Source organism: Rhinatrema bivittatum, chromosome 7 (genome assembly GCF_901001135.1).
Source record: "Rhinatrema bivittatum chromosome 7, aRhiBiv1.1, whole genome shotgun sequence".
Lineage (NCBI taxonomy): Eukaryota > Metazoa > Chordata > Amphibia > Gymnophiona > Rhinatrematidae > Rhinatrema > Rhinatrema bivittatum.
The window spans coordinates 301,934,055-302,055,950 of NC_042621.1; the positions used below are offsets into that span (position 1 = coordinate 301,934,055).

General features: G+C 47.8%; 1 protein-coding gene across 1 annotated transcript; it reads left to right on the plus strand.

The window, feature by feature from the left end:
* The first annotated feature begins 29,384 nt into the window (after positions 1 to 29,384).
* Positions 29,385 to 119,997, plus strand: SLC18A2 (solute carrier family 18 member A2). Its single transcript, XM_029610488.1, has 15 exons — positions 29,385 to 29,532; positions 33,275 to 33,629; positions 66,593 to 66,651; positions 68,957 to 69,040; positions 72,871 to 72,963; positions 77,956 to 78,045; positions 78,154 to 78,197; positions 78,278 to 78,338; positions 85,618 to 85,713; positions 96,355 to 96,433; positions 96,742 to 96,793; positions 105,980 to 106,043; positions 106,972 to 107,091; positions 118,709 to 118,842; positions 119,551 to 119,997. Exons 1-15 carry the CDS (start codon positions 29,412 to 29,414, stop codon positions 119,662 to 119,664), a joined length of 1,566 nt encoding a protein of 521 aa, XP_029466348.1. The 5' UTR covers positions 29,385 to 29,411; the 3' UTR covers positions 119,665 to 119,997.
* Positions 119,998 to 121,896: the final 1,899 nt, after the last annotated feature.

A 121,896-nucleotide genomic window follows, 5' to 3' on the forward strand; every position in this document is an offset into this window, starting at 1 on the left:
CCACATCCTCTGGCAATGAATTCCAGAGCATAATTGTGCATTGAGTGAAAAATAATTTTCTCCTATGTTTTAAATATGCTACTTGTTAACTTTATGGTGTGTCAACTAGTTTTTGTATTTATTTGAAAGAGTAAATAACTGATTTACATTTACTAATTCTATTCCACTGATTATTTTGTAGACCTCTATCAGCCGTCTCTTCTCCAAGCTGAACAGCCCTAACCTCTTCAGCCTTTCCTCATAGGGGAGCAGTTCCATCCCCTTTATCATTTTGGTCACCCTTCTCTGTACCTTCTCCATCGCAATTATATCTTTTTTGAGATGCGGTGACCAGAATTGTACACAGTATTCAAGGTGCGGTCTCACCATGGAGCGATACAGAGGCATTATGACATTCCCCATTTTATTCTACATTCCTTTTCTAATAATTCCTAACATTCTTTTGTTTTTGTTTTTTTTTTTAGTGCCACAACACACTGAGCTGAGGACTTCAAAGTATTGTCCACGTTGATGCCCAGATCATTTTCCCGGAGTGTAACTCCTAATATGGAAGCTAACATTGTGTAACTACACTGTGGGTTACTTTTCCCCATGTGAAGTGTTTCACAATATTTTGTAGTTATAGGCAATCCCTTATACAAATCAAGCTCGTAACATGTTACCTTTTTGCTAGGGATGGGAGACTTCAGGAAGTTACAGGCTACCATAGAAAGGAAGGAGCACAGGCATCTGGGAGAGCTCTTCTATTGGTCACAGGCAGTGGGCGGGAGCACAGGCATCTGGGAGAGCTCTTCTATTGGTCGCAGGAAGTGGGAGGGAGCACAGGCATCTTGGAGAGATCTTCTATTGGTCACAGGAAGTGGGAGGGAGCACAGGCATCTGGGAGAGCTCTTCTATTGGTCACAGGAAGTGGGAGGGAGCACAGGCATCTGGGAGAGCTCTTCTATTGGTCACAGGCAGTGGGAGGGAGCACAGGCATCTGGGAGAGCTCTTCTATTGGTCGCAGGCAGTGGGAGGGAGCACAGGCATCTTGGAGAGATCTATTGTTCACAGGAAGTAGGAGGGAGCAAAGGCATCTGGGAGAGCTCTTCTATTGGTCGCAGGAAGTGGGAGGGAGCACAGGCATCTGGGAGAGCTCTTCTATTGGTCGCAGGCAGTGGGAGGGAGCACAGGCATCTTGGAGAGATCTTCTATTGGTCACAGGAAGTGGGAGGGAGCAAAGGCATCTGGGAGAGCTCTTCTATTGGTCGCAGGAAGTGGGAGGGAGCACAGGCATCTTGGAGAGCTCTTCTATTGGTCACAGGAAGTGGGAGGGAGCACAGGCATCTGGGAGAGATCTTCTATTGGTCGCAGGCAGTGGGAGGGAGCACAGGCATCTGGGAGAGCTCTTCTATTGGTCGCAGGCAGTGGGAGGGAGCACAGGCATCTTGGAGAGATCTTCTATTTGTCACAGGAAGTGGGAGGGAGCACAGGCATCTGGGAGAGCTCTTCTATTGGTCGCAGGCAGTTGGAGGGAGCACAGGCATCTGGGAGAGCTCTTCTATTGGTCGCAGGCAGTGGGAAGGAGCACAGGCATCTGAGAGAGCTCTTCTTTTGTTCATAAGCACTTGGACACAAGACTGGCAAATTCTTAGTCTGCTCGTGAAAGCTGGAGGAGATGGGTTGGAGAACCGGATTGGATCCCACAAGGATGGAAAGCTCAGAGCAGCCCTTCCCCACACAGCAGGCCATGTAAAAGAAGAAGAAGTGATGAAGCAAAGGGAAATCATTTAGGGGTCGCTCTGAACAGTCCCCCTTTTGTTCACTGGGATAGTTTGTTTATTTATTAGAAGTTTTTCTACTCCACATCTTCCACAGTGCTCACTGGGATAACATCTGTGACCTGTAGACTTGGCTGGTGAGTTCAATGCTCTGAGCAAGCAGAAGGCAGACAGGAGTAGGAGAGTGAAAGTCTGTAAGGCAGGGTAGTGGAGAGCTGTGAGGCGACAGGGTCTCCCAAGACATCACTGCCTGAGGTCCTAGCACCACAATGCAATTACTGAATCCATGGGAAATGCAATGCATATTTTATCTCTCTATTTCCACCCAAGGCAGCCCACGACAGATCCAGCTGACAGATGAGGACCCTTCCCTGTGCAGAATGGCCGAGCCTGTCCTGAAATGCCATTTGTACAGAAGGGCTCTAATAGCAATTAAAGCATCTGGCTGACCCCCCTGGAAGCAGCCTGCTCAGGGCCTACGTGCCCAGCTCGGTGTATCGGGGAGAATCCTGCCAGGCTCTCTCGGAGCACAGTGCAGACACAGGACACCTGTCTCAGCTAATCAGAAAATCACATTTATATCTACACTGTGGCCTTTGATTTCCAGTCAGCTGGCTCCTGAGCTGAAGAGTTTAGCAGGGGAAAACAGATCTGGCTTTAAGAAAGAATTACAATCAGACCTAGGTAAAAAACAAATTGCCAGTGGTGCAGCTGTACACAATAACATATGGATAAAAGTTGTAATCTGACCAAATAATAATTTAAAAAAAATTAAACCGGGAATTAAAGCAACATGGAAGGTTTCAAGGTTTTTTAGATGCAATAGTTTGCTAAGTGAATCAAGGTGCTGCTGTGCTGTTTGTCATTGTAAACCTGTAGCTGCACCTTCCTAACACACCTGATGTGCAAGGTTTGGGCCAAGAAGTGAAAATGAGGTCGAGGGTTCTCCGGTGTTGCCCCTGCACATTGGCCCTCATTGCCAGCACCCCTCAGAGACAAAGGCACTTCCGATGCGTTTCATAAGCCTCTGAAAACTTTTCTTCACTCGGAGAGCTCGATGTTAAATCCAAGATGGGATCTGAAGCAGCTTTTCTTGAGGAGCTGGTGTGCTTTATATTAACAAGATGCAGATTTGAATTTGGCCTTTATTCATGTTTGCTATTGTTTCTTGTGTATATTTAAAACCTGATTCATTTCCCTGTAATCCACTCTGAAGTATTTTCGAGCTTTGTATGGTGGAACATTACAAGCACGGGCTGGCCAGATATTCGAACAATGGCCTCAGGAGTTGAAATTGTTCCAAAGTTTAGGGCAGAGTTTTGGATTAAGCGTGGGACTTGTAAGAATCAAACAGCAAGGTCTGCCAGTGGTGGGGGTCAGCATGGGAGGGATTGGCAGGGCAGTGGGGTTGGTTTAAGTTTGGGAATTTGTGTGCAGTTCTGCCCAGGACCTCGGTGACGCTGCTGGGTGCCACCACGTGGAAGGTCCCCGGTCCGATCTCTGAATCGTGTTTTCTGCTCCCCAGCAAGGCTGAGGCTGGCCGTGCTGCGGAGGCAGCGCTCACAGTCCCAGGTTGGGTATAAGGTGCTCACGGTCGTGGCTCAGAGGGGAGAGACCTGGTGGCCCAGATTCAGAGCCCACAATTGGAGAGTTCTGGAAGATGCCCAGGACCCCGTCACTGTAATGCCCGTACTGGGCCGGGGGATCTAAAATAGAGGAAAGATCCCCGGGGGGGCTGTGAATGAAGGATCCCAGCCCTGCTTCTGACTCAGCTGGAAGTACAAAAGAGCTGCAAGAAATTGGTGGTAAAAAAACAAAACAAAACTCTAACAAGCAAGCTCTCTTGGACAAGGCGAGAAGCACCCAGGAGAGGATAGAGCTTCAGCACTAGAGTGAGGGACAGCTCCCTTCTGCAAGACTCCGTGCTGCAGCGGCCTCTGACCATGAGGCAAAGCAAATCTAACACCCGAACCTCTTATTATATTGATTCAGTGCAGATCAGAGGATTTAAAGAAAAGGTGGTGGCAATACGGAGCGGTCTTGGAGCGCAGTACTCGGCGGATTTGGTATTAAGGAAGCCAACGTCTCTCCACACCATCATGTGTAAACAGAGCACCCCGAATTTTCTGCAGCCTGACTAATACAATGAGTCAGCCTGAGAGCAGATTTGACAGGCTTCGTCTTGCTCTGTTTCTGACAGAGCTGCTAATTCCTTTTCCCGTCCTCCTTCCAATATCCCAGAGGCAGGTAGTCTAGGAGCCTCTTTTATAGATCAATTACAATAGAGAATCACTGACTCCATCTCTCCTCTACCTCTCGCTCCTCCTTCACTCACTCACTAGCTCTCTTCCTTCTTTACCTCTCCCCACTCCCTTCTTTTCTCTCACACTCTTCCTTCTCTCCCTCTCTCTCTTTCCCCTCTCTCCCCTCTGATTCCTTCTTCTCCTATCCCTTCTCTCTCCTCTCACTCCCCTTTCTCCTTCTCTCCTTCTCTCCCCTTCCCTTTCCTCTCCTATCACCCCTCCCCTTCCCTTGTCACCCTCTCTCACCTCTCCCTTCTCTTCTTTTGCCCTGTAACTTCTCCTTACTTTTCCTTCACTTTTTTTTCCTCATCTCCTATCCTCACCTTCTCCCCTCCCTCTCTCTTCCCCTTTCTTTCACTCCCTCACCCTTTCCTTCCTTCTCCTCTCACGCCACCCTTTCCCTTCTCTCTCTTTTCCCCATTCCTCTCACATCCTCTACATTCCCTTCCCTCTCACTCAACCCCTCCCCACACTCGCCTCCCCTCCCTCCTCACTGTCTTCCTCCTCAGCTGGCAGGGCCTGAGATCACCGCCAGCCTTCTTCCTTCTCTGCTGCCTCACCTGTGCAAGAAAAAAGTAAAACTCGCTCTGCGGGCCACGTCCTGACTTGCTCTGTGTCCTGAGGCGTGAGGACCCTTGCTTTATGGCATGCGCCGGGGACCTAGCCACGTCTCCTCCAGATTTGGCCTACGGGTGATATGTCCGACTGTCCCCTCTCTGTCCTCACCTGTAGCAGGACAAGCTGAGTGTGAGAGCGAGCAGCTCACAAACCGCGGGAGAGGCGCACTCGTCCCGCTGAGGGAATGGCAGGAACAATGGATGTGACTAGTAACGACGCGATCAATGTCGTTTGTGACCCTGCTGCTCTGAGGCTGTTGGACAAGGTCTCGGATTAGTGGACGAGGCAAATGAGCCAAATTCCAATTTTCAGCATTGTCTGATTAACCTGGCTGGATGACTTCGGGACAGCCCAAGAGCAGTTCCTAAAATTGTTAACATCGTAGCTGCTTGCCCTATTAAAAAGGGCTCTGCAGATGCTGCAACTTTGCTTGTCCTGACTTCAGCCTTGTTCCGGTCCAGCCTTGCCCTGCTCCAGCTCTTCGGCCTCGCCTTGTTCTGCTTCGGTCTCCGCCTCGTTCCTGTCCAGCCCTCAACGTTTGCCACGACCTCGTGGACTCTGTCGTGGCCCGGCCTGTGCCAAGATTCAGTCCCACCCGCCATCGGCGCAAACCTCAGGGCCCAGCCCACGAGGCGGTGCCAATTGTGCCACAGCAGGAGGGGCTCACGCTCGTGTAATTCTCAACAAAAAATGAGCTGAATGAACTTATCTGGCTAAGTGCATTTATCCCTGCCAGAGCCGGTGCAAGATCATTTGTCACTCTCTTCCCTCCCCAGCTCACACATTCACAGCAACTCCTCCAGCACAGCGCTCCCCTGCTATAGCAGCAACTCCAGCACAGCCCTCCCCTCCTATGGCAGCAACTCCAGCACAGCCCTCCCCTGCTATAGCAGCAACTCCAGCACAGCCCTCCCCTCCTATAGCAGCAAACTCCAGCACAGCCCTCCCCTCCTATGGCAGCAACTCCAGCACAGCCCTCCCCTGCTATAGCAGCAAACTCCAGCACAGCCCTCCCCTCCTATAGCAGCAACTCCAGCACAGCCCTCCCCTCCTATGGCAGCAACTCCAGCACAGCCCTCCCCTGCTATAGCAGCAACTCCAGCACAGCCCTCCCCTCCTATAGCAGCAACTCCAGCACAGCCCTCCCCTCCTATGGCAGCAACTCCAGCACAGCCCTCCCCTGCTATAGCAGCAACTCCAGCACAGCCCTCCCCTGCTATAGCAGCAACTCCAGCACAGCGCTCCCCTCCTGTGGGGGAATAGGTGAGCTGGGGAGGGAAGAGAGTGACAAATGATCTTGCACTGGCTCTGACAGGGATAAACCTACTTAGCCAGATAAGTTCATTCAGCTCATTTTTTGTTGAGAATTACATTGGCTCCAGCACAATCCTCTCTTCTTTGACACAATTGGCTCCGGGCCTCAAGCTGGGGGCTCCAGGCAACCGTCTAGTTTGCTTAATGGAAGCGCCAGCCCTGGTGCCCAGCAGCTGAATATGGACCTTTAAAAATATATCGGACTATATTAAGTGTTAAACCCGCGTTCCCCCATTAGGAGGGTTAGATGGCAGACTCCAGGGAGCGGGGGTGGATTAATGATCGGAGTCCTGATGGTTCAGCCTGAGAACCTGGATCTGCTCTGTCACGCTCCCTCTCTCTGTGAGACGCTGAGGAGGTCGCTCTATCTCCAGGTTTGCGAGAACCTTCCCTCTCATGCTAACCCTCTCTGCAACCTTGCTCGAGTTACTCTTATCTCCCTGCATGCAAGTCACAGCTCTGATTTACTTTACTAAACTAACAAACCACAGGATCTCAATTCCCAGCATCCTAGAAGGGCCTCTCCCCATTCCAGCCACTCTTTCAGTATTAATAATACAAAAACCAGAAGCAAGATTCCTTTTTGCTAAGCAAAAAGGGTGAGTAATACATCTTTTTACTCTTCCAGAGAATCATATCTTGCCAGCACGTGGAACGATTGCCTCCAGGGCTTGTTTGTTGTCATTTGCCTGGAACTGTGAAAGCCAAACCGGGGGTGGAAACCCAGAAGCAAAGCAGAGCAGATTGAAAAGCAAGTGAAAGGCTGCTCTGGCTCGCTCGGTGCATCGAGCACTGGCTTAGGAGTTCTGCTCCCCGGCTCTGTCTGGGCTGTGCAGGCAGTGATGGCTTTAGATTTCTGCCACTCTGGTGCTGTGGCCCTCAGGGAGAGGAGAGTCTAAGGTTCAGACCCCAGGGGTAGAGTTTGAAGAACATTAGCAATTATTTTTTATTTTTATTGGGTGAGAGAAGGGATCTCGGGGTGTAAAGTTCAGAGAGGAGATCTCCGAGATGGGAAGAGAATAAGAAGAGGGGGAAAGAATCGGGGATGGGGAGAGGAAGGAAGAAGGAACAGGGGTCGAGGAAACGGTGAGATGACTGGAGATTGGCAAGAGAGAGGAAAGGGAGAAGATCAGGAATATGGGAAGAGGAGGGAGAGGGAGGTTCTGGAATTGAGGAAGGAAGTATGGAATAGAAGGGTTTGGGGGATGGGGTCTAGGCTCTGATGGACAGAATCTTTGATCATGGGATGGAGGATATGAATTACAGTCTATGTGTGAGTGTGTGTGTATGTGAGAGTATGTGTGTGTGAGAGTATGTGTAAGTGTGTGTGTGTGTGTGTGAGTATGTGTGAGTGGGATGGAGGATATGAATTACAGTGTGTATGTGAGAGTGTATGTGTATGTGAGAGTATGTGTGTGTGTGTGAGAGTATGTGTAAGTGTGAGGGTGAGTGTGTGTGTGTGAGAGAGAGAGAGTCCATACCATGCTGTGGTTCAATTTCCCCTTGCATCCCCTCTTTAAACCCTATTACCCAGTCTAGCATACGCACACCGCACCTGTCACCGATCCCTTTCCCCCATTCTCCTCTCTCTCACAGAGACACATGCCCCTCTGCTGATCCCATCTCATCCCCCGGCCTCTCACCTCACCCCTCAGCTGCCTCTAACCTCCCCAGAACTGGTCTCCATTTGCTCTGTCTGCTCCAGGCTCACTCCCTCCCCCCTCCTGTTCCCTGCTAGCTGCCTTGGAGGGGAGGACCAGATCCGGAAGCAGAGGGCTGTGAGTGACACTCAGCACAGCTGCAAGGAGAGAGCCAGCCTCCCGCCCTCAGATTTTTGCCACTTTAAGCACAGGCTGGGTGCAGCTCCTGAGAAAGGCAGGCCTGTGCGGAGGCAACGTCGACAGCCCCAAGGCAGGGAGAGGGGGAGTCATAGTGCACCAGGGTCACACCTAGTGTCTGGATTTAGAGCCCACGACTGCAGGGTCCTGATGTGAGCCCTGGCACCTGGACCCCGGCTGAGTACTTTTGTTGCAATGACTGGGAGGAGATATCAAAAACGGTAAAAAAATAAATCCCTGCGCAGTTGTGAATAAAGGAATCCCGGCGCCGGATCCAGCTGGAAATAGAAAGGAGCGGGAGGAGCCGCCCCCTCTCCACCCAGGTTCCGCCGCTTCTATTTCACACTGAAATACTCTGAATACTGGAGGAAAGGGCCAAGCAGTGTGGCCGGGCCCTGTCCTTACAGGCGCACCCAGTGGTTGGACGTCTTAGGTCTGTGGCCTCTGCAGAGGCTGAGGAAGAGAGGAGGCAGCTTGTCCCATGAGCTGCCCGGTACTGCCCGAAGGGCTCCTTCCTGCCGGTAACGTGCTGTGCGCTCGTCTTCCGAGCAGGTTTTACTAATCCCGCAGCTAAAACCAGGATCTGAACTCAAACGCCTCTTCACTGCGTGCTTCACGCGCTCGCCGCCCGGATCGGCCGGCGCCCCGCAGACCCGGAGATCTCGGATGCGCCTCACTGGCGGTGCCGGTAAACGCCGTCAATACAAACCCAATCTGCAGAGGAAGGACTGGATTCCTCCAGCCTCCGGGGAGTCGGGGGAGGGGGGAAAATGGTTTGTCAGAGGCCTTTTAGTTACCGACAAGTTTCTAAACAAAATAATTTGATTTGTAGCCCGGCAGCCGGCATGGCCTTACCATTGATCACTGAGCTGAGAGGAGGCCGCTGCCCCCGGGTGTCTCTGTTAGAGGCGGATCATTAGCTACCAGGACAGGAGCTCAGGCAGAGCAGCTAAATAAGCTGCTATTTCACCTGCTTATTATCTGCCTTTTACTACCTCTGACAGCTTAGCTTCCTCCCTTTTTTTTAAGCTGCATTTTCTCTCCTTGGATCTGCAGCTTTGGACTAGCCCAGAGGACCGTTGCATCACCCTGTGTCCCCTGGGAAGAGCTGACCGTGGAAGGGCTCCCCCGGGAGAGATTACGTTTGGCCGGAAGGTCAGGGGGGGGGGGGTCAATGCACTGCACTTTATGTGACCGCCCCTCCACCTCGTCCCTCCTCACCCTCTAGCCTGCTAAAGTCTGAAACCCGCTGTATACATGATGTCTTTTCTCCGAGCCGGCAATACCGATAACACACCAGAGAGAAAACCCAAAAAAGACAGAGATGGGGAGCAGGTCACAAAGGCCCTGTTACGCTCTCCTTCTCCAAAGGGGAGGAGCTAGCAATCTGTTACGCTCACCTCCTCCAGAGGGGAGGAGTTAGTAATCACTCCGCCAGGAGGGCGGAGTTGGCAAGCTGTTCTGTGCTCCTGAAAGGGGAAGGAGTAGCGGTATGACATGACCTGCTCCTCCAGAGGGGAGGAGTTAGCTATCTGTAATTTTATTAGCGAGCTGCTGTTAGATGCTCCTGTAAGGAAAGGAAGTACCAAGCTATATCAATCTACTAAGGAGTAGCAATCTGTTATGGATCAACTCTCCAAGGAAGAGGAGCTGCCAATAGGTATATACTACTACGGAGTATATATATATATATACTCCGTAGCAGGGGGCATGATATATATATATATAGAGAGAGAGAGAGAGAGAGATATAGATATATATATATATAGAGAGAGAGAGAGAGAGAGAGAGAGAGCTTATATATATATATATATATATATATATATATATATATATATATATATAATATATAGTATATAGTATAGTATATAGTAGTATATAGTATAGTATATAGTAGTATATATATATAATGATATATATATACTACGGAGTATATATATATATATACTCCGTAGCAGGGGGCATGATATATATATATATAGAGAGAGAGAGAGAGAGAGAGAGAGATAGATATATATATAGAGAGAGAGAGAGAGAGAGAGAGAGATATATATATATATATATATATATATATATATCTCTCTCTCTCTATATATATATATATATATCTATCTCTCTCTCTCTCTCTCTCTCTCTCTATATATATATATATCATGCCCCCTGCTACGGAGTATATATATATATATACTCCGTAGTATATATATATCATTATATATATATACTACTATATACTATACTATATACTACTATATACTATACTATATACTATATATTATATATATATATATATATATATATATATATATATATATAAGCTGCTGGTAAGTCTCAGAGAAAGAGGAGTAACTGTTTATATAATATTTCCGTGAGCGGAGTCAGTGGTCTGTAGTGGTTGGCTCCCACAAGGTGACAATAGTGAATGACCACTTGGAGGAAATGGTGAATCCCTGGGCCGATGGCAGATGACAGCGCCCTCAGGAGGATATCCTGAGAGGAACCACCGGCTAGGCTAGAATATGAGATAAACACAATAGTTCTTTATTACGCTGGAAGCTGGACCACCAGGGGTGGCAGTAGTGAGTCGCTGTGTCCGGCAAGGCTGAAGTCCTTCTGATACTGGAATGTAATCTCTGGGTCGCTGAGCTGTAGGGAGAGACTAGAAGTAGTGGGTAGACAGGGTATACTGGATACAAGATGGTACACTCTCAATAGTAGATGTCTGCAATGGTCTCTATGCCACAGAGAGTCTTCAGTGTATTCAGGAACAGGAGCCGTAGGCGAGCACTGGTTCCTCTACACAGTCTGTAATAAGAACTCACAATAGCTGTATATGAAATGGCTTCTAGAGTAGAAGAGAGGGAGGAAGGCCATGCAGGGTGATACAGAGCCCAGGGAGGAAAGCTCTGCTGGTACTAGGCCGTGGGTCCTGTGGGGCTGCCTGGGAAAGCCAAGGAAGGCTGATGGTGCACCGGCATCTCTTCGGAGCTGTGGGGGAGGGGGAGGCATGGACATTATCCGATAAGTGCAGAAATCCTTATAATTATAGCACACACGGCAAATACCTCTCCCTGGATCAGGGTCTCCAGAGGGGGCTGGCGTGCTCAAACCATTAATCTGGTATTGTTGCAAAAAGGGGGGGGGGGGGGGGACAGGGAGAAGAAAGAGGCAGGAGAGAGTGTGAGGGAGAGCGCACAAACTCACCCCATTCATCCATCCGTCCCCACTCCCTGCCCCCTGCCTCCCTAGGGAAAGGGAGAAAGGATGATATCTGCCACCCCTCTACTCTCCTGGGACCGCTGCCCCCTCCCTTCCCCAGCATTGACATCTCCAAACCTGGTCCCAAACCCTCCCTCCCTCCCTGCCCCCCTCTCCATCCGCCCGACCCCCAGCTTGGCAAACTGTGAGAACCTACCCCCATCCCCCTCCCCCATCCCCATCCCCGGCCTTCTCTGTGACTTGAAATGTCCTGTGTGGCTTCTCCTCTTGAAAGGTTTGGGACCCTCTGGCCTAGAGCAATGAACAGCCATTCTGCTCCCTAATTCATCCCCTTCTCTCCCTCCCTCACCCCCACCTCCTGTCTGCAGGGGAAAGGAAGGGAAGAGTGAAGTTAGAATAGCAGCAAAGGAAAGAAGGAATTCTTTGTCTGGATGTTTCTGCTTCTAATTTGGGTTCACTTATTCTGTATTTGGCGCGGGTTTAACACCCCTCACCTGTGCTGTAAAGCTCCTCCGGCATCATACAACATCCTAGGGAACACGGCTGAACTTCATGCAGCCCCTGAGCCCTGTTCTAGGTCCTGTGGGCAGGACTTCCTGTGACACGGATGATGACATCACAAACGGTGGGCCTGCACGCGGTTCAGTTCCAGACCCTAGCAGCGGAGCTTCGCTGGAAAGATTAGAGCCTGAAACTGATGTTCTGGCAAGGCTTAGCCACCAGATCAAAGACAAGCTGGCTAGGCGGGAGATCCCCTCGTCCTTGGATGTGCTGATTACCCTCTGTACCCAGGGCTACATCCGTTTCCAGGAAAGATCTCAGGAGCAGAGCTAGTCTTGCACAGCACCATGCTTGGCTCCCAGATTCCAGCACATAAGAACATACCATACTGGGTCAGACCAAGGGTCCATCAAGCCCAGCATCCTGTTTCCAACACTGGTCAACCCAGGCCATAAGAACCTGGTAAGTTCCCAAACACTAAGTCTATTCCATGTTACCGTTGCTAATGGCAGTGGTTGTTTTCTAAGTCAACTTAATTAATAGCAGGTAATGGACTTCTCCTCCAAGAACTTATCCAATCCTTTTTTAAACACAGCTATACTAACTGCACTAACCACATCCTCTGGCAACAAATTCCAGAGTTTAATTGTGCGTTGAGAAAAAGAAATCTCTCCGATTAGTTTTAAATGTGCCACATGCTAACTTCATGGAGTGACCCCTAGTCTTTCTACTATCCAAAAGAGTAAATAACCGATTCACATCTACCCGTTCTAGACCTCTCATGATTTTAAACATCTCTATCATATCCCCCCTCAGTCGTCTCTTCTCCAAGCTGAAAAGTCCTAACCTCTTTAGTCTTTCCTCATAGGGGAGCTGTTCCATTCCCCTTATCATTTTGGTCGCCCTTCTCTGTACCTTCTCCATCGCAATTATATCTTTTTTGAGAGTTTTCCAGGAAGAACCCATGCAAATGGCCCGTTCCTGCCTGATAGAGGACGAGAGATGATGACAACTTCAGAACCTGTGCCTCTATTTTGCTGCTTCCAGGCATTACCTCAGCGCTTGCTCCTTGAAGCCAGGAAAATTCCAGTACCTAGGGCTGACTGGAGAGACAGCTCTAGATCTCTCAACCTACACTCCCCTTCCACAGATTATATCCTGCTGGTTTATCTCCAGACTGATACTCAGAAGATTTTGACCAAAGCCTTCCTTGATTCCGGGAAGGCAGGAATGGACTCACTGCCCCGTCCAATCCTTATCTCCTCAATTTATGGAGAGTTGCTGCCTGGGATATCACGGCTGTGACCTGGGCCCTGACCCTCAGGGTGGCCTCCTATACAGTAAACAGAACTTGTTTTATGTCCTCAGGTGCTCTCTCAACTCCCTAGTACTAGGTTTACCCTGGCTTCAGCAACATGGGCCTACTGTGGTCCGGTCTACAAGGGACATACAATAGGGCAATGTATACTGCCTACAGCATTGCCTTGATCCAGTTGTCTCTTTGACCATTATAGCTGTCTCGGATCTTGCCATCCCTGCTGGTCTTCCATGGGCCTATGTGGCTTACTTGGATGTACTTATCAAAAAAATAGGCGGAGACCCTTCCCCCTCACCAGATCTATGATTGCCCCATAGACGTTTAACCGGGGAAAATACCACCTCGTGGGAGGGTCTACCCACCGTCAGTATTGGAGACTCAGGCCATGTCACAATATATAAAGGAGAGGGGCTTTATTCGCCCCTCCTCATCACTGGCAGGAGCCAGATTCTTCTTTGTTGCCAAGAAAGACGGATCTCTTAGTGCCTGTATAGACTACCATGGCCTGAACACCATTACTATAAAAAATAAGTATCCACTACCCTTTATCTCAGAGCTCTTCAACTGGCCCCAGGGAGTGAACATTTTCACTAAACTGGATCATCGGGGAGCCTATAACTTGATGAGGATGAAACGGGATGAGTGGAAGACCGCTTTTAATATGAGAAATAGACATTACGAGTATTTTGTCATGCCCTTTGGCCTGGTCAGTGCTCCAGCAGTGTTTCAACACGTTATGAACGAAGTCTTCAGGGATCTGCGGCAGATATGCGTCTTGGTATACCGTGATGACATTCTAATTTTCTCTTGGACACTAGCTCAGTGCCTTTCACATGTCAGAATGGTCCTCCAATGACTTCAGGTCAACTGTCTATATGCAAAATTGGAAATGTAACCCATAAGGATTAAAATTAAAAAAAAAATGTAATTCCCTGGATCTCAGGCTGGGAAATTGGTGTAGGGGGAAAAGCAAAGGAGGGAAAAGAAATTAAAAAAAGAAAAGAAAAGTGCTAAAAAGAGGTAAGGGGGAATGGGGAGGGCAGGTTTAGGTTCTGTCTGAATGGAGGTTCTGTATGCATGTGGCTGTCCCAGGGTCACTGAGCGTGGGACGGCTGCTGTCAGCATTCCCAGTGGGACAGATACACAGGGAGTGGGTGGGCAGCCTTGAGAGAGAGAGAGGTTGTGTATAGGAAGATCCTCTCTCTCAAAGGCATTTTTGTGAGTTTTTTATGACAGTCTGAGAGTGTAAGGGGGTGAGTGTATGGATGAGAGTCTTAGTTGACTTAGAGAGCCTCGCGGGAGTTTGGCTCTAGCGTGTGATCGTGATAGGGACTCTTAAAGGAAAAGCATTTTGTTGAAGTTTTGTTAGTTATTGTAACAAACCTCCTATCTGCACTGGTTGAGCTTAAACCTGGCCGCTAGGAAAGCAGGACCTCTGTTAAGTTGCTGTAATTGTCTGAAAGTAAAGGAATCATTTAGGAGGCTGAGGATCCTATATTGATTTAAAAGATATTTCTTAAGCTTTAAGAAATATTGTGAAAGCTGAGGCACAAATAAAAAGAAAAAACATCACTATATTTATTTGCCTAAGTGCCTATAATTAAGCCTTTCCATTTCTACTTTCCAAAGAGGATTAGTATCTGTATACTATGCCGATGCATAAAGAACCCTTTCATCTATTTGGATATTTTTTTTTTAAGACTGTCTGGTTAAGGGTTTAGTTAGAGGGATCATAATTATTCATTTATTTGCTTTAGTTAGATAGTGAAAAAAAACCCATTTAGAATAGTTTCTTTTAATTAGTTTTTTTAGATAGGTAGTAGGTGCCTGAGGAACCTGCAGCGGAGAAAACTGGACTCTCTGAAAAGAAGAAGAAGTGCAACCTGAAAGAAAGGGCCCCACCGGTCTTCAATTGCTGAGCTCACTAAACCAAAGACAATATAAAAAAATTCTTTGTAGAACAAGGAAGAGGAGAATGGACCGGAAAGCATGTTAGAGGTTCTGTATAAAGACTGAGAAATTTATGAAAATAAAAAGGAAGGCTACATAATTGAAAGGATAGAGGAAGCGAATTTTGTTGTATTTATATTTTTCTGACTTATGTTGTTGAATCTGTTGTATTGGAGATATCTTCAGAAAGTTATGTAACAAACTAAAAAATTTTTTATAAAGAAGTTATTAGCTCTAACAAAACTATCAGTTTGAGTCTAAGTGGGTTTTTTTCCTATGTAATAATTCTTTATTCCTGTAAACCTTGTTGCCCACAGCTAACGACCACCCCTTACATTAAACGGCCAGTCTAGCGACTACTCCAGCGGGGACTTGGGGTGTGAGTTGTTTCCCAGGGGGCGGGGTTTACAGAAAACTATTCCTTTGAGCAGTCTGGGTTACCCTTCTTGGGCTCTATTGTTTCTACACAAGGATTGAAGATGGATCCAGCCAAACTCCCAGCCATCCGAGAATGGCCCTGTCCGACAGGATTCAAAGTCCTGCAATGCTTCCTGGGATTCACTAATTGCGACCACCAATTTGTCTGTCACTATTCTTTGCTCACTTACAGCTCTAACCTTCCAGGGGGCTAACCCTAAGGTTTGGCACGAGAATGCCATTTCAGGCTTTGAACAACTCAAGGAGACCTTTGCATCCATTCCCTTCATTCCCGGACTGGGCTTTCTTCCTCGCGGTAGTTCTTTCGCAAGTAGCCCTGGACGGCAAACTCTGTCTTTCTTCCTTCTTTTCCCAGAAATTCTTTCCTGTGGAGAATGCCTACTATTGGGGGCCGAGAGCTTTCGGCCATTAAGCTCGCCCTTGAGGAATGGCGACATCTCCTCTAGGGGGCCAGACATCCTGTTTACCATAACAGTAAACCTTAAAACTCCTCTCTACTGCCGGGAAGCCAAAAGACTCAATGCCTCCCAAGCTCACTGGCCTCTTCTTTAATAGGTTTCATTTTCACCTGACCAGCATTGTATGAATTATCAGGAAGCCTGCTCACCCTGTAAAAATGTTGCTAGCAGGAATCTTGTTATAGGTTTGACAATGCTTGGTTTTGTTTATTAATATTATTACCCTTAACATAAGGCTTGGGGGTAACCTGCACGGAATGGCAGTTACTACCCTTAACAGAAACATGGGGGTAACCTGCACGGAGCGGCAGTTACTACCCTTAACAGAAACATGGGGGTAACCTGCATGGAGCGGCAGTTACTGCCCTTAACAGTACAATGGGAGTAACCTGCACAGAGCGGCAGTTACTGCCCTTAACAGAAACACGGGGTTAACCTGCACGGAGAGGCAGTTACTGCCCTTAACAGTACAATGGGGGTAACCTGCACAGAGCGGCAGTTACTGCCCTTAACAGAAACATGGGGAGTATCCTGCAGGGAGAAGCAGTAATTGCCTTTAACAGAAACATGGGGTAACCAGCACGGAGCGGCAGTTACTGCCCTTAACAGAAACATGGGGGTGACCTGCAGGGAGCGGCAGTTACTTCCCTTAACAGAAACATGGGGGTAACCTGCAGGGAGCGGCAGTTACTACCCTTAACAGAAACATGGGGGTAACTTGCACGGAGCGGCAGCTACTTCCCTTAACAGAAACATGGGGGTAACCTGCACAGAGCGGCAGTTACTACCCTTAACAGAAACATGGGGGTAACCTGATTAGAGCGGCAGTTACTTCCATAAGAAGGTTGCTGGGCAGACTGGATTGAGCAGATACAGTTTTTCTGCCATCAATACTATGTTACTAGATCTTTTTGATATGTGTTTCCTAAATTTTAGTTTAAATAAATATGTATATTAACATTTAAATTATCAAAATCTCAAGGATGGTGCACAGCTGAAGGTTTACCTATGGCAGTGATTCTCAAACCTGTCCTGGGGTCATGGCACTGGCCGGCCCTGAGAATGGCACCATGGGGGGCATTCCATGAAGTTAGCAAGTAGCACATTTAAGACTAATCTGAGAAAATTCTTTTTCATTCAACGCACAATAAAGCTCTGGAATTTGTTGCCAGAGGATGTGGTTAGTGCAGTTAGTGTAGCTGTGTTTAAAAAAAGGTTTGGATAAGTTCTTGGAGGAGAAGTCCATTAATGGCTATTAATCAAGTTTACTTAGGGGAATAGCCACTGCTATTAATTGCTCTGGTCGCCCCATCTCAGGAATGAGACAGCAGAAGTAGAAAAGGTGCAGTGGAGGGCGACAAAAACTGATAAAGGGGATGGAACGACTGCCCTGTGATAAGAGGCTACCCGGGCGAGGGCTCTTCATCCTGGAAAAGAGATGGCTGGGAGGGGACATGACTGGGGAGGAACGGGTAAATAATACTAAAACAAGGGGAGGCTCCATGCAACTAACAACCGGCAGATTCCAAACAAGTCCCAGGAAGCGCTTTTTCCACTCCGCGCACTACCGAGCTGTGGAATCTGATGCCAGAGGGCGCGAGTGACGAACGTGGCGGGGGGTTAAAAAAGGTTTGGACGAGTTCCTGGAGAAAAGTCCATAAAACATTATTAGCCAGGAAGACTTGGGTAAGCCGATGCTTATCCCCGGGAATGCGATACAAGAAGCAGATTTAGTTCATGGGATCTGCCGGGCGCTTGGGATCTAGGCGGGATGCTGGGCTCGATGGACCTTGGCCTGACCCAGCACGGCAATTCTTACCTTGAGATTAACAGCTGTGAAAGGGAAAACGTTGAGGCTGTTTCTCTGTATTCTCAGTTCGTGACTTCGGTGGCATTGCCGCATTTAATTCCCTTTATCTGATTTGTAGGTAGCTGCTTTTGATTTTGTGGTTTTCCTTCCTCTTTTGTCTTCATTTTGCTTACAGGAGTCGTTTGCTTGGAGACAGACTAATTTCCATTTGTGACCTAGGGAGAATCAGCTCTGTACTTCTATGTAATTGGCCGTCTATTCCTGCCTCCCTACCCTAGATAAAGATAAAAGCTGATAACTCCTGGCAATTTGTGTGCGTAGAGCTCATCGCTGCAGCGTGCAGCCAGCCGCCAGCCAGGGGCCCGGAGGAGACTATGACATCCATCGCAAGACAGCTGACGAGGACCGGCTTCCGGATGTCATGAGATGCTCCGAGATCCCTACCTGCTCTTCTGGCATTAACAAAAACAGGGGTCTGACAATACTCCTGAGTAACCACACATAAGATACCTGCAAGTACTCATGAGTTATCTCTCAAAAACATGAAAGTCCAGAGGTGCTGAGTGGCCTTCCAAAAAAAACCAAACCAAAAGCCCATGAAAGTCTGCAGTGCTGACGGATGGTAAGCAAACGTAACTATTGGTTGACCTACAAGTAGGACACCAACGAGCTCTATTTATTCAGGAACGGCTGCCCTATGAGGAAAGACTGAAGAGGTTAGGGAGAAGAGACGACTGAGGGGGGGATATGATAGAGGTCTAACAAAATCTAACAAGTTAATATAAAATCACTTACTCTCTCAGATAATAGGAGGACCAGGGAGCACTCCATGAAGTTAGCAAGTAGCTCATTTAAAACTAATTGAAGAAAATTATTTTTCACTCAGCGCACAATAAAGCGCTGGAATTCATTGCCAGAGGATGTGGTTACAGCAGTTAGTGTTACTGGGTTTAAAAAAGGTTTGGATACGTTCCTAGAGTTAAATACATAAACTGCTATAACAGTAATTAATCAGCAATAGTAACTTGTGATCTATCTGATGTTTGGGAACTTGCCAGGTACTTGTGACTTGGATGGGCCCACTGTTGGAAACAGGATGCTGGGCCTGATGGACCCTTGGTCTGACCCAGCAGGGCAAATTCTTACGTTGTGTACAGGTGGATCCAGGCCTGCTTTAACACCAGTGCATGAAGACCCTGCCTTTCCTGCACAATGTGTCCACTGCCCTCCCTGTCGACAGGTGTTCAGAAAAAGCAGTTAGATGCTTGCAGAACAAGAGCACCTGAAGAAAAGATGGTCCCCCCGAGAATAACTATTTAAGGAAAGAGTGTTGCTTTACTTTTCATTCTTACTGCGTTGGGTGGCAAGCTGCAGCAGATTTTCCCTGGACAGAGCCCCCTCCCTCGGGTTGTACTGTGCCGGCAGGCATGGGGGCTGTGTCTGCTCCCAGCCCTGTCTATACGCTGAGGGAGGCGGGGCTCGGCTGCCTTCTCTGTGCTGTATTCAGGCTTGGGGTGCCTCAGGGTGCCTGCTCTCTCTCCACTAGAGCCAGCACTCAGGGCCGGTGCCGGCTTTTTATTGCCACCCTGTGCAAACAATCACTGTGGCTGCTCCCCCCCCCCCCCCCCTCGTTCATTCATTCTCTGTCCCGGGCTCACCAGAAATACGCCCAGCTCCCTTCAGTGATACAAACTTTAAAAACTGATACCCCCCCCCCCCCCCCCCCGAACCCATGGCTGGTGGGAGGGCATTAGGTGCACCAGGCGAACCTTATAGCCTTGCACAACGCCCCCTGCCCCATTCCACACCACAGGTAAGAGATCTGCATTTATATTTTACATGAAAAATATCCAAGTACAATATTCTGCGGTAACAATATCCCTTACGTTAGAACTTGCCATACTGGGTCAGACCGAGGGTCCATCAAGCCCAGCATCCTGTTTCCAACAGAGGTCAATCCAGGCCACAAGAACCTGGCATCATATTTACATTCACTGCTGTGATCCAACCAGAAATCCCTGCAAAACATACACTTGGATCCCATAGGGTATTAGGCCGATTGTGCTGTGTGTTGGGTGTGGGCTTGACCCTCTGAAAGCCTGAATACACCAATACACTTCCTATTAGGAGAAGGCCTCACCTCAGTCACACACACAGAACATAAACTGATCCTCACCAAATACAGAGCAGAGCAACCATAAAGTACAAATACAAACGTTTAAACAAAAACTGAACTGGAAACCGCAAGAAGCCAGACTTCCTATGCAGTGCAACAATGAAAAAACAGAACCATCACCATTCCTCAAACATCAAACAATAAAATCAAGAAATACAATAAATACATAATCATAATACTGAAAACATACTAATAATATTATTTCAAAAAAAGCTTATGAATAAACGATCAAATAATTAAAAACTCATATACAAGTTTTTTTTAAAATGTCCCAAACACCAATAAAATATTCAAAAACAGCAGACAGCAAATAACACCTGAAAAATAAAACTAAAAAGGATTTTAAAAATTCACGGTCTGCATACCTGGGAACTTTTGATTTCCAGTCACCCTGGGATTGTCGTGGATTAGTGGAGGAGGAATGCACAAACTTTCTCCTCTCTTATATACACACACATACAAGCTCATACAGCTGTCACTGCTGCCACGTGGCTATTGGGGAGGCACCGATCGCTGCTACTGACACTGAAGCCCATTCTGCTGCCTCCTCTGTGCAGGCTCCGCGGTATTAAAAGTTTGCTGGGCTTCCACTTCCTCCATGCTACTCTCGTACATTGTGAGATCGGCATAAAGTGCTATTCTTGCACATTCCCAAAGATTACATGTGCCAATCACTTAAAATTCAAAAAATTATTTTTTTTAACCTTTGCTGTCTGATCTTAGTTTTCTAATCGGTTGGTCAGAGGCTTTTTTTCCACCTTCCCTTTCTTGGTCTTTTGCCAATTCCTTTTACTGGGTCTCTTTTTTTTCTATTTGTTCTCTATACACTTGTCATCTTCTTTTCTTCCCTCAAACACACACTCTCACATTCTCACATGCTGTCTCTTTCTCACACACACATTCAGGCTCTCATTCTCACTCACACATACACACACAGGCACAGGCTCTCACAGGCACATGCTGTCTCACACAGACAGCTTTCACTCTCAAATACTCTCTCTCATACATAAATACACAGTCTCTCTTTCACATGCTGTCTCTCACACACACAAGCTGTGGAAATCCGAAATAACTGTAATTGATGGGGGTGAAGGGCTGATGAGCACAGAGCAGGAGCGAGACCTTGGGGTGATAGTGTCTAATGATCTGAAGTCGGCAAAACAATGTGACAAGGCGATAGCTAAAGCCAGAAGATTGCTGGGCTGCATAGAGAGAGGAATATCGAGTAAGAAAAGGGAAGTGATTATCCCCTTGTACAGGTCCTTGGTGAGGCCTCACCTGGAGTACTGTGTTCAGTTCTGGAGACCGTATCTCCGAAGGCACAGAGACAGGATGGAGGCGGTCCAGAGAAGGGCGACCAAAAAGGTGGAAGGTCTTCATAAAATGACTTATGAGGAGAGATTGAAGAATCTAAATATGTACACCCTGGAGGAGAGGAGGAGCAGGAGTGATATGATACAGAATTTCAGATACTTGAAAGGTTTTAATGATCCAAAGTCAACGACAAACCTTTTCCGTTGGAAAAAAATCAGTAGAACTTGGGGTCACGATTTAAAACTCCAGGGAGGAAGACTCAGAACCAATGTCAGGAAATATTTCTTCACGGAGAGGGTGGTGGATGCCTGGAATGCCCTTCCGGAGGAAGTGGTGAAGACCAAAACTGTGAAGGACTTCAAAGGGGTGTGGGATAAACACTGTGGATCCATAAAGTCTAGAGGATGTGAATGAAGAGTGGGTGGCTCGCGGGAATGATGGTTACTACCTGGAGATAATACCCTTATTCAATAAACATACACACGGTTAATGCGACTCCAACATTGCTCTAAGCTTCAACGGCAAGAGGAAACGTGGAAAAAAGGATTTGCATTCACAAAAAAGCAGGGAGTAGCTTGCTTGTTACGGTGGTTACTACCCCAAACCAAATAAGCCTGATACTTCACTTTCAATACATATCCAGCATAGCTCTCTGCTTCAACGGCAGGGGAGAAAGACTGATACTTCACTTTCAATGCATATCCAGCACAGCTCTCTGCTTCAACGGCAGGGGAGAAAGCCTGATACTTCACTTTCAATGCATATCCAGCACAGCTCTATGCTTCAACGGCAGGGGAGAAAGTCTGATACTTCACTTTCAATGCATATCCAGCACAGCTCTCTGCTTCAACGGCAGGGGAGAAAGTCTGATACGTCACTTTCAATGCATATCCAGCATAGCTCTCTGCTTCAACGGCAGGGGAGAAAGTCTGATACGTCACTTTCAATGCATATCCAGCATAACTCTCTGCTTCAACAGCAGGAGGGAATGAAGAAAAGTGGATCTATATACAGACAACAACCAAGTACTGAATTACATAGTCTGGGTAAACAAATAAGCGTGGGAGTAGCTTGCTTATTGCGGCAGTTAATACCCCTAACTAATTAAGCTAGATAGTTCACTTAGATGCAGTTCCAACACTGCTCTCTACATTAATGGTGGGGGTGGAAGGGAAATAGAACCAAAAGGTTACTAAGAGCCAAGAAAAAAAAAAGGGCAGACTGCATGGGGCGTTTGGCCTTCTTCTGCCGTCATTTCTATGTTTCTATGTATCGCTCCCACATGCTGTCTCACACAAGCAAACAGGCTCTCTTTCACATGCTGCCTCACACAAACACACATGCTCTCACTCTCACATGCTGTCTCACAAAAACATACAGGCTCTGACTCTCATGCTGTCTCACGCCAACACACAGGCTCTCACTTTCACATGCTCTCTCACATACACACACATAGGCTTTCACATGCTGTCTCTCCAATCATACAGTCCGCTCTCCCGCGGACTTTACTGAATCGGCCTGATAGTGAATTATCTTTCTACTCTCTCTTCCCTCTTCCTTCTCAGTAATGAATGAACACTGTCACTTCCAAAAATGATAGCGTTTATCAACAAAACAATAAAGCTTCAGTCCAGTTGTAAAGTCTCATGGGGTGGGGGAGTGACCTAGTGGTTCGAGCGCTGGGCTGGGAAGCAGGGAAGCCGGGGGTCACATCCTGCTGCCTCTTCTCACCGCCCCGCACAAACCATTCACTCTCCGTTGCTTCAGGTACGGACTTGGGGATCTGATTTGGCAAAGGCTTCTCCTCTCATGCTGGGACTCTGGGACAAACAAAATGCTCACTAACAGGTCGATACAGTAAAGTGTGCTCCGTCGGAGCGCACTGTCAGCCTGCTCTGGACGCGTGTTTTCCCTTACCCCTTATTCAGTAAGGGGAGGAAAACACGCGGCCCACCCGCGGCACCAAATAGCGCCCTCAACATGCAAATGCATGTTGATGGCCCTATTAGGTATGTGCGCGGGATCCAGTAAGTAAAATGTGCAGCCAAGCCGTACATTTTACTCTAAGAAATTAGCGCCGACCCAAAGGTCGGCGCTAATTTCTTCCGGCGCCAGGAAAGTGCACAGAAAAGCAGTAAAAACTGCTTTTCTGTGCACCCTCTGACTTAATATCATAGCGATATTAAGTCGGAGGTCCCAAAAGTAAAAAAAAGTAAAAAAAAAAAAAATTTGAATTCGGCCTGCGGCTGTCGGGCCGAAAACCGGACGCTCAATTTTGCCGGCGTCCGGTTTCCGAGCCCGTGGCTGTCAGCGGGCTCGAGAACCGATGCCGGCAAAATTGAGCGTCGGCTGTCAAACCCGCTGACAGCCACCACTCCCGGCCAAAAGGAGGCGCTAGGGACGCGCTAGTGTCCCTAGCGCCTCCTTTCCCTCGTTTGCACCGCGTCGCCTAATTTGCATACTGGATAGCTCGCACCGGCGAAGGGCCGGTGCGTGCGCCGGGAGAGCGGGCGTTTGTCCGCTCTCCCGCGGTTTTACAGTATCGGGCTGTAAATGAGGCCCTTGGACTGTCGGCTCCCCGGGGACAGGGCAGGACCTAGCAGGCCGACGCAATATCAACGCGTAAAAAAAAACGTGCGGCCGAGGCGGGCGCGCATCCACCTGTCCCGGGCGCTCGGCAAACGAGCTGCCATGCTAAAGGGGGAGGCGCAGTGGGTGGTTTGTGCGTCCCTAAGCGCTCTGCATGGGGCGCCCAGGAGACGAGGCTGTGCGCAGAGCCTCCCTCCCCACCCCCGGCAGGGTCCTTTTCCCCCTGACGCTTGGCAGCACAGCCTTCTGAATGGGGATTGGTCCTTTCACTGACATGTGACACTGAATGGACCAATGGGCAGGAAGTGAAGGAGTGACTAAATTAATACCAAGAGCCCGACACTTAATATTAACGTAGTCACTCCTTCACTCCCTGCCGGCAGGGGTTCTGACTGGGCCGGACCTTGGCGAGGCTGCTTTCTGTGGATCCAACTATGAGGAAGCACAGTAAACAGGATTATTTTCTGTTGTTAAGCCCTTGAGCGGGACATAATTCAGCTTTCTGTGGTTCCTCCTATTTAGTGACGCTAGGAGGAATCACAAAAAGCAGGCGTTTTGGGTTTTTTTTTCATCAGCCCTCGTGCAGGCAGGAATTAAATTTGCAGCGTTAAAGCGGGCGCCGTGACCATGAGGCGGGTGGGTAGTAGCCTCATCGACGCGCGTCTACAGGCATTCACTTGTCACGAGCGCTGTCGGCTACGCGCTGGGCCGGAGGCGCGTTCTGGATGCGCTGATCCCCTGATTGCACGAGGGGTTCGGGGCGCGCGTGGAGCCGTGCACTCGGCCAAGCGCAGCGTATCGCGCCGGCCTGCCGCAGCACGATCTGCTCTGCAGTCCTAGGGAAGGCCGAACACAAATAACCCACGCTCAATTTTACGAGCTGACAGCCTTAGGTTAGGAAAACGGACGCCGGTAAAATCTCCTAACCTGACCGGCCGGCACATTTTTTTTAATTATTTTTTTAAACATTTTTGGCTCTTCCGACTTAATATCGCTAGGATGTACAGAAAAGCAGAGCAGGCGTTAATTTCTGAGCGTTTTCAGTGTCCCGGGGGCATAACTAAGAGCCTCATCAACATGCATTTGCATACGATGAGCGCTATTAGTTTCGGGGGGGGGGGGGTTTGACACGCATTTTCGACACCAAACCCCTCACGTGTTAAAGTGTGCTCGGCCAAGCGCACTGTATATCGGCCCGAAAGCTGTGCCCCAATGTCTCTACTGGCCAGTGCCCAAAATCTCAGGCAGCGGAGATCAGCCCTCTGCTTCCTACTCCCGCCCCTCCCTCCCAGGCAGCAGGCAAGGAAGCGGAGGGGGTGGATGTGAGCCTTGCAAAGCAATGAAGAACCCTCCCTAATCCAGCCCCCCTCATACCTGTAGGGTGGTGCTGGTGGGGGGACCTGCATATTTCCATTTCTAATGTGTGATCCGGTGCTCCCTACGTGGTGAGGGTCTGTCTGTACTCTGCGTGTGTGGCGGGGGTGAGGGATTCTGCTCGCGGGTAGGCTCTGTGTAGGGAGCTGGTGGTGGGGTGACCTGCAGAGGCTTTTACCTGCATATTTCCATTTCTAATGTGTGATCCGGTGCTCCCTACGTGGTGAGGGTCTGTCTGTACTCTGCGTGTGTGGCGGGGGTGAGGGATTCTGCTCGCGGGTAGGCTCTGTGTAGGGTGCTGGTGGTGGGGGGGTGACCTGCAGAGGCTTTTACCTGCATATTTCCATTTCTAATGTGTGATCCGGTGTTCCCTACGCGGTGAGGGTCTGTCTGTACTCTGCGTGTGTGGCGGGGGTGAGGGATTCTGCTCACGGGTAGGCTCTGTGTAGGGAGCTGGTGGTGGGGTGACCTGCAGAGGCTTTTACCTGCATATTTCCATTTCTAATGTGTGATCCGGTGCTCCCTACGTGGTGAGGGTCTGTCTGTACTCTGTGTGTGTGGCGGGGGTGAGGGATTCTGCTCGCGGGTAGGCTCTGTGTAGGGAGCTGGTGGTGGGGTGACCTGCAGAGGCTTTTACCTGCATATTTCCATTTCTAATGTGTGATCCGGTGCTCCCTACGTGGTGAGGGTCTGTCTGTACTCTGCGTGTGTGGCGGGGGTGAGGGATTCTGCTCGCTGGTAGGCTCTGTGTAGGGAGCTGCTTTCCCACTAGAAGGTGCATTGGTGCTGCGGGCCCGGGTGGAATAGTTTCACGGTTGTTGCTGTTTGAGTTCTGGGAGTTAATGCTGTTTTGGTTTGGCAGGCTTGCTAGAGAGGCTCTGAGTGACTCCTAGAAGGGTTTGTGCGTCACGTCACAAAGTGCCTGGCAATGGAGTGTTGCGTCCGTCGGTCTCAGACGGCTTCCACCCTTGTGCCTCACCTTTTTCTCAGCTCTCCCCGCTAGCCTTGGGAAGATGGCTGCCGCCACATCTGCAAGCCGCAAGGCTATCCAAAGCTGCAAGCCGCAAGACTATCCGCCATGTTTCTCCTAGGGTGCACGTGCGCGCATGCCACCCTACATCTTTATCCACGACAGGGCGGGAACCTCGGGGACGTCCTCCTCGAGTGACGTCACGCCATCCGGGTATTTAGCCTACGCATGTTTGCTAGCTCGTTGAGTTAGCAAGGATTGGACTTGTCCGGTCTAAGCTACTCTGCCGCCTCCGTGCTGCCGCTGGAAGCTCTCTCTCTGCCCTTCGGGGTAATCTCTAACCTGGGTACCCGCTCCTCAGGGACCCTCTGCTTTCTTTCAGGTGCCTTACTGGGATCAGGTACTCGCTCCTCGAGGGCCCGCTCTCCCTGCCTCGGTGCCTGTTACCATCTACTTCTGCCTGGTGGAATCGCCAACCTTACAGTTGCCATCTAGTGAGTTATCTAATTCTCTGTCTGTCTCATCTACAGCTCTGCCGTGCTGGGAAACCTTCACCTGGATCTCCCTGTATCATCTTGGTGAGCCGGGTCCCCTCTGCCGAGGGTCCCGGGACTGCTACCTCTGGATCACCTCACCACTGCCACCTCTGGTGGAACACATCAGCTGCACAATAAAAGACAAAACAGTGTTTGTGCGTCCTGAGTCTATCCCAGTACTGTGGCTCCTCACGGGGCTCCGCCCCCTGGGCATGGTCATCTGCCACAGTACCCGAGAATCCACCCAAACACCTCGAAACCATAACATGGAGGGACTTTGTGTCGCTGTATCTGAAGTGACAACAGAAGCTGAAGGCATTTGCTAGGGTGAGGAGTAAATGGAAAAAAAATCCCAGTTCAGCCCAGCAGTCACTTCAGAGATTCCCTTCAACCAATGTAGCACGAACAGCTTTTACTTGATAAATTTAGGTATTTCTTGGGATCCAAAAATCACAAAACACAGATTCATCAGACCCTGTGACGTGATTTCTCAAACATATATTTTGTGAAATAAAGTGAATTATTTAAACGTGTGAAGTCCAGTTATGCAATTTTACAGGATTGCTCTGGGAAGGGCTGTGCTGGGGCCTTAATGAGAGCTGGATTTAATTATAAACTCAGGGGGAGCCTATGAGCCTGAAGATTAATTTAGGGTGTGCGAGGCTGAAGGGCTTAGGGCAGAGGTTCCCAAATGTGTTGGGGGGAACCCCAGCCACTCCTGTTTTCAGGATACTGCAGTGAATAAGCCGGAGTAGGAGAGAGCTCGGGGGACTGCCTCAGGAGGGGGAGACAGGGAGAGGGGAGACAGGGAGAGGGGAGACATGGAGAGAGCTCGGGGCTGCCTCAGGGCTGCTGACCCTGCGATGATTTCAAGTTTCTTCAGCTCCTGCTGCTGCCACTGCAGAAAGATCTCAGCACTGCAGCCCCAGGAGCACAGGAGGGAGGGGAGACAGGGAGAGGGGAGACAGGGAGAGGGGAGACAGGGAGACAGGAGGGAGGGGAGACATGGAGAGAGCTCGGGGCTGCCTCAGGGCTGCTGACCCTGCGATGATTTCAAGTTTCTTCAGCTCCTGCTGCTGCCACTGCAGAAAGATCTCAGCACTGCAGCCCCAGGAGCACAGGAGGGAGGGGAGACAGGGAGAGGGGAGACAGGGAGAGGGGAGACAGGGAGACAGGGAGACAGGAGGGAGGGGAGACATGGAGAGAGCTCGGGGCTGCCTCAGGGCTGCTGACCCTGCGATGATTTCAAGTTTCTTCAGCTCCTGCTGCTGCCACTGCAGAAAGATCTCAGCACTGCAGCCCCAGGAGCACAGGAGGGAGGGGAGATAGGGAGAGGGGAGACAGGAGGGAGGGGAGGGGCTGCCCCGTGGTAGGGTTAAAGAGGGGGGCAAAGAAGGGACTGCTCCTGGGCAGAGGTGGGTGGGGGAGAAAGGGGGATGGAAGACAAGTAGTGTCATGGGAGGGGGAGAAAGAGGGGGCCTGAGAGCAGGGCTGGGTTCAGGTGTAGGGCACGTCCCCAGATTCTGAAGGCCCCCACAGACTGAGACTCCCCCTGCTGCTCTCTGAGTTCTGGGTGCAAAATCCCAGGCCTCTGCCTATGGGTGCCACAATCTTAAATCTGCCCTGACTCCCAGCACAGAGTGGTCTGGGGGTTGCAGGGCAAGGAGTGGGGGAGAAGTGAGATTCAGGGCACAGAATAAAGCGGGGGAGTGGGGAAGGAGAGAGGGTTTGCTAGGCATGGGGTGGGAGAAGGGAAGGAGGGGGGATGCAGAGTAAGAGGGGAAAGGGGGGGGAGGGGGGAGGGGTGTGAGCCTTGCTGAAGCTGCCACCCAGTTTTATAAGGAGGGCTGTGCCTTTCCTGCTAAAGGAGAAAGCGCTGTGTCAGAGCAGACACTGCTAAGTGAAGCGGGGAGGGAGGAGTAATAATTCTGTATATCTGCCCCGGGCCCAGAAAAAGATGCACCCCCAGCTCTGCCCATGCAGTTACGGAGCTGATCCCTGTACCAGGCAACGTTCAGAAAGCCAGGAGGGATGGATTCTGCCTCTCCTCCCTCATTTACCAGGACAAAGTCCAGGAGCTCCTTTGTAAAATACTTGTAGTGGAAGAGAGGGGCAGGTGAGAGAGAGGCAGCCCCCAATCCGAGGGGCAGGGGGGCGGGGAGACCCTGAACTGAAAAACAGATGGGACAGTCTCCAAAATCGTCTTCCGAAGACAGCAAAGTCCTCCTGTTTGAAAGGTGCGAGCAGTGGCTGCAGCTGCAGCGGTCATTCCCTGAGAAAGGGACTGCTTTAGGCTGCTTTAGAAGTCTTGCACTCGGTTATTTTTTTTTCCACTCTATTTAGTCTTGTAACAGAGCCGAGGGCTGTGCCGGGCCCCTCTTTTTTTTTTAAACTAATGAATCGGCTGTGTCGTTTATTTAATCCACAGCTCATAGAGAACTGAATTTTGAATGCCCTTGTCACAGAAATAGTTCAAAGCGGATTCCAGATAAAACCATACAAAAATCAATAGCATTCAGTTCAATAATGCACGATCGGTAAATAAAGAGCGCGGCTGGAAGAAACATCTTCACTCCAGCTCTAATGCAAACATAACCCCTGAAAAATGTACTGAATCATTGCTTAGAAACCGTGAGAAGTAAATAGATTACTGCTTCATCTGGAAGAAACACAACCACTGTCCGACTCGAGACGGATAAGCAGAGGCAGCCAGCGAGCCCAACGTTAGTCACAGGACACCCAGTGGCTGTGAGCAAGATCATGAACGGGGAGCAGCGGCGCAAGGGGAGCGACTCCGGATCGCAGCTGGGAGGAGGCCCCGCCCCCCGGGGGAGGGAGGAGCGGCGGGGGCGGGGCCCGTGGGCCGCGCTGGGCTGCTCCCCTTCGCCTGCCTCCCGCAGAGCCGCTCTCCCTCCCCGCGCCGGAGCCATGCCTCTGCCGGAGCTCGGCCTGCTGCGCTGGCTCCGGGAGGGCCGCCAGTCCCGGCGCTTCATCCTGCTCATCGTCTTCATCGCCCTGCTCCTGGACAACATGCTGCTCACCGTGGTAGGTGAGTGCCCGGGCCAGGGAGGGAGAGTAATCCCCCCCCCCCAGCTTCACTCCTTTCTGCGCGGCTCCGATTTGAACCCGGATCCCTTCCTCAGCCCGCGGGGCTCCCCAGCGTGCAATCGGAGCCGCTGCGGCCATTAATGCAACTCCCGGGGGTATGGGGGAAATAGCACTTCGCGGCATGTGCCTCCCCCGAAGAGCTTACCGTGGGAAGGGCCAGCAGGCAGGCAGCCCGTCTCGCTCGCCCACGCTGGCCTGTGGCCAGGGCTGAGCTCTTCCTCGCCTCCGGTCTGGCGGATTTCGTTTCTGCAGCTTTCTCATCCCCGGGGCGGTGGGACGCAGCTGCACTCCCAGTACCCTCCCTCCCTGCCTGCATCGCTTTATCGCTGTGAACCAGCCCATAAGATACATAAAATCTTTATTCTTCTTGGGGGCCAGAGCAGATGTGTGCAGCTGGCTAGCGGCAAACTTGAAGGGCTAGGACGGGTCCCTTCCTCGGGCGCTGTGCTGCGCTGATGGATTGCATGAGATCTCTGGGCTTATTTTTAAAGCTGAGAAATCCCATGCAATTCAACGCCTGATTTATCAAGGGTGGAGTGAGCGGCTGAGTGCGCACTGCCTCTGTGCTCTGCTTGCTCGGGGTCTCCTCCTGCTTTCCAGAGAATGCAAGTTATTTCCCTGCCGAAATGGAAAGCCCCTGTACCGCCCCCCCCCCCCCCCCCGGTGAAAGGCGCTCCTGCTGCCCCTCACCCTGTTCTTCCTGGGAATCTTCAGGGAACGGAGGCCGGGACGCCGAGCTCCTCTTTCCAAAGGATGCTCAAAGTCACCTATTGCAATCAGTCCCTACCCCAAAGAGCTTACCATCTAGACCGGGTACCTGAAGCAACAGGACAGAAAGTGACTTCTCCCACGTCACAAGGATAGTCGGGGAGAGAGAATGGGAGTTGACCCCTGGTTTCCCTTGTTCGCAGCCCACACTCCACCTTAAACTGAAGCGGCTCAGACTCGCTCATTCCTATCCTTCTCTCCATCTCGTAGGAGCAGTGGTTTTTTATCCACTTCAGGGCTCCATATAAGCTGTAGGGAAAAGTCCTGTAGCCTTTAGCAGCAAGCTTTCAAGTTTCATTTTTTCATTTTCCAGTGGGAAATGCATAAACTTTTAAGAAAAATAAGCCAGATTTTGCTCTCTTCTGTTTTTTAAAATTGCACAAACAAAACAAACTTGTGACCTTTTCTGAAACCTTTTTTTTGGAATGCATTCGTTTTAAGGAGCCACCTTGTGACTCGTATTTTGCTGAAGCAAATATTTTCAGGGCACTTGCAGAATTAGCATTTTTGGAAAAGACGGAGCAGGTTGGCAGGCGCAGAAACAAACAGAGGCTTTTCCCCCATGTGAGATGCATGTTTTCCCAGCCTGAGGTGAGATGGGCACAGGCAGAAGGAAACACAGCACTCCCCGATCCCCCATCCCCAGATGCGCCTGTGAGGTGCCCTCTGGTCAAGGCACACAGACAAGACAAATAAGGTTTCAGTCCAAATTAAAGAAATGACTGGGGAGAAGCCGGGCTTAAGTATTAGAAGCAAGGAACAGATTGAATCTATGGGAAGTCAAGAAAAACAGGACGTGGATGGGCGACTGTGGGGCAAGTACGATGAAAATTCAAACGAGCGCCACACTGGCCGCCTTTTAAACAAAGCGACAAGTAAAACCATTCCCCCCCCCCCCCCCCCCCATTACTGCTTCAGGGATCTTGAAATTCTCTGCATACGTTTGTGCGACGGCCAGGTTTAGTTCACTTGAACGTGTGGCAGCCAAGTAAATAAGGTGACACCTTTTTACCAGACTTAAAATTCTCTAAAATACTAATAAAACATTTTGCTTGCACACAAGCAGCTCCTCTAAGCCACAGCCACCAGGGAAAGAGGAAAGGAACTGCCCCGAAACCCTAAGCAAACACTTTTTTTTTTTTTTTTTTTTTTTTTAAAGATGCATAAAACCCAATTCCCGAATCCTTCCAGAAAGGGCATATTTGCTCTCGGAGAAGGTGCCGGAAAGGTCTCGCCTCACCGGGATTGGTTTCAGCAGGGCTGGCACCGTCATCGTGGAACTGTGTGAGTTTTCTTCCTGTTTTGGGAGAGCGGGTCCCAAGTTTCCAGCCTCAGTTAAAACTTCAGGAGGATATTTTTTTCCCCAAGAATTTGGGGTAAACCTTTAGACCCGGTAAATCTTCAGAGCCGTGTATTTTTCGAGGGGGGGAAAGAGGTTCTTCTTAGCTACCCTTATAGCTTCCACCCCTGCTGACGCAGGTAACTGGGGGGTCCCTCACTGCTGACAGCCGTGGGACTGCTCCCCCTCCGTCGTGGGTCGTCGCCTTATTTGGCTGCAGCCATCCCTCCCTGCCCAGGGTCTGAAAGCACCACCGCGGCACCAGGCTGGAGCGGGGAGGGGTGGGGGTCAAACCCGACTCTCTCCTGAGCCTCAGCCTTTCATTCTCTCCCCTTTCATCTGCCTTTGAGAAGGAATACATTATCGATAAATTGTACGAGCAGATCATGAATGCAGGAAGACCAAAGCCACCTCATTCTTCTAAAGTCCTATTCATACCCCCTTCCATCTTTTTTGCTTTACACGAGAATGTTTTAATATACATAAAATGAATGTAATTATCTAAATGCTCTTTCACTGCCTTCTATCGTCTCTGAAAATGTTTACTTCAAGGGTGGCATCTTTCGGTTTCCCGCACGCCTCGCTGTAATACGGGGCTTGGAAGGGTACTGGCCATGTCATGCAAATTGTCGGTAGCCGGCATTGAATCTCTCGGGAGCATCCAGGAGTTGTTCACGTTGGGACTTCCCTGTCTCGTATGCTTAATAGGTGGATTTTTTTTTCACCACCTCGCTGGGTGCCACTCTCTACCGATTGCTGGCCTAGGTATGAGATGGCTCTCCGTGATCTGCAGGCACGTAAGAGCGAGCCAGGTAAGCTGACTGGAGAAGACGTATTGCCGTCAATTCATATTGACCCAAAGGTCAATATGAATTGACCTTTGGGTCTCAGGGGGGTTCTTACGCAGTTTGAGTCCTTCACTTAACGTTCGCCTCAACGGGTTTTCAGAGCAAAAACAGAATCCTCTTAGCACAGGTGCTTCCCATCCTGGCCACTGGTAGCCCATCTGAAGGACACTGGGGCCCGCGGCAAACAGGAAGTCACTTATCCCTAAGTGCCCGATCCAGAGGGACTGCTCCTACTCCAAGATAAAATCTTCGTTTTTTTAAAAATTAGACCTTTACCATAAGATCAGAAACATCGACTGCTCCTACCAGTTAAGTTACTGGAAAAGGGGCTTTGTGGGAAATGAATGCACTGTTTTTCAGCGAGACGGAATGAACCCGAACATTTAGATAATTACATTACACCTAGGGTCACCATATGACACCGGGGGCCAGCTGATCCAGTCCCGATTGTATCCCCAGCACGTGTGTGCAATTGTGCTTCAGGTTTCAGTGAGAACAGAGAGGCTGAGGTGAACTCAGAACTGGTTCAGCCCATTGCTTAGGACCTCATCACTCTGCTATCTTTTAATGTGCTGCATCGTGCAATGTAATGCGTGAGCTGCTCTTCCAGTTCCTAGGGAAAATGATCCAGTTGCGTCCTGCCACACAGTAGAAAGCTTGTGAATTTACGATACTGCCAAGGTATCCACCCCCAGCTCCTTACCTGTCTGCTCTGTTTGCTTTTCCAGTACCCATAATTCCCAGTTACCTGTACGGCATCCAGCACCAGGAAAACACAACTGAGCTCCAGACTTCTGGGCCGGATGCGAGGACAACGACGACCACCAACACCTTCCAAAGCATTTTCTCATTTTTTGACAACAGCATCCTGGTTGCTGGGAATATCACAGAAGGGATACAACCAGGAGATCTCTATCAGACCTCAACAGAGCCAGTGGTGGTTAATATAACTACCGGGCCATCTGATTGCCCCAAGAAAGACACAGAGCTGCTGAACGAGAATGTCCAAGTTGGCTTACTGTTTGCTTCAAAGGCTACAGTCCAGTTAATCACCAACCCCTTTATTGGACCAATGACTAACAGGTAAGTTGAATCTCTTCCATCTTCACTTCACCCTAATGCTTTCCATTTACCACGACGATAATGTAATGCACAGTCATTATGTGCACAAAGTGTAGCAGAGAAGCCCAGAGGTTACAGGATCCATCTGATCCCAAGCACACAGGGTGACACTGGCTTCTCGAGAGACCCAGCAGGGAACAGTGCAAGTGGGATTGGAAATGGATGTCCAGGTTTGGCAGGTCTGGGCTACATCACTAAGTGGCAGTCTGTGAAATATCAGGTATCCCTGGCCCTCATAGTTCCAGACAGCACCGCTCTGGCCCAATCTTGACATTCAGGGTCAGAACTGAGTGTGTGCAGCAGAGACCCTCTGCCTCCAGAAGAAAACACACGTACATTGAAGTAAGATAATGCTCAGCCTTCTTCAGTGGTTGCATGCAAGGACCTTTTACTCTAGAAACCAGGCTAGAAAATATTCAGACATTACAGAAAGGGGAACAAGTTTCTGTACATAGGGATTGTGATGGTGTGACCAGGCACCAAGGCAGGGAAGATTGCTTGACTAATACAGGTTACAGGTCCCTCCCTTTCCCATACAGGGCCAGGTGACACAGCCAGGGAATGTTAACTCCTTGCTGTTTGGTTTAGAGGATGACCTTTTGATATTGGTCCTCCAACACTCCTCACTCGCTGAACAGTCAACCCTCAAGATCCATCCCGTCGGGGACACGACTACAGTGGTCTGTGGTGGAAGCCCTATAACCCTACATACTGTGTCCTCAAGGAGTGCGTCCTTTCTTTCTCGTTCTGCTCTCCTCCATTCCCTGATCTCACATCTGGAGAATCTTTCAACATCTTCCCAGGCTGAAGGTTCCTCAGCATCATCAGACTATCCAAAGTCTTCTCCTTCACCCGACCAGTTGCTCTGCATTCTTATCTGGGTCACGTTAGCAGCAATACCCTGCGGCTTCTCCCTGGCCAGTGGAGCTATCCGATTGCTTCACCTTGGTGCTTGTTGTTTGTGATGCTCATGGCCACTGTTTGCTTAGGATTTGTTGGCGTCATGACCTCTGGCGAGGCTGCCTCAAGGCACGGGTTCTCAACCCAGGCCTCGGGACGAAGCTTGCCCGTCAGGGTTTCAGGGCATCCACAATGAATATAATTGAGATAGATTTGCATACAACGGAGGCCGTGTATTCAAATTTACCTGATGCATATTCATTATGGGTATCCTGGAAACCGGACTCGCTAGGTGTGTCCCAAAGACTGGGTTGAGAAGCAATGCCTCGAGGTATGCACCCCGGATTACTGTCGCCTTTCTCTGGCCTGGAAAACAGGACTCTGTATCCCCAGCCCCAATACCATGCTCTCGGGTGGCTCTGCTTGCCAACTTGGACCGCTTTCCACTTCGGCACTGATGTAGGCCTTACAGCCGAATACCCTCATGTGACTCCTGTGAAGGGTTCCTGCCATGACTCGTTTCATGTGGCGTCACCTTATTTGCTCTTTTTGGTGGCAGGTTCTGCAGATAATTCACAGTGGTCGGTGCCTTTCCCCAGACCTTGCCGGGAAGGCTGGCCCCCGGCAGAGCACGCGCCTTCACATCCCCATCCGTTCTACCTCTCTGATCGGGAGTGTCAGACACTTTGCCCTTCTTGCTTGAGTAACTTTGCTCGCTTGGCTCTCCTGCATTGTTCCAATGGATGCTGAAACTCCTTGCTCATCACTGCCTCCTACTCCTTGACTTTCTGCACTGTTTCACTTTTGTGTCTGAAGAGGTAACTTTTTGGGTGCCAGGAGTAATCATCTTGTGTTTCCAAAGGGCTTGATGTCTTCTTTGCTCCACTTGATTAGCTCCGGTGACTCCCTTGGGCAGCGATGCGTGAGTGGCTCTGCTTTCCGGACAGCACATGCATCTTGGCTTCTCTGTGCATGGGGTTATTTTAAATCCACCATCCTCTCTTTGTTCAGCACCCGCGCCGAGTGTGCACGCAGTTCTAGTGAGGGCGCACAGGCTGGTTGTTTTAGCTTCCTCGTCTGTGTAAGCCGTTATCTGCAATCTCCTGTGCCAGGATAGCTGCCCCCTATTTAATCATGAAGATATTCTTTTGAAAGTGTGCAGAGTTCCCTTTGCTTGTCAAGCATTTCCCTGAAAGCAGACTTCCCTACAGATCTAATAAGAGCGCCGGAGGCAACTGAGCCACCCAGCAATGAAGCCAAACAAACCGACAGGTGGAGGAAAACAAAGATGCGACATTATTGTGTTGGGTACCATAAATGTGCTTAGTAACATCTGATGGCCGGGTGCAGGACCACCACCGAGTGCTGCTCGTGCAGCTGGAGCCACTTGGGCCAAAGACAGGGAAGGAGGCTGCAGCACAGCTGTAACCGCTGCGGAGGAGGGCTGTGCAGGTCCCCAGGGAGGAAGGCACTGGCGGTACCGAGCCACGGGTTCTGTGGGGCTGCCAGGGACAGCCGGGTAAGGACGGTGGCCCCTGGAGCTCCCAGCTCCCCACTGCCATCTCTTCAGAGCCGTGGGGAGAGGGCAGGGACATTTGTCCAAAATGGATGCAGGCTTTGGAGGCGCAGATTGCAGAATCTTCCTTATTATTATAATCCAAATACCGAGTCCGAGAGTCTCTCCATGCATTAGGGTCTCCACAGGGAGAGGGGAGAGAGAGGAAGGGAAAGGGATGAGTGCATGGGAGGTGTGAGGGGGTGCACTGCACACACTCAAATGCCCCACTCTCCCCGCCCCCTACTTCCATAGGTAGGTACACATTGTGGAAGGGGGACGGCGACAGACAAGGTCGCTGGGGGCATAACAAGGTTGCCAACTTTGGAGATATCTAGAATATTACTCTTGGCACTGTCTGCCCCGTCTCCCCCCCTTCTCCAGCATTTCACATCCCTCTCTCATACCCTTCTCAGCCAGCTCCTCTGAAAGGATCCCTCCCCCCTCCCCCGTCTCGCTGGGATTTGAAACGCTCGACGTGTCCCTTCTCTTGAGAACCCCCCCCCTGTTTTAAATCTTCTCCCGTGCAGCTCAGTCTCTCCGCAGTTTGCAGCACAGCATTAATGTGCTCACTTTTTCAGTCTTAGCCTGTACATAAGAGGTTTTAAGACCACAGAAATAGTTTCTTGTTTAAAGGACATCTTTCGGGAATCTCTTCAGTGATTCCCCACTTGTGGTTCTCTCCCTGCCCATGTGCACCAGCTCACTGCCTTCTGCAAGAAGACAAATCACAGCCTTCGCCTGTAAATTGCTCTCATCCCAGTCCTCTCCTTGAAAATCACATCCCATAATTGATCTGTCTGGTAATTGTTTGCATTTAGTTTGAGGTCTATGTTGGAAGCCATGTTTCTGAGTTAGTTAATTTTCTTTTTTTTCTACTCTCGGTTTTTGCGTGGTCAAGCTAGCAGCGTGCCTGCTTCACCTGGGAGCTGCACACAGTATGCAAGGTGTGGCTTTGCTTTACCATGAATCAGTACAGAGCCATTCGGACTTTCCCAGTTTTGTTCTCTATTCCTTTCTGAATAATTCCCTACATTCTGTTTGCTTTCTTGGCTGCTGCTCCACCCTGAGCTGAGGATTTCAATGTGCTTTTCTGGGTGATGGCGCCTAATATGGAATCCAGCATTGTGTATACATAGTTGGATTGTTTTTCCCTATGTGCATCACTTTTTACATTAAATTTCCTCTGCCATTTAAAAGTCCAGTTCTCCGGTCCTGAAGGTCCTCATGCTTTAACTGCTTCGAATAATGTTGTGTCATCTGCGGATTTGACCACCTATTCCTAGCTCATTTATGAATGCATCAATCAACACAGGTCTCACTACAGATCCCTGGGGTGCTCCACTATTCACTTCTCTCCGTTTGAAAAGCTGATCATTTACACCGACTCTCTGTTTCCTCTCTCGCCAGATAGCAGTTCACAATAGGACATTTCCTCCTATGGCATGATTTCTGCAATTTCCTGAAGAGGCTCTCCTGTGGGACTTTATCAAATGCTTTCTGAAAAGCCAGGAATATCTTATCAGCTGGCTCCCCCCCCCTATCCTCATGTTTATTCAAACAGATTGGTAAGGCATCAGCTGGCTCACCCCGTATCCTCATGTTTATTCAAACAGATTGGTAAGGCATCAGCTGGCTCACCCCGTATCCTCATGTTTATTCAAACAGATTGATAAGGTATCAGCTGGCTCACCCCGTATCCTCAGGTATATTCAAACAGATTGATAAGGTATCAGCTGGCTCACCCCGTATCCTCAGGTTTATTCAAACAGATTGATAAGGCATCAGCTGGCTCACCCCCCCCCCCCTCATGTTTATTCAAACAGATTGATAAGGCATTGGCTGGCTCACCCTTATCCTCATGTTTATTCAAACTGATTGATAAGGCATCGGCTGGCTCACCCCGTATCCTCATGTTTATTCAAACTGATTGATAAGGCATCGGCTGGCTCACCCCGTATTCTCATGTTTATTCAAACTGATAAGGCATGACTTTGCTTTGCTAAATCCAGGTTGACCTTCTGGTCTTAAGTCAGAAGCCTCACCTTTCAAAGGTGACTATTCCCTCAGATATTACAGATTACCCTATTCCATGGGCGGGGCAGGTGCTTTTGTCACATTTATTGAAGATACAGCTGAGCGAAATGTTTCTTCTTTCGTCGTCTTGGCGTCAGAGTTGGTTTCTAGGTGCTCTGGTGGGGATGCTTGGAGCCGGCGATCAAGATGACCATGACACCTAAAGTGGATTATCTGTTAGGCAGGCTTTCCTTGTCTCTGGAGCATGGTATTTATAAAATGCTGGAATCAGCATTTTGTTTGGAAAAATAAATTCTCCGAGAATTGCTCTCCATAAATTGAAACTTCCTAAGGACATGGAGGGAGGTAAATTTTCCTTGACTTCCAGATACGTCCTGCTGCATTCTTATTGCGACAAGGAAGCTGAAAGATTCCGGAGGCTGGTGCTGTGGAAGGTTCAAGGTGATTGCCTCTTGAGAGAGCTTTGGTTAACCCGATTCCTCTGTATTTATTGCCTGGGATATCTCTGAGCACTCACTTAAGGGGGTCTTCAGTGTTCAATGCTACGTTCCAAGCTTACCGCCATCTTGAAAAAAAAGTTAGGGATCTCATGGGCATCTTTGAATAAAATGCCTGTTTGGTTAACCCCACTTTTTAAAATAAATAAGACGACGTTGAACTGGGGGGTGTGGCAGGAACATGGGATGTGGCCCTTGGGGTAATTACTTTCTCAGGGGTAAGCGAAATCTTTTGCTGCCGTTCAACAGGAGTTTGATGTTCCTGCCCACCGATATTTTAGATGGTTACAGTTCAGGCATTGCATCCTATTAAATGGGATGGCCTTTCCAGTTTATCGGATAAGTTAAAACTGGAGCAACTTTGTGAACTGATCTGGGCCTCTACAAAACCAGTGGTGGATTTCTATAACATGATGAAGTTACCTCCTTTAAAGGCTGAATGGGCACAGAGAAAGTCTGGGAAAAGGAGGACTGCTTGTTTGCCTTGGATGGAAGGCCATGGGTTGCTCTTTGGGGAGAATCTCCTTTCTACCTCGATTACAGAGTCCATAATTTTTATAGCGGTTTGGACCCAGGTCAAGGTGGGAAAATTTACTGAGGGGGGGTAATGCAACTGTTTATCCTGTAAGAGGTTGAAGGTACCTTTTCCCTTATATTATGTTATTGTGGGAATCTATTTACTTATTGGTTGCTGGTTTGGGATCGAATTTGTTGCAATCTCAATTTGCATAAAGTATTGTCCCTTTGAAATGCTGTGTTTGAAATGCTTGGCTTTGCCATGATAGGATTGTAAGCTTTATGCTTTCTATTGCTTTGTATCTGGTTCTTACATACTGGAAAAACAACACTTTTTTTCTTTATTTTCATATATAGTGGAATGCACTTTTGCTCTTTCACAAATATAAACTGGCAAGTGCAGAACACACACAATGGTGTCTTGTTTCAGAAGGAATTTGACAAAGATCCTTATGAGAGGCTTCTACGAAAACTAAAAAGTCATGGGATAGGTGGCGATGTCCTTTCGTGGATTACAAACTGGTTAAAAGACAGGAAACAGAGTAGGATTAAATGGACAATTTTCTCAGTGGATAAGGGTAAACAGTGGAGTGCCTCAGGGAGCTGTACTTAGACCGGTGCTTTTCAATATATTTATAAATGATCTGGAAAGAAATACGACGAGTGAGGTTATCACATTTGCAGATGATACAAAATTATTCAGAGTGGTTAAATCACGTATAAGGCACTTATATTCGCTAGCCCTGATTACTGCAACTCACTGTTTCTGGGATTACCGTATTCAACTATAAGACCACTCCAAATCTTACAGAGCTCTGCCGCCAGAATACTTACTGGAAAAAATAAGAGAGATCACATCACTCAAACGCTTGCCGAACTACACTGGCTGCCAATTGAACAAAGGGTACAGTATAAAGCACGCTGCACGATTCACAAACTAATTAATGAAGAAAAAGTAGATTGGTTAAACACAGCGATATGATTACAAGTCCCTCAGAGAAATCTTAGATCAGCCAATAAAGCCCTCCTAACCATCCCTTCAGTCAGGACAGCCAGACTGATCCAAGTTAGAGAGCGAGCCCTATCATTAGCTGGACCAATGTTATGGAACACAATACCACTGGAAACTAGATTACAGAGAGATCTAAAACTATGCAAAAAAGATTCAAAAAAGCTTTTTACAGTGAAAACGGAGAATAAGAAGTATGAAGTAGCAGGCAAAAGAACATCAACACACAGCACAGAGTCACCAAGATGCGTTTTCGCATATTTTATTATTTTCTCTCATATTTTAATTTCAATACTTGATAGAGGCAGTATAAAGTATAACTCTTATATGGTTACCCTGATAATCACATGCATGGACAAGTACCATGTCACCTTCCACTTAGTTTGTATTATTGAAACATGTAACCGAAATTATTGGCACTTTGTAAGATAGTATTACCCTAGCTGAACATTAATTATATGTGCCTTTTTGTAAACAGTTGTGATGGTGCACGTCCAAACAACGGTATAGAAAAAGTTTTAAATAAATAAAATAAATTGCAGAAGGACCTTTCGAGACTGGAAAATTGGGCATCGAAATGGCAGATAAAATTTAACTATTCTGAATAATTTGGTATCATCCGCAAATCTGATAACCTACTCGTCGTATTGCTTTCCAGATCATGTGTGTGTATATGTATGTATATATATATATATATATATATTGAAAAGCACTGGTCCAAGTACAAATCCCTGAGGCACTCCACTGTTTACCCTTTTCCACTGAGAAAATTGACCATTTAATCCTACTCTCTGTTTCCTGTCTTTTAACCAGTTTGTAATCCACGAAAGGACATCGCCTCCTATCCCATGACTTTTTAGTTTTCGTAGAAGCCTCTCATGAGGGACTTTGTCAAGCACCTTCTGAAAATCCAAATACACTACATCTACCGGTTCACCTTTATCCACATGTTTATTAACCCCTTCAAAAAATGAAGCAGATTTGTTAGGCAAGACTTTCCTTCGGTAAATTCATGTTGACTGTGTTCCATTAAACCATGTCTTTCTATATGCTCTACGATTTTGATCTTGAGAATAGTTTCCATATTTTTCCCGGCACTGAAGTCAGCTCACTGGTCTATAGTTACCCAGATCACCCCTGGTGCCTTTTTTAAATATTGGGGTTACATTGGCCACCCTCCAGTCTTCAGGTACAATGGATGATTTTAATGATAGGTTACAAATTTTAACTAATAGATCAGAAATTTCATTTTTGAGTACCTTCAGTACCCTAGGATGCATACCATCCGGTCCAGGTGATTTGCCATTCTTTAGTTTGTCAATCTGGCCTACTACATCTTCTAGGTTCACAGTGATTTTGTTCAGTTCGTCTGACTCATCACCCCTGAAAACCATCTCAGGAACTGGTATCTCCCCAACATCCTCATTAGTAAACACGGAAGCAAAGAATTCATTTAGTCTTTCTGCAATGGCCTTATCTTCCCTAAGAGCCCCTTTAACCCCTTGGTCATCTAATGGTCCAACCGACTCCCTCACAGGTTTCTTGTTCGGATATATTTTAAAAAGTTTTTATTATGAGTTTTTGCCTCTATGGCCAACTTCATTTCAAATTCTCTCTTCGCCTGTCTTATCAATGTTTTACACTTACCTTGGCAATGCTTATGTTTTATCATATTTTCTTCAGATGGATCCTTCTTCCAATTTTTGAAGGATTTTTTTTTGGCTAAAATTGCCTCTTTCACCTCACCTTTTAACCATGATGGTAATCGTTTTGCCTTCCTTCCACCTTTCTTAATGCGTGGAATACATAAGGACTGCGCCTCTAGGATTGTATTTTTAAACAATGTCCATGCCTGTTGAACACTTTTAACCTTTGCAGCTGCACCTTTCAGTTTTTTTCTAACAATTTTCCTCATTTTATCAAAGTTTCCCTTTTGAAAGTTTAGTGTTAGAGCTGCAGATTTACTTATTGTCCTTCTTCCAGTTAGTTTAAATTGGATCGTTATGATCACTGTTGCCAAGTGGCCCCACCACCATTACCTCTCTCACCAAATCCTGCGATCCACTAACAATTAAATCTAAAATAGCTCCCTCTCTTGTTGGTTCCTGAATCAATTGCTCCATGAAGCAGTCATTTATTACATCCAGGAACTTTGTCTCTAGCAAGTCCTGATGTTATATTTTCCCAGTCAATATTGGGGTAATTGAAATCTCCCATTATTATTGCACTGCCAAATTGGTTAGCTTCCCTGATTTCTCTTAGCATTTCATCATCTGTCTGACCATTTTGTCCAGGTGGACGGTAGTATACTCCAATCACTATACTCTTACCCAGCACACATGGGATTTCTACCCATATAGATTCTATTTATTTTATTTATTTTTTATATACCGATGTTCCTGTATAATATACATATCACACCGGTTTACAGGGAACTAAAACTGTCGCCTCGGGGGCGGAATACATTGAAACCTAATAACAAAAAATAACGGACTCTATACCTTCCCGGACATAAAGTGCCACACCCCCACCAAGTTGATCCTCTCTATCATTGCGATATAATTTGTACCCTGATATAGCACTGTCCCATTGGTTATCCTCCTTCCACCAAGTCTCTGTGATGCCAATTATGTCAATCTCATCATTTGCTACTATACACTAACTCTCCCATCTTACTTCTTAGACTTCTGGCATTGGCATACAGACATTTCAAAGTGTGTGTTTTGTTTGTATCAACAACCTGCTTTTCAGTTGTTTGGGATAATTCGGAAATCATTAGCTTTGGTGATTTTTTACATATAGGCTCATGGACTGTTTGCTTTTATTGGAACCTCTCTGTTGGGATGCCCTAACTCTCCTGTTTCATGATCGGCTTTCCCCCTTGTTCTAGTTTAAAAGCTGCTCTATCTCCTTTTTGAAAGCTAGTACCAACAGCTTGGTTCCACTCTAGTTAAGGTGGAGCCCATCCTTTCGGAAAAGTCTCCCCTTTCCCCAAAATTTTCCCCAGTTCCTTACAAAGCTGAATACCTCTTCCCTGCACCATCGTCTCATCCACGCATTGAAACTCTGGAGCTCTGCCTGCCTCTGGGGACCTGCACGTGGAACAGGAAGCATTTCAGAGAATGCCACCCTGGAGGTTCTGGATTTCAGCTTCCTACCTAAAATCCTAAATTTGGCTTCCAGAATCTCTCCAACATTTTCCTATGTCATTGGTGCCCACATGTACCACGACAGCCGGCTCCTCCCCAGCACAGTCTATAATCCTATCTAGGTGATGCGTGAGGTCTGCCACTTTCGCACCAGGCAGGCAAGTCACCCGGTGGTCCTCACGTCCACCAGCCGCCCTGCTATCTACATTTCTAATAATCAAATCACCAACTTTGATGGCCGGCCTAACCCTTCCCTCCTGGGCAGTAGTCCTGGGAGACTTGTCCTCAGTGTGAGAGGACAATAAATCACCTGGAGAGCAGGTCCTTGCTACAGGATCACTTCCTGCTATACCAGGTGATGTTCTCCTACTGGGAGACCTTTCTGATCCAAGGCAGATTGGATTTGGGGCTTGGCTACTATGTCCCTGAAGGTCTCATCAATGTACCTCTCTGTCTGCCTCAGCTCCTCCAAGTCTGCTACTCTAGCCTCCAGAGATCGGACTCATTCCCTGAGAGCCAAGAGCTCTTTGCACCGAGTGCACACATACAATCTCTCACCGGCGGGTAAAAAAATCATACGTGTGACACTCGATGCAAAAGACTGGAAAGCCCCCCTCTTGCTGCTGGACTGCTGCCTTCATCTTAGTTTTATTGAGTTCCTAGTTAAGTTTAGGAGACTAAGGGAGTTGGAATGAGAGTACTTTAAATTTACAGGTGAATTTACTAATTAATCAGCTAGTGTCCTACAAGGGGATGATTAAGCTTTCAATAAGGGCTGGTACAATAGTATGATTTAGATAAGACACTGATTTTCAATGAGAAAGTGTCTCATGCCTAAAAATCAAGGGTTGAGTGGGTGGGAAAGACAGACACTATAATTAACTATCTCTGGCTTGCTTGTTACCTCAGAGACACACACAAACTCTAAAGAAATATCCCTTAATTTCACCTTTCACCAAACTTTTATAAGCCCAAACATTTCCGAAAGCTATACTTACCAATCCTCTTTAACCACCGCTAAAATAATCTTCACTCAGTTAATGGAAGAGTTTGAGATTTGCGCACCGTTAGGCGCACGCTTCTGGTCCTCCTCTGACTGCAAAGGGGGCGGGGCCTCTGGAATTCAATCCCTGGATCGCTTGCGGTGACCTCTGGACTCCTCTCCCGGGGGATGCTGGGAGCAGTATGCAGATGAGCCTTCCGGCCCTCCTCTTTTAAGTTCCTCTTCTTAATCATTCCTGTGTTAGCTCTTGTTTGCAGGAGTAACTGTGTATTTCCCGTTCTATTTCTGTTTTAGCCCATTGTTTTTCTTTGTTTGCTGGTCAAACTCTTTAAAGAGATTTTCTTTTAGTTTTGTCAATTCTTTTGGGTTTTTTTCTCCAAGAATGCTGGCAAATTTTCACTCTTTTCTTGCTAAAATTATCGTTCAAGCTTGAGGGTGGAGACTTTTTTGCACTTCAGCACTTTGTGAATGCTTTGATCTGCTGATGCGTTAATGCTTGGAGGCCTATAATAACAGCTGCATAAGTATAATCTATTTCTATACGTCCCGCACAATCTCGTACTTGTTCTTGTAGATTATTTGGTGGGCATGGAGGAATTTTCTTCTTCTTATATTGAATTCTTTGACATCCTCGGGCCAGTCTGCAATTCCAAAACTGCAGGAGAATGCAGGGATTGCGAGCTGATTGGGAGTTTGCATCTTATTCTGTGCTCTTAAAGCATTTTTCAGTACCCATTTCAGCCTCCTGTAGCGTTCTTTGCTGATCTTTTCTCTCAGTATCTTATGCTGGATTGCTGCATCTTCGTCTGCTCTTACGGGTCGCGCTAGCGTTACCCCTTATTCAGTAAGGGGCCAAAAACGCGCGTCCAACCTCCCAAACCTAAAAGCGCCCGAAACATGCAAATGCATGTTGATGGCCCTATTAGGTATTCCCGCGCAATTCAGAAAACAAAATGTGCAGCCAAGCCGCACATTTTGCTTTAAGAAATTAGCGTCTACCCAAAGGTAGGCGCTAATTTCTTCGGGCACCGGGAAAGTGCACGGAAAAGCAGTAAAAACTGCTTTTCTGTGCACCCTCCGACTTAATATCAGCAATATTAAGTCGGAGGTCCTGAAAGTTACCAAAAGTTAAAAAAAAAAAAAAAAAAAAAATTTGAAGTCGGCTCGCAGGTCGAAAACCGGACGCTCAATTTTGCCGGCGTCCGGTTTCCGAACCCGTGGCTGTCAGCGGGCTCAAGAACAGATGCCGGCAAAATTGAGCGTTGGCTGTCAAACCCTCTGACAGCCGCCGCTCCAGTCCAAAAGGAGGCACTAGGGACACGCTAGTGTCCCTAGCGCCTCCTTTTGCCTGTTTTTACCTCCGGGCCTAATTTGAATAGTGAATCGCGCGCACAGGAGAGTGGCCTATGCGCGGACTTTACTGTATCGGCCTGTTAGATATTTATCTACATCTTCCTGCTCAAGTTTTTATGTTATAGTCTTCAACCAAAGAGATATTTTCAGCATTGACTAATTTTACTTTAAGGAAGGTCACCTTAGTACATCTGTCCAGACCAAATGTCATCAGAGAAACTTTTCATTACATGGAGCTTTGCTAAATAACAATCACAGAACTTATAGAGCTTCAGCTCATCTACAAACAGCAGTGCGATGCTATCTGTGCATCATTAATGCCTCTAAGATGAAGGCTAAATCCACAGCCCAAGGAGTTAATGAGCGGATACTCGGTGGATTCTGTGCCAGACAAAGCAACAGTGGTGGCAGGGAATCTCCCTGAAATCTTCCTTGCTGGATCTTGATGTTAGGAATGATAAACTGTCCATATTCATATTTCAGGTAGAATGCAGTCTGCCACGTTTTCATGGTAAACTTAATATACTTATACAATCCAGGGCTCCCCCTGTATATTTCAGGCAGTTTATTATCCAAGAGCATGGCGCATCATCAAAAGCTTCTTTTTTGTTTTATAGACAATACAGACTATATGGAGGTTTCAGCCTTTCTTACAGCTCGCCATGATGGCTTGCATGGAGCGGCAGTTACTACCCTTAACAGAAACATGGGGGTAACCTGCATGGAGCGGCAGTTACTACCCTTAACAGAAACATGGGGGTAACCTGCACGGTGCGGCAATTACTACCCTTAACAGAAACATGGGGGTAACCTGCACGGAGCGGCAGTTACTACCCTTAACAGAAACATGGGGGTAACCTGCACGGTGCGGCAATTACTACCCTTAACAGAAACATGGGGGTAACCTGCACGGAGCGGCAGTTACTGCCCTTAACAGAAACATGGGGGTAACCTGCACGGAGCGGCAGTTACTACCCTTAACAAAAACACATTCACTAACAGCAGAATCAATATCATCTTGAGTTGTTAAGGGTAAAATGGAGAGAAGCAAATAATTCAGGGCTCATGCTTTTTCGGGGTGAGTGGTCCTTAAATTCTGGGAAGACTTGGGTTGAGGAGTATTAATAATTCTAGTAAAGAGTAGAACAAAGTGGTCAGACTAAGGTACAGGATTTAGAGATGGATTAATAGAAGTGCAGGAGATAAAAAAGGGATTATAGGAAAGTAAGTGTAATATATGGCTATGTTTACGGGTCGGTTTATCGATGAGTTGTTCCCAACCTAAACCGGCCATTGCGTCCAGAAAGTAAGAAACAGCGGGAAGAGGAGGTTGTATATCAACGTGGAGATTGAAGTTTCCAGTTATTGAAGTATGGGAGAGGTCTGTTGGTAGAGCGGAACGTGTTTGTAATAGGGGTGAGAGATCAGAGTTTAATTATTTGGGAGGGCAATAGATGACACAAAAGTTAGCACTAGAGAGGAAATCAAAAGACTTTCATAAACACCTAAGGGTGGAATCCCTACTGGGCTGAAGGGAGGATCTGAAAATGGCTAATAGACCTCCTCCTCCTCGGGGGACTCTGGAAAGGCAGTAGAATCGGGCTGGTAATACAGTTTATAATGCAATATCCAGGTTTCAGAGATTAGTACAGCATCAGGTTTATGTGTAGAAATGAAATCACATATACTAGGGACTTTGTGCATTAAAGGAGAGCAGAGTAATGGTTGTAATAAAGGTAGTAATAGGTTTAACTGACGGCATGATCAGCTTCAAGTAACGACTATTACCAGGTGCAAACCTGCAGGCACCAGGTCCACGTTCGCCATATAGACCTTGGCCTGGAATAGAACTAATGTCCATGGAGGAATTAGTAGACAGATTCACAGACATGAAAGAATAAACACAACTATTAATAGAGTCGAAGGGGAGCACGAAGGAGTGATCTCCTTTGGCGTGTGGTGCCTCCGGCGATGCAACGACAGTCTTGTACCGACGCACAAGCGATGATGTCACAGGTGGGCGGGGCGAGGAATTCCCGCACGGTACAGTCACGGTGATTCAGACAGCCCAAGCCCAAGCAAGCAAGCAGACAAGAACTCCCAGGTGTGAAATGGGAGTGCAGGCAGCAGATACAGAAGCCAGATAATACATTGAAATCGTCTGTTCAGTGTGCTGCAGCAGTCAAAAAAGCAAACAATGTTAGGAATTATTAGGAAGGGAATGGTGAATAAAACGGAAAATGTCATAATGCCTCTGTATCGCTCCATGGTGAGACCGCACCTTGAATACTGTGTACAATTCTGGTCACCGCATCTCAAAAAAGATATAGTTGTGATGGAGAAGGTACAGAGAAGGGCAACCAAAATGATAAAGGGGATGGAACAGCTCCCCTATGAGGAAAGACTAAAGAGGTTAGGACTTTTCAGCTTGGAGAAGAGACGACTGAGGGGGGATATGATAGAGGTGTTTAATATCATGAGAGGTCTAGAATGGGTAGATGTGAATCGGTTTTTTACTCTTTTGGATAATAGACTAGAGGGTACTCCATGAAGTTAGCATGTGGCACATTTAAAACTAATCGGAGAAAGTTCTTTTTCACTCAACGCACAATAAAGCTCTGGAATTTGTTGCCAGAGAATGTGGTTCGTGCAGTTAGTATAGCTGTGTTTAAAAAAGAATTGGATAAGTTCTTGGAGGAGAAGTCCATTAATGGCTACTAATCAATTATACTTAGGGAATAGCCACTGCTATTAATTTCATCAGTAGCATGGGATCTTCTTAGTGTTTGGGTAATTGCCAGGTTCTTGTGGCCCGGTTTGGCCTCTGTTGGAAACAGGATGCTGGGCTTGATGGACCCTTGGTCTGACCCAGCATGGCAATTTCTTATGTTTTTTCACAGGGATAATTGCGCAGAACGGCAGTTAATATCGTAAGCAACTTGCTGGGCAGACTGGATGGACCATTTTCATGTTTATCTGCTATCATTACTATGTTTCATTTCAGTATTAACTAATTTTTGGTTCCATATGATGTCTTTATTGCTCTTTTGAATGGTTGCCATGATGCTATGAACATCTATGTGATTGTATATTCTCTCTGCATCGACTGCAGTGAACAGCTTGTAGGTTATAGGTAGGTACATTATTGGTTAGTATATTGTGAGGATGTCACTTGGCTCTTTCTTTGGAAGGAGAAGTGTTCTTCCTGTTAACTATTCTTTGTGTGGTTATGTGCTTATTTCCAAGGACTCTGTGGGACTCTGGTGATTGATTTTTGGGTCCTTAGAATCACCTGGCTGATTTCACTGGTAAACAAATTTCTGGGAACCTTTTGTTTCCTCCACAACCTTGGGTGAAACAAGGAGATTTTAACAAGCTGAACACAAATATGCATTTAGTATGTCTGTATCACGTACCGTTTGCCAGAAAAGTGCGATATACATTAAGCGTTGTTACGTGTCTGTAGTGGCCTAAGCTATAATGGCAATGTTGGCACCAGAAAACAAAGCTAAAACTGTTTTGCCGCAGATTTTCGTCTGTCTGCTTCGCGGATGGATGGTCGCACGCCTTTCAGCCAGGCTCGCAGACGACTGGCGCAAGATACGCAACATATATGAGGAGCCCATGCTCTGTCCTGTTCACCAGTTTTGCACCCGAAGTACAACTCGTTTGCCTTCTTAATGAGTGCAGTCCTACTCCTTTTCTGTGCTGGCAGAGTAAACTCACCACAGATGTATCAAAACGTGTCACGGCTATTACGACATTGGCGCGACATTTCATAAAGTATATGAGATTAAATCCACAAGCTTTAAACTCAACAGTTTTAGCGATAGGATTCGCTCGTTCACACAGACGTTGCATAGGAGACTGCTCGTTGCTGCTGCTTATCTAAGGCTGCGTTGTCATGGAAACAAGTTGGAGTCTCTCAGCCCATCTGGGGCTTCACCCAGAGCAAGTTCTCGCACGATCAGGCAGAGGTTCTTGGTGTATTTTTAAAAACGTTAGTCTCTGTTACATTTATTTATGTATTTATTTAGTGCTTTTTTTATACCGGCATTCATGATTTACAATCATATCATGTCTGTTTACAAGGAACCGGGGGAATAACAACCTTAAACATTAACATAGCATAGGGAAGTAAAAATTACATTGAAACAGGGGTGATAGCACTGGGAGAAGAAGCAAACAGAGTAGAAGGTAATTCAATGAGCAGAACAACAATGATTTACAGTGTGCTGAGTGTTTGGTAATGAAGCTATGGGGGATCAGTGGACTTGGGGAAAGGCTTGTTTGAATAACCAAGTCTTAAGCCTTTTTCTGAATGTCAGCAGGCAAGGTTCTTGTCTGAGTTCAGGGGGATAGTATTCCAAATGGTTGGTCCAGCTGTAGAGAGAGCCCGTTTTCTGGTGACTAGATGATGTGTGGATTTGGTTGGGGGTGCGTGGAGGGATCCTTTGTAGGCATCTCTGATAGGTCTAGACGAAGTGTGTGGTCTGAGTGGGAATTGAAGGTTAAGGGGAGCTTGATTGTGGATGATGGTGAGAAACTTGTGTAGAATTCTGAAACTTATTGGTAGCCAGTGTAGACTTCTGAGGATGGGTGTGATGTGGTCTCTTCTGCGAGTGTTTGTTAGGATTCTGGCCGCAGCGTTTTGCAGCATCTGAAGAGGCTTGATGGAAGAATCTGGGAGACCTAGCAAAATGGAGTTGCAGTAGTCTATCTTAGAGAAAAGAATGGTTTGGAGGACCGTTCTGTAATCTTGAAAGTGTAGAAGTGGTTTAATTCTTTTTAGTACCTGCAGTTTATAGAAGCAGTCCTTGGTAGTGTGATAGATGCAGGTTTTTAAATTCAGATGGCTGTCGATTAATACTCCCAGGTCTCTTGCTTGGTTGACGAAGGCGTTAGTGAATGACCTTTGAGGGGTATCGTTGTTGTCCGGGGAAATAAGGAGGAGTTCGGTCTTAGCTGAATTGAGTATGAGGTTTAGATTAGTGAGGAGGTGGTTGATCTCTCGGAGGCAACTTTCCCAGTACTTGAGTGTATTAGAAATAGATTCTGTTATGGGGGATCAGGATTTGCACGTCATCTGCGTAAAGGAAGTGTTTTAGTTTTAGGTTAGTTAACAGCTGGCACAGTGGAAGGAGGTAGATATTGAAGAGAGTGGGGGACGAAGAGGAACCCCGAGGAACTCCTAGTGAGTTAAGTTGCTTATGGCCACCGCCCATGCACTCTCACCGGCTGCTGTGCATATCCACCTTCTGTGACTGTGGCAGAGAAGTGAGATGTTGTCGGAAGCAGAAGGTGGTGAGGTTGGGATAGGGAAGTACGTGTTTGGATCCCATTTCACTTCATCATTTTGACGAGCACTTCCTCTAGAGAGAGGTAAAACTGCAGAGTTAGAATTAATGGCAGCCAGGGATGGATGATGACATTAGTAGAATCCCAGACGTGGTGGGAACTGTCTCATTACTTGGCAGTAAATGCAGCAAGTTATCCGCTGTGCCGAAAAAGTTACATCTATACAGGAAAGGCGTTGATGTCCACTGATGTACCTGGCCTAAGTGACATCCCAGTCTGATGGAGGATACTGCAGGGGAAATGATGGCAGGAATGGAGGCGATACGGGCTAAAAATTATCAGCGTGAAGAACAAGAGAAATATTTGATGCTACGGAGAAGAATGAACTAATGACTTGAGTAGCCAGAACGGAATAATGAGTGAGAGCAGAGGACCTGAATTATCCAAACGCTGACGAGCTAGAAGCTTATACATAACTTATTGGCTCAAGAAAGCTGGGCTGCAGAATTGTCACTCCATCACAGGCCTCTGTCTCCTCTCCCCCGACACACCTTACCCACCTCTCCCGTGCCATGAAAAAGTGGAGCTGCTCCAGGCAGGGAATGAAGGTTCAGCCGAAAAGAACATAAGGACATGCCATACGGGTCAGACCAAGGGTCCATCAAGCCCAGCATCCTGTTTCCAACAGTGGCCAATCCAGGCCACAAGAACCTGGCAATTACCCAAACACTAAGAAGATCCCATGCTACTGATGCAATTAATAGCAGTGGCTATTCCCTAAGTATAATTGATTAATAGCCATTAATGGACTTCTCCTCCAAGAACTTATCCAAACCTTTTTTAAACCCAGCTACACTAACTGCACTAACCACATCCTCTGGCAACAAATTCCAGAGCTTTATTGTGCATTGAGTGAAAGAACTTTCTCAGATTAGTTTTAAATGTGCCACATGCTAACTTCATGGAGTACCGGCCGCTGCCATCTTTAAAGATGGCGCCGGCCAGCCAGTGCTCCTACCATGTGACAGGAGCCGGCCAATGGCACGGATACCCTGTCACATGGTAAGGGCAAAGTGCCATCGGTGCCATCTTTATGAGTGGCAGCCGACGGCCCGAGAACGGGAGATCGCTCCCGGGACCACCACTAGACCACCAGGTAATTTTAAAATGTTTTGGGGGGCTCGGGAGGGTGGGGGAAGCTAAGGGGTCGTTTTGAAAGGGTCGGGTGGGTTGTTTTTTTTATCGGGCCATCGGTGCCATTTTTGAGTGGCAGCCAAAATGGTGCCGATGGCCCGAGAGCGGGAGATAGGTCCCCGTGCCCCCACTGGACTACCAGGTAATCGTTTAAAGTTTGGGGGGGGGGGTTCGGGAGGGTGGGGGAAGGTAAGGGATTCGTTTTATAGGGTTGGGGTGGGTTTAGGGGTTTTTTTGGTGTGCCGGGTTTCCCCGCCCTCCCCCCGATTTACGATTTATCACGATAAATCGGGGGAATTTCTATTGTATCGTGACCCTTAACGATTTTTGACAATTTAAAATATATCTGATGATTGTTTTAAATCGTCAAAAAACAATTCACATCCCTATTCACCATTCCCTTCCTAATAATTCCCAACATTCTGTTTCTACCCATATAAATTCTACTGAGCATTTAGTCTCTTGTATGATCTTTATCCTGTTGGATTCTATACCCTCCCGGACATAAAGTGCCACACCCTCACCAAGTTGATCCTCCCTATCATTGCGATATAATTTGTACCCTGATATAGCGCTGTCCCATTGGTTATCTTCTTCCATCAGGTCTCTGAGATGCCAATTATGTCAATCTCATCATTTCCTGCTAAACACTCTAACTCTTCCATCTTACTTCTTAGACTTCTGGCATTGGCATACAGACATTTCAAAGTGTGTGGTTTTTTGTTTTTTTTGTTTGTATTAACAACCTGCTTTTCAGTTGATATGGATAATTTGGAATTCTTTAGCTCAGGTGATTCTTTACTTTTAGTCACATGGACTATGTTAACTTTTCTTGAAACCTCTCTGTTGGGATGCCCTAACTCTCCTGTTTCATTAGTATCCTTCAAAGATAACTTCCTCCAAACCATGCACTGCTGAGTGACTATCGGCTTTCACCCTTGTTCTAGTTTAAAAGCTGCTCTATCTCCTTTTTAAAGGTTAGCGCCAGCAGTCTGGTTCCACTCTGGTTAAGGTGGAGCCCATCCCTTCGGAAGAGACTCCCCCTTCCCCAAAAGGTTCCCCAGTTCATTACAAAACCGAATCCTTCTTCCCTGCACCATCGTCTCATCCACGCATTGAGACTCTGGAGCTCTGCCTGCCTCTGGGGACCTCCGCGTGGAACAGAGAGCATTTCAGAGAATGCTACCCTGGAGGTTCTGGATTTTAGCTTCCTACCTAAGAGCCTAAATTTGGCTTCCAGAATCTCTCTCCCACGTTTTCCTATGTCGTTGGTGCCCACATGTACCACGACAGCCGGCTCCTCCCCAGCACTGTCTAAAATCCTATCTAGGTGACGGGTGAGGTCCGCCACCTTCGCACCAGGCAGGCAAGTTACCAGGCAATCCTCATGTCTATCAGCCACCCAGCTGTCTACATTTCTAACAGTTGAATCACCAACTATGATGGCTGACCTAACCCTTCCCTCCTGGAGAGCAGGTCGTTGCTACAGGATCACTTCCTGCTACACCAGGGTGATGTTCTCCAACTTGGAGACCTTTCTGATCCAAGGCAGCACTGGGGCTGCCAGGCTGGATTTGGGACTTGGCTACTATGTCCCTGAAGGTCTCATCTATATACCTCTCTGTCTGCCTCAGCTCCTCCAAGTCTGCTACTCTAGCCTTCAGAGATCGGACTTGTTCTCTGAGCGCCATGAGCTCTTTGCACCAAGTGCACACATACAATCTCTCACCGGCGGGTAAAAAATCATACGTGTGACACTCAATGCAAAAGACTGGAAAGCCCCCCTCTTGCTGCTGGACTGCTGCCTTCATTTTAGTTTTATTGAGTTCCTAGTTAAGTTTAGGAGACTAAGGGAGTTGGGATTAGAGTTCTTTAAATTTACAGGTATATTTACTAATTAATCTGCTAGTGTCCTACAAGGGGATGATTGAACTCTCAATAACGGCTGGTACAATAGTATGAGTTAAGATAAGAGCCTGATTGATTTTTAATGAAAAAGGGTCTCTTGCCTAAAAATCAAGGGTTGAGCTGTGGGTGGGTGGGAACGACAGATACTAGAATTAGCTCCCTCTGGATTGCTTATTATCTCAGACACACACAAACTCTAAAGAATAAATCCCACTACTTCACCTTTCTCCAAATTTTAAGTACTAAAATTTCCAAAAGCTATACTTACCAATCCTCTTCAACCACCATTAAGTTGATCTTCACTCAAAGGATTTGAAAGGTTTGAGATTTGCATGCCATTAGGCGCACGCTTCCGGTTCTCTTCTACTGCAAAGGGTGTGGGGCCTCTGGAAGCCGGGGCTGTGGAAGTCAATCCCTGGATCGCTTGCGGTGACCTCTGGATGCCTCTACCCGGGGGGGTGCTCGGCGCAGTATGCAGATGAGCCTTCTGATCCTCCTCCACTGCAAAGGGTGCGGGGCCTCTGGAAGCTGCAGCTGTGGAAGTCAATCCCTGGATCGCTTGCGGTGACCTCTGGACTCCTCTGCCAGGGGATGCTGGGAGCAGTATGCAGATGAGCCTTCCAGTTCTCTTCTACTGCAAAGGGTGTGGGGCCTCTGGAAGCTAGGACTGTGGTGTTCAAAGCCTGGATCGCTCGCTGTGACCTCAGTTATCACGGATTCTCATTTAACACTATCAGCAATTTTTAAATCATTTTGCATAAGCTTGTTGACCCACTTTTAACCCATGGTGCCCTGGCCAGCATAGGTGCTCCTCAGCATAAGCATCTTGTACCTAAGGAGAAATCGAGTCCTCTCGGGGAGCAGCAGCAGCACATCCTCATACACCCTGCAGTCACCTCTCTCCTCCCTCCTCCTGTCACACTTCCTTTTTGGAAAGGAAACTTGTGCCTAGAGGAGGAAGGGGCTACCCCAGGGTCTTATGCGTCATTCTTCCTGGACCCAGGGGTATGTACCTCGCTCATACTAGAAGATTCCCTGCTTCCTCTTTAAATGCGGGAATAAACAGGCCCCTGAGTATTTCACTCAACTTCTTTCCTCCTACACTCACGCCAAGGAGCTCCAATCCTCCCAATTGGCCCTCCCTTCCTCTGCCAAATTGACTTCTACAAGACTGCGTGCTCTCAGCTGCCATACACCAAAAATTTGGAACAAGGTAGCACACCCTCTTCATCTCATGTCATCTTTCCAGTAAAAAGCAAAGGCATGACTGTTCAACCAAGCCTTCCCCCAGATCCCTCAGTTGCTGTGAAAGAATGACCAAAACCGTTCATCTTAACTGAAATTAAGCCATCTCTGGACGTCCATAGCCAAGACTCTTACTTCACCTGCGCCAAGCGCCAGCTTTACTGCCCCAACTCTTAGCCCTGCTCTATATTCCTGCTCCCCCCCAATCGATCCTTGATCCTGTCATAGATCCCACCAGTACCTAGAACCTGAGCCCGATAACGAGGTGCAACTAATTTTATTTATTTATTTAATAGCTTTTCTTATACCGGTATTCGTGGGTACATCATATCGGTTTACATATAACTGAAGGAAAATACAAAAAAACAGGGACGGGGAGAATGGAGCAGGAGAAAAACAACGAAGATCTACTATGAACCAGAGAAAAGGCTGAAAAAGGACAGAAAATAAAACTAATATAGGAACAGTACCTTGCAGAGTAACAACGTAAAAATGGTACAGGGATTTGCAAATGAACACTATACAGTCTTTCAAAATTTACAATATATGCAATAAATACAGTATAACATGGCAAGGAGACTTGAAGTACAAGGGAGGGATAGGAGAGGGAGGGCTAAAGTTACAGGGGAAAAACAGTGGCGATTAAAAACAGGGGGAGAAGGAGATAACTGAAAGGAATACAAAAAAGGCAGGGATGGGGAGGGAGGAACAGAGGGAAGACAGTGAGGAAATACTTTGAACCAGTGGGAAGGGTTGGAGAAATGGCAGAAGAATAATTGAAGTAGGAGCAGTACCTTGCTTACGACAATATGATAAGGTAAAGGATCTTGCAAATAAACAAAATACAATAAACAATATACAATATAAAATCTTGCAAAAAGTGCAATAAACAAAATACAATAAACAATATACAAGGTAAAGGAACTTGTGAATAAATAAAATACAATAAACAATATACAATATAAAATCTTGTAAAAAGTGTAATAAAGAAAATACAATAAACAATATACAAGGTAAGGGAACTTGTGGATAAGCAAAATACAATAAACAATATACAATCTTGCAAACAATGCAATATAGCATGGCAGTTAGTCTTGTAAAAGTACAAGGGAGAAATTAGTAAAGGGGAGGGAAAAGGGCTGCAGAGGAGCAACAGTGATGATTCAGTGGAATCTCATTCCTGTGGAATTGAGGTCTTTGGATGATGATCAAGCAAACAAGGACAACAGAAAACCTTGGTACACCCCAAAACTAAAATCCATAAAACAGGATCTCAGAAAAAAAGAACAACACTGGCGCAAAAACCCAACATATGCCAACATCACGGCATTCAAAACCACGATGCACCATTACAGAATATCCATCCTCCAAGCAAAAAGAGACTTTTACTCCCAAAAAATCCACCACTTCATTTTCGACCCGAGAGCGCTTTTTTCCTTGGTCTCATCCCTCACTAAACCCCCATCGACATCCATACCAGACGATAAAGCAGCAAGCAAAGCAGAAGAACTGGCAACCTACTTCAAAAACAAGATCCCAAACCTACTAATGCAATCCAATAATAATAATAATATTAATTATACTACACCAGTAATACCTCGAGCTGCTGTCCCATCACAAAAGGCTAGCCTTAGGGAATTTGAACCGACCTCATCCTTAGAGGTCGAAAATATCCTAAAAAAGCTCAAACCTTCTTCACACCCTCAGGATACCATACCCACCAATCTCCTCATCTCTTGTGCTGAAACCATTTCCAAACCCATCGCACAAATCATCAATTGCTCCTTCTCTCAAGGGCTTGTACCCGACCCACTAAAAATGGCAATCATAAAACCACTAATAAAAAAACCTAATCTTTCTCCAGAAAACCCGGCTAATTTTCGTCCAATAGCTAATCTACCGTTCATCGCAAAAATCTTGGAACGAGTTGCAAATAAACAACTAACAGAATACCTAAATGACCACAACATTCTTTCCCCATCGCAGTTCGGCTTCCGCCAATCTCGAAGCACTGAAACTCTACTAATCTCACTAACGGACTCTATTTTACTGAATCTTGAAAACAGACATCCCTGTCTCCTCATCCTCCTAGATCTAACAGCAGCATTTGACACGGTCAATCATAACACATTAATAGATCGTCTGTCAGACATAGGTATTAGAGATGAGGCCCTCAACTGGTTCAAATCATTCCTACAGAACAGACAGTATAAGGTCAAGGTCAACAAGGAAGAATCTCAACCAGTCACCTGCAACTTAGGAGTCCCACAAGGATCGTCACTCTCTCCAACATTATTCAATATTTACCTCCTACCACTCTGCCAGCTCCTCATCAACCTAAATCTCATCCACTACTTATACGCAGACGATGTTCAGATACTGATTCCAATTACGGAATCTCTCCAAAAAACTCTGGACTTCTGGAACTCTTGCCAACAAGCCATCAACAACTTACTCACTAGCCTCAACCTGATCCTTAATCAAAACAAAACAGAATATCTCCTCATCTCCCAAAATGGAACCAACACACTTCCAAGTACCATCATGTCTACCCAATTAACAATGACCCCACAAGTCAGAAATCTAGGAATTATACTGGACAATCAAATGAATTACAGATCACTCATAAATAACATCGTAAAGGACGGATTCTTCAAATTACAAGTCCTAAAAAGACTGAGACCTCTCCTACATTTTAAAGACTTCCGATTAGTTCTACAAGCAATCATTCTCACGAAAATAGACTACTGCAACTCACTTCTACTGGGTCTACCTGCAAACGCCATAAAACCGCTACAGATGCTGCAAAACGCTGCAGCGAGGATCTTAACCAAGTCCAACAAAAGAGACCACATCTCACCCATCTTAAAAAGCCTACACTGGCTTCCCGTCAAATTCAGAATACTTTTCAAAGTGCTCTCAGTAACCCACAAGGCACTACACAACCTGGCACCACTCGAGCTCAAATTCCCTCTCCAACTCCACACCTCTACCAGACCAGTGAGACAAGCCTACAAAAACAACCTTCAAATCCCACCGATGAAGTCAGCATTAAGCAAAAGAGCTTTCTCCACAGCAGGTCCTAAAATCTGGAACACTCTCCCGTCAGATCTCAGATCAGTGCAATGCTCCACTACATTTAAAAAACGACTCAAGACTTGGTTATTCAACCAAGCTTTCCCTTAACATCAACTTGCGGAATATCCCTGCCAATGATCCCCTCCGTGGGAACACGCTAGAGAACTATATAGACCTCTAGAAATCACATATTCTTTGGCAGTCTAATTATCTAACAACATTATAATACCACCTGTTTAGCTAGACTACATTAGGCACCGTACCTTTTAATTATGTTATTAACCCCATATATCTTAACCCAAGTTAATTCGACCTGTTCATTGTAAGACATTTACTTGTCATTGTTATTGTTGAGAATGTAAACCGAATTGATCAATAATTCTGTTATTGGAAAGTCGGTATAGAAAAATGCTAAATAAATAAAATAAATAAATAAATGTTAAAAGATTTAAATTAGAATTTAAAGAGTTTTTACTCCATCGTGCTTATAATATGTAACAGCCTGAAATATGTGTAATTCAGTTATCGGAGAAAAGAATGAGAGCACATGGGTATTAGAAAAATGAAAATAATGTGAGTAGAGTAATTTGCTATGAGTTCTCATTAATGTCAACTGACGAATAATAAAGAACTTGATCTAGGGACATAGATACCAGTATTTGGTAGTACTTTTCTCCAGTTTCTGTGAAACAAAAATTTTTGTCTGAGGTGTATGTTTATTATTGTTTTTATTATGTATGTATTTTTGTTCATCGCCTAGGCCTACTTTGTGTTAGGCGATTAATAAATTTTATGAAATGAAATGAAAAAATGACTAACAAAAAAGGAGGTGAAGAATGGGGCAATAGGAGAGAAATGGAGGATGGGTATGGGGTTATTGTACAGTATATTGTAAGTTTGTTTTAAATGTAATTGCAATCTACCATGGGCTCATGCTTGGCAAATGGCGGAATATCAGATGTCTAGCAATAAATAAATGAATACACTGAAACGAATAGGGGCATGCATGAACAGTTTTTCCTTTTGGTTTTCATTTCTTTTTTTTGTTTTTTCATTTATTTTAAATTAAAAACACAACAATACAATATTTTAAAAATAAATGGAAAATAAAATGAAATAATAATATGTGGGATCCTGGGCCTGCCTGCAACCCCCTTGCACCCCAGCTCCCCCATGCCTTAGCCCCTCTATGGCCATAATAAGGGGGGAGGAACGATCCCTAGTCACTTCTGCTCCACTGGCGTCGGCTGATCTGAGGCTTTCCCATTTTAAATAAGGCCACACTCCAGATTGACGCTGTCCTTAGGCTAACTGGAGCCATTTTGAAGGGTGCATTAGCGGGGCAGGTGTGATTGTTCCTGCCCCCTTTCACCCATGGATAGGTGAAAGGGGGTCAGGAGAAACTGGAGGCAATTACAGCAAGCCTCGAGGGGCTTTTTTACAGTTTAAACATCACAGAATAATTTTGGCAGGGGCTTGAGTGAGTGGGGACTGGGGAACTTGAAAACATCTTGTTTTTTGTCCCCCGACGTCAGGAGCATAGGAGATCGCTCCCGGACCTCTGCTGGACCCCCAGGGACTTTTGGCCAGCTTGGGGGGGCCTCCTGACCCCCACAAGACTTGCCAAAAGTCCAGCGGGGGTCCAGGAGCGACCTCCTGCACTCGAATCGTTTTGCCGTACGGCCGGCGCCATTTTGCGCACAATGGCGCCGGCCGTACGGCAACATGATTTGACTGCAGGAGGTCGTTCCCGGACCCCCACTGGACCCCCAGGGACTTTTGGCCAGCTTGGGGGGGCCTCCTGACCCCCACAAGACTTGCCAAAAGTCCAGCGGGGGTCCGGGAGCGACCTCCTGCACTCGAATCGTTTTGCCGTACGGCCGGCGCCATTTTGCGCAAAATGGCGCCGGCCGTTCGGCAACACGATTTGACTGCAGGAGGTCGTTCCGGACACCCGCTGGACTTTTGGCAAGTCTTGTGGGGGTCAGGAGGCCCCCCCCAAGCTGGCCAAAAGTCTCTGGGGGTCCAGCGGGGGTCCGGGAGCGATCTCCTATGCTCCTGACATTGTTTTGCCGTACAAAATGGCGCCGGCCATGTATGGCCGGCGCCATTTTGTACGGCAAAACGATTCGAGTGCAGGAGGTCGCTCCCGGACCCCCGCTGGACTTTTGGCAAGTCTTGTGGGGGTCAGAAGGCCCCCCCAAGCTGGCCAAAAGTCCCTGGGGGTCCAGCGGGGGTCCGGGAGCGATCTCCTACGCTCCTGACGTCGGGGGACAAAAAACAAAATGGCACCGGCGCTACCTTTGACCTGTCATATGACAGGGCAAAGGTAGCACCGGCGCCATTTCTACAATGCATCGCAGGCCCGAGAGTAAAAGATCACACCGGGACCCCCGCTCTAGACCCCAGGTAATTTAAGGCATTTTGGGGGGGTTCGGGAGGGTGGGGGATTTATTTTAAAGGGTCGGGGTGGGTTTTAGGGTTGTTTTAGGGTGCCGGTTTTTCCGCCCTCCCCCCCTTCCCCTCCCCCTTCCCCCGATTTACGATTTTTGACGATAAATCGGGGGAATTCCTATTGTATCGCGCTTCTAACGATTTTTGACGATTTAAAATATATCGGACGATATTTTAAATCATCAAAAAACGATTCACATCCCTAATGCTTATTTGTTTTCCCAGACTCTGTAATTCAGTCCTTTTTGATTGTTGTCTGTATATAGATCCTCTTTTCTTCATTCCCCTGCCGTTGAAGCAGAGAGTTATGCTGGACATGCCATCGAAGCAGAGAGCAATGTTGGAGTTGCATCAAGAGTTTCAGGCTTACTGGTTAAGGGGAGTAACAGCCGCATCAGCAAGTTACCCCCATGCTTATTTGTTTTCCTAGACCGCAGAATGCAATGTCCTTGTTGACTGCTGTCTGAATCTAATTCCCCTTTTCCCTCTGCCGTTGAAGCAGAGAGCAAAGATGGAGTTGCTTCTACAGTATGAAGTCTTATTGGTTAAGGGTAGTAACCGCCACACCAGCAAGTTACCCTCATGCACTCATTTCCTCATTTCCATCATCTAGCCTTTAGGGATCCACAGTGTTTATCCAATGCCCCTTTGAAATCATTCACTGTTCTTGTCTTCACCACCTCCTCTGGAACGGCATTCCATACATCTACCACCCTCTTTGAAGAAATATTTTCTGACGTTGGTTCTGAGTCGTCCTCCCTGGAGTTCCATTTCGTGACCCCTGGTTCTACTGATTTCTTTCCAAAGGAAAAGGCTCGAAGTTCATACATCATTAAAACCTTTCAGGTATCTGAAGGTCTGTATCATATCTCCCCTGCACCTCCTCTCCTCCAGGGAGTACATATTTAGGTCCTTCAACCTCTCCTCATAAGTCATTTGATGGAGACCCCCCACCATTTTTGTTGCCCTTCTCTGGACCGCCTCCATCCTGTCAATGTCCCTTTTGAGATAATGTCTCCAGAACTGAACACAGTGCTCCAGGCGAGTCCTCACCAAGGACCTGTACAAGGGGATTATCACCTCTTTTTTTCTTACTGGTTATTCCTCTCTCTATGCAGCCCAGCATTCTTCTGGCTTTAGCTATCGCCTTGTCACATTGCTTTACCATCTTCAGATCCCCAGACACTTTCACCCCAAGGTCCCTCTCTTGGTCATGCACATCAGTCTTTCACCTCCCATCACATACAGCTCGTTTGGATTACCGCACCCCAGATGCACGACTCTGCACTTCTTGGCATTGAACCTCAGCTGCCATATCTTCGACCACTCTTCCAGCTTCCTTAAATCCCATCTCCTTCTGGCGTGTCCACTCTGTTGCAGATCTTAGTATCATTTGCAAAAATATAAACCTTACCTTCTATCCCGTCCGCAATGTCGCTCACAAAGATATTGAACAGGATCGGTCCCAACACCAATCCTTGCGGTACACCGCTTAACACCGCTCTCTCTTCAGAGCAGGTTCCATTTACCATCACACATTGTCTTCTGTCCATCAAACAGTTTGTAATCCAGGCCACCACCTTGGCGCTAACTCCCAAGCTTCTCACTTTATTCACAAGCCTCCTATGTGGGACCGTATTAAAAGCTTTGCTGAAATCTAAGTAGATCACATCGAGCGCTCTTCCTCAATCCAAAACTTTAGTCACCCAATCAAAAAAATCAGATTTGTCTGACAGGATCTTCCCCTAGTGAATCCATGCTGCTTCCATCCAGCAATCCTCCTGACTGTAGATAGGTCACTATCCTTTCTTCAGCAGATTCTCCAAAGGGTGAAGTTAACTGGCCTGTAGTTTCCAGCCTCCTCTCTGTTCCCACTCTTGTGAAGCGGGACCACCACTGCTCTTCTCCAATCTTTCGGCACCACTCCCGTTTCTAGGGATCTATTGAACAGGTCACACAGCGGAGCCACCAGCACATCTCTGAGCTCCCTCAGTATCCTGGGATGAACCTCATCAGGCCCCATGGCTTTGTCCACTTTCAGTTTCCCCAGCTCTTCCCATTCATTCTCTTCTGTAAACGGTGTTTCATCTACCCCCATCTCCACCTATGGTCTTGTCAACCAGCAAAAGTCCTTCTCCAGCGTCTTCTTTAGTGAACACAAACTGAAGTATTCGTTTAGTATTTCTGCCATTTCTTCATCTCTCCCCACATATTGATCCTTTTCACCTTTCAGTTTCACTTATACCACTTTGGACCTTTCTCTGATGTATCTGAAAAATGTTTTGTCTTCTTTCTTTACCTCCTTGGCAATCCTTTCTTCTGCCTGATTTTTAGCTTTCTTGATTTTTCTTCGCCTCCCTCAGTTTCACATGGTATTCTTCCCTGTTTTTCTCATTTTGGGATCCTTTATACTTCTTAAACGCTGTTCTTTTTGCCTTAATTTTGTCAGCCATCTCCTTAGAGAACCAGATCGGTTTCTTATTTCTCTTACTTTTGTTTACTTTTCTAACATATAGATTTGTTGCCTTGGTAATTGCTCCTTTTAGTTTGGCCCACTCTTGTTCCACCTCTCATTTTCTCCCAGCCTTCTAGTTCTACCTCCGGACATTTCCCCATTTCTATAGTCTGTTTTCTTGAAGTTCAAAACTCGGGTCTTCGTGTCTCTTCTCCGTATCCTATTTGCGATATCAAACCATACAGTTTGATAATCACTGGTGCTGAGGTGCCCGGACATTAGATACATTACCCCTGTTAGTGAGCACTAAGTTGAGTATAGCTCCCTCCCTCGTGGGCTCTATACACTGGTCATGCACAGGACTTATGCAGCAGAAAAGTCCCAGCTGACCAACAGGAGAGGTAGAAAGGCTGTGTGAGAAGTGTTTGGCTGTGAGAGGCAGCCTTACATATTTGAGAAATAAAGGGGAACCTGTAAATTTGTATTATTGATTCATCTCATGGGGCTCCATAGGGTCGTCTTTTCTTCCCTGCACCATGTCATACAGTGAGAGAGGAGGGGATGTTTGTCATGTATCTGATATGGGTTTTACATTTCAAACACACATTAGGTGTACACAGCTCCATCCTGACCTAAAACTGTGAATTTGTCAATATCACTGACTCCAAGATCTCATTCCTGAGTGGCAATGGTGGCCCTAGGCGTTGTTTTAACTCCAGGTTGCATTAATTTGCTCCCCATCTGTCTTGAAATTGCCCTGTCTCTGAGTGGCCCGCTTACTCAGCTTTGTGAGATCTCACACTTATCAGCCGTGGCTTGGAATATCCGGAAGAATTCTTCATCATCTGCAAACTTTGCCACTTGCCGGTTTAATCTCGTTTTCAGATCCGTTATTAAAACAACAAACAGCTCCGATCCCGGCCCAGGCACTTGCGAGAAGCCATCGCTTTCCTTCCGCTGCTCCCTCCTATCCGCTGGTGCCTGCCTTGTGACCAGGGCTGTCATCCAGAAAGAAACCCAGGTGAAACCCCCCTGTGTGGTGGGGCAGCGAGGGTAAAGCTGGAGGTTCTGTGGCACTGCTCGCAGGTCGTTCTCTGCCATCGGATTCTGTAGGTTAGGACTTCTCCCTCATCTTGTGTCCTGCTGAGGGCACGCTTACTAGATGTCGCCCTTCCCCCACCTCCAAACCAAGCAGAGCTGCAGTCTCATGAGAGATAAGAGACTTTAAAAGCACAGTTTGGTATCTGATATCATTTAAGTGCCTTACAGAAGTTCTTCCCATGTTGATAAGTTAACTTCCCATCCCCTTGCACCAGCGTGCAAGCTACAGTGCAGAAAGCTCTTTTGTGCTATATTGTAAGAGGGTAAGACAGGAGGAGATGGGGCTTGAAGAATCACCCTGTTAAGAGGCAGACAGAAATGTCCCTTCCTCAGTCCCTCCTACCTTCCCAAGTCTTTCAAAGGAACAGCTGCAGAGCTGGGCTGCAGCCTGCCTCCTGGAGACCTTGGCTTTTGACTTCACAAGTCAGTGCCTTGTGGGAGAAGTAACCCCGCTTCTTCCATTTGATATCTGCACTAGAAGTCTCCACATGCACGGGGTAGCATCCAAAAACCAGGATTGCCCTTCGGTCTACAGCAGGGATAGACAATTCAGATCCTCAAGGACTACCAACTGGTCAGGTTTTCAGGATGTGCCCAATGAATATGCATGAGACTGATTTGCATGCCATTCTACTGTCATGCATATTTGTTAGGAAGATCCTGAAAACAAGGGCTGGAATTGCCCACCCCTGGTCTAAAGGCTTCCCCCAGGAACCAGCGACTAGAGAAATACGACTCTGCCCTATGTGGATCCGGATGGACGGTGAGGTAAGTGCACTGACTTATTGTGGGGGATTAGGTAAGTGACAGGGCAGAGGGCTGAAGCTGTTCAGAATCTCGACTCTCAGCCAATGCAACTTGGAGCGAGTGTGAGCTGAGCAAATATCCAAATCCCGAGCCATTCTCGCTTTGGGTTCATCCCGGTCCCAGATTTATTTAGTGGTTTTTATATACCGATAACCGTTTGCACACTGTATCGGTTTACAAGGAACGCTGTGAGTACATAGGACAGGATTACAAGGAACACTGAGAGTATAAAGCGTAATATAACTGATATAGGAAATAAACCTTTTACATAGAAACAAATATTACATAGAACAATTGGTAGCAGGTAGGGTTAACTTGTATATGTATAGAATACAGTATAAACATATATTATGAGGCGAGAAGATAGAGTAGGTGTTTAAAAGTTTACATGGAGTGGATGGAAGCAAGAAGGGTTGACGAGCATGGATAAGAAACTGTATACATATTTTATAAATAATTAGAGGTGGGAGCATATGGGGCATATAATAGTAAAAGATGTGTGTAGAAGGAAGGTGGGACTAAGAAGAGGTCATTCTTAAGAAAGACGTCCAGGTCAGGAGGTGGGAACTAAGGCGGTTTAAGCACACGGAGAGCAGGGGAGAGAGGGGGGCAGGGATGAGGGTGAGTTGGAGCAGAGAGGGTACTTTTTTAGTTTCTTTTCAATCGTTTACTTTTTAATCGGAATAGTTACTTTTGGATCGTTTTTATTTTATCAGGGACAGCACAATACACTTCGAGCAACAGAGCAAGTATTGTTGAGTAACATTACACAAGAGCGAAGTATAAACACGCTCTCAAATTTTGTGATCACATAGTCAGCAAATCGTCTGTCTCCCAGGGTACAGGGCTGTCATAAACCCAGCATCTAAACAGTTACCAGTCCGTCTTACCCCAGTACTCCCAGGAACTACTCCCCATCCTGTCACGCAGAGTCAGCTTAGGTTTTCAGCATAAAGGGTCAATTTTCAATCAGAGCAATCTGGTGGATTTGCTTAATATACCATACATTCAGGATGGAGCAGACTCCCACTGCATGCATCATCTGGTTAGCGATAGCTGGCATCATTTAGTGTTCATCGGCTCACCTGCCCACTGATTTACAAATCTATGATGCACTAATATAGTGCTACAGAGACGGCACGCTGCATCCATCATGCTGGAAAGAAGCCCACGGTGCACCGATAACCCTGAAAAAGGGGCTGAGGTACCACAGGAGTGCAAGCTGCGCCGGCAGGCTCCGATTACCAGAGGGGTGCACCCGGTGGAGAGTGGCTCAGAAATTCAGACCAGGGGGAGAAAGGGTCCTGGTGCTGATGCCTGGTGCATGTGACGGTTCTCCTCTCTCTTTTTTTTTTCCTTTTGCAGGATCGGGTACCAGCTCCCCTTGTTTGCAGGGTTCTGTATCATGTTCATCTCCACGATCAGTAAGTATGAGAGTCTGGGGTTTCTCTTGCTGGATACCCTTCACAGGGCACATCCCAGTGTGTCTTTAGGGGCCGAGGAAGGGCATGGAGCGAAAGAGCAGGTCATAAAATCACACGGAAACGTACAGCTTTATGTGGAACGTGCTTGTTTTTTTAATTCAAAAGTGCGTCCTCATCCGAATGTGAAGAGGCTGATAATCATAGGGCACATTTTATATTAATTATCCTTAATTATTCTGTAGTACAGTAACAGCTGAGCTTCGCCCTTATCTCGTATGTCATTACATCTATGTTACATGTAGTTGAGGGTGACGATGGTGTATTAAATACAGTTCCAGCTGTTTTCATCAGAATTTTTGGGCAGCATCTACCAAGTTTATCACAAAATGTAACACTATCTAGTCTTTCCATCCACACCAACTACTCAGCTCTACAATCCCCTAACACTCCTCCAGAGATCGTCTGTGTTTAGTTCCATGCCTTCTTGGATTCAGATATGTCCTTGTCTCCACCAGCACTTTAGAAAAACTGTTCCATGCACCCAAGAAATATTCCTTAGATCAGTGTTTCCCAACTCTCTCCTGGAGGCGAAACCTTGCCAGTAGGGTTTTCAGGATTTCTGCAATAAATATGCATGAGATAGATTGCAGACATTGGAGACTCAGGTATGCAAATCTATCTCATGCATATTCATTGTGGAAATCCTGACTGGCTAGGTGGAAAACACTACATTATATTATTCCTGAGTCTACTTCCTTTCACCCTCATTCCCATGACATCTGGAGCCTCCTCTGCTTGTCTCTGTCCTACATGTTTAGATCTTTGTCTGTCCCCATATGATTTAGAATGAAGAACACTGTGGTCTGTTTTTAGCTTATGATGTTTTAGGTTTATAATCTATAATTTTAAGGTAAGTTTGTTTCTGTTAATTTTATTTGCTTGCTTTTTGAAAATAAGCTTAATTCTATTTATAATTTATTGGGTATGTAATTTTGTACCTTGCCTTCAGTGTTGGGTGTGACAAGGCGAGTAAAAAAAAAGAATTAAAAAAATAAACAAGTCCTCCATAGCTGGTGATGAACTGAAGATATCTTAAGATTTTAGTGAAGTCAGACAAGTCATCAGGGCTTCGCTGTTTAACTCCCACCCCCCCGACTACAAGAAAAGGTCTCGCTAGGAGACAGACACAGAAGTAACGTTTTAAAATGTTTCTTCACGGAGAAGGTGGAGGATGCGTGGAACAGCAGTAAATACCACAAAAATAAATTGGACAGGTGCACAGAAAACACAAAAATTGAAAATACCAAAGAAAACAAAATGTGGGCTGTGATGACATTTAAAGTGGGTGCGAACCAATAAATGTTAAATAAACTAAAGATAGAAAAAACATCTCATTACTTAGTCAAAAATAAACGAAAGTAGTGGAAAACTAACTCGTGAACTAGTGTAAAAGTATTGATAGATAGTTTAGTGAAGACCAGAGTAACTGGGGAAAAGATATAATGGAAATAAGAAAAACTGAAAATATTGTGGGTACCAGAAAAAGACCATTTTGGTGAAAACTGGAGTCGTTGGGGGAAAAAAATTGGAAGTGAGAGAGAATATATGTACGTAGGGAATTGCCAAAAAAGTAAAAAACTTAAGTAGAAAGCAAACATAAAAATAATGAATAATAAATAAAAGAATTACAGCAAAGAGCCCCATTCAGTCTCTCTGAGAACAGCTGGAGCTGGAGTTTGGAGTGCAAAAGTCCACATTGTTCACTTCTGATAAGGGAGGCGGGAAAATCCCGGCCGCGGGGAAGCGGGGGGGGGGGGGAGTGACCTCTAAAGCAACGAATCACAAATCAGATGGCAAAGGAGCCTTTGATATCCAATGTTCTACCAAGGACGATGCAGACAAATTTGCTTCCTGGAGAAAGCTCGGATTATTGGACTTGGCTGATTTGGGGGCTCCCAGAGAATGGGGTGGGTGGGAGCTGATTCTCCTGGGGTGCTAAATATTAATTGGGGGGATGTAGTATGCTTTCGGGGGTTCTACGACGGTCTCCAGAGCCCGAGGGCCGGATCCGTGGCGCTCGCTCTCGGTCCAGAGAAAACGATTCTCCCCCCCCGACACGCCATTTTGCCGGAGCGCTGGCGCCGTGCGGGCAGACGACGGGCGCAGTTTACGCGAGCGGCGTTTCGGGATCGCGCGGCCGTTGACCTCTTTCCCCGCTCGGCCTCCTGGTGCTTTTTTTTGCTTTTTTTTTAAGGCGTCTCTCTCTCTCTCTCTCTCTCCCCCCTCCCCTTTGCTCTCCTTACAGTGTTTGCGTTCGCAGGAAGTTACACTCTGCTGTTCATCGCGAGGTCCCTGCAAGGAATCGGCTCCTCGTGCTCGTCCGTGGCAGGTACAGTGCGGGACACGCCCGGCGGAAGGCGCGGCCGCATTCATTGATCCTCGGGTAGAGAATGGCGGGAGAGTTGGCCCTCGTGGGATTTAATGCCAGATACGTTCCCCGGAGCAGTGAAACTGAATGTTGAAACTCACAAATCTTTTCAAATAATTCAATGAGATGAGAAGAGACTGCTGTGGATCTGCTTTCTGTAGGTTTGGGGGTGACCAAGTAAGGCTAAAACTCATCTTTCTGGAGAATAAATTCACGCCGGCAAGAAGTCATTCTTGCTTATTTTGCTCTGGAGCCCAAACGTTGCTGCACATGTGGAGGAGAAAGGGGTGAGAACATCTGGCACCCAGCAGGGATTAGAAGTGGTTTCAACGCTGACCCTGTGTCATGCGCAGGCTGGGGAGGGGGTGTGGGATGAAGAGGCAGGTGCGAAACGCTCCCCCAGAATAGCAGAGTGCAAGGAATTGGCGTTTTTCCTTTTTACAGTGTGTGGGGATTATTATTATTAGACCGTATTATTGACACCTGGACGTGCACAGAGCTGTGAGAATGCATTGAAATCTGGAAACGCAGACTCTTGTAAAATAGAATTTAGCTGGACAGCTGCTGGAAAAACCTCGCTCCGAACCTGAGCTCTCGCCCGCCTCAGTGCCTTCCCTTTGTGGCTCTGGAGCATCCGCCTGCTTCTTTGAGCTTCCAGTCAGACCTGGCCCCTGTTGGGCTACGGTGCCATGAGCCCAGGGTTTCTCTGGCCCGGCCGTCGCAGCGGCAGACCCTGGGTCAGGAGCTACAGGCCAGGGTGCCCTGTGGAGCCCGACCCGTGTGCACCCCAAGCCTGGCCAACAGGTTGCGCGATGGCTGGGACTTCCTCACTTATCTCGGGGGTGGGGGAGGTGCTCCGCTTACTGATGCTGCCAAGAAAGGGGCAGAGTTTGCTTCCTTTGTCTGGCGTAAGAGAAGCTTTTGTGGAAGAAGTGGGGGTTCCTGGTGTCCTACCATCCACCTGGACTGGAACTGGCACCCTTGAGGATCTAGTTGGCTGTTTCCAAATTGGATTTAATGTCAACCAAATGTTCCTTGGCTGCCTAGTACTTCTGGTGGCTCTCGGTCTTCTCCTGTACGTTACTTCTTGCCTGCCGTCTGCACCGAGGCGAGGTCAAGATGTGATGGGCTTAAAATGCGGAAAGAGAGAGATAACGCTCAGACCCCAGGCCCTCTCGCAAGACCCAACCCGCACCCAGGGCAGTCCATGCTGAGGAGGAGGTTTCAGCCGCTCTCAAGGAGGGGGAGGGTCCTGGAAAGTTCCCGATGGCCACGGGAGGGGGAGGGGGTTTCCCTCTGATAGGGCAGCAGCCAGGGTCCCCCTCTGACGAGTTGCCCGCGGACCAGTGGTGGCCTGAGAGTTCGGAGGAGCTCCTGTTGCCGCTGCTGTGGCCATGGGGCCTTGGCATCTCTCCCCCTGATGAAGCGTTGGTGTCCCTGGCAGCCGCCCGCCTTGCCTTAGACATTGGGGAGAGCCTTCTGGGAAGGTAGAAAGGTACAGGCCAGCTCTCAGCCAAAGCCCAGGCCGGGGTCTCATCTCGGCCGCCAGATTTTCAGCTGCCCAGATGCACGCTGCTCAGTCTTGGATGAAAATGGTGCCCAAGTATATAAACCCCCCCCCCCCCCCCCCCGACCCAAGCTGTGATGCCTTCCTGTGACCCTCCCCATTTCACCCCACCTCTCAGCGCCCACGAACCCGCCAGTGTGAAAGCCCACCACCCGCCAGCTGCCGTCGAAAAGATCCTCCGGGAAACTCTCTAACCCACACCTACCTACCTACGTACACGCGACCAAGACGAGCCGGGCCCCGCCACCCCCCGCTCCAGGATCCCAGAGGATCTTCCTTGTCTTGTGGCGGGGGGGGGGGGGGGGGGGCGGGCAGAGTCTCCCTCCCGCCGCCACTGCTGTTCCTGGTGAGGTGCCCGCGTTCCTCCTTCCCGCGCTGACCGGAGACGCGAGGGGGATTCCAGGGGGGTGGCTGGGCCCTTGGGTCTTTGTTAGTGGGTGGCAGTCCTGGGGGAGGGCTTTGGCTGCATGGGGGAGGGGGTGCCTTAACTGTACTGGGGTTTGTGCCGCTCCTTGAGGCTGGGGATATTCTTTATTCACTTCCCAGCTCTAAGAGGAGAAGCAGGGAAAGGTCGCCGGGTTTCCTGGCGGCATACGCTGGGTTTCCCACGTTTTTGCAAGTCGATCTTTCTGCTCTTCGGGGGCAGGTTGGGTGGTAGCGTTTCTAATGTCCAGCAGTCTGTGCGCTGCGCGGTCACCCAGGGCTGCGCCCTTTGCTTCTCTGTCCTGCTCTCGGCCACGGCCCGGTTTCCCCCAGAAATCCTCCTTCCCAGGGCAAGTGGGAGGAGCGAGGACGTGTCTGGCCCCGCTTCCAGTCCCAGGGCGAGTCCTCACCTCTGCATCCCTCCCGAGTCCCCGCACAGCCGCTCCCCAAGGGTCAAAAGTAAAACGGTCTTATCCCCCCCCCGATGACCAGAAAGGGAAGGGGATCCACGTGCACAGGCGCCACGCCCCCAGGCACGGCCACGACCCGACGAGCCTCTCCTCCCACGGAGCCTGAGAAACGACCTCATTTCTGCACACCATGCACTCACGTCGCGTCAGGCGTGCGTAGGAAGCCACCACCAGGGCGGCGCTAGGGACGCCATCTTTTCCATGGAGCAGGACCGGACACGTGAGGGGGGAGGGGGGAGCAGGCTGCAGCTGCCCCCACCCTTTTTTTTTTCACCCTTTCAATCGAGCGTTGATATTTTTTTTTTCCCTGGGCAGATTCTGCCCGCCTTGTCTTTGGGGCTCGGGTTTCGACTCTCGGCTTCCTCTGCGACTCCCAGGAGGTCAGCGCCAAGTGCGGCACAGCTGAGGGACAGGCAGAGGAGGAGGAGGAGAGTCCAACCCAGCCCCGAGCGCAGGCCACCACTGGCCCCCGGCCTTGTACCCGGACACCGGACAGCAGGCTGCCAAACCGGGGCCATGGGTCACCCTAGGTGGTGAGATTGGAAACAGCATCCCCGGGACAGGAGGCAGGGCAACTCTGGTTTCTACTCGGTCGAACCTAAAACCCGGATCAGGAAACGGATCCTTTAATGTTATTGCCATGAAGTGCAGAAGCGGGGGTTTGTCTGAATGCACAGCCACTCGCAGATCAGTAACCGGCTCAGCAGACTCTCGGCCTCGTAGCCTAACCCTGCACAAGAGGAGGCAGCGAATCCAAATTAAAATATCGGGAGCTCCTGTGTGTGGCTCAGACGTCCACCCGCAGGAAGGAAACCTTCCCAACTTTCAGCCGCAGGTGGGCCAGCAAAGCTCCGCCTGACAGACTGATGCGGCGACCTCTGGCCGAGCCGTAGAGCGGTCCTGAAGCTCCGCTATAGCCGGATAAACCTCAGCGCTGAGGCGGGCAGCAGCGCTGAACACGCTCGGCTGCCTGGAAGATAACTGAGGGGACAGCTGGACGGCGCGGCCAGAGTTTATCCTGCCAACCTAACCCTGCCGCCACTGCCCAGTTATCCAGCTTAAGTTTACCCGGGTAAGTACGGAGCGGGATGACTCGCACGCGGTCAGCCATGTGTCCGGCTAAGTCCAGACTGGGCCGGACCGATGGCACCGAATATTGGGGCCCCCTGGTGTTGAAATGTCGTCTTGGCAGGAGAAGGAAGGGTTTGGCCTGAGTGTCCGTGAGTTGATCGCTGGATGGAGAGCGCATTTGACAACACTCGGGAGCTTGGGGCTATGAGCGCCGCCTCTCGTCCAAGGGTCTCACCTGCCCTCTCTCTCTCTCTCTGCAGGAATGGGGCTGCTGGCCAGCGTTTACACCGATGACCAGGAGAGGGGCAACGCCATGGGGATCGCCCTGGGAGGCCTGGCCCTGGGAGTCTTAGGTTAGTGACCTCCATGTCAAAAGCTTCCTGTTCCTTTATCCCTTTTTGGCTATTTTTTGGTCTCCTCTTTCGCTGTTGCTTGCTTCTCTCTTCCCTTTTCACGTTCCCCTCGCCCTGGGAGGTGGCCCTGCAGTAGGGGCTCTGGCCCTGAACGCTTGCGGTGGTGGCCGTGGCTTCCCCCTCAGTGTCCCAGGTTAATAGGGGTGGGCGCCGGTCGCCAAATTTCAGACACCCCCCCCCCCCCGGGATTCTTCCACCTCTAGAGAAATCCATGCGAGCTGGGGAGGAGGGTAAACGTGCGACCGGGGGGGAGGAGGGGGGGCCGCCTTACTTCTGGGTGCCTCTGCCCCAGGGGGGCTGTGAGCATCCTGTTCAGTGTCATCTCCGGTCTCTCCTGGTTCTGCAGACCAGAATCCTCCCCCTGGGAGACTGGGGGGGGGGGGGTGAGGGGGACATTCCATGACCCACCCACAGGAACTCCCCCCCCCCCCCCCCCCGGGATGCTGCTATCTTGCTCTCCTTACAGAGCTGGAGGTGCCAGTCGAGTTTTTTCCCTTTCTGACGACCTCTCCTCCTCCCCTGCTGATCTATTCTGTGACCTGCAGGACAGGTTTCTAATGAGAGCAGCAGAGACTACAACTCCCACACTGCACTGGGATGCAGCTGCAAGAACTCAGGGCTGGCTGGGGGTCACGTACCCAACTCTGTGCCCATCTGGCAGCATCCTGGTTACAGGAGGAGGAGGGGGAGACGCAGGGCCGGCAGCTTCACCACCGGGATAAGGGGTGGATAGGGGAGAGAGACAGCAACCAGCTGGGTGGGGGTTTGGGGGGAAGGAGGCTGAGGTGCAGCAGCGGTCTTGGGGAGGGGGTGCGTGTGTGTGTCTGTGTTTGGGGTCTGCACTGATCTGCAGCTGGAGGGGGACTGGAAGGAAAGCTGAGAGACTATTCCAGATTGAAGGAGAGGAGGAGGAGATGGAAGGAGCTTGGAGACAGGGAAGGGAGAAGGGGATGTAAAGAACGCACCTTTGGGAACAGGTGGAGGGGGCAGAGAGAGGAGATAAGGAACGAGACAGAAAGTGAGAAACACGGAAGAAAGCAGAATTTCATATTCAGACCTGCACGTAAAGCTCAGAAAGGATGCAGGAAGCGCGTGGAGTCCCAATAAATGCTGCTGGGGTTATTAATATTAAGTAATGTGCAAGCACATGAAAATGTGTTCAAATGCGCTGCCGAATGGAGCTGTGGCAGTGAACCGGGTGCCCCAGAGAGAGCCCTGCAGATGCCCTGTGGCACTGCCCGCTGGCTTTTGGCGCAGATCTCCCCGCGCCCTGCCTTATGCAGGGCACCAGGAGGTGGAACGGCTCCCAGGGCCTTCTCTTTCTGTCCTGCCTCATCAGACCCTAACTCCCAACACTGCCTGCTCCAGAGAGAAGACGGCCTGAGCTTCAGATCCCATTCTCACCGCCCGCACTGAGCAAGCATGCGAGAAAGTAACTGTGAGCAGTGAGCAGGGCGGATGGGAAGGAAAGCGTCTCCGCCCACAGGCAGCCCGCATCGCGGCTTTACTCAGTGACCTGCATCAGTCGAGATCCCCCTCAGCCCGTGCATGGGGACCAGGCTCGGGGTACAGAGCGCTGGGCAAGGTCAAAATGATCCATTGAAGGTTTAGCAAACGTTACACCGATCACAAGCTCCTCGGGGCCCCCAGGCTGGAAGATAGGGAGGGTTAGAGACTTGAGGGTAGGCAATGTGCAGGGAGAAAGCCACTGGGGTATTGCAAGGGACCAACAAGTACTGGGGAGAAGGATAACCAAGGAAATGACGAGGGGGCTGACCTGAGAGACGCCCGGGCTGAGCATAGGGATAGGAGATTTGGGGAGGAGCAAAGGAATCCAAGGCCTTGGAGGTGAAGGTTAAATTTCACCGCTGTGGTGGCAAGGGAGAAAGATTCATGGGGAAGCAGAATGCATCTTGCATCTTATTGTGTAAGGTGGACTGTGGAAAGCTGGGAGATCAGTGAGGAGGAAGTTGCAGACCTGTAGGCGAAGGAGAAAGGAAGGGGAGGATCTTGACTAGTTTTACTTTAGAACATAAGAACATGCCATGCTGGGTCAGACCAAGGGTCCATCAAGCCCAGCATCCTGTTTCCAACAGTGGCCAAAACCAGGCCACAAGAACCTGGCAAGTACCCAAACACTAAGTCTATTCCATGTAACCATTGCTAATGGCAGTGGCTATTCTCTAAGTGAACTTAATAGCAGGTAATGGACTTCTCCTCCAAGAACTTATCCAATCCTTTTTTAAACCCAGCTATACTAACTGCACTAACCACATCCTCTGGCAACAAATTCCAGAGTTTAATTGTGCGTTGAGTGAAAAAGAACTTTCTCCAATTAGTTTTAAATGTGCCCCATGCTAACTTCATGGAGTGTCCCCTAGTCGTCCTATTATTCAAAAGTGTAAATAATCGAGTTACATCTACTCGTTCAAGACCTCTCATGATCTTAAACACCTCTATCATATCCCCCCTCAGTCGTCTCTTCTCCAAGCTGAAAATTCCTAACCTCTTCAGCCTTTCCTCATAGGGAAAGTAGAAAGAAGATCTGGCATTGGAGATTGTGTGGAGCGATGAAAGATTGCACCAACCGTTTTGCAAAATTTCTGCATGTGATTTGCCGAAACAAATGACCTAAAAAATGTTTCCAAAATTTCGGAATGAGTCAAGTTTCAATTCAGTTGCAACAAACCAAAACGAAAATTGACACATCCGGATCAGTGTTTATTTTGGGATCATCCGAACATACATGCCCAGCACAAAAGTTAAGTCAGAAACCCGGGACTGAAGGGAGGATAAAGGTGCAGATGTCATTCGTGTAGAGGGGGTGCATGAAGCCAGTGGCCTGGAGGAGTTACCCAGAGAGAACGTTTAAAGTCGCTTAGAAAGTCCAAGAAAGCTTGGAGAAGTTGTTGGCTGCTTAGCAGCGAAGCTGACAGATTCAGAGTTATGCAGAGGGGGAGCCGAAATCCACCAAGTGGGAGCGAGACCCCGGGGAGATGATCTTCAGATATTTCAAGGTAGCAAAACAGTGGGACAAAGTGGTGGCTGGAGCCGAAGGAAGGCCAGGGTAATACAGGGAGAGGCAGAATATTCAGGTTATTTGGGAGACCCTGCCTGGAGTATTACGGGCAGTTCTGCAGACCCTACCTTCGCCAGAGAGGAGCCAGCAAAATGGTGTGGGGTCTGCACCAAAATCCCTATGAGACGTGGGGTCCTAAATGTGTATACTGCAGAAGAGAGGGGCAACAGGGGGATATGAGAGAAAGGTATTAATTAGGCACAACAGAAAGGAAGATCTAGAACAAAGGATCATGATAGGAAGCTCCGAGGGAGTGGACTCAGGAACAACATCAGAAAATATCTTCTTCACGGAAAGGGTGGTGGATGCTGGTAAGGTTACAATGATAACAGACTTCAAGAAGGCAGCCTGCCCCTCGCAGGTCTCCCAGAGAACCATCTCTCTCCACTACAATCCATCCCAAATTCAACGGTGCGACTTATCTTTCACCAATGACTCTACACTCACATAACCCCTCTTCTCAAGTCCCTAGCCGCTCCTGCATACAGCTCAAGCTCCTCTGTCTCACCTACAAGAGCCTTCACTCTGCAGCTCCTCACTACCTCTCCTCTCTTATCTCTCCCTACACCCCTCCTCGTGCACTCCCTCATCAGACAAGTCACCCCTATCTGTGCCCTTCTCCTCTACCACCAATTCTCTACTTCGTGCTTTCCACCTGGCTGCACCATGCGCTTGAAACAGATTTCCTGAGCTAGCACGCCATGCTTCCTCCCTCTCTTGCTTTATTCAAATCCAGTCTGAAAACCCACCTTTTTATGCTGCTTTTAAAATCTTGACCCCCTGATTGTCCTGATCGCACCCTTGTTGGTTTTGACCATGTTCCGTAAGAAATTAAACTCTCTAATTCTCTTAGCTTGTTTGTCTTGACTTAATTGTAATCCCTAAGTAGCAGGGACTGTCCCTTATGTCTGCTTGTACAGTGCTGTGTATTCAAGCAGTGCTATAGAAATGAGTAGCAGTAGGATCCTTAATTGTAAAAAAGAAATACACGAAGAGATAAGGAAGCACAGCCCAGCCGCACGTGTTTAGGTGTTTTAAAGAGCCCTAATGAAACAATGAGCACCGGAGCTGTGAAACTGAATGGCAGTGTGGGTAATAGGACATGGAAGACGCAGGCAGCCCCGGAGCTGCAGTGACAGAATTAACAGAACAGAAATGCTTCCAGCCACAGTCACAGCGATAGCTACAAATCCTAAGGGATGCACTGGCGCTTACATAGCTGGCGCTTCTGGCAAGACCGTAGGCTCCTTGTGTTCACCCGGTCGGTGCAGCATAATGGTAGCGGTGGAGCGCTATCTATTAAAGATGCCAGATATTTGAGCAACGGCCATGCTAATATCTAATATGGGTGGCTATTTAGATTGCAGACATGGGAAATGGGGGACGGCTGGGTGTGAATTAAATGAGAAATCCCGTGTGCTCATCTGCCCAAGATGGTAGAATGCAAAAGAGGAAGATCCTGCAGGCCGTCATGCTCCACGGCTGGCAGCTGGGCTATATCCTTAGCAGTGTGGGCAGGAATGACCGGACAGATTGCATGGACCAGTGGGTGTTTTTATGCTGTAATTTACTATGTTAAATAAAAAGAGGAGGAGTCCTAGAATGAACCCAGTAGAGAAGTGTAGATGAGAAGGATCCTGCAGAGAAACAGTAGAAGAGCAGTTGGGAGCTTTAAGAGAACGAAGAGGTGCAGAGTCCAGCAGAAGGAAAGGATAGTGAAGGGAACCAGAGACAGCGGAGAGGCTGAGGGTGATGTGTTTGATAAACAAAGTTATGGAAAATAAAAACAGTCCTTGAGTTGTTTGGTGCAATATAGAACAGTAATTGTGACCTGGAGTTTCTTTTCTCCTTAGTGGGTCCCCCATTCGGAAGTGTGATGTACGAATTTGTGGGAAAGACTGCACCATTTCTAGCGCTGGCTGCCCTGGTTCTCTTAGATGGAGGTGAGTGGTTGCATCCCATTCGTAGCGAGTCCTGGATGTCGAGTGTGTGCGCTGCAGCTGTCTGCGGCCGACTTAGCTCAGCTTATGGTCCACTTCTTCTCTTTCCAGCCCTCCAGCTCTTCGTTCTGCAACCATCCAAGATCCAGCCAGAAGTAAGTGCTGCCCTGCATTCCTCCCTGTGCAGAGTGAAGCCCTCCTACCCCTAACACCCAGCTGTCTCTCTCTCTTACAGAGTCAGACTGGGACCCCACTGCTCACCCTCTTGAAAGACCCCTACATCCTCATTGCTGCAGGTTTGGTGGCTTTTTAATAACAATTTTAAGGGGGGACGTGTGTTATTTCTTGCCAATCATCTGCTCCCTTCTGTCTGCTGCATTATGCGATGCCTGGTAGAGATGGCTTGGCAGCTTCCTTCCTGCCTGTTGCAGGGTACGGTTATTTCCACGGGGTTAGTTTCAGCTCTTTCACATGAAGAATTCTGCATTTCTAATTTGTAAATAGTCGAAAATTTAAGTTCAACACTTATTCCATTTTCCGTTTCTCAGCATTTACAAATGCTGCAGTTCCAGACCACTGTCTAGTTCACTGTGCAGACACCTTGGCCCCAGGCTCCAGTAAATGTCAGAGACCTGGGAACCTCTCATTATTCCAAGCGCAAGCCACTGACGACGGGTTACTGTGAAATGTCCTCTTTCTTATTGGCATGTCACCATTTCCCGGCATCGCCTCTGTGCTCCATCCTGCTTAGACAGCGTCAGCTGACCTGCATTTCCCTCTCACCGAAGCTTTTATTCCAGGAGCCATAAATCTGGTAAAATGAGTTTTGCTGCTTAATAAAAGAGTTTAAGATTAGGCCAACTCGCCCAGCTCTTGTGACTATTCACATCATTGCTCTGGGGTTGCTATGTCTGTCTCTATAGTCTCTTTACGTTTAATTTCTGGATGGGTTTTGCTGCAGTCTGCATAAATACCTGGGTAATGCTGGGCTTGATGGACCCTGGGTCTGCCCCAGGATGGCAGCTCCTCATGTATCTTACAGTTCTCCAGGGCGCAAACTCCTGCTCCAGTTCTGCCTTGATTGCCTGGTTTAAGAAATCTCTGCTGAGTATTTTGGAATAATTCCCAAACATCTATGCCTGCGCTCTTCTCATTAAATCCTCTGGGTTTTATCTGTGTCTTGTTAACCTCATTTGCTGGGCACAATATGGATTTATCCCAATTACATTTTAATCTTGCATAGCAAATAAACTGTTTAATGATCAGTTGAGACCGGCAAAGCGAGTGAGATGGATGCTTTATATACAGATGATATTCCGTTTTTAATGTGATTGTCTTACCATTTAAAGCTCTTAATAGTTTGGTCTAATTCTATTTAAACTGATAGTGGCTCACACACTTATGAGCACGGCAATGGGGATGATAGGCGTCCCTACTTTGCATCACATTCTCAACCGAATTTCTAAACATTTTACACTTTAGAAATAGAGAAACAGGATATGATGGCATTAAAGCACTGTAAGGTCCACTCAGTCTGCCCGTTTTCCTCTTGCAATGACACAGATCCTCCATGCTCATCCCCTGCTAATCTGAATTCCATTACCCGTTTTCTCTCTGTGAAGACCTGAGTCCTTATCTTATTCCTGGGTCTACACCCCTAGCTTCATAGTTTGTTATAACTACAGCTCCAGGATTATCAGGTACTAAATGCGATGGAGAAGGTACAGAGAAGGGCAAACCAAAATGCTAAGGGGAATGGAGCAGCTCCCCTATGAGGAAAGGCTGAAGAGGTTAGGGCTGTTCAGCTTGGAGAAGAGACGGCTGAGGGGGGATATCATAGAGGTCTTTAAGATCATGAGAGGTCTTGAACGAGTAGATGTGACTCGGTTATTTTCACTTTCGAATAATAGAAGGACTAGGGGGCACTCCATGAAGTTAGCATGGGGCACATTTAAATCTAATCGGAGAAAGTTCTTTTTCACTCAACGCACAATTAAACTCTGGAATTTGTTGCCAGAGGATGTGATTAGTGCAGTTAGTGTAGCTGGGTTTAAAAAAGGATTGGATAAGTTCTTGGAGGAGAAGTGCATTACCTGCTATTAATTAAGTTGACTTAGAAAATAGCCACTGCTACTACTAGCAACGGTAACATGGAATAGACTTAGTGTTTGGGTACTTGCCAGGTTCTTATGGCCTGGATTGGCCACTGTTGGAAACAGGATGCTGGGCTTGATGGACCCTTGGTCTGAACCAGTATGGCATGTTCTTATGTAAAATTGCTTCTGCATTAGAACATAAGAACATAAGAAAATGCCATACTGGGTCAGACCAAGGGTCCATCAAGCCCAGTATCCTGTTTCCAACAGTGGCCAATCCAGGCCATAAGAACCTGGCAGGTACCCAAACACTAAGTCTATTCCATGTAACCATTGCTAATGGCAGTGGCTATTCTCTAAGTGAACTTAATAGCAGGTAATGGACTTCTCCTCCAAGAACTTATCCAATCCTTTTTTAAACACAGCTATGCTAACTGCACGAACCACATTCTCTGGCAACAAATTCCAGAGTTTAATTGTAGCATTGGATGTATCCATAGCTCAAGCAGTACAGGTGAGAAAAACCAGGCAGCTGGGTGAGTCCACATCTGCCGGCATCCACGTGTAGGTAGTCCTGCTCAGGTGACTCAGATACACTTTCTGTTGTAGGCCACAAGTCTCAGTTATTTACATTTGTGTTTTAACTCAGTTACGCGTTCTCCTTTCAGAACGGGGCATATTACTGTTTTTGATTTTATTGCAGTCTTTTGAGTTTTATGATTCTAATATAAAATGTGTACTCCAGAACTAGTCCTGCTTATATCCTTGTATTATTTATGGTAATATTTTTTAATGGATACCACTTTGCCATATAGTTGTTTTATGATGTACATTACATTGGAGGTTCTTACTGTTTTCATATTGTGGGGTTGCTTGGTTTTAGTTACATGCTGGTGAGCGCTAAGGAAAGCATTGATTGAAGATATTTTCAGTATTTTATTGTCCTTATATTGTGGATTTGCTATTCATAATGTTGATGGTTGAAAGAAAATTGTGTATTCCAGGTTTTTAACACGTAAACCACTTTGAACAACAAAGTCAGAGTAGCCGAAATGCCCGGTTAGCTTGGGGTACCTGTTCCTCATTGTACCCTCTTTGGATGTCGATAATCACGGCCCCAGGAGGGATCTGAATGGATGCGTGCTGGGTAATCTCTTGCGTATATTAGTTTCTGATCTGAGCTTGCTCTGTAAGATTCGTGTTTCGTGAGCTCTCTTTTTCCGGTTTTAATCACACTGGTAGCGACACTTATTTCATGTTTTCTGTCAGCTGCTGGCTTTGGGAGCAGAAAGCCTAAACTTTAGGCTCAAGGTGGCCTGATTCCTCCTTAGTTTTGTTTTTTTTTTTTTTTTTTAAATCGTTCTCCTGGCGGTTCGTCTAGCCCGGGAGTTTTCTCGTTAGGACGTTTCTTTTAAAACCGTTAATATCTCTCCTGCAGTTTTGCACGATCGTTTTATTATCATCATCACTCATAAAAAAAAACAAACCAGTTTGCGTGGTGTCCGATTTGGGAATTCTGCTGCATCTTCTGGCGTTTTTGGTCCTATCAGACTATAAAAAAGTTAGGGGGAGGTGCGTGTGCTGCCTCTAACATGAAATGAAAGAAAAGTGAACAGAATTTACGTCCTTTCATTTTTTTTTTTTTAAAACGTGGTCTGGTCCTGGCTGGAGCACTGCAGCTCCCACGCGTTCGTGCGGTGTCCCCGGTCGCCCCGGGCAGGAGTGAGATCCCCTGCACGCCGCTGGCAGGCCGAGGCCCAGCGCCCTTTGCCCTTTCTTCTGTACCAAACGGCTCTGGCCTGAGCGGCCGGGATCCCTCATGCCCCGTGAAGATTTGAAAGACCTCACGGGGTAAGAATGAGGCCTGGGGGGGGGGGGGGCCGCTGGGGAAGGACCCGGGAAACCCCTCTGTATGTAGTATTATAATCTGACTTTCTGAAGTTCCCCATCTCTGCTGTATTCAAGAGACTTAATAAAACAGAGGACCCTGCAGCCAACACCCCAGACCCATGAGCTGATTGGTCTAAAACATTCTCAAATGAAATGCACTGCACTAATGTAGAATCCACCCTCGGCATGCGCTCTGATTGGTCAGTATGGAAGGCATAAAGGATTGCGCACCTCACTGGAACTCTGGGGTGGGTGGGTGATTGTACGGACCTGTCGCCCCCCCAGAACAAACTATTTCCTCTCCCTATTCCCTTTGTCTTTGTCTTTCCCTAATAAAGTCTCAAGTTACCTATTGCAGCTGTGTTTCCTTTAGAATTAACACCTCTCTTTTTCGCTGGGGCAGGGGACAGGGCAAGATTTTAGCTTTATTTTGACTTTCATTCTTTTTTTTTTTTTTTAAATTTCATTTCCTGTTCTCGTTTCAAATAAATGAAAGAAGCAAAAAAAAAAAAAGCCCCAAATTGGGGGGGGGGGGGGGGGAAGTCGGTGCCCTCCCCTAATGAAAGCGACCTCTGTGCCGTCGCTCGTCGTGCGGCTGTTTACGGTCAGGCCCGGCGCCTTATTTCCGCACCTCGCTTCTCTTCTTCTCGGCCCTGCCCCGGGAACGCCTTTCTTTTTTTTTTTTTTTCAGTCGTGTTAAAATTACCCGTGGCGCTAGAGCCTGCTTATGCTTGACGCGCACATATTATAAGATAGGCGCGTCCGTGTGCGCACGCCGGGAACCACATGCGTGGGTCTTAAAATCGACCCCTTACTGTGGAGAGGAGTAAAATCCTGCGTAGGCGTGGAAAGGAGCGGGCGTAAATTTAAATAAAGACGTGGGATGCGGGGTCCGGGCCGCAGGGAGACGGGTCGTCATGCAGAAAGATGTCTCCGCCGGCTGCGCGGGCTTGAATAGGCTGTGAGGTGGGCACGGATCTCTTGATCCTCTCCTTGCGAACGGCCGCAGAAGCGCTAGTGGGGGTTAGGTGGGGGATAGGGTCCAAGTAAGGGGTCGCTGGTCCCTACTATGGCAGGGCCCTCGCCGGTGCATAGAGGATGCTTTGGTGTGAGGGGGAGGGTCCGGGCACCATAGGGGGGAAGCTTGTGGGGGGCACATCGAGCGGGGGTGCTGCTAGCCTACGAATTGGCAGAGGGGGATGGATCAATGCAATGCATGGCACAGACCGAGATGGCCAGTCTGGGGGTGGCCAAATGGGGGGGCCTGGCATGAATAAATAAGCCCGGCCTGCGGGGATGGCCCAGGGGGTGAGTGAGGCGGCGGCGCATTGCACGGGGAGTGGCCGTGGCGCGGCATTCACGGAGTGGAAGGTTAGAGGGCTGCGACCTCGCTGGGACAGCGGCGGCAGCGAGCGGGGGGGGGGGGGGGGAGGGTACCAGCACGACGTCTTTGCCGGTGGGGGTGCAGGCCGGTCTTATAAAAGGTGAATGTTGAGTTTTCTTGAAGTATTTCTGTGTGTTTATGTTTTAAGTTCAGGCCTGCGTGGCCGTGGAGTCTGTGGCACTGGCGGGCGCATGAGGAGAATCCCTTTGGCCGGGGGGGGTGGCCGAGTCCAGGTTGGGAGACGTAAGGCCGACGAGAGATAACGGGGGGCGGGGCGGTGCCGTGAAGGAAGCTAAGCGGCTAGGGCCTCGCTCCACAGCAGACGGCCAGAAGAGGGGGAGATGTCGGGCCCGGGGATTGGGCCTTGACGTGCTCGCTGGCGTGAAGGCGGCGGGGTAGACTTGCTGCGTGGCGGCCTGCACGGGACTCCTCCTGGAGACTCCCCCTCTCACACACGTCGGGGCTTGCGGGAACAGGCCTGGGGACCATCCGTTTGCGCTGAGGCTTACTATGCATCTATGTGGCACCTGCCCGGGAGGTCAAGCGCAGCTAACGCCGAGGGACTCGGCCCCCCCGAATTAGATTCCCTTCTGAGGGCATCTAAGAAACGGCTGCGGCCATTTTGCATCCAAGTACAGTGTTGCGTCCCATTTGTTTCCTGTGGGAGGGGGAAGGAGCCCTGGGTGTCCTGGCTGCCCCCGTTAATGCCTCTGATGTGACCTCTAAAAATGGGAGCTAGTTGGTTTCAAATGGCCGTGTACGAGATTTCTAGATCCAGTAAAAGCGATGAGTCAAAGGAAGCGGCAGTAGATCTGAAGGCGAGAAGATGGACACTTTCGCCGGGGGAGGGCGCGGAGGAGGGTCCTTGGCAGGCAGATGTTTGCACACCAGCCAATGCTACCTGAAAATACAGTGTAAGAGATTATACAGTAGGTTTTGTTGTTTTAACGGTTCAGTGCTTGTTTTCTGTCTCCCTGACCTGTGGATGTGATAAAAACTCCTCCATGTTTCAGGGAGTAACACCTTAGAACTGGTGATTCGGAGATCTGGGCGCCTTCCTTCACACCTCAGTCACTTAATAGTCATTCAGATGTAAAGGGTGCAAAAGCAGAAGTCAAACCATTTTTGTAAAAAAGCCGGCAGCTACGTCAGGCTGGGGTCCGTGTGCGGTGGCCTTTGGCCGGAGGACGTGGGAGCTGACCTTTGAATATTTTGGGGCGCTCACCTGGCTAACGTTTAGGCGGATGACGTCAGGGCAGGCCGGGCGAGCTCTGCTCTATCCGGGTAACTTTAGGTTGGGTCTCAGAGCAGCCCTAAAGCTGTCGGGGCCGCTTACACTGCTCATAGGAAGGCTGAAGGCGGCCGGGACGTGGGCTGAGTTTCTCTGGGTATCTGGGGGGGAGGTGCTTTATACTATCAGCAGCCCCAGGGAGGAAGGGGAGGCCTTTTCTGATTTTGGAAGGGTGGGGGGTGCTTGGTTCGGCCGAGCCGTATGTATAATATTTGCTTGGGGGGGGGGGGGGTGGGGGGGGAGTGTATGAGAATCAAACTGCAGGCAGTTCAATTTTTTTTTTTTTTTTGTTTTTGTTTTTTTGTTACAACGCTGCGCCACTTCACTGACTCCTGTACAGGATTAGCTGGTGAGGTTTAACGTTATCCAGTTAATGTTAGCCAGAAGAGTCATCTTGTGTATTCAGCGAGATAAACGTCCCACTGAATATCTTTAGCTGGATATGTTACTCATTTTAGGATTGTGCTGATCTCTCCCATTATGTCATAGGTTTGTACCACCTCGCATGAGAGAGATTCCATCCAAGGTGGTTTATGTCAAGCAAATACAAGAATTAAAATTCATCATATAATAAATAATGCGGCAAAAATCCCTAATACGGTATAAAAGTACATCAGTAACACTCGCCAGGGAGGGTACTTATCAGTAGCCTGCAGACGTCAGGGGATGTGCACGCAAGCTTATTCTTCCTGCTTTGCAAACGGTGGTAACCCCACTGCATCCTCGATGACGTCACATGCCCCCCCCAAGTATTGTACAAGTCCTCAATTTCATTCAGAAAGCACGAAGGGCCCCGTCCTCATCTAACGGCTCAGACTAGGAGCAGCCCAGGGCATGCAGGCAGGCTTCAGGGGCACGAGGCGCGTGGGAGTCTGACGGGGGTGAGTTCCTAATCCTTCTCTCCTCTCCTGCAGGAGCCATCTGCTTCGCCAACATGGCAATCGCCATGCTAGAGCCAGCCCTGCCCATCTGGATGATGGAGACCATGTGCTCAAGGAAATGGCAACTGGGTAAAAGTTTTACTTCTGTAACGTGAAAAGTGGTGACGCTGCACTGAGTTCTACGTCTCTGACCTTGGTATTTCTGTCCTGCGCAGGGAGATGCACTTGTTTGAAAAAAAAAAAAAAGGGAAAATATCATTTCAAAGCTTTTTAAAACTAAAGAGAAATGAATACTATTTGGTTTGTTTTATTCTATTTCATTAAAAAAAAAACAAAAAAATTGCTCCTGGGCCCTCCCACATCCTGCCCTCCCACCCCCGCGCCCTCGTAACTTGTAGTTGAAAGTTTCTTGACCGCGCAGGAGTTCATTTTCCCCAGACAAAATGGCCTTGGTCTGCAGCGGGGCCGGAGCGGCCAGAGATCGTTTCTGCCCTGCCAAGAGAGGCTCAGCTACAAGTTTCAGAGGGAGCGGGGGTGGGAGGGAGGAAGAAGGGAAGGTGCCCGAGTGGGGTTAAGAGGGAGTGGGGGTGGGAGGGAGGAGAGAAGGGAGAAGGGCACCCGAGTGGGGTTCAGAGGGACCAGGGGTGGGGGGGAGAGAGAAGGGAGGGCGCCCGAGTGGGCTGCTTTTTGGTTTGTTCTATTTCATTCTGGGGGTTTTAGATTAGAAAACCAGCAAAATGAAATGAAAACCTGTCTGCGGCCGCCCCAGCCCTGCGTTGTTACAGAGTCGCTGACTGACCGCAGACAGCCCTGAGGAGTGGCTAAGGCAGACAGCACTGAGGAGTGGCTAAGGCAGACAGCACTGAGGAGTGCCTAACGCTTACTTTGCCTTCAGCCTTGCCGTTTGTACATTTGTGTTTGTCCCTTGTTCATTTCCAAGTAATGATTTTTTTTTTTAAATGTTGAGCTTCCCCTGTAAATCCTCTCACCTTCCTCCTTCCTATCCAGCACTTATCAGGGAGCCATCATTTACAAATCTCTCTTTAATCCTCCTTTATTCTGTTGCCTTTTCATGAGTAGGGAACTTGTTCTTGGAGCCATGGCAGCTTAGCTGCTGATGTCCTGTGTTTGTTTTGCTTTGCTTGTTTTTTCAGACTTTTGTGTTATTTCACAATGTGCCTGGTAATGGAGAGAGTTTGTGTTACTGACTCTGAATATTTCTTTTCCAGTGGTGAGGCAGGCAGGGAAAGAGATATCCAGCTCTGCCCCTCTGGTTGGAGGTGTGTGTGGGAGGGAGGGGGGATCCTCTGGATACAGAGAATTTATTTACAGAACCGGAGGGTTTATATTGGGTCACAAAGGACCCTCGCTCATAAGCCAGGGTGCACTGCGTTGCTTTTGATCTCAGCCCATCAAATGCATTGCTCGTGGCTTTTCTTAATACTTGCGTTGTGCCAAACAGCTTCTTCCTGAGCTCGTACGGTGTAACATATACTGGCAACATATCGAGGTGAGCTTGGAGGTTCTGTAATCAGGCGAGCGGTGCCCGTTTCTGCATCTCTCTGTACTACGTATGCAGAGAATAGTCGCTCAGTCCCCACACTCCTGTCAGGAAGGCCGTTCTGGCAGTTTCTCATTTACCACTGTGTCTGGTTTTCTAGCATCAGCTTTTTTATTGTTTGGTCTGTGAATGAATAATTATTAGGGATGTGCTTTCATTTGAAACAACATTGTTGATATCATTTCCTGTCAATTTTTTTTTTTTTTTTTAACAAAATGAGAAGAAAAAAATCCTCCACGAAATGCTGGGATATTTATTTTTTCATTTTTAGCGTGCACTAACTCAAGTTAAATTAAACAGTGCACGCTGGGTAAGTCAGTGTTGCACTAACAAGGGCACTTACATTTTAAAACAAAAATGATCCTAAACGTTTTGCTGTGCACACCCCTATAGTCATAGTGCCTGATTTACATGAAGAACGTAGGTAAGGAGATGGGGCAGAACTTGGTTGATTTGCTTGGCCATGCTACGAAGAATGAGGTTCTCGGGATTCAGAAGGCATTTGTTGACTTATCATCACCACTATGGGCAGGATTTCATGCTGAAATCCTGCCCGTAGAAAATGAGGTTAAAGTATTTGGAGTGGGTCTTGACTTAGAACCCAATACGCGAGCTGAAGTTGATAGCAGAGTTAGATCGTCCTTTTCCCATCTACGTTACCATTCAACATTTGAGGCCGTATCTTTTTCTAGAGCCATCTGGCCACCGTGATTCAAGTGTTGCTAACTGGACCTCTGGACTACCGCAATGCCCTGTTCACGGGCCTTCAGAATAAAAGCAGTTAAACTGGCTTCAGTAGGTACAAAACGCTGCCGCTTGCAGATTGCTCTGTTCCTATGCTTAAGAGGTGCACTGCCTCCCAATTTCATTCATCAAGGCGACGACCCTTGTTTAGAAAGCACTATTTATGTGAAAGATAAGCTAATGTGGTATATTGCATGCAGAGTCTTAGGGTCTTCTCAAGATGTTCCCTCTTTCAGAAGTCTTATTTAAGAACTGCAACTTGCAGTTTCATTATTTTATTGTACGACATTCTTTTTTTTTTTTTTGTCTTGTTTTATATTTATTGCTTGCATTTGATGTATTATTTGTTATTGTACATCAGAGTCATTCTTTTGAATTAGGTGACTAAGAAATTTGACCAGCAGGCAAGGGGAAAGAAAGGGCCACTGCTTTGCCAGCTCTAAGTAGAATTCTTATACCCCTTCAGGCTTGCATCCTACGATGTTTAAAAGCCAGAATCCTGAGGCCGAATAGCATCAATGAGGACCGACTGTGTTGTGAATAGCAGAGCCGCTCACCCTCCCGATTCCTCTACCTGCTCCTTCTCTGCTTCCCGACGCAGGACATGCCGAGAGATTTCTCTGTCCTGCAGTTGCCTCTCCTTCTATCTCTTCAGGGCAGCATCAGCCCGAAAGCATGCAACCACGACAGTTGCTCCTCAGAGTTAAAGTGATGCTAAGTGTGATAGGGAACTGCAGTCGTTTTTAAAGCACAGGCGTTTGTGTTTGTTTTGTCTTTAGTTACTAATCCAAAACAACAGGAAAAAAACCAAATTGCTGGGTTTGTGTATTATTAGAGCATGCCAAAACGATTTAGCATCAGCTAACAAGCTAAAATAACGCAAAATGAAAAAAGGCCCCATGCAGAAAATGCAAAACGAGAGAGGTTTTTCCGTGCACACCCTAATCTGTCGGCGTGGGAGTCTCCCTGAGTTTCCTATGGATAATTCCCCTGGAAGTGTGCGTTGCAGGGTTGGCACTTTGTAGGGTGATTTGAACAGGAAAGGTCCTCCAAAGCTTTTTATCCACCTCCCAACACTCCATTGCCCAACTGTCAAGGTTTTCTACTACCCCGGCTCCCTTTCTGCTCCCTCATCTCTTCAGCTGCTTGCGTCTCCCTCGCCTTCCTTTCCTGTTGCCTCTCTCACCCGTCACTTCTCTCTGTCATCCTCCTCTAACATTCAAGGATGATGGCCTTCCAGCTTGCCCCTGTCTGCCGATACAAAGATGGCCAGTGAGGCTGATCCAGGATCGACAGACTCTGTCGCAGCTTGGGCCCCGTTTCTGACTGGGCTGGGGACCCCGGGTTGACGATTCAGTCCACCTTCTGTTGCTGTGCTGGGGTTTTGAAGGGCTGAGTAGCCATTTCCTTCAACGGGGTGGTTCCGAGCAATAGTTTCCTATGTTGATATCAATCTTGCACATTGTCATGGTGGCCTTTGAGTGTCCTATTGCTCCTGAATCCCCTTCCTACTCGTTTCTTTCATTCTCACCCATCAGATCTCCCCCATTCATTAGACGCTGTGCAGTGAGGGTGAAATAAATACCAATAATTTAATAAAACTTCAAGATGCTGGTGAGGAGAGTGGCGAGTCTCCGTTGGACAGAGCAGCGAGGACTCCTCACAGATATACGGGTGGAGGGACTGTAGGTGTACGCGTAGGTCTCCTAAATGTAAGGTGAGAGTGCATCAAAGCACAGCCCGTTGCGTACACAGTGGTAAGAGGAAGCTGCCACGCTGCTTTCATACTTTGCCATAGGGCAAACGAAAACTCTGCACAGAATTCTGCAGAAAGGCAAAGAGCCAAGTCCCAGTGCGCTGGGGGAGCTTGGAGAAATTAGATGCAGTGCTTGCAATTTTGTGGGATTTTTTTCTCCTCAAAGAATTAGAAAGCAAAACAAGACACGATGCGTTACCCCCGAAGCATCTTGAAATAGTTGCTGAAGACTCGGGGGGGAAAGGCCCCAGAAGTTGGCTTTCCCCTAGGCTCTCGCGCCTTCCGGCTAATGATGAGGAGAAACGTTTTCCCCCCATGTGTCTGGGACCGCCCCAGGGAGGAATGGGTCTGGGCATGGGAGGAGGAGGGGGCCAGTGGAGCAGGCTGGGAATATAATTAGAGAAAATGTTTCTTCTAAACCTGAAACTCAGAATCGGATGCATGGCTGGTACCGAACCCTCTCTGATCGCATTCATTTTCCCTTCCTGCTATGATACATTCAGAAAGATAACATCAGCAAGACACATTTAGCTACCAGATATTGCCCGAAGTTTAAAGCGGGGGTTCTGTGACAGCTTGAGAGCTGCCGGGCAGAGCAGTGCCATAGTAACCTGGCCTCTCCCAAACCTCTACCTGCAGGAGGCTTTTAAAACTTGCTCTCTGGCCCTTCTCTTCAAATTGCTACCAGAGATTAATCATTTGCAGTAAACTCTGACCACTCAGTGTTAATTCCACTCTGTTAAGAATTAAGTTATTGATATGAGGTCATCCCAACTGTATAGAAAACAGCAAAAGATTACAGGATGGGAACTGTGGGTATGACTGGGGGTGGGGGAAGGGACTTGGTAAGATGGGGTGAGATGGGATGGGATGAGATGAGGAGAGATTTTTAAATGACAGGTGATCCAGAGCCTGTCACCTCTAGGACTGGAGGGATCAGGGGATGGGCACAGGGATACAGAGCCTGTCACCTCTAGGACTGGAGGGATCAGGGGATGGGAGCAGGGATACAGAGCCTGTCACCTCTAGGACTGGAGGGATCAGGGGATGGGTGCAGGGATACAGAGCCTGTCGCCTCTAGGACTGGAGGGAGCAGGGGATGGGTGCAGGGATACAGAACCTGTCACCTCTAGGACTGGAGGGATCAGGGGATGGGCACAGGGATACAGAGCCTGTCACCTCTAGGACTGGAGGGATCAAGGTATGGGAGCAGGGATACAGAGCCTGTCACCTCTAGGACTGGAGGGATCAGGGGATGGGAGCAGGGATACAGAGCCTGTCACCTCTAGGACTGGAGGGATCAAGGGATGGGAGCAGGGATACAGAGCCTGTCACCTCTAGGACTGGAGGGATCAGGGGATGGGCGCAGGGATACAGAGCCTGTCACCTCTAGGACTGGAGGGATCAGGGGATGGGCGCAGGGATACAGAGCCTGTCACCTCTAGGACTGGAGGGATCAGGGGATGGGAGCAGGGATACAGAGCCTGTCACCTCTAGGACTGGAGGGATCAGGGGATGGGTGCAGGGATACAGAGCCTGTCACCTCTAGGACTGGAGGGATCAAGGGATGGGAGCAGGGATACAGAGCCTGTCACCTCTAGGACTGGAGGGATCAGGGGATGAGAGCAGGGATACAGAGCCTGTCACCTCTAGGACTGGAGGGATCAGGGGATGGGAGCAGGGATACAGAGCCTGTCACCTCTAGGACTGGAGGGATCAGGGGATGGGAGCAGGGATACAGAGCCTGTCACCTCTAGCACTGGAGGGATCAGGGGATGGGAGCAGGGATACAGAGCCTGTCTCCTCTAGGACTGGAGGGATCAGGGGATGGGAGCAGGGATACAGAGCCTGACACCTCTAGGACTGGAGGGATCAGGGGATGGAAGCAGGGATACAGAGCCTGTCACCTCTAGGACTGGAGGGATCAGGGGGTGGGAGCAGGGATACAGAGCCTGTCACTTCTAGGACTGGAGGGCTCAGGGGATGGGAGCAGGGATACAGAGCCTGTCACCTCTAGGGCTGGAGGGATCAGGGGATGGGCGCAGGGATACAGAGCCTGTCACCTCTAGGACTGGAGGGATCAGGGGATGGGCGCAGGGATACAGAGCCTGTTACCTCTAGGACTGGAGGGATCAGGGGATGAGCACAGGGATACAGAGCCTGTCACCTCTAGGACTGGAGGGATCAGGGGATGGGTGCAGGGATACAGAGCCTGTCACCTCTAGGACAGGAGGGAGCAGGGGATGGGAGCAGGGATACAGAGCCTGTCACCTCTAGGACTGGAGGGATCAGGGGATGGGTGCAGGGATACAGAGCCTGTCACCTCTAGGACTGGAGGGATCAGGGGATGAGCACAGGGATACAGAGCCTGTCACCTCTAGGACTGGAGGGATCAGGGGATGGGTGCAGGGATACAGAGCCTGTCACCTCTAGGACAGGAGGGAGCAGGGGATGGGAGCAGGGATACAGAGCCTGTCACCTCTAGGACTGGAGGGATCAGGGGATGGGCGCAGGGATACAGAGACTGTCACCTCTAGGACTGGGGGGCGCAGGGGATGGGCGCAGGGATACAGAGCCTGTCACCTCTAGGACTGGAGGGATCAGGGGAGGGGTGCAGGGATACAGAGCCTGTCACCTCTAATACTGGAGGGATCAGGGGATGGGTGCAGGGATACAGAGCCTGTCACCTCTAATACTGGAGGGATCAGGGGATGGGTGCAGGGATACAGAGCCTGTCACCTCTAGGACTGGAGGGATCAGGGGATGGGCGAAGGTATACAGAGCCTGTCACCTCTAGGACTGGAGGGAGCAGGGATACAGAGCCTGTCACCTCTAGGACTGGAGGGAGCAGGGATACAGAGCCTGTCACCTCTAGGACTGGAGGGAGCAGGGATACAGAGCCTGTCACCTCTAGGACTGGAGGGATCAGGGGAGGGGTGCAGGGATACAGAGCCTGTCACCTCTAGGACTGGAGGGATCAGGGGATGGGTGCAGGGATACAGAGCCTGTCACCTCTAGGACTGGAGGGATCAGGGGATGGGCGAAGGTATACAGAGCCTGTCACCTCTAGGACTGGAGGGAGCAGGGATACAGAGCCTGTCACCTCTAGGACTGGAGGGCTCAGGGGTTGGGTGCAGGGATACAGAGCCTGTCACCTCTAGGACTGGAGGGATCAGGGGAGGGGTGCAGGGATACAGAGCCTGTCACCTCTAATACTGGAGGGATCAGGGGATGGGTGCAGGGATACAGAGCCTGTAGGGGATGGGTGCAGGGATACAGAGCCTGTCACCTCTAGGACTGGAGGGATCAGGGGATGGGTGCAGGGATACAGAGCCTGTCACCTCTAGGACTGGAGGGATCAGGGGATGGGCGCAGGGATACAGAGCCTGTCACCTCTAGGACTGGAGGGATCAGGGGATGGGCGCAGGGATACAGAGCCTGTCACCTCTAGGACTGGAGGGATCAGGGGATGGGCGCAGGGATACAGAGCCTGTCACCTCTAGGACTGGAGGGATCAGGGGATGGGCGCAGGGATACAGAGCCTGTCACCTCTAGGACTGGAGGGATCAGGGGATGGGCGCAGGGATACAGATCCTGTCACCTCTAGGACTGGAGGGATCAGGGGATGGGAACAGGGATACAGAGCCTGTCACCTCTAGGACTGGAGGGCTCAGGGGATGGGAGCAGGAATACAGAGCCTGTCACCTCTAGGACTGGAGGGCTCAGGGGATGGGAGCAGGAATACAGAGCCTGTCACCTCTAGGACTGGAGGGATCAGGAGATGGGAGCAGGAATACAGAGCCTGTCACCTCTAGGACTGGAGGGATCAGGAGATGGGAGCAGGAATACAGAGCCTGTGACCTCTAGGACTGGAGGGATCAGGGGATGGGTGCAGGGATACAGAGCCTGTCACCTCTAGGACTGGAGGGATCAGAGGATGGGAGCAGGGATACAGAGGCTGTCACCTCTAGGACTGGGGATCAGGGGATGGGCGCAGGGATACAGAGCCTGTCACCTCTAGGACTGGAGGGATCAGGGGATGGGCGCAGGGATACAGAGCCTGTCACCTCTAGGACTGGAGGGATCAGGGGATGGGAGCAGGGATACAGAGCCTGTCACCTCTAGGACTGGAGGGATCAGGGGATGGGAGCAGGGATACAGAGCCTGTCACCTCTAGGACTGGAGGGATCAGGGGATGGGTGCAGGGATGCAGAGCCTGTCACCTCTAGGACTGGAGGGCTCCCCATTTGCAGTGATGCAGAGCTTTTTTAACTAGAAAGGGTGGATGTGCCCATGACTATAAAGTTATCAGCATCAATGATTCAAACCTAGACCAAGCTGCTGTAATGGCCAGTCATTAATTGGTGATCTATGGGAATGAGTTTGTTCTGTTCTGTTCCTTCCAGACAATTGTCCACGTCTCTTACACGTTTCTTGAAGTTGGCAGTCTGTTAATAACTTGGATCTAAGATAGTCATTAGTTGGCTCAGTGATTTTGGGGTACTTTTTTTTGGCAGTGGATGAGCAGCAGGTGGCAAAGTTCCAGTCTTCTACAAACAGTCCCTGTCCTTCTGCTACAATTAAGGCTCTAAAGCAGTGTTTGCTTAGGGTTTTGCTCTGCGTTATCAATGCATCATTGGTTGAGAGCTGTGAGCCTTCCGCTCTGAGACGAGCCTTAATTCATCCAGTGCTTAACAAGCCAACTCTAGCCCATTCAGCCTTCGTAATTCTTGTCCTGTCTGTAATCTCTCTTTTTTAGGGAAGTTGATTGAATGGGTGGTATTGGCTCAGCTTCATGATATTTTGGAGGACCAAGGAAATTGAGATCCTTTCCAATTAGGCTTCCACAATGCTCATGGCATGGTGACTGCACTGTTAGGAGTTTTTGCTCAGGATCTGGATAAGGGGAGTACTGTTCTGGTCGTTTTCCTCGCTATCATGTCTGTGTTTGATACGTTAAAACACGATGATAAGCCTGGTGTTCTCTAACACACGCTCTAGCCCAATTATTATTAAATAGTTTAAGTTCTTTCTGTCTGGCTGTTAAGCACGGGTGAGGGTGGGGGTAGTCTGTGTTCCTCGTGGAATTCTGTTCTCAGCGGGCTCAGTCCTGTCCCCAGTATTCATTAATACCTACATCCGTCTGTCAGGAAAATCGTTAGAATCATGCAGCATGGGTTATAGATTTCTGACTTGGAAAACCACCGAGTCTCTCTGGCAGACTGCTTGCAATTGATAAACACCTGATTGAGGATGAATGGTCTGGTGCTGAATTTAAGGAAACCGGAAGCGAGTCAGCAGTGGCCAACTCTGCTGGTAACCTTCAGTTGAGCGATTAAGTCCACAGGTTCATATTTACCCTCAAGATGCCTATGAAAGATCACGTGTTTGCAGTTGTCAAGCCAGCTATTTTTAAAACTCAGATTGGTGCAGCGTGAGGTGTACGTTCTCTCAGGAGATCTGTGGGTTTCAGTGATGTCTGAGGTTTGGGGTTGGCCTTCATCCTTCCTCCAGATGCTCCTGTCTGTGTCGTCTCATGGGCTGGGTACTTCAGCACAGCATCCCTGTTTTGGCCAGGCTGCACTGGTTGCCTGTCTTACTGGGGCTTAGGCTTTTTCAGTTGCTGGTCCCATTCTTTAGAATGGACTCCTGCTGGAGATGTAGCAAGAATCTGGGGTTTTTTTGGCCTTTTGAAAAAAAGCTTGCTTCCTTTTTGCTAAGGCTTCCCTAAGGGGGAGTTCCTAAGGGTTTTTGGCATTGATACTGGGTGGTGTACTGTGGTTTTAATTTGTGTTCTTGTGGTGGTGTTTTTTGGGTTTTTTTTTACTGTATTGTCCAATTGTTCATAGATTTTTATTGTTTTAATGTTTTTGTTATCAACTGGGAGTACGTTTTTAGGACCAGCAGGATATAAATGTCAAGCAAATAAAGCAATAAATAGGGAAACTAATCTCCAGGAATGAGAGAGATTGAATGGACAGGAATTCTGACCTCTTGCACCCATTCCTGCATGCAGACCGATGGACACTGACCACGGAGAGTGCTAAGCAGTTAAAACTGGATTCCTGTCTCTCCCCCCCATCTCTAGTGGGATTTGAGGAGGGTCACGCTGCAAAGCCCCTTCCCCGGGTTGTGCTTGCCCTGTGGTGGACTGGAGACTGGGGAGGTCCCAGGGTTGCATGCCATCTGCTCACGGGGCAGTAAGGGAGAGTAGAAGCCCAGTGTGGGATGATGGGAGGGCAGTAAGTTCACATCCATCCAAAAGTCCACATTGCTTTCTGCCCTTGTGCCTGCTCTGTGATTCAGTGGTCATCAGCGTCTGGCCTGAAACCCGTCATCAACATTAAAATTAACTGAACTTATTAAAAACAAGACAAGTAATGCTGCTGTTCCATGTGCAGATATCTTGGGGGGGGGAGGGATACCCAGAGAGGAATGAAAACCAAGGCAAAGGGGGAGATTGCCCAGCTGATACAGACTCTGCAAATATTAATTTGTATATAGCGTAAGCATTAAATGCAATAAGTCTGTCAGTCTTTCAGATGCAGCTCTAGATTAGGTGTCAGCCGGATATTAACAGCTCGGTCCCTGTCCCCAAGGCTCTGTTAGCTGGCACCTAATCAGGCTCACACACACTGCACACTTATGAGTTTCTTGCAGACCCGGCCGACGGCGCTGCTGATAAAAGTGCTTCTCTGGTCTCTTGCAGGCGTCGTCTTCATCCCAGCCAGCGTGTCTTATCTCATCGGAACTAATATTTTTGGGGTCCTGGCGCACAAAATGGGAAGGTATGATGGCTCGAAGCGATAGTGGCGACCACTCTGCGCCGTGTACAATTTCCTGCGTTCCTTTATCATTTCCCCCACCGGCTGGGTGAAATGGCTCTGCTGTGCAGGTTCAACATTTGCCCTCTTCTCTTAAACTTCCAAGTCGGTGAAGACCTCCCAGGGTGGGAGCGCATGCCAGAGGACGTGGGTATTCCCCTTGAAAGGCAGTTGCCTCACTGATGTTGGCCCAGAGGGCATTAAATTGAGTTCTGCCTCCAGCATGCATGGGATGACCGTCTCACGGGCTCTTCCGCTTCCTTTCTTCGCAGGTGGCTTTGCTCTCTGCTGGGAATGTTAATTGTGGGAATCAGCATCTTATGTGTGAGTATAAACCTGACCATTTTATCTGATCAAACCAAGCCAGGTGCTAGAAACCACGCTCCTGGAGTGATGGAGGTGATAGTCTGGTGACCGTGGGATCAGATGAGAATATCTTGGATAGGAAGCAGTGTGCCTTCAGTTTTAAATTCATAGGCTCTTGGTAACCAGGAAGTCTGACTGTATCGCTCCATGGTGAGACCGCACCTTGAATACTGTGTACAATTCTGGTCACCACATCTCAAGAAAGATATAATTGCGATGGAGAAGGTACAGAGAAGGGCTACCAAAATGATAAAGGGGATGGAACAGCTCCCCTATGAGGAAAGACTGCAGAGGTTAGGGCTGTTCAGCTTGGAGAAGAGAGGGGGGGATATGATAGAGGTCTTTAAGATCATGAGAGGTCTAGAACGGGTAGATGTGAATCGGTTATTTACACTTTCAGATAATAGAAGGACTAGGGGGCACTCCATGAAGTTAGCATGGGGCACATTTAAAACTAATCGGAGAAAATTATTTTTCACTCAATGCACAATAAAGCTGTGGAATTCATTGCCAAAGGATGTGGTTAGTGCAGTTAGTGTAGCTGTGTTTAAAAAAGGATTGGATAAGTTCTTGGAGGAGAAGTCCATTACCTGCTATTAATCAAGTTTACTTAGGGAATAGCCACTGCTATTAATTGCATCAGTAGCATGGGATCTTCTTAGTTTTTGGGTACTTGCCAGGTTCTTATGGTCTGGATTGGCCTCTGTTGGAAACAGGATGCTGGGCTTGATGGACGCTTGGTCTGACCCAGTAATGCAATTTCCTATGTTTGTTCCTCAAACCTGCCCCTATGCTACAGTATCAGGAATGCACATCTCCAACCTCTAAAACTGCCTCCTGCACAAGGTTCTTTGTATTAAAAAATATATTTTTATTGGCATTGTAGCAAACCTGCAGGCAGTCAGGCGCAGCAGCAGAGTCCTCTGCATCCTGTTCCATTCACATCTTACACAGAGTAACCATTAACATCCTTTCTTGTATCACAGCCTTTTAACAATGTTTCAAAACATGACAGAGGAAGAAAATCAAATTCCAACTGCAGGCAAAGTAAAACTAAGAAAGCAACTTACATAAACCTAAGGGAGTCTGAATCCTGACAGAGAACATGCAAGGCATCCAATGCCGGTTAACGTTTAATTTTCTGCCTTGCACAGACAAGGAGGCTCGCTCTCTGGGCTTATTCTGTCTTTCAAATGGGTCCTCAGTTCTTTAGGGGCATAGAAACTGAAGCACCTAGAGGGAAATTTAAGAAAAAAATGCACACGAGAGGGAACGTCCGGACTCTTTACCAAGCACTTTTCCTTTTCCTCAGAGTTGTTTTATCAATATCCAGCAAGGCCCAGATCCAATGTCCCAAGGCAAACTCATCCTAATTTCTAAGGAGTAACTTTTAATAAAAAAATCTGTTTGTTGAAAAATAAAACACAACCAAAAGTTCAAACACCCGAACATAAGACCATAAGCAGGGCCGGTGCGAGCTTTTGTGTTGCCCTGTGCGAAAAATTACTGCCCTGCCCCCCCCCCCCCCCCACCCCGATTCATTTAGTGTCTGTCCCTGGCCCAGCTCCGTCCTGCAATCTGTATTTGTAAAACTGACACCCCCACCCCAGAACCCATGGATAGGGAAGGGTATGAGGTACCTGAGGCAAACCTTACAGCCTTGCACACACGCCACCCCCCACACACACACTTCCTTTACAGAAACGCACAATTAAATGATGCATTTATAATACATTATACATGAGAAAGATCATTCAATAGCACAGTCTGCTGAGGCAAAAATATCACTTTCAACCTGCACATTATATTTACAAGCACTGCTGTGCTGCCAACCAGAAAACTCTGCCAAAAAGACACGTGGAGCTCCTATGGAATTAGACTTTATGTAATGCACATTGGGTGTGAGCTCGGCCCTCAGAAAGCCATGAATAAACTGAATTACCATTACAATATAGTAAACCTCCCTTGCCAAAACAACCCCAACAACCTTATCTATGAAAAGGCAACACTGCACACATTACACCAGGCCCTAGAACACCAATCAAACTCCTATTAGGAAACCAGGCTGCTACAGATCCCTACATCCAGCAAAATACCTCACCTCGGTCACATATGCAGAACACAGACAGACCCTGAGCAAATACAGAATAAAGAGATCAGAAAGCATAAATAGAAATGTGCTGAGAAGAACTGAACTGGAACCCACAACAAGCCGGCCTCTGTATGCAGAGCAACAATGGAAAAAAATTACCATTCTTCATAAAACATTAAATAATAAAATCAAGAAAAATGTGAAACAATCATAATAGTAAAATCATATTCATAAAAAGAATAAATATTTCAAAACATCTGATGAATAAAAAAAAATCCAATAATTTAAAAATGTTCTATTCCCCCCCCCCAAAAAAAAAAGAGTACAATTATCAAAATACTCCCAATAATTAAAACTAATAAGGATTTAAAAATCTCCTGCTCTCCGAAGCTGTGACATTCAGATTTCCAGTCACCCTGAGATTGTCGTGGCTTGGGGGAGGAAGGGACACCCAAGTTTTAACTTCTCTCTCACACCCGTACAAGAACACATTCATTCTCTCACACACTCCCCTCTCTAACATACCCAGGCTCCCTCTCTCACTTGTGAGAGCCTATATAGAAACATAGAAACGATGGCAGAAAAGGACCAAACGGTCCATCCAGTCTGCCCAGCAAGCTTATGGCAGTATCTGCCGCGCCATACAGGTCTCCCCCATACTTATCAGTTTCCCAGACCATCAAGCCAGGGGCCTTGTTGGTTGCTGTTTGACTCCAATTCCCCCTAACCTCTTGCTGTTGAAGCAGATGATAATGTTGGAGTTGCATCAAACGTTTTGGGGTAGTAACAGCTGCATCAGCAAGTTACCCCCCCATGCTAATTGTTTTCCCAGACCGTAAAAGTCAGGGTCCTTGTTGTTTGCTGTCTGAATCTAATTCCCCTTTTCCTCTTTTCCCCCTGCTGTTGAAGCAGAGAGCAATGTCGTTTAGCAGTCGGATACATCTCTGATACTTTTTTCTCAGCTTAGACAGCTTTTAGCAGGCAGAAATGCCTTTGGTGGTTTTAATGCAATGCTACCAGCAGAAAAATGGTCACAAGTGTTTTACTTTTTTGTCTTTTACAACAAAACATTTTTGATTCTTAGTTTCTTATTTTTCTAATTTTTATTTTATTTTTTAGATATTTTATCTTTAGATAACTTTTAATTTGTCATATGTATTTTTTTCTACTTGTTTAACCAATTTCTATTGTATTTTTCTCTTTAAGTCTTTGTATTTTAATTGTACACCATCTAGATTGTTTTACAGATTGACAGTATATAAAATAAATAAATGAATAAAATTATAGAGTTGCAACAACAATATGAGGCTTATTGGTTAAGGGGAGTAACCACCACACCAGCAAGTTACCCCCAATCACCCTTTTCTTCAGTTCCATCCTCCAGCCTTTAGGGATCTACAGTGCTTATCCTTTGCCCCTTTGAAATCTTTCACTGTTTTGTCTTCACCACAAGGGCCTTCCAGGCATCCACCACCCTCTCCATGAAGAAACATTTCCTGACTTTGGTTCTGAGTCGTCCTCCCTGGAGTTTCATTACATGCCCCCTAGTTTTACTGATTTCTTTCTAACAGAAAAGGTTTAAAATCTTTCAGGTATCTATAGGTCTGTATCCTATCTCCCCTGCACCTCCTCTCCTCCAGAGTGTACATATTTAAGATCTTAAATCTCTCCTCATAAGTCATTTGATGGAAACACCCCACCATTTTGGTCGCCCTTCTCTGGACCGCCTCCATCCTGTCTCTGTCCCTTTTGAGATACGGTCTCCAGAACTGAACACAGTACTCCAGGTGAGGCCTCACTAAGGACCTGTACAAGGGGATTATCACCTCCTTTACTGGTTCTTCCTCTCTCTGTGCAGCCCAGCATTCTTCTGGCTTTAGCTACCGCCTTGTCACATTGCTTCACCATCTTCAGATCCCCAGACACTATCTCCCCAAGGTCCCTCTCTTGCTCCGTGCACATCAGACTTTCACCCCCATCACATTCAGCTCCTTTGGATTACCACACCCCAGATGCAGGACTCTGCCCTTTTTGGCATTGAATCCCAGTTGCCATATCTTCGACCACTCTTCCAGCTTCCTTAAATCCCATCTCATTCTCTCCACTCCTTCCGGCGTGTCCACTCTGTTGCAGTTCTTGGTATCATTTGCAAAAAGATAAACTTTACCTTCTATTCCTTCCACAATGTCACTCACGAAGATATAGAACAGGACCGGTCCCAACACCGATCCCTGTGGCACTCCGCTTAACACTGCTCTCTCTTCAGAGCAGGTTCCATTTACCACCACACATTGTCTTCTGTCCATCAAACAGTTTGTAATCCAGGCCACCACCTTGGCGCTAACGCCCAAGCTTCTCATTTTACTCACAAGCCTCCTATGTGGGACCGTATCAAAAGCTTTGCTGAAATCCAAGTAGATCACATCAAGCACTCTTCCTCGATCCAATTTCTTAGTCACCCAATCAAAAAAGTCAATCAGATTTGTCTGACAGGATCTTCCCCTGGTGAATCCATGCTGCCTCTGGTCCAGCAATCCTCCTGACTGTAGATAGTTCACTATTTTTTCCTTCAGCAGCGTCTCCATTACTTTTCCCATCACCAAGGTGAGGCTAACCGGTCTGTAGTTTCCAGCCTCCTCTCTGCTCCCACTCTCGTGAAGCGGGACCACCACCGCTCTTCTCCAATCCTGCAGTACCACTCCTGTTTCCAGGGATCTATTGAACAGGTCGTGCAGCGGACCCGCCAGCACATCTCTGAGCTCCCTCAGTATCCTGGGATGAATCCCATCAGGCCCCATGGCCTTGTCCACTTTTTTCCCCTAGCTCTTCCCATTCATTCTCTTCTGTAAACAGAGCTTCATCTATTCCACTCCCCTCCATTTTCTTGTTAACTAGTGACGGTCCTTCTCCAGGGTCTTCTTTAGTGAACACCGGACTGACATATGGGCTCTCACAGGCACATAATCATACACATAGGCACTCACACAGCACACACATGCACAAACACACAGGCTCTCAGTCACTCACACACATGAACTCCTATTGGTTTTGGGCCATGGTGGGATGAGCTACACCACAACCCCATGAGTCTCCTGATGTCTTTGGGCCATGGTAGGATGAGCTCCACCACGATCCACTGGCCTTCTTGCTTGGGGGGAGAGAGGAAGCTGTATGTGTGCACGGACGCATATGCACATGCAAACATGGGCCTCTCTGACAGCCGGCGGCGGCTTGAATGCCGGTGGCTTGCAGTCTCTCTCCTTCTTCGGCTGCTGGCAGTGGCCTTTCCTGCTGCCACCAGCTCGCCGCCTCCCCCAAGTGTGCGGTCCCATGCAAATGCTTGGTGTGCACATCCGGTCGCGTGGGGCCTGAAGATAAGAACATAAGAAATTGCCATGCTGGGTCTGACCAAGGGTCCATCAAGCCCAGCATCCTGTTTCCAACAGTGGCCAATCCAAGTCACAAGTACCTGGCAAGTACCCAAACATTAAACAGATCCCTAACTGTCTTAACCATATCCTCTGGCAATGAGGATATGGCCATGGCATAGTTGGCTTCATATGCCACAAACCCTTCATGAAATTTGACACCAGAGGATGAATGGCGATCAGTTTTCCATCCATGACAGAGTCTCTAAATGTAGTGAGAGGGACCCCAATAGAGTGCTTCAGACAGGCAACACTGAAAGGTCTAGGATACAGAAAGAGAAAGTAAGATGGAGACAAGGGTGCCAAGACGGGAGGTGGGAGGTGCGAAGCATTCCCTCCAGAACCCCCCAGAACCTGTGGTGCAACCTGCATTAGTGTTGACTGTGCTCCCTGCCGCTATGTTGAGTGTGTCAGGACTGGTGCACTGGTGCCAATGGTAAGTGCACTGCTGGCTTTGACTGAGCCGAGTGGCATTTCTTCTTCGGTGCTGATAGGCCCTGTTCAGAGGGGAACATGGCCTGGGAATGCATCGAGGAGTATGCTAGCTGCTGTGCTCAATGCTTCCATGTCTTGTTTGACCCCTGAACTGTGTGAATCTGGGGTCCAGTGTCCCAGTTGGGGGAGTCCTGCCCTGGGAACTTCTGACCAGTCTGAGACAGCCCTGCTTAGAGAAGAAGAGTAGCTTTGCCTCTTTACCAACTTGCAGACCTCCTCCATCTTCCAAGCCTGGTTCTGCTGGGATATAGGCAATATCTGACCACATTCATCGCAATTAGTCAAGTCGTGATCAGGACCCAAGTGCTTGCAACATATATCATGGCCATTTGTGATGGACATCTTACAGCCATTTACACAGACCTTAAAGACATTGGTTGTGGTCTTCTTGGAGTTGGACATATTGATGAATGTTTCTTCTTTTTTTTTCATTTAGCACTGGAAAGTGCTGTTGAGGGGCTGCCAAGGCAGTGAGGCAATTTCAATGTTAGAAGTGAAAAGTCTACAAAAACAAATGTTGAAAAACTGCTTAGCAAGAAAGAGGGTACGCATTTGTTTGGACAAAAAAGACCTAAAGGCTCACGAGGCAGTGTGCCTGCAGGAACTCCCGCACATGCTCAGTAGTAAAACTTTACTGAGCTATACAGAAGGGTCTGTTTGGTGCCATTGGACAGTCTCCCCCACTTGTCATAGCTAATTCAGCCTTGCTTGTCAATGGAGAATGTAAGGACTGAAAGGCTCAGCTTTATCAACCAAAAAGAGTCACAACTAAATCAGGGATGTCAAATCCTACCCATACCATATAGAAATTAATTCTTTGTTAGAGGAACTCCATTGAACAAGCTACCGTTGGAAACCAAAATACGGAATAATGGATCCATGAATAATTTATGAGGATCTGAAAAATGCATCTTTTTTGACAGGGTTCTGCACTGTCCAAACAGCCAACAATTCTAGCTCCCTTGCCAGAAAAATAGCATCTTCTTCCTCAGATTTCCATATTCTCACATTTTCGCACTGTTTTTTTAACTCTGCCAAGGGAGAAGTGCTCATATTATTGAAGTCCCCCTCCACATCAACGAATGAATGTTACAATGGCCACAACGTCAGAAAAGGAACAGGTGGAAAAGGCAGTGGGGACACACATCTTGTAGAATGAACTGTGGGCATTTTACTATTTACCTGCAAAAATCTCGTATCTTTGGATCCTTGTTTACTTTTTTTTTAGCTAGTATCAGGAGTGACTGCTCCTCTTAATTTATCTCATATCAGACGCATGGTTACAGGAAGCCACTCATGGTGCATGGTGCCTCATGAACATGGCTCTCTTGCAGAAAAAAAGAACAAAAACAAACCTAACCTGAGTGTGACTGGAGAAGGTATTCAATCAGCATTTAATTAATTATACCATTACTTCAATTGTCCAATCACTTTTTTTTTTTTTTTTTTTTTTTTTTTAATAATAGACCTGGAGGAACCCCTCCTAGCAATTTATTGCTATTCCACAGCACTGGAAATACATGTCCACGCATACATGAAAGAGTACATCTTTGGCTACCCTCTACATTCACATAAATCCATGCGCTCAACACCGGCAAACATATCCCCCATTAAATCTACAATACATAAGCAAGCAAGCTTCTTCTGCTCTCCATGCACTGTGGTCTCAGTCTTCCTGCCTACAGAAGGATCTTCACTCCAGCTGCACCCACTTACTATTCTTCACATAAAGACTTGATCTTAAACAGATATATATATATATCATAGCAAAATGGGCAGCCTCTGTAAGACTAAGCCAACATTTTCTCGTACTGTGTCTATGGTTTCCAACAATAACACATAAACACCCTTTGGGTTCCTCATTTAAATATTTGTCTCCCCTAAGAGAACCATGGACTGTTGCCGCAATGATTTGATTAAGTGCGTTAGATGGAAAATATAAAATAGGAGGGAAACCCCATGAAGAAAAGCTCAGCATGCCATCGTTCAACAGAGGCTGGTTCTGATTGAGCTGGAAGTCCAAAAGGAGGAAACGGCCCGACCTCATTCTTGTTTTTCTGATGTTGAGTCTTGGCCATCGAGCGTCATGGTTGCATCTTCAAGTGCAGATGTTCAGTCTTCCAACTCACATGGATCGTGCCACTTTTTAAAATTTGGGTGATTGTAGATTATGGTATAGCCAACTTCTCTTCAGAGTTGCTGTCACTCTCCCCCAAACCTCCACAGAAGTCAACTTTTCAAAATGATAAACTCAAAGCCGATCTTGCTAACCCGATCTTCTCTTCCACTTACCTTCTTCCTTGATCAAGCCTCATTTCTTTCCTTCTTTATTCTTTTATTTAGACTTCATCTTTCATCCTTTTCACCATCTTACTGCCACTTCCTTTTTTGCTTGTCATGCTAGGCTTCATCTTTTGGTTTTTTGTAATTTCTTTGGTTTTCTTTGTACTTTTGTTTCCCTTTATCCTATCTCATGGTCTTTACTAAATTCTTTCATTCTCCCCTCCTTCTTTCTCTCACAGACACACATACCACGGTCCTCTCCTCCACCCCTCTCCTCCTCCAGCCCTCTACCCCTCCCCCCCACACACCTCCACCCGTCACATTCCTGTCTCATCTCTTCTCCTTTTCTTTTTCCCTCCAGCTCTCTCATTCCTCCAACTTCCCCCTCCATCCTCTTCTCTTCACCCAGGAGGATTTTACAGCAACTCAAGAGACCCTTTTGGCAGACGAGAGGCTGGGGATTTCCAGCCTGCATAATCTGAAAGCTGGACCATCAGTTCTCAGACATACCTTGCACACGAGCACAGCCAGCACAGGCGTACCTCAAAACTGTCCAGAGGTTGCGTCCCACCAAGCATTTTTCCTTTCTCAGAAGGAAAGCAGGGAAGATATATTGAGGAGCAGAGAGGCACAGTATTATTGGGGTAGGTCCCACTGCTTCTGGTAGAAGGCAGAATTAAATTAGTATTTCTTTACACAATTTCCACGTTTATTCCTCATTTTTAGGCAAAACAATCACAGAGTTTGAGAGACAATATAAATCACTTTTAATGATTTGTAAGGTAATATTTAGAGGCACATCCGTAGCATTTCCTAATTTGTTCTGTTCTTTTAATTTTACCATAGGTGCCATTTGCAAAAAATATTTATGGGCTCATAGTACCAAATTTTGGAGTGGGATTTGCCATTGGTAAGTAATAAGCTGCCTCAGGATGCCGTGAAAGGCCAGCATTAGACTGTTAGACTGTTGTTGTGATTTGTGTTTTTAATGACTGAATGCCGGTGATAACACGATGCATGAGGCGTCTGCGCTAAACTGCTAATGCTTTCTCAGATGTCAGGAACATGACAGTTTATCAGAGATCAGCATAACCCTGAGATATTGACACAGGCTTACATGAGAAAAGCAAGCAGTGTCTTGTTCTTTGCAATAGGCAAACGTGCTCGGAGGCCACAGAGAAAGGCGCAAATAGCAAAGGCAGATTAGGGTAATCATATCCTGAAAAATGATGGATTTTGTTTTTTGCAGTCCCCTAGGGCAAGGTCGCTACCCGCTGGACCTCAAATCTGATCCCCATTTCCCGCCAGCTGATCTTTGATTTCATTCCTGACCCCAAAGACATCAGGACGCCAGCTGTGTTGTGCAATGAGGTTAATGACTGGGGGACTACGTCAGCCCACTCTCATAGGCCCCATCTCACAAACAGAAGCCCATTAGGGGCAGAGCCATTGTGCTGCCTAGGAGTATGGGCTGACTTAGTCTCCACCCTCACTGACTTCTGGTCACAACATGGCGGAAGGCTCGTTGTCCTTGGAGATGGTGGGAGGCGGGAGTGGTGGGGAGAGATGGGCTCTGGAGATCAGACATTGGAGGCCCATGGCAGTAGGATAGGGGTGGGTGTTGGAGGCAGGACCTTTGCTGACCTAGGCCCGTGCAGGTCTGGCTGTGACCTGGGTGGCTGTAGTCACACTGTGATGTACCAGATGATATGAGTAGGTCAGGGTAATCACTCTGTGAGACGGGGGGGAGAGTGAAATGTAAGTTTAGTGCGGCGCGGGTGGGAGTTGAGTCGCTGTAATCCCTACCTAGAGGTGAACTGGTATCTCTTCTCTGGCAGGAATGGTGGATTCTTCATTAATGCCAATCATGGGTTACCTGGTGGATCTGCGGCACGTCTCAGTCTACGGCAGTGTGTACGCCATCGCCGACGTGGCTTTCTGTATGGGCTATGCAATAGGTAACGACCGATTCCCATCTCATGACTTGTCTCCTCCATCTAAAGATAGTAAGACAGAAAATGACAGCAGAAAGAGACGCCGATGGCTCATCCTGTCTGCCCAGCAAGATGTTTCAGGGTCCTAACTGCCCCTCCACGCAGGGATCCTAGGGATCCTTTGTGTTTATCCCAGGCCTTTTTTTTCTCTACCACCTCCACAGGAAGACCACCAGCCTTTCCACAAAGTAAAAATGGTTTTGTTTTTGGTTTTTTAATGTCCTATATGGATATTATTGTTAAATTGTATTTACCAGTACCTAACACTCTGCATCCTTTTACAATTATCACGTGCAGCCATGTCTAGGATGAAAGTGGCGACAGACAGTGGCTTGAGTACATGGACTGTCTTTAAATGAGCATGGAAAAAAGCTCAGGGGTCCTATTACCTAATCACAGACATACGAGATCTAATCCTGGTTCTGTCACTGATGGTGTCTGACCCAGGGCGAGCTACATTATCTCCATTTTAACTCACACAGGAGAGATACAGCAAGTTGCCCAAGGCTGCACACACAGTCAGTGACAGAGCCGGGATTAGAACTGAAGCACAGAGAAATAAACTGATTTACCTATAGCCAAACAGTGCCAGTCTCACTGTACTCTGCTGTGTCCCACCTCCCCTCCTAGACTGCTGCAGCCACTCAGATTGGTGCAACAGGTTCATAGCAGCTCGGCAGCTCGAGTTCCTTCATCCCTCTAAAAATGAGTTCTTAAACTTAAAATTGTACGCAGGTTTGTGTTTGCTTTACATAAATGTGTGCATAGGAATAAACTGCTGAAATCCATACATAATTTCCTAGAGAGGAGGGCTAGACCCCCATGGCTCGTGGGTTCAGATCTCCCCCTCCGGGGCCAGGTAAGCCCCGGAGGGGCTTACCTGGCCCCGGGCTTACAAGACAAAGATCGTCGCTGTGAAACTGATCCATTCATCACCTCGGGAAAGAGGGAAGTGTACATGAAATGCAGGATGATCCAAACAAGTCAGTCACAGCTCCGGGCAAGTTATGAGATAACAAAAGTACAGTTATTTATTTATTCAAGCATTTCTGTTCCTCCAAATCACTGGACTTCCATTCTTGGCGGATTACCAATAGCATAAGCAGTAAAATAAACACACAAATAATCTCTAAATAATAATAATGTAATATAGTAAATATCAGCCTCTGCTATTCTATCCGAGGGTATCTCCCAGCTATCAGCTATACAAGCTTGACCACCTACAGTGCTCTAGTTATAGTCATCCTCTTCCTTACCTCAACCCGCTGTGCCAGGGATCTCTCCCAGCTCTCAGCCCTACAAACTTTACCACACTAGCAGTGGCCATTCTCTTCCTTATCTCCACCCACGGTTAAGGATCAGTGTTCCTGCAGCCTGCACAGGGGGGGTCTCCAACTGCATTCTTACTTCTTGGTGCCACTCCATCCATTTCAAAGTGTGAACAGCATGGGGCTGACCTGTCCCATAAGACTTTGTGGCCCCTTACAGCTGGAGCAGGACCCCAGGCTGTTAGAACCTAGAGGCCCCCATGCAGATTAGTGGGAACATTGTCAAGGATATCTCCCAGTTGGTCAGTCATACAAGCTTTACTGCCCACATTGTTCAGGTTGTTTCTATTGCTATCCCCCGCGCTTGGGTTCTCTCCTGTCAGCCATACAGGCTTGACAGTTTGTGGAAAATGCTTCTTTCTTCTTTCGCCTTTGCTGCGAAGTTAGTCAAGATAATCTGCATCCTAGGCCACCAGTAACGTGTGACCATGTACTAAAGCCCTGCTGCCATCTCATGTTGGGTGACTTTGGCTCCTCTTCGTGGGAGCTCAACACAATCGCACTACTCTTCCGTTCAAGTGCCCTTTGTCTTCTCTCCTTCTCGTCTCTCTGCTCTTCTGGGGGGATTGAGCATGCAGATTTCCACAACTAGCCCATCACTCAGGCTACCAAACACTCCCCCACCTCTTCTTACCACTGGTCCTCCGTGGCTGTGCCAAGGCTGCTCACATTCGGTCCTACCTTTCTTTACTATTACCTACTCCAGGCAACTACCCCCCCCCCTCAATGAAATGGGGTTTCCTCGTGTCACTCTCAGCCTTCCACCCTCCAACTTCATTTCATGACCCATGGTCCTTGAAGTCAATGTTTTATGGAAAACGCCTTCTCGAAGCTGCTGAATATTCGAATGTCACCATCCTCCTTCACAGGTTGGGTAACAGTTCCTAGTCCAGCTTCATTAATTGCCACCCTCAGTCCATGTGTGACTATTTCTCTCATATTCCCTTCACACACACACACACACACACACACGTTGAGCAAGCATAGCTTTTAGTTCTTTCAGCCTATTCTGTAGCAGGTCCTATATGATTTTGATAGCCCTTCTATGATTTGTTTCCATGCTATCAGTGTCTTTAGCAAGGCGTGACCTTCAGAATTCAGCACTGTTGTCACGGGGAGATCTTGCCAATGGCCCTCTATAAGGGCAGTACTTCCTCCTACCGTGTTTCCCCGAAAGTAAGACAGCGTCTTACTTTCTTTTTACCCCAAAAAGTCCCACTATGTCTTACTTTCAGGGTATGTCTTATATTGGAAAAAACCTGTAAGACATCCCCCGAAAGTAAGACGTAGTGTTCAAAAAAAAATAAAATTTTTTAAATACCTGTCGGAGGGCCGCGTGGGTCCAGGCGGCCGGCGGCGGGAGCCGGGTGGTCGCGTGTTAAATCTAGGCCGCGGGCGCATTCATTCACCGGCAGTGAATGAATGCGCGCCTGTGCGACCCGGCCTAGATGTAACACGCGACCACCCACCGCCCGCCGGCCGTCTCGAACTAACGCGCGTCCACCCGCCGCCCCCCCCCCCCCCCCCCCGGGAACAAGCGCCCACCCGCCCGCGGCCTAGATTTAACACGCGACCGCCCGCCGGCCGTCTCGAACTAACGCGCGTCCACCCGCCCCCCCCCCCCGGGAACAAGCGCCCACCCGCCCGCGGCCTAGATTTAACACGCGACCACCCGGCTCCCGCCGCCGGCCGCCTGGACCCACGCGGCCCTCCGACAGGTATTTAAAAATAATTTTTTTTTGAACACTACGTCTTACTTTCGGGGGATGTCTTACATTAGCCGACCCCCCTAAAATTCCCACTACGTCTTACTATCAGGGAAACACGGTATTTCCTGCTGGCAATACCGCTCTTAATGCATCTCAGCATGCTGTTAGTTTTCCCCCTACAAAAACCGGACACCTTCGGCACATCCAAAATACTTTGCTGTAGGACAGTTTCCAGCTCTTCTCCTCCTAATTGGTAAGTGACTAATAGAGGTATGTGAGAATATTGTGTCCAGTCTGTAGGCGGCACTTCGATCCTAGGCATTACTGACCTATAAATGTAATATAGTAATAAAATGCACACTGCACTTTTTTTTTTTTTAACTTTGAAACTTAGCTTCCAAACCAGCACTAGCACTCAAACCTGATGACCCTAGTAGTCATGTAATCAGCAAAGGCTCTATTAATCAGCACACTCCTAAGCTTTGATGCTTAACCAGCTCCGCACCCAATTTACAGCTTTCTGTCCTATTCTCCTTTTGAGCGGATGCTGCTCACACCCTATCCTGAACCACTGCTAGGTAGCCTACAAGTAACCAAGCAGTCAGGCACACTTGCAGACACGGCCTCCTTCAGTCTTTTCCTGGCTCTGTTTCTTCCTTCGGATAGTAGCATTCGATCCATATTTAGCAGACACTTATGTACAGGCAGATCTAAAGCTCTACGGTCCATGCAACAGCCTTTGAACACTGTACCCTGCCACTCTCTAAGTCAGACCTTAAGCCCTAGGCGTCCCAGATTTCTTGCCAGATTATACCCTAATCGGAGTGGTAACGCTGGGTTTATCACAGTCTCCCTCTGCCCTGCCCTTGCAGGCTCGACTTTTCCAGCTTTACCATGGGACTTTTCTTCCTGCTCGAACCACAGCCTAATTCTGGCATCACTTCCTCTCTGCCTCCCACCACCCTCTGCTCCCCTTACCCCTGATCTGTTCCCAGCTGGCAGAGTCCTGTCTATATTATAGACGTCAACCCAAAAGAACCTCGCTGACAGCCTATCCGTTCTGTCTCTGCAAATTTGCTTCCAAGCATGCGGAGCCTTAGTTCCACCAAACCCATCCTGAACAGTTTCTATGCAGAACAGTGCTAAAAGGCTTACTGAAGTCCAGAAAGACTATGTCCACCGTACCTCCAAGATCTTCCAAGTCGTCTCATTAAAGCACTTAATCAAGCTGGTTTGACAGCATTTTCTTCCCTTTGTGAAATCATGTTGTATTTTTCCATGCGTGTTTCTCTAGGTTTACTCACTACTGAAGTTAAATCAATGGGGCTGTAGTTGCCATGTTCACACGTTCATGGAAGGAGACCAAATCTGATTTCCTCTGTAGAGATGCCAAGACCCATGTGATTGGAGGGTGTCTCATGCTCATGCATTGGAGTTGGTACTGGAGCAGGTTCCCAGGCCCCACCAGCTGAAGAAATGAAGAAATCAAGTTTGCTTACCATAAATGGGGTTCGCTGTAGACAGCAGGATGAATTAGCCATGACGTGAGGTGACGTCATCTGAACAGCACTGAACAGACTTGTCTTTCTAGCTCAATAAAGGTTCACAACTGTGCATGTGTGGGAGTTCCCACACATTCATTGTCTTATGAACCTCTCAGTCTTTTTCAGAGCTTAAGCTTTACCTCTGTAGTTGACTCTCTGGGGAGGTGATAGGTATTATAGAAACATAAAAATGACGGCAGAAAAGGACCAAACGGTCTATCCAGTCTGCCTAGCAAGCTTATGATAGTATCTGCCGCACCATACAAGTCACCCCTATATAGAAACATAGAAATGACGGCAGAAGAAGACCAAACGGCCCATCCAGTCTGCCCAGCAAGCCACGCAGTTTATCCATTTATTTTATTTTTTTTTTTCCCACCCTTTTTCTCTCTCCCACCCAAACTTATCAGTTTCCCAGACCATCAAAGTCAGGGTCCTTGTTGGTTGCTGTTTGAGTCCAATTCCCCTTTTCCTCCTGTCGTTGAAGCAGAGAGCATGACTAATTCATCCTGCTGTCTATGGAGAACCCCATTTATGATAAGCAAACTTGCTTTCTCCATTGAAAAGCAGGACCTAATTGGCCATGACAGATGGGGAGTCCCAAGCTGAGGGTTATGTAGTGGAGCACTTACTGAATTTGCATCCCAGATCCCCATGAAGGGTGAAGAAGCTGCACAAAACTGCTTGCCAAAATTTACTGTCACTACTTGATAGACTGTCCAGACAATAGTAGGATGTGAAGGTGTGAACTGATGACCAAGTTGCAATTTTGCAGATGTCTTCAGTGGAGACAGCTTGTAGGTAAGCAACTGAAGTAGCCATGCTCTTACTTGATGAGCTTTGACAAAGTCTGATCTGAAGGCCAGCCATTACTTAACAATGTGTAATATAGTCTACTAGCCAGTTGGACAAAGTACTCTTGGCAACAGCCATGCCCAGCCTCATAGGATATGAACAGTTGAGAGACTTGACAATGTGGTTGAGTTCTCCTCAGGTAACAGGACAAGGCTCATTTACAGTGCAGCGAATGGAGGGCCTTCTCTCCTTTGTGTACATGTGGCCTTAGAATGTGGGCAATACAATGGCTTGATTCAAATGAAATGCAGAAGCCACCTTAGGTAGAAAGTTAGGATGAGTGTGCAGCACAGTGAAAATACTGCAGGTATGGAGTATATAAAACTAATGCTGGTAGCTCGCTGACTCTTCTAACTGAAGTGATACAGACTAAGACCACCATCTTCCATGTAAGGAACTTCAAAGAAGCTGACTCCAGTGGCTCATAGGGAAGCTTCATCAGCTAGGCAAAGACGACGTTGAACTTGCTCAGCTCAGGTGTTTTCGTAAGTAGATGCTTTGTACGCCACAGGTCCTTCATGAATTTTGTTATGAAAGGATGAAGGGAAATCGTTTTTCCATCCAGTTGAGGTGATAAGTTGTGATGGCACTAAGATGACCTCTGACTGATGATATACTGAGACTTGATGAGGAGAGGGAGAACAAGTACTGAAGCAGATCTTTTGGAGTACAGGTGAACAGATCCAGAGAGGAAATTATTGAGCGCTGAAGATCTATACCATCAGATTGAGGGAGGGGAGATTTGGATGACAGATGACCCTCCTGTGTTAATAGGGGCCAGTTCACTTCCCAAAGGGATCAGCAGATTGACTGACAACTTGATGAGGTAGGAGAACCACACTTGTCTGGGCCAATGAGGATAAGGTGTGCCTGGTCTTTGAGTATCTTTTGCATCATTCTCGCCACCAATGGAAATGGTGGAAACAGATCCAACAGATCTGCATCCCACCTGAGCAAAAAAGTATCTGGAGCAGATCTGAATGTGCTTTGAAGAATGGAGCAAACATTTCCGACGTTCCTGTTTTCTGATGCAAACAGATAGATTGATGGCTAACCTCACAGGTCAGATAGCTAATTTGCACACCTTAGTCCAGAAACTAGGGATGTGCAGACAAAACGTTTGCGTTGATAAGTTGATGTTGAAGTTGAGGGTCGATTTCGTTCAATATGGACATATGGAGAATTCCATAAGTTGAGGATCTGTCCATACGTTCACCGGTTCCCTAAATAAAAATTTAAACCCCTCACCCTCCTTAATCCCCCCTCCAAGACTTACCAAAACTCCCTGGTGGTCCAGCGGGGAGTCAGGAAGTCATCCCTGTATTCCTTTGCGAGGAGCACGTGACGTCGGCGTCACGTTGGAGTGACGCGGACGTCACGTGTTTCTCCGCGCCTCCGCTCCGGGACCCCCGTTGGACCCAACCGGAACTTTTGGCCAGCTTGGGGTCCCGGAGCGGAGGCGCGGAGAAACACGTGACGTCCGCGTCACTCCAACGTGACGCCGACATCACGTGCTCCTCGCAAAAGAATACAGGGATGACTTCCTGACTCCCCGCTGGACCACCAGGGAGTTTTGGTAAGTCTTGGGGGGGGGATTAAGGAGGGTGGGGGGTTTAAGTGTTTATTTAGGATCAACGTATTCAACGTAGCTATGTTGAATAAGTTAAAAATCGCGATGCATTGCGCATCATCACTTTTTTTAAGTTTAAAAAAAAAAAAAGTTGCGTTTTACATATGCGTTCAAAACGAATGCACACCCCTACCAGAAACCTCTTGTTGAAATCGGGATCTGGCAGGACAGGAACAACTGGGGATCACTCGTACGTCAGTCGTACTCAGCAGCCCCAGGGATTCGGCAGCAAAGCCAGTGCAAGTGACAGAAGGAGATAGCCTCAGTATCCCGACTGCCGCTTACCTCTGGTTCATCTGAACGCCACATGCCCTACGCACACAGTCACCTTTTTCCACCTCAACATCCGACTGCTGCTGCCACTAGTCTCATCCTTACCCTGCCTCGTGTCCCCAGTTAAAATGCCAGCATTGGTTATCAGGACCCAATTATGACTTAAGAATGAGGAGCCTCTCTCTTTATCTTCTGAGCAAAAGAACTTGCTTAACGAGTCTGTGTTCTTCTGATCTCTCTCCTGGCCCCTCTTTTGGCAAGAATCCATGCAGCCACCAAAACCCCAAGCCTTTCCAAGCTTAGTGATATTTGGTTTTCACCTGCGTTACTATGTGCAGGTTTCCCTCAGCTTCTACAGAGCAATCTGACCCCATCCATGGTACTTGCCAAAGTCTGACTGAGGTACGAGTGATCCCCAATTGTTCCTGACCTGCCAGATCCTGATTTCAAAATGGCACTGGCCAGCTGTTTGTTTTTTTTTTCTTGTTTCAATTAAATCGTGAGGGAGTATACAGGAAACTCTCTCAGACCACCTTAAGGGGACCAGTCTCAGCTATTTGGCCCGGTGGTCCTCAAGTTCCAACCCAGCAAGGGATTTTGGGCCCACAGAGGATCCCTTAAGAAGGCAGGGCCCAGAAGGGTTAGACAGGCCCCCGGGAGCAGGCAGAAACCCACCAGATGCCAAGACCTGTTACGTTCCAAGGAATGTGCGTTACCTGAAGTTAAGGTGACCCGCACTGATTGCTTTGATTTTGTTTTTTGTCCACTGGAAATAAACTGCACCCAAAGAACAGCCAGAATCTGCCTCCTTATTTCTCTGGCTGTTTCCTAAGCTGCTATATCACCCACATTGCACATAAATCAAGTAAATAATGAAATAAAATATATAAGTGCACACCCCCTACTGCTCACCCAACTTCCCAACCTAGACCCTCACTGACTCCACCTCTTTCCCTCCAGGTTATTGGTTTGTGGATTACTCATATAGAGAGAACTATTGTTAAGGTCTTCCAGAGCAGTCCATGGTAATTCAGCTTCTCCATCATTTCAGTGAATGCTACTGTGCCCCTAATGTAAAGAGATGCACTTCCCTGCCACCCCCAGCCCTCTCCCTGTTTGGTCTCTTCTGAAGAGAACGAATATCCCCATCTTGGTTCCATTATACCAAGGGTTGGTTATTGCAAGCACATTCAAGTCAGTCTTTGCCATGATAGCCTCCACAACAAGACTGAGCATGTGCGCACGACGCTCCAAGACAACGCACTATCAGCCTCTCTCATTTCGTTTTGTCCCCTACCACAATTTCTGATGACCATTTCTCTGCACCTTGTCTTGTAGCTATTATTGCATAGCTGATGTTGGGCTTTTATCCTTTCAGGGCTTGGCCCATTTACCTCAAATGTTTGTGCTTCTGTGCGAGATCAGTTTGTGCCTGGTCCAAGAAGGACATGAATCAATGGCCAGCTGCTGCAGAACCTGTTCTGTATGAATGTAAACCAACCCGCCCAACCACAGCCCCATCATCAATGTACCAGAACCACCTTCCCTGCACCAGTCTTTCAACCGTGAATAAGTTCTTGGTCAGGATCATTTTGTCCATGCAGGTAGCACTTCTGAAGTTGTCTCGGATTTAGCAACCTTAACTGCCTGATTCACTAAGGATTTTCTCTCATTCTGTGCCTATGGGAAAATACCTTGATGAGTCAGGCCCTAAGATCTCCTCAATTCCTCGCACTGCTTTTGAATCTTTACAACTTCATCCATAGGTCAATCATTTGTACCTACCGTAGCTGCAAAATAATATCCAGTTCACTTCCCCTTCACTTTTCTCTAGCCCACCACAGAATCCGTTGTCCATCCCTGCCTGTGATGGCACCAAACATTCCTCTTCACTCCTCACTGTGGAATCTCCAATCAAAATGAGCTTTTTCCTCTGCTGGGTTTCCCTGCAACATCTTGTAGGATTCTTGCGGTGGAGGATCACCTTATCAGCTTTAATCTCTGCTCTGCATGCCCTCAATGACTGCTTCTTCATCACAAGCATGTGGTTGATTTACAGTTTGAATTTTACCTGTGCCAACAAGGCAGGATAGGCTACTCTTTTTTTTTTCCTATCATATTTATAATGTACCATGCTTCGAGTATCTTTTGATCAGGCATATAATAAAATTAAATAATAAATTGTAACCTACATCTTTTGGCTAGTTTTCAAATGTAGGATCTTACTTATAAGCTGAGAAAATAAGAACATAAGAAATTGCCATACTAGGTGAGACCAAGGGTCCATCAAGCCCAGCATCTTGCTTCCAACAGTGGCCAATCCAAGTCTCAAGTACCTGGCAAGTATCCAAACATTATATAGATCCTAAGGTACTAATACTGGTAAGAAGCAGTGGCTATTAGGGATGTGAATCGGGCTTCGGACGATTGAAAATATCGGACAATATTTTCAAAATCGCCAGAAATCAGGGGCTTCCCCAAAACGATAGGAAAACCCCACAATATTGATCATGGGGGTTCTCTTATCAAGATTACTTGCAGCCGACGGCCCAAGTGCAGGAGATCGCTCCCGGACCCTCGCTGGACCACCAAGGGCTTTTGGCAAGTCTTGTGGGGGTCATGAGGGTCCACCACAAGACTTGCCAAAAGTCCAGCGGGGGTCCAGGAGCGACCTCCTGCACTCGGGCTGTCGGCTGCAAGTAATCAAAATGGCGCCGATAGCCTTTGCCCTTACTATGTCACAGGGGCTACCGGTGCCATTGGTCAGCCCCTGTCACATGGTAGGAGCACAAGATGGTGCGGGCCATCCAGTGCTCCTGCCATGTGGCAGGGTCCGGCCAATGGCACGGATACCCTGTTACATGGTAAGGGCAAAGGGCCATCGGCGCCATTTTGATTAGTGGCAGCCGACGGCCCGGGAGCGGAAGATCGCTCCAGGGACCCCCACTGGACCACCAGGTACCTGTAAAAGGTTTTTTGGGGGGTCGGGAGGGTGGGGGAAGCTAAGGGATTAGTTTTAAAGGGTTGGGGTGGGTTTTTTGTTTATCGGCTCAGGCGCAGCCAATAAACAAAACCGCGATCGGGCCCGATGGAAAAAAAATCACATGTGAAATCGGAACCTGAATCCAAACAGATTCCGGTTCCGATTCACATCTCTAGTGGCTATTTCTTATTGATTGATAGCAGTTTTAGACTTCTTCTCCAGGAACTTATCCAAACCTTTTTTAAACCCAGCTACACTAACTGCACTAACCACATCCTCTGGCAAAGAATTCCAGAGCTTAACTGTGCACTGAGTAAAAAGAACGGGTCCTGTGCTAGTCCACATGGATATGTAGAGAATGTTTTTCTCTTTAGCTTTTGGGGGTGAGGTAGAGTTATTAATGGCAATGTCCCCACTGGGGAATACAATTACTTTCCAACCATTGCCAAAGCAGGCAGATTAAAGCTTTGCTTGTAAGCTCTTCTGGACAGGGGCTTTTTGTACGAATACCATGCTACATCCATCCAGCCGGGCTATAAAATCGATAAATATAACATTTAAAATCTTTCTTAGCTCAGCCTAAGTCTAGCTATTACCTTCTCTAACTCAGAAATGCAAACAGATGGGGCAGCAGTGAAGCTTCCAAAAAGCTACTCTGAATGCTCCTACACTGCCCCATCCCCCTCAGCCTGCAAGTTATGGTGCACACCAGCAGAAATAGCTACTATACTGCTCTCCCCTAAATAAGCAGGTCCACTAGAAGCCCCCTGCCCCCTCTGCTTTAGATAAAATAGAAAGAACAGGAAACAGGGAGGAACAGCGCAATGGTTTCAATGCAGGAAAAGAGCCCAGAGCTCGCCACAAGAGCTGCAGAAACCCAGCTCGTTCACACCGGTTTGCTCCTCTTTCTGAATATAGGGAGGAAAGAATTGTGGTTGCTGTGCTGGTCCACTTGGCTATGTAGAATTAAGGGCCAACAAGTCACCACGAAATCACCTCCAACTTGTTTGCTGACCCTTCGTGCCACAAATACAGGCAGCAAGGAAGACAATTCCCAGAGCAGAGGCACAAACTAGCACATGCCGATCTGTAAGTGTCAGCGTAGAACATTGTGCTTAAGTTTGAGTAATCTGTTTGTGGAATATTACCCATGTCTCCTATTTCTGATCTGTTTGATTTTGATGAGAAGAGCTTTATTGGGCCGTTGCCTGTACGTCCAGTGATTAATGAAGTTTCACCTTCCATTTCTTGGTCTGCAGGTCCTTCGGTCGGTGGGGCCATAGCAAAATCAATTGGATTCCCCTGGCTGATGACAATTATTGGAATCGTAAATATCTTATTTTGTCCTCTGTGCTTGTTCCTGCGGAGTCCCCCAGCCAAGGAAGAAAAAATGGTGAGCAGAGTGGTCAAGCTAACCTGCTTCGTTCCTTTTGTGCTGGGAGGGGGAGGACACAATGAACGGGGGATCGTGACGGGCATTCCAGTACCTCAGATGAGTAAACCCTGCAGAAGAGGTAAAGGATTGCTCAGCGAGGAGGAGGTTCTAGGCTTAAGAGTGCTGGAGTGGGGAGTTGTATGTCCCAGCGCTCCTTCCAGAACCCCTCCAGTTCTGAGGTGCCACCCTTAGGCAATGACCATGACCTTCTCCACCGCTCTGGGGGTTATACTTCTTACTGATAGGTTATGACAAACACAGGGTATCCACGGTGGCTGGTCAGCGAGGGTACAGCTGGAGGTCAATCGCAGCATGCACGGAGGAAAAAAGCTACTAGATGGACTTGGGGGGTCTTTATCTGTCGTATTGGATGTTTCTATCAGAGAACAGGCAAAGAGCACAGGCACCAGCTAGCAGGAATATGGGAACGGGTGGGGAGGAACAAAACAAATCAAACTTTCATACCGTGTGCTAATCCAGGACAATGCAAACATAACTTACTTTCAAGGCTTTGTATTGATTCATAACCTCAACAGCCCAGGCTGTGCATTTCAGTTTTTCTAAGTAGTTGGCCATCCATGTTGATATGTGGCCCTTCGATCCACGTGCAAGCAGCCAGCTCCAGTTCGAGAAATAGTCTAACACTTGTTGCTGGCTTTTCTTTAGGCCATCCTTATGGATCACAACTGCCCGGTAAAAACGAAAATGTACACGCAGAACAGCATCCAGCCCTATCCCGCAGAAGATGACGACGACGACGGGCTGGAAAGCAGTGAATAGTAGCCGAAGCCATAGCGCCTGCTCGTATGCCAAACTAAGTCTCTTATTGTATGAAACAGTGTCTCCTGTGAAACATCGCGTCGAAAACAGACAAATAAGATCGTTGTTGTCCTGTCCTAATTATGTGGTGAAATACTTAAAAGAAACCAAAGGTATGTTCTTTGTTTGCCATGGTTTAAAGAAATACAAAATAGCAGTTGATATCCACACATTGCCAACCGCCTTATTAATAACACAGAACACTTTTATAGCGGTTTCTATAAATAGTGTTGAATAAACTTTATTTTGTTGTATTTAATTTTATTAAATATTATACAATATTTTTTTATTAAATACTGTATGTGTAATGTAAATCTGTATATATACATAGATCAGCATCTGTTATATTTTTGTTAATTCTACAGTTCTTTATGTAGCTTGTATTATGGATTTTCTGATGGGGTGGGGGACACGCTCCCCTCCCCCAGGGTCGCTCAAGGTTAACGTATGTGAAGATGGACCACTAAGTCCCAAGAATCTGTCTTTGTTAGGGCCACAGAGAACAGATGGGGGGGGGGGGGTGGATATTCCATCCGCACGGCACCAGAAGCAAGGCAGGAAAGAGGCATAACTGAGGTGAGGCACTTTATTGTAGGGGTGAAGGCATTGGCAAGACAAGATCCAGAAAAAATGTGCGGCCATGTGTTTAGCCCCCACTGTTACTTCTACAGGGCACCTGTTCCCTCCAACCAGTTGGCTTTGCATTACTGCTGTCAGGACAGAGTAAAACCCACCTGCAGCAAAGGTCCGGACCAAGGGCTTCTCACTCTGATCCTACATCAGAATTATTTTGCCCACCCGTATTTGAAGGTCAACACAGTTGAGCATCTGCTGGCTGGCCATAAACAAATCAAATCAAATGCAGGTGGCATCCGAGGCTCGAGGGCAAGGTAATCATTAGACTCAACAAGGTTTTTCAAAGGATTCGTGCAAATGACTCAGTCCTGCTATACAAGGCAGCAGCTTCCGCAATCTAGCTGCTGCATGGGTTGTGACCTTTCCTTGGTTGCCTTCTCTCTAGCCCAGCAGAAGATCCAAGCTTTTGCAGAGCTGCCATATTGGGTCAGATTATGGCTCCATTATTTCACGATCCTATTACTTATCACTTCTACAGTGCTACTTGCCATATGCAGCACTGTAAAACCCACACAAGGCTATCTCTGCTCAGTATAGCTTACAATTTAATCCTCTGTATATGCCTTAACAGCTATAAAGCTTTGTGCAAATTTTGACAGCAAAAAATGTCATTTTAAAGTAGCCCTTTTTGAGATGTTTAGCATAAATATGTTCCAGTTGAATGCAAAATAAAATAACTTGCTGCCAGCCTTAATTCCATAGCAAATGTAAGAAGATGTAAATGAATAATGTAGAGGCAACACCGTACTCTTTAAATATACCAGCTTTCATTTTGGGAATACCTTTCAAAACCAGTAGCAAGCGGCAGTCTTGACACACTCATGCAGAAGACAGATCTGCAAGAGTGGATGCTCCTGAGAAGGGTTGACAGAATGAGGCATGACACTCAACGCACAATAAAGCTCTGGAATTTGTTGCCAGAGGATGTGGTTAGTGCAGTTAGTGTAGCTGGGTTCAAAAAAGGTTTGGATAAGCTCTTGAAGGAGAAGTCCATTAATGGCTATTAATCAAGTTTACCTAGGGAATAGCCACTGCTATTAATTGCATCAGTAGCATGGGATCTTCTTAGTGTTTGGGTACTTGCCAGGTTCTTGTGGCCTGGATTGGCCACTGTTGGAAACAGGATGCTGAGCTTGATGGACCCTTGGTCTGACCCAGCATGGCATGTTCTTATGTTCTATGAAAACCCAAAGAGTGGTCTATTGATCGGCAACTAGGTTTCACTGCAAAAAAGTTCAGTCATGAATTTAGGGGGGCAGGAATCAGTGGGAGCAGTGCATGATGGGACACAAGATTCTGATGCTCAATAAGCAGGAAACCAACCTATTGCTACTCCTAATTTCTAGAGCATTATTAGACAAACACAGTGCTGTACAGATACACATAAGAGAGAGTTCCTGCTCCAAGTCAAACATACATGAAAAACAAGTCTACATGAAATCTATTTTATCATAGACAAGTGGTTAAGGTTTATAAAATGTGAGTTTTTAGACTGGATTTGAATTTGACGAGAGAACAAGAGCGCATGATGTACCGACTCTGGAAGTCTATTCGAGG

Bases quoted from the DNA above. Each gene is read 5' to 3' on its own strand.
- SLC18A2 (XM_029610488.1), top strand. From the start codon at position 29,412: ATGCCTCTGCCGGAGCTCGGCCTGCTGCGCTGGCTCCGGGAGGGCCGC. The intron at 85,714-96,354 runs GTAAAAGTTTTA...GGTCTCTTGCAG, and splicing joins CTCAAGGAAATGGCAACTGG to GCGTCGTCTTCATCCCAGCC. The intron at 107,092-118,708 runs GTAACGACCGAT...CTTGGTCTGCAG, and splicing joins CTGTATGGGCTATGCAATAG to GTCCTTCGGTCGGTGGGGCC.